Raw genomic sequence first — 106,928 nt, 5'->3', positions numbered from 1 at the left:
TTCAACCAGCCGTCCGCTCCCTAGACCTGTGCGCCATTTTATTTTACATACGTAGCGGCATTTGAGGTAAAATACAGTAAAGTCTCCTTAACTTTGACCCTATGAGGCGATAAGAGCGAAATGGCAAAGTTATAGAATACCCTTACTACAGCACAAGTCTACCAATCACCGTTTACTTGCGCGAACAAAGTACACGGTGATTGGTAGATTCGTGCTGTGGTGATAGTATTCTATAAAAGGAAGAGGTACAATATTAGTGTTTGTAAAAATACGTGTGAAGGAATGCAAAGATTATGGAGGGCCAACATTAAGGAGGTTTTACTGTAGTTTGGCGGCGGCGAATTCTCTTTTTCAGTAATAGCGGAATAGGCAGATGATAATTTATCAGCGGCAGTGGCGAATGGTAGCGTCAATATGTATATTTTTTTAAATAAATAAGTTAAACTCTAAAATAATTAAATAAACAGACTTATATTTGAAAGATATATTTGAAAATTATCAAGAAACATAAATATAGCTTTTATTTTATATTATTTTCTTTAATTTTATTTAACTTTTACATTTCAAAATTTCGCAATTATTTTAATTGTTTATCATGTTCAATAATGTTAGAAATTATATAATGAATTTTACATTATTTTAAATCCTTCTAATTGAAAATAAACATTAATTTCAATTTTGAATAAGTATAGATAATTTAAATAAGTAAAAACAATAACAAACAATACATATAATTATACGTACGTATAATTGTACGTATAATTATATGTACATAATGCATATAATAATCAAATAAATATAATAAGATTATAAGATTATAAAGATAAAATACAATATTTATTTTTAAAATATACTTGCTGATTTATTTCCTTGTGAAAAAATAAAATAACAATTTTAAAATAATTAAAATTATCATATGTAACAAAAATAAAATATCAATCTTTAACCATCAGACTTCTTACGAAAAACTTTTTCACATTAAATTATACAACTTATATAACCTATTTTATTGACTTTAAATATATCTTTTATTAATTTAAAATTATTATAAATAGATAAGATTGAATTAGATTTTGATGGTTGTAACGCAACGTTTTGCTATGTAGGCGATTTACACATTCACGCAATTGTTTCACGCAGATCACAACTGTAGATTGTGATCGTGAATATGTAAGGCAGAGATGTCCTGATCGGACTCATCGCGTAGGATCATAACCAAACGTTTCCTATTTTGCGATACAATATGTGATTTTCGAGACAGTTAATTCGGAGCAGCCGGCTAAATTACACATATATTTATTTTTGACTCTGATTGTCATGGCTCAAGACTGTAGAACTTTGAAATATAACGTTTCTACGCCAGAAACTCTGGCTTTTACCGCTTTGCACATTCCTTCGCTAATTATCCTGACACTCCTTTCATCCTTTTTATTCCACCTCTACATCAGAAGTAGGATTGTAAAGTGAATTCGCCGTGTGCGTGAAAAAGGATTCGGCCCGCGTCGCGAACGCTTGGAAATCGGCGTGTTATCGGCCATAATGTGCAAGCCAGATCGTTGTGCCAGCTGCGAAATCCAACGACCGTAATTGTACAAGTTATCGCTATAGTGTTGTACCGCGCGTTTGACCATTATTGAATTGATTCTATAAAAAAAAGTTTTGGTAACGGTTTTGTGCGTTACGTGAACATTCAAATTGTGTCGCAATGGCTATTTGAACTGTGTCATTGTTATGGAACGTGAATCTCAAGACACCTTGATTGACTTGACTGTTATGAATTTGAATATCATATGGCAGAGTGGAAAATCTACGGCGGGAACAAAGGCCGAGTTAGTGACTCGAATATTAACCGTCCGAGAGGATATTTAGCGGGGCGCAATTGAGCATCTTGCGGATGGCGGCTCGTCGCAAAATTTGTTATCGGTAAATTTGGATGTTCATGCATCAACAAACGCGTTCGGAGAAGGGAGCGTTATAGTGTTCTGGAGAAATCATAACTTCGGATCATTAGGTGATCTCATCGGAATTGATGGCGAGAGAACTTGAAATCCCAAATGGAAAAGAGGGACATATGCCGATACTTACAAGTGGTGCAGTACCATGCTTGTTGTAAATAATAAGTAACGCCAGTACTGGTCGTCAGTGACTACGTTTACACGGCTTCTAACTTCGATTTAGTAACGTTAATGTTATAACTCCTACTTAAAGTGAGGTGCGTTTATACGTTCAGGCTTATCTTATCCCCACCAAGCTGAAGCAGCTTAAGAACTTTCGAGTGAAGTGAGTCAAGGATTTCCATTAATACCAACATAAAATAACGAAAAATTAGATGCTTGTTTGTGGTAGAAATGTAGTCTGAAGTTAACGAAGTGAATTTTTAGGTTACAATATAAATTTGAAAATCATTAAATATTTGTTCGTTGAGTGAGATGTAATAATTTACAAATTAAATTAAAATTTTAGGTTATTATAATTTTTGAAAACTGCAATTAAGTGATAGTATGGAAAGCGTTCGTTCATTTGTCGCCGTATACCTGACAACTATAGAAAACATGATCATGCAATGTACATTACATGTCCGAAATATTTTGATTAAACGGCGAAGGCGTCTAAAAGAAATAATATTACAACACTTGTTGAATTCAACATCACCAAATTATTTGCTTGATCTAGGGCCTATATTACATTTTTCACGAGAAAGAGAAATATGGATGAAAGAACGAAGTTTTGATTGGTGGCATCGAATTGTTAATGATCATTTTAAGGATGAAGACTGGTTAGAAACATTTCGGATGACAAAAACAACTTTTTTCTGGTTATGCAATCAATTACGAGACGAACCTGCTCCAAATTTAAACCAGATAGGCACCCGAGAACCAGTATCAGTGGAAAAATAGATCGCTGTTTGTCTGTATTTTTTATCCAGCTGCTGTGAATATCGCATAGTCGGAAATAATTTTGGGATTCATAAGGCAACTGTGTGGAAGTGTGTTCATAGAGTAATTGATGCAATTAATAAAAAACTAATGAGCTCGTGGATAACTATGCCTGACAATGATGAGTGCCATAAAATAGCTGCGGATTTTGAGAAGAAAACGCATATTCCACAGTTAATTGGAGCAATTGATGGGACGCATATCCCTATTCTTCCTCCTAGCGATGGATACAGAGATTTTATTAATCGAAAAGGATGGCCCTCTATGATATTGCAAGCGGTTGTAGATAACAAATACAGGTATATGTACAAGTTGTTTACACATCCTACTGTTTTTATCATTATATATAGAGTTGCGTTCGGAAACATCACCTGCATGCATTTATGTATCATATTATTTTTGTTTAACATTTGATGAACAAGGATAAAATGATACGTGGAGGCATTTGGGTGATGTTTTCGAACGCAACATAAAATGATGCTATTATTTTTCAGGTTTCGTAATATTTATTGTGGTTCACCAGGATCATGTCATGACGCTGCGGTTTTTCAGACTTCAAAATTATACAAGAATCACAATTTATTAATTCCCAAAGTTGGTGAAAGATGTTTTATTTCTTATACTAATGTTGATATTATAATTTCATAAAATTATGTTTAATAAAATTAAAACTTATATTTTAGGAAACAAAAATAATTTTAAATGTGCCAGTGCCTTATCTTATAATAGGAGATCCTGCTTATCCGCTATTGGAATGGCTCATCAAAGGATGCACTAAATGTACTCGCCTCACTCCTGAGGAAGAATCCTTCAATGTATATCTGAATTCTGCCCGTGTATGTGTTGAAATAGCTTTTGGAAGATTAAAAGCTCGCTGGCGAAGAGTACTTAAACGAATTGACGTACACTATACTTACGTACCATATGTAATATCAGCCGTTTGCATTTTACATAACATAGTCGAGACACGAAATGACACATTTTTATCTGCTTGGGAACATGCAATAAGGGAAATTCAACAAGCCGAAGTTCAACAACCAGAACTAAGAAGAACTCGAAACTTGGATAATTTTAATGCCAGTAAGATAAGAGATACTCTGAATACTTATTTGGCTGAAAATTTTGAACTCCGAAGAACATTTGTAACATAAACTGTATGTCATAAAAATAACAAGTGTGCACAAGTCATTTTTTGCGCTATTATTTTATATGTTATAAAATAAATAGTCATTTATTTTATAACACAAACTGTACAATACATAATATAATAAAGTAATTATTAAATTGTAATTATTAAATTGTAATTATTAAAATGTTGTTCATAATCATGGTAATTGATATTTAGACTCACCATATGGATATAAGTCATTAAATCATCTCTGCCTATAGATAGTAATTAAAAAAATGCTAATTTCGATAATCACATTTTTATTATAGTAATCACACAATGCAACTTATAATAATCACATAATACGGTAAATAAAATTTGATATAAAATATCACAAAAAAATATAACTAAATAATGAATTAATTTCAAAACAAAAAGGTTATATAAATACCAGTTTATGCCGGAATGACATTATAAATTTAACTTAAATGTAATAAATAAAAGTTAAATTTTCAGTCTTCAAATTTTTAACGTAATTTTAGTTTTTAACTAATTAACTTAAATACTCAAGTGTCAAATACATAATGTGTTATTCTAATTGCACAATAAAAATGAATAATTAAAGTAATAATTGTACTGTTCACGGTATTAATAAATTGGTATAAAAAGTTTGACAACATAAAATAATTTTTAATTTTGATTAGTCATGAGTAATTTCAAAACAAAAAGATTATATAAATACCAATTTATACCGGAATGTCATTAAATGTAACTTAAATGTAATAAATAAAAGTTAAATATTGCTTTTAATAATTATTAAAATATTAAGCAGTCTTCAAATTTTTAACGTAATTTTAGTTTTTAACTAATTAACTTAAATACCCATATGTCAAATGTGTTACTTTAATTGCACATTAAAAATAAATAATTAAAGTAATACTTAAATTAATAATTGTACTGTTTAATACAATTATTAATTTAAGTATTGCTTTAATTAATAATACTTTAATTAATAATACTAATAAACTGGTATAAAAAGTTTGATAACAAAATAATTTTTAATTTTCATTAGAGTCATGAGTAAATGGTAATGAATTCTGAGTACTCAAAAATTTTAAATTCTGCGAGTTTTGCGACTTTACGTTTACTAATGATTGTACGGAAATAGGCTCTTCGTTTTCAGTTTGTGAATATTTTTTTATACTAACAGTTTTTTCGGTACTCGCCGTTGTTAATTTCTCTGGAACCGGACTTCGTAAATTTACTAATACCTTAGGAAAAGGGCTTGAAGAACGAAAAGTTTGTGATTCAAGATTAGAAAATGGAGAGGAATAATGAATTGGAGACATTACAAAAGGACTTTGCGCGGCTGAATGGACTGTAGGAACTGAAACTGTGGAAAATTGAGACGGAATCTGAGGAGCAAAAATATTTTGTAAACCAGTTAATAATTGATTAGTTGTATCTCTTAACATTTTTTGTTGACTTTCGAGCATATTGTTAATTAGTTCTTTTTCTAACTGTTTTTCAGATTCCATTAATTTTTCAATAAAACATCGATTCTTTTCCATAGTATTATTTTGAACTTCTTCATAATTTTCTTTTAATTTATCCGCATATCTCAGAGCGATAGCTTCACGAGATCTCACGTTACATCTTTTTGTAGGAACTTTTGTAAAACTATCAACTTTACTTTGATTCGCAGTATTTGATTCGCTTGACGAATCTTCTTGTAACAAGGGATCTGTTGTTGAGTTATTGTCCGACGAACATCCTGGAATTGCACCGTCTCGTGGATCTGGAGCATCTCTCAGAGCGATAACTTCATGAGATCTCACTTTACATCTTTTTGTAGGAACTTTTGTAAAACTATCAACTTTACTTTGATTCGCAGTATTTGATTCGCTTGACGAATCTTCTTGTAACAAGGGATCTGTTGTTGTTGAGTTATTGTCCGACGAACATCCTGGAATTGCACCGTCTCGTGGATCTGGAGCATCTTCATAAATCCAAATGTTTGACTCTAGTACAGAATATTTTTTTTTTCATATTATTTTATATAAATGTTTTCATTATAACGAATTCGGTCTTGCATTACACGAGATTAGCGCATATTAAAAGTTGTTATATTTGAAGTTAGCAAAATTAAATGTAAAAGTAAATAAATGTTTTAAATGAATAAATATCCAATAATGATACAATTACATTATTTAATAGAATATACATGTATGATATCAAAATTAATTATATTTTACCACTATATTTAAATATTTTATATGCAACTGCATTTAATATGTACTAATTTAATGAATTTAGTAAAGTGACTGAATTTAACATTAGATTTTTATTTAATACACTTCATAAAATTACATGTATAACAAAATCACTTACCACTATTGGTATTGCTTTCTGATAAATCTTGTAATGGTGTGCTGTCTACAACATCTCCTATAGCAATGGGACGAAATTCCAAAAGTTGGCTCATTTCTTCGGCATACATAAATGAGGACATGTAGTTGCCTGATCCACTTTTTCCCATTTGTCTTCGTATTTTATTATATTGAACTGAAAATTGCAAATGTTTCAATATGAAATTATTGTTCAGTAAACCGAAAACATTTTATGGTAAATATATTTATGCTTGTATTCACAATCCTCTGAGGGACAAGAATTCTTCATTTCTCAAAGAAAAACTATAAATACAAGCATTAGTTCCTATTAAATATATATTGTGTATACTAAATATATATATTGTATACTTTTACTTACGTCTTCTAAATCTAGTCTGCATTTGCTTTGCTGTCTTATTATAACCTTTCTCGTTCATGGGCAATTCTAAATGTTTAAAAATATCATCTGCCCGAAACCTCTTTCCATCCAAACTTTTCATAACTTGCCGTTCTCTCATTAATTGAAGAAAATATCGAGTTTCTTCGGTTTCCCAACTTTCACGTTTTCTCACGGTTTCCATCGTTTTTATTTTTGATAATTGTTAAGAATATCGACTGCACCTCCTTAATTTTCTTTGCCTTCTCTTACGATTTGGAAACTCAATACCAACTCTATAAACAATGGGAAATAAAGAAATTCAATTTTTATGGGTTGGCATTATAACCGTCGTTATATTGCAACCGTTTACACGTCTTTTTTACGTCGATGTTGTAACTCTAACCCTCTTTACCAACTGACTTTGAGTTACTACATCGATGTTATAACTTCGGCGTAAAATAGCGTTTACACGGCATCTAACGTCAGTAGTTATAACATCGATGTTATAACTTCGTCGTAAATCGTGCCGTGTAAACGTAGTCAGTATAGTGCCAATCGTTAGCATAATACTGGCCTACTACTACCTTAGTATTGCCATAGTACAGACTTTTGAATGTTAGCTGTCAACCGAATAAGGATTGATGCGAAATTGGCTTAGTACTGGCACAGTATAGACTCCCGAATGTTGGTTGTCAACCGACTAAGGAGTCACGCCAAGGATTGGCGCGATACTGGCTTAGTACTGGCACAGTATAAACTCCCGAATGTTGGCTGTCAACCTTTTAAAGAGTCACACCGAGAATTGGTGCGATACTGGCTTAGTACAGACTTCCGAATATTGGCTGTCAACCGAGTAAAGAATCACGTCGAGGATTGGCGCAATACTGATAACTTATAATAGTACTGTCACAGTATAAACGCCCAAATATTGGTTATCTATATTATCATAATAGTGAAACGCATTCTAAAAATCATGACTCCATGCATACCGGACATGGAAAAGCGTGTTTACTGCACGGCAAGATACAGCGCGGTAGTCAATAAACTTCCAACTTCTGAAAATATTTGGCAGCGGCTGCGACAATGGCAACGACGCGTGCGTACGTTGAAGAGACAACAGACACCGGAATCTGCCATAGCATTGTTGTTTTTGTTCACATTGAGGTGATCGAATGCTGTGAAAGTTGCAAGATAGCCATTAAGCAAAGAAAATTTTGTCAATTGTAAGAAAATCAAAACTATCTGCATTTAAAAAAAAATTTCTTTAAAAGTTTTACCAAGTTTAAAGCAAAATTTAACATAAACACATTGCTTTTCAAGAAAATCAACGCGTACGTATGTCTTAAATTTTGCTTCAAACTACAATATGTAAAATTTTTATAAAAATGTTCTTTTTTGTCAAAAATCTCTATCTTATCTAAAAAATTCTCTTACAGTCCTTTAATAATTTGAAGATATAAAATATAATTATTGTTTTTATGTTATTCCTACAAAAATTACGTTGGAGAGATCGGGGAACGGGAAGAAACAGTGCGCGTTTTGAGTGTATGTGTACCAATCGCGCGCCACGCGACAAGAGATCATTTCTGTTGATGCGTGTGTATCAGTGCAATAATGCATTCTCCTTTTTTTTTTATTACGCCGTTTGGTGCATAGATCGTGTTTTATTCCTGGACAGAGTATACTTATAGTATTAGTGCCGCTCGGTATTTTTATCTGTGCAATTGATCTGTGTGCATCATATTCAACAACTTTTTCCTGCCTTTCACGAGTCGTTTTCTTTGTACGTAAGTATCTTTTTTTTAATCTTTTTGTTTATCTTATTAACGAAAATATTATCAAATCAAAACGTATTAAAATATTATATCTGCATGCATATAAAGGATAAAAATGCTACGAAATTAATATAATGCATATATTTTGTGGTACGTGTTAAATTAATCTATCGGAACTATTTTCCAATTATTCTATGTTAATATGTATCGTATATATTCTGTTCAAATATTCGCGCTTTAGGGCCTACGTGAATCTGACACCCAACTTCAACAAAAATAATTTTTTAAATATGCATGCAATTTATTTTGGTTTGTACCCGATTGTACCACTTTACTTTTTGTTTATACCTCAAAGGGTTAAAAAATATATAGAGGGGTACTAACATTCAAAAAATGTTAGCACCCCACATTACGATATTTGAAATCCGCAAATGGGTGCTGTTTCGGAATGGCCGGTGGTACAAACAATTCCGGGTACAAACCAAGATGAATTAAATGCATATTTGAAAATTTATTTTTGTTGAAGTTAGGTGCCAGGCTCACATAGATAGGCTCACGGCGGGGCTGTTGCGAGCAAGGCGAGGTGTCCGGCGCGATTTTCATCTGTCGCTGTTTATGAAGCATGTACGGGCAGCAACACGGTTGCACCTCTCTTCTTGGGGATCGTTACTAGTTTTTTGACTCGTTCTCATACCTTACAAAATATCAAGAATCTCTCTCGCATAAAAACTGATTCAAGGAAAGCGCTCAAATGTAACTACAACCAAAAGCAAGCTCTCGCAAAGGGAAAGAGACCGACAAGCAGGCCTCGTGGCAGAAGCCTTCACCTTTAAGGATTTGGATTGTTGAACCTCGATAGATATATAGTCTTACAAACCTAACAGACACCAGCTCTTCCTTTGGGAAACATTTCAGCCATTTTCATAAAAATTGCTTTGTGTAATAACTAGAGCGCGGATATTTGTGCACAATCCCGTGTTGCGCGCGAAGAACCGCTGCGTGCGAGTGAAAAGAGTGCTCGTTGAGATAACATTTTATTATTTTTTTCTATAAACACATCGTAAATTTTTTTATCAATTTCCATTGACATTGAAGTCAATTTTTCGTGCAATAATTTTTTAGAAATGTGTTCTTACGCCATGAAATACAGCAAGCACTCGATTCACTCGCACACAGTGATTCTTTGCGTGCGACACGAGATCGTGCATGAACATCCGTGCCTTAATAATAGCTATAACTGTAATTCCCCTTCATCTGTTTAAAAAAAGCAAGTTTATAACAAGAAAAATGATAAAAAGAAAAAGTAATGTACACATTTTCATCTTTAATCGGAATAAATTTCTTAATATGTCAAATGAATATAATAGTCAACTATTATTATCATCTTGTTTACAGATTTCAAAAACTTTTTGTTGAGAAATTATTTAACAATGTCAAGTTCGTATTATCAAAAAAAACGTTTGTTTTTAAAATTACAATATTTGAACAATTCCAAAGAAGTAAATGTTGAAGTTAAACGACTGCGTTCAATACAATTTCACACTTTGTCATTGGTACCTAATAATGAAACTGTAGATTCTCTGACAAATGATTTACCAAAGTTTTTAATCTGTTATATTTCAAATGATAAAGATAAATCTCTCAAATTTTTGAATGTTCAAAATTCTGCAAACATTGAAAAATTTTCATTGCATTCAATTAATGGTCCTTTAGTCTGTAATATTGATGATGACTCAAATCTTTCGGGAAACAGTTCAACAAATATTCAATCTCCTCCTTTCTGCGAGAATATTTCTCTAAACACTAATGTCAACGCGGACTTAAAAAATACATTAGATAATAGAAAATCTTCATTTTGGGATTAAATACATGCATTAATTGCTCGACATTTATCTCATGCGACTAAAGATTTCACCACCAAATTATTGCAAATTTTGAGAGATCATTATCATCAAGAACTTCCAAAACGTGCTACAACATTTTTGGGAAGCAATAAGTATATAAATAAAGAGATTAAACGAGATAAAGACAAAAAGTCAAAATAACGAATATGGTTATTACGTTTATATGAGAATTGTGAAAAATTTAAAGCGAATTATTTCTCCAAATGTGTACAAGAAACGTATAATAAAATTACTCGTACATATTGATGGCTTGCCTGTTTTCAATCATTCAGGTGAACAATTATGGCCTATATTAATACTTGTATTTGATCTGGAGTATGAATCATCTCCGTTTATGACTGCTGCATTTTGTGGAAAATCAAAACCAATTCAGTAAATGAGTATTTTATCACTGAAATAAAAGAACTTTTGAAAAACAGTATTGATATCGAAAAAGATCATTTTGCTGTCAAAATTCTTGGCTTCGTTTGTGACACTCCTGCACATTCTTTTTTGATATGTATTAAAGAACATGGCGGATTTTATGCTTGCAAACGTTGAGAAGTTAAGAGTTTCCATTACAAATTGCGCAGGACATAAAAAAAAGATACATGCAAACATAGAGTCTAAATTGAGAACTAAGAAATCTTTTAGAAAACAGCGTCAGAAAGAGCATCATAAGGATAGATCGTCTCTTCTAGATATTCCGGGAGTAGTATATGGTTAGCCATAGGGTGTCAAAACAAATGACGTCACAGTGGAGGGAGAAAGTAGATCATAGGGGGAAAGGGGGGGGCTGGCGCCAGTCTTATTAGTGGAGGGGAGGGGAAAACGCGCTAGCAGTAAAATGACATGGCCAAGTGGAGGGGAGGGAAAGACCTGACGATGTCAGGAGCGTTTTGATTGGGAAGTAAAGGAGATGAGAGGGTGGCTCCGGAAGGAATTATAGTGTGCTGATTGGTTCTCCTCACGGCTGCTCCCAGGAGCGGATTGGTTGAAAAACAGGTATTTTGGAAAATATTTTGCAGTAAAGTGGGGAACAGGTAAAAGAGGTCTGAGAAATCAAAGGGTCTTATCTAGAAATTATGATAACCCATACAGCACAGAGAGATTGCAGGAACATTGCAAAATGATTTCATTGAAACATTGTAATATTGCATTTTGATTGCAAAACATTGCTGCAACATTGCTGGAAAATTACAGCAACATTAAGATGTCCGTTTTTTGAAATATTGCATTGAAACATACCATTTCTCTAAAATATTCACATAAATATTATTACACTACATAATTCCAATGAACAAAACAATATTTGTGTAACATTTAAAAAAACATTTTTCACAAAAAAATCTAAGGAAGCTTTTTCGGAAATGTCCAAGCGGTTACCCATCCAAGTCGCGACTTTGGTGACGTCCCAGGTAGAACATGAAATCATAATAAGATCATGATGACATCAAATATAAGTCTTTTTGGGAAAAATCATCATGACGTCATTCGATACACTTTTTAAGATGGTTTTGTGATGAATTCTTGATATAGAAATGATTTTTAAGTGATTTTTTTAATTACGTACGTAATATCCCTGCCGCAAATTTACTTTACATACGTATGTTTATTACCTTATTAAAAATTATAAAAGTTGTATGTAAGGAGAACCCTATGCAATACCTGTTTCAAAAAACACATTCAGAAAACTATAGACCTTTTTCTATAGTGTTCTAAAGTAAATTGGCGGCAGGGATACGTATGATAACGCAACATAATGGCAACTGTTGCCATCGGTTTGCTGTCCTCGTGTCACAGCATACTAACGGCATGTTGTAAAAATGTAAAATTTAATGTGGAACACCATTCCACACAAACGTCACATTTGAAAACAATCAGAGCGAATATTCGTCTTAAGAGGATGCTAAAGTAACAGAAGAACTTCCTCGACGTCGGTCCTACAGATCACTGTAGATTATTTTTCGAGCAAGACCAGGCTATTGTTCTTTGTCCATTGCATAGATCTGTCTTTGTTTTTTGATTATTTCGCCATCTGCGAAAAGTCCTATCAACTACTGTTGGACTCCATATTGCTCTGTTTATGACAGTTCAGCTTCGCTGAGCGAAATATGCGCGTGGTAAAAGCACATTAGCGTATCTTTTTTGTTAGGCGTTCAATCGTAATTTTGCAAGGTCAGTGTTATTTGTGCATGTTTTCTGAAGGGTGCTCTACTATCATTTTGTACGCACGAGCTACACAACTTCTGTATTAAGGTAAAGTTAACCTCAGGTGACGGCTATACGAGTGAATTTTTAATGATTTATTAAATTTTTGTTCGATTTTCTTATAAAATTGACCTGAGCACCCTTTCTTTTTACGCGTATTTCAATTCTAAAAAAAGTTTTTGTGATTCTGTAAAGCCAATTCAAAGATATTTAATGCACTGTAAATGTCGGTAATTCGTGGTACTTTAGCATCCTCTTAAGGTTACAACAATCAGCTCCTATTTAAGATTTTCATTGAAGTGTGCTGGTGAATCGGTCGCGATGGTGCCTACATATAACGCCTGTGGCCGTACTCGACTCACGAGAAAATTCTCCGCGGCGTAGCCGCCTAGCGATGGCGCCAGTACTTGTTTACCTGGGGCCTTATACACATTAATTCGGCTGAATTATATATATTCACCAACTATAAGATTTGAATGAGGTATTCCACATTCATAACTGAATGTATTTTGAAATCAACATTACCGTATAGAAACACATTAACCTATAATAAGCAAATCACTATAGGAACATAATGACGGTGTCATATCTCATCCATCGATCATAATGAAGTCACATATTTTAATTTTTATATATAATTGTATTTTCTATTGTTTATATTATTATAACAATATATTAAAATAATTTAACAGCAAAGTAAGAAAACAATTTAAGTATTTTGAAAACTATAAAGAATGATTTTGTCTATAATATAGTGTAAGGATTAGTATTTTGGCAGGGTATTTTGAATAAGGCGCCAGGAAGGGAAAGACTGGGAGTCACTTCGACGGCAATGCCTAAAGGGAAAAGGGATGAAAGGGCATCACCACGAGGAGCTAACAATTTGCCGAATTTGCAGGCGTTCTGACCAGACAAAGCGCCTAGGGGCAAAAATGAAAATTAAATCATCCTTTAAGTTAACTTTGACACAATAATCGTCATCCTGTTTTTCAACGAATGTGCTATCTATTTCTTCTAATAGAACATTAAGTTGACAGTCGGCTATCTCAACCGAAGTCAGATTTAAATTGATGAACTGTAGCCTTGGCGTCAGAAAAAATTTCTGAGGCTTGAACAGAGGCCACGTCATTTAATAAAGATAATCTATTGGAGGTATCTTGTTCGTAAAGCTTACAAGTTAAAGATATTTTGTTTTGTATAAAGAAATCACGACCGATAATAAAGGGTGTAAACCATTTCTCGTTAATCAAAATCTCAAATCTCATATTAAATTCTTTATCTGGGATCAGAGCTAGACCAAATTTAACATTACAAGCTCCAGCAGTCGGTAAGGCTGCATCATTTAAAGCAATATAACGCGTAGTCGAAACATCATGAAAATCGTGATCACCACAAAATTCCTTGTGTACCGTAGAATGGACAAAAGATATGGGACTACCCGTGTCCACCAACGCAGAAAAATTATCGGATTTTCCATTAACAGAAACAATCTTTATAATTAAGTTACTTATCTCTAAACCTAACGGGGAAACTTCTTGAACACAACCCACAACGGATGAGGCATCCTTCACTCCGCTGCTGCAACTGGAGATGAAGCAACCAAAGAACTCTAAGCGGTGAACTATTCCTTTCGTTTCAGCTTGGCACAATCCAATTTCAGGTGACCCTTAGCTCGGCAGTAAGCGCAAAAAGGGTTGGCACTTTTTAAAAAGTCTAATGGCTTAGAAGAAACACTCCCAGTAGACAGACTCAACTGTGAAGTAGGACTATCTTTATTCTTGTCCTTCCTTGAAAAAATTGGCGACGTCTTGTGCTGTGCTTTGACACCATAAGCACTGACTAGTTGGCCCATTTGACAAATCAATTCATTGACGGAGGGTGCTTTAAGGGCAGCAGCATTCCCCCTGATCGTGAAATTAGAGATTCCACTTATCAATAGATTTACCAGATCCTTTTGACTTAGATGCAAAGATCTAAAAAGCTTGAGTTTCCTCATAGCGTAATCCGCAAAATTTTCTTTGGGATAGTTCCATACACACTGCTTGGCTTGATCTATGACGTCAGTGAAAGAAACATCTTCTTCAAACCTTTCCAAGATAGCAGTTTTAAAATCGTTCCAAGAATCAGTAACGTAACCTTCTTCGTTGTCAAACGAGTCCTTGGCCAATTTCTGCAAGTTACGTGTGGCAGCATACAATTTGACACTATCGTCGACCTGGTGCACACGAGCTGTGCGTTCCACTTTTTGGATCCATAACTCGACTTTGTTTCCATCTGCGCCAGAAAAAACAGGAATCTGAGAAGCGAGGAGACCAACAGCTTGGGCAGGAGGAATCATTGCCAGGGAGGACAATGACTGAGGGTTCTTTCGGGTGAATAACCTTTCGCCGACTGAAACGTAGGAGAGCGTCTCTCAAGTGAAAGGCGCTTAGGCAGGTGAGAGGATGCGGGAGGGTCCAGAGAATTCAGCCGCAAGATCAGTTGATGCTGCTGTAATGAAAGTGCTTGCAGCTGTCTCCGCAGATCCTCATTTTCACTCTGCAACCTTTGAACAGAAATACCTTGAGTGCTCATATCAGAACTACCTTCAGCGAACGTTGTTAATAAGTCAGCCGCTTCACAATCTCGTTGATACGTGAGCAGCGCTTTAACACAAGCAGGCTTGGAAAATTCATCCGGCAAACCGAGCTTCTTCAGCTTGTCCTTGAGTTGGAAGAGAGAAAGAGCGGATAGCGATTCTGCGTCCATCTTCTTCAATTTTGAGGTGTGCGAAACGTAACGTGAAAACCAGCACGAACACGTTGTACAAAACCGCACCCGGCACGGGAAACTACTTTGCCTCGGAATGTGGCGCAGTAATACAACGAACACTTCGACACGAAAAAACGTCAACGTACGAAACAGAACAGTACGTAGAGACTATGAACGGAACTTTCGTAGGAGATCCCGTGCACGAGAAGAACCGGAACCCGCAACCGTCGCGGATGGTGTCGAAGCGAAGCGCACGAGGCGGAACTATTTTTCGTTGGCGTAGTACGCCGGTACAATGGCGCACGATACACAACTTTCTTGCCAGTGCGCCCGGGCGCAAGAAATATGAGCAAATATCAGCCGAAATGTACACAACACGCAAATCTTGAGCGAGCACTGACTCAAACTCGTGGTGTATCTTCTGATGCAGTTGTAAGGATGGCAGGGTATTTTGAATAAGGCGCCAGGAAGGGAAAGACTGGGAGTCACTTTGACGGTAATGCCTAAATCAAATAAGGAGAGGGAAAAGGGATGAAAGGGCATCACCACGAGAAGCCTCGCGAAGAAATACTGACTCGTTAGTTATAACGGCAACGTATTTAATAATGGTACAGACAATACAACGTCCAGGGGAAGTCGGACAGACCCGACATGCACGCAGCTGGCTCGGCCCGTGGTCCCCGACGAACGACGACTCCCGCGGCGTCCTCGGTTGCCCAAGAAGCCCTCGAGGCGCGCTGTAGTATTCAGGCGTAGCCAATCGTAGTTGCGGGTGAGACGCCCAACGAATACGCGAGCAGTATTGCCGTGACGTAGGCAATATGGCGTATGAACCACGCCACTAGCGGTAGAACTAGGCCCTAATGGGCAAGGTTAGCGGTTATAGCGGATAACTTACAATAGTGTAAATTTCTTTTTCATTTTTAAATCATTTTTGCGTCATTTCTTATCGGTGACTTTTAAATGAGAAATAAAGTCATGATGATATCCTGATGATATCATTATGACCTTTGTGTTCTACCTGAGGTTGACCTCCGTAATCGCTGCGAATTGATCCCTCATGATGACCTGTGAACACTTTATGCTGATATGTATATATAACTGGTAGATCAGGTCAATATACGTTATCGAAAAAATGAAATATGTATAATTAAAGCACAATATTTATATAAACAAATATAAAATTATAATTTTTTTTACTAATTTTGCAAATGCAGAAGAGCATCTGGAATAACTTTTCTGTTATTTGTTTAAATAAGAATGTAATTAGAAAATATATATAAATATAATACAATAATTAAATTAAATATGAAAAAATTTTTATTAAAAAACAATTAAAAAATATTGTTTGTTCATTGGGCTGTAGATCGAGGTTTCTTTATATATGGACCTATTTCGTCTATTGATATAAATATTTATGTTTCTTAACAATACTGTGATGCACACAGCACCACGGAACCGCATGCCTTTTTCTAAACATCTTAAAGTCAACATTTGAAAGATGTCTGCAGACGTCTATGCAAAGTCGATTTGCAGTCAACTTTGAAAGCCTGACTTGGATGAGTTGACTTACAGTCGATATATGGACGGTTGTACTATTAGGAAATGTAGAGATTCAGTGGAAAATTTAGAAACATCGCCCGATTTTACTTTGCTAAATGCGGATGAATAATTATGGATGAGTTAAATTAATATATTATTATACGCGAATATTCTGTTTTGGCTGTTTATTGCCACTACTTTATTAAAAAATTATGATATTGCAATGTTTCCGGAATATTACTGGCATATCCCATGCGATGCCGCGATGTTGCAGGCATATTGTTAATTTATGTTTCTGCAATGTCTCCGTAATATTGCATTGCAATCTGCAACATTGTTGCAATGTTGTTGCAATTTTCTGTACTGTATGGGAAAATGGTCGGAAACGCCTTTTACGATATACATATGTTTTTAAAGGAATGGTACTTTTAGAAAAAGATAATTACCGAAAGGAAGCACTTTTATGATTTTAGCGTTACTATGTACAGGAGATAGAAACTTAGCATTATATAGGCAGGTCGCGTAAAAAAATAATTCAGCTTTAAAAGTTACAAAGAGTATTTATTGTAACATTCAACTTTTTTTACATACATCGATGAGTATATTCTTACATTTTAAAGGTACATGATTGAATAGGATAGCATACAAATAATTTTATTACGTATTTTCTTTTATTATAAAAAAAATTTGTGAAAACTATTTCTTATTATTGTTACATTAATCTTACACTTCCGTTTGGAGGCGCCTAGTGAGTGGACGTGAATAGTGTGACGAGGAGATATTAAGAGAGAACGTGTGAAAGGGAGTTGGTGAGAGGAGAGAGAGAGAGGAGTGGCGGAGAGAGAAGTGCTGAAAGTGAAGTGGAGCGCAAAGAAGGTGGAGTAAAGAGAATAGAGGAGAAAGAAGAGGCACGTGGCGAAGAGAGGTTAGGAAGCGGATAGGCGGGGAGAGGAGGGAAGGCGGTGAGAAGGAGAACAAACAAGTGTGTTTGAAGGAGACATGGCAACCGCAAGCGGCAGATTGTAGAATCGGACCCGAGGTCGATAGGCTGGTTTCGGAAACTAATCACGGTCGGTAGATTCGGAGCAGTCGGCTCAGGGAGCGTGAGAGTAAGAACAGGGCGCAGTGACTCCAGCGGAGAGAGAAAAAGACTAAGAGAGAATTAGGCTCCTTAACAAAAACATAAACAGAGAAGCAGAGAAAAAGGAAATAGAAGGAGAATAGAGGAAGGCTCGAGGGAATGGAGCAGGGAAGGCAGGAAGAAGGAAGTGGGGAAGAGAGGGAAGAGAAAGGGAATCCGGGAAACGTGTTTTGGGGAGGGATAATGAGACAGGACAGGCAGAGAAGTGATAGTATCGGTACAATAGAATACCTGTGGAAAAGAAAGAGGAAGAAAGAGGAGGAGGAGGGGAAGGAGGCGGAAAGGAGTAGGAAGGTGACAAGGTCAGGAATAGATGACGGAGGAGAAATGAAAGAGATTTTGATAGAAATCAGGAAGGAGATCAGAGAGCTGAGAAGACAGGGACAAAATACGGAAGATATTATAAAACAGAAAGTAAGAAAGTTAAGAGAGGAAATGGAAGAAAGAAAGAGAAGATGGATAGCGGAGAGAGAAGAAATAAGAGGCAGGATAAAAAAATTGGAAAAAAAATTAAAGGACTGGGAAGGAAAGGAGGATAAGATAAAGAAGATCGAAAGAAAGATGGACCTATTGAAAGAAAAAGGAAACGGGGGGGGATAACAACATGGAAAAGAGAGTAAGGGTAGTGGAATCAAGAATGAAAGCAAAGGAAAGAGAAGAAAGGAAAAAGAATATAGTAATCAAAGGATTGGATAATGATAAGAACAATACGAAAGAAGAGATAGTAAATTGAACAAAGGGAGTAATGAATTTGGAGGTGGAGGCAAAGAAAATAAGAGAGATAAGAAAGAGGTTAGGGAAAAAGAAAAGAATGGTGATAGTTAATCTAGGAAGCATGGAAGAAAAAAGACAGATAATGCAAAGGAAAGGAATGTTAAAAGGAAGAGGAGAAAGGATTAAAGACAACTGGACGTGGAAGGAAAGGAGGATGCAATATAAACTAAGGTGTATTGCGGAAGAAGAAATACGAAAGAGGAGGAGAGTGAGAGTCAGATATGGACAGATAGAAATTGAGAGAGAAGGATGGAAATGGGACGAAAGTAAAAAAGAATTGAGAAACTGGAAAAGAGAGTGGTGAGCGGGGAAGAACAAAGGGGGGAAGGGAAGTAAGGGTAGAAGAAGGCGAGGAAGAAGGAAGTGCGGAGGAGAGGGGAAGAGGGACGGAGGGAAGAAAGATAATGTTGTGGAACGTGGCTTGATTAACAGGAAAAGATGAAGACTTCTGGAAAGAGATGGAGGAATGGGATATAATCGGACTTACCGAAACATGGATAGAAGAGAAGAGATGGGAAGCAATAAAAAGAAGAATGCCAAAAGGATATAGATGGGTATATCAGCCGGCGAGAAGAAAGAACAAAAAGAGAAGAGCGATGGATGGGATAGTAACAGGAGTGAGAGAGGATATAAGAGAGATAGGAGAAAAAAAAGAAATAGACGCAAGAAAGGAGGAACAAGTGCAAAGAGTGATAGAAATGGAGGGGAAAATTTGAAAAATAGTAACAGTCTACATCAATGAGAACATAGAAAAGAAGCTAAAGGAACTAGGAAAGGAAGTAGGAGGAGAGGGAATTGGAAAGATCGTGCTAATAGGAGGGGACTTTAATGCCAGGACAGGAGAAGAGGGGGAATGGTGGGGCTCACAGAGGAGGAGGAAGAAGTAAGGAGATCAAAGGACAAGAAAATCAATAAAAACGGAAGAAAACTACTGGAGAGGATAGAAGAAGAGGGATGAACGAATAAGCATTTATTTTGTCCTAGGGCGACCCCTCTAAGAACACTCAGAACAGTAGGTACAGTAGAACGTAGAGAATAACAATATCACTTACAAACTAAAATCTAACAAAGTTACAGGAAAGTAATAAGCAACAAAAGAAGAAGAAAAAAGAAAATAAACTATAATAAACAAAAACAAAAGAAATAAAATAACATAATAGTAATAATATTAGCAGTGAGTAACGTTGATGGACGCTATGTGCGAGCCGAGGGGTGAGGCCATGGGACTGCAACTTCATGTTAAACGATGGAAACGGTGGGAACACAAGCGATCGACGCGATCCAAGCGGCCTGATCTTGATACTACATGATTCTATATATATATATATTGTCACGCACTTTTCGGACGCCGGAGAGCAACGGCGAAGTGCGCGATCAAACAAGGTAGCGGAAACGCTACACGAAGCGCGCGCGAGAGCAACGAGAATACCGACAGCTAGATTCCAACCAAATCGCGAAATTGGGCGCCAGACGCGATTACTCCGGTCGCGTCGCCGGGTTCACTTTTCCACGCTAAACGCCAATTCGTATCACGCGATAACTCATCACACGAAAGCGGAATCGTCGCTCGCACGCGGCCAGCTAGCTCCTCTAACCGGTAGAGGGGCGGGGTAGCGGAGACAGGGACGAAGCGGCTCTCTTACTAGAGGAGACGGGTAGGCGAGAAATTAAGCAAAGTCAGGCCGATATAACAGAGAGAGAACACATGTATTGCAGTGAATAATAGCGATGGTATACAATCAAATAAGAAAAAAAAAGCGGTTAGCGTAGTAAAGAAAAACAACGAGATAAGGAGTAGACAACAGAAATTAGTAAGCCGGACGCGGGAATTATTTCGACTCCGACCATAATTACGCTACACGCGCCGATCACGACGACTGGTCCTGCGTGAAGCGCGGCAGCCAATCACGCGCGCTCTGACCGGCGCGGCAAGAACGCGAACGCGGAGCCTCCGCTAAAGCGATCCCCGCAATTCCAAGACGAAAGCGCGTACAACAAGATTCGCGCCGGCGACAACGCAGTCGCCGGAACTGCGCTACGAACTTAATATAACACGCACGCTGTAACAATGCACCGATAGCCCGAGCGGTCGTGCGATCACGGCCGAGACACGACTCGCGCACGTGCGCGAGGGCTTTGCGGCTTCCCGTAAAGCCGGTCGCTCGCGAACTTCTACGGCGGGACAGCCGAAACACACGCGGCAGCCGACAGCTGGGTGCCTCGACAAGGTCTCGCGCTTGAGGTGGAGAGCCAGCCAAACACCAAGAAGCTAGGTGCGTTCAATCGCCACGCGGCGGACGCACTCGCACACGAACCTAATGGCTCCACCTCAGAACGCGAGCCGGTCGACACCGACAGCTCGTGGCTTTACACGAAGGTTAGAGGGTCACCTCGACTTCCGCACGGTCCTCCTTCGGGTCCTCGGGTGTCCTCAACTCGCTCGCCAAGGCCGGGCACTCCTTCCGATAGCGGACAGGCCGATAGCTGACCGATATCTCGCACTCGCTCGCTCGTTTCCACACACGCACGCAGTCGGACGGGTCGCACGCAAAAGCCGAGAGGATCGCGCTCGATGCGCGATCGATGAGCGCTACCCCTCCCACAGGGTGCGCGATATCCTTGCGCCTAGCGGCGCGGCCTATCAGCGGCCGCCCTTATCTAGCCGTGACGTCACGGCAGCGCAGTGTCGGGTTTCCGCAGGTGTCGTGCGGTCCCCGTCGGCACCCGATATCCTCGACGCTCTCGTCGTCCTCGCGGACGACGGCAGCAGAGATTTCCCGCGACGATTCTTCGCCGCTACCCTTCTCGACGGACAGCCGGCATTCGACGGCCCTTGTCCTGGCCGTTCGTCCGCCCTGGCCTGTCCCTCGGCTGCGCCAATTGCGAGCCTCTTTTGCGTGGCGCATATTTGTCACCACGTCGAGTCTCGTCCTTCTCTCCGCCGTCGGTTTTCCGTGCGCCGGCCCTGGACGATCGCCTTCTCCTTGTCCTGCTGCTGCCCATCCTCCTCGCTGCTGCTGGTCCTCAGGCGACGTTTGTCGAGGTGCCCGCGGATACATGAAATAAGCCGCGAATAAGTAAATGAAATCAATACGCGCCGCAGTCCCGCCGGAGATTTCGCTCTCTCGCTGAGTGCCCGACCCGGTCTTACGCGCCTCCTTGCGCTATGCTCAGACGGAGGACGAAGTGGCGAGGCAGATAAAACTGCCACGTCACAATATATATATATATATATATATATATATATATATATATATGGCTACTCTACATTAATTTTAAAGTCTTCGGCCCACACTTAGAATTTTTATTGATAAATGTTTTTAAACATATAATATATATAACAGACATTAAGTGCAATTAAATAAGAGGTACAAAAAAAGAGTAAATTAATTAATGTTACATAGAAATATATTTTTATTTCACAAAATAATGACAAATATACATAACTTAATTTTTATTTATAACTGAACTTACAATTATAAGATCTTCCAAACGTTTTAATAAATTCTCACTTAACATAATAGGCAAGAACATAAACCAATTATGTAGCGTATGTCAAAACAGAATTTGTGCCTGATCACTTTAATCACTTTCCAACTTTCAATAGTTGCAACTTGCCATTCTGACCCTTTTTACCGTTGCCACATAGTCACAGTCGTTCTCTTGGTTCTCTTCTTCTTAGGTTAATCACGTGATCACGTCCCACTCGCTATACATGCGCGCGCATACATTCATCCCCGATCCTGCCTGGCCCGGTTGTTTCCTGCTTTTAGATACTGCCTGCACTCCCGTGGGGGAGGCATTGCAACACGGCCGCGGCTCATCAAATAGCCGAAGAGCAAGTGCTTAAAGGCGCTAGTTGAGGCGGCCTCCCTGACGGCAGGAGGGAGATTATTTCATAAGGAGCACGCAATCAAATGAAAGGAGATAGGTGGAGGTGCGACAGAAAGGGACTGCGAGATCAAGGGAAGAGGAGGGGGAGGAACGCAGATGTGAGAGAGGACGGTGCTGAGGACGGAAGTTTTCAGAGAGATAGGGGGGAGACGAATTAAGGATGATAGAAAATAGGAGGAAACATGTGAGGTACTCCCTCCTGTAGTTAGAGCTGAGCCACCCTAGCCTCTCGTAGTACCTCGAAATGTGCTCATCCTTGCAAAGATTGTAAATGAACCGCACGCATGAGTTCGTTAGGCGTCTTAGCTTTAATTGTTGTTGCCCCGTCAAATCAGTAAAGAAGGCCGTACAGTAATCAAAGACGGGGAAGATGAGAGCCGTGACGAGCTGAGTACGGAGAGGCAGTTGGAGAAAGCCTTTAGCCGCCAAAAGATTCCGTTGATGCGGTTCAAAGTGCCACGTACTTGTTCTGACCAACTGAAAGAGCTGGATAGGCAGATGTCGAGATTTGTGACCTTGTCGGTTAATTCTATTAATGCACCGTTAAGATGTAGTTGGATGCAAAAGGAGGGAATGCTGTTAATGAATTTAGAGGACCCCAGGAGCACGGATTTAGTTTTGCGAGCGTTAAAGATGACGAAGTTGTTCTGAGCCCAGGACTCAATGGCGGCAATGTCCGCTCTGACCTTGGCGAGAGCGGTGTCAATGTCAGCAGGTGGAAAGTGAATGTAAATTTGCAGGTCATCCGCGTACAAGATGTGGCTACAATGACTTAGGACGGAACTGAGGTCGTTGATGAAAAGTGAAAAAAGCAGGGGACCGAGAACCGAGCCCTGAGGGACCCCGGCAACAACAGGCATCCAAGACAAGAAGGAGCCGTCCGGGCCACGCGCTGGTGACGTTCCGTGAGGTAGGACCGCACCCATTGACAAGCGAAGGGAGACAGGCAGAAAGAGAGCAGCTTACAAAGAAGAAGATCGTGGGAGACGATATCAAAGGCCTTGATAAAGTCAAACAGGACGAGCAAGGTGACCATTCTTTTATTGGTGGCCAGTCTCACATCGTCTAGCAGCTTCAGGAGAGCCGTCTGTGTGCTGTGCCCCCTTCGGAAGCCGGTTTGGAGAAGATCGAGGAAGTTATAGGTCAGTAGGTGAGAGGAAAGTTGCTCGAAGGCAACACGCTCGAGGACTTTGGACAGGAAGCAAAGCAAGGATATAGGGTGGAAATGGGAAGGTTTGGAGGGATGCTTGGATTTAGGAAATGGGATAACATGAGAGAGTTTCCAGGAGGAGGGAAAGGAAGAAGTGGTGAAGGACCGGTTGAAAATATCGAGGATGAGAGAAAAAATAAACGGAAGATACATTAAGATGAAGCGACGATTAATGTCGTCAGGTCCAGAAGAGTTGGAAGTGCTGCGGCGTAGAGCACGCAGCAAAGCATCGGGTGTAGTGTAAAGGAAATAAAAGGTGGAAGGATTGGCTAAGAGCGAGAAAGAGACAGAAAGGCAGGGGAGAGGAGAGAGAGAGTGGAGTGGGTCGGGAGGAGAGATATAACAAGAGACGGACGGAAGGATAGGAGAATCGGGCGAGGCGAGGTGAGCTGAGGAGGAGAAAGTGTTCAGGATTTCTAGGGAGAAATTTAGATGCGGACACGGGATCCCAGCGCTAGCGAGGCCCAGAGAGCGCAGGTCAGACCACAGTCAAGCGGCGCTAGAGGTCGAGCCAAACCTTTTGGTAAGATAGGTGTTTTTAGCAAACTTTATGGCGGACTTGGTTTGGTTGCGCAGCACGCGGAAAGTCTCCCCCCTCGAGGGAGAGGGGAGGCGGAGGAAAGCTCTCTTAGCTACGTTCCGCCTTTGCAAGAGATCTTGGATGTTGTCATTTGATGGGGAATAATGAACGGAATGAAGGAAGGAGACGAGGAAGGAGATTGGACATGCATAGGGGGAAGGAAAGAGTCAGTCGTGGACTATGCTATAGGAAACAGAGAAGCATGGGAGGAGATAGAGAAACTAGAGATAGGGACGAGAATAGAATTGGACCATCACACAGTGGGCCAGGAGACCTCAAAAAGTGGCCAAAATTCAAAAGGTGGCCAAAATTCAAAGAACGGATTTGCGTGAAACTTGGTATCTAGGGGTTTTTGGAGTTGCTGATTTCAAATCTGATGTTAAAAACGAAAAATTCAAAATGGATCCAATATGGCGGCTACAATTACGACATTTTGACGAATTTGCGTAAACTTGGTACCTAAGTATCTACGGATTTTTTTTACAGGATCTTAAAATGTTTAAAAAATATTTCAAATAAAATTCCATACTTAAAACACTTATCACAGACTGATTAACCGGAATAATAGTAGTTACCAGAGCTTATCACGAGGAAATTACAGTACGCTCATAGACCCCACTGCAATTTTTAGGGTGCTTTTTGAGTGAGTTTCTCTAGCCTCTCACATTTTGGAATGCTTCCTGAATAAGTCCCCTCGCCTCTCACATTTCGGGGTGCTTTCTGAGTAAGTCCCCTCGCCTCTCACATTTTGGGATACTTTCTGAGTGAGTTCCCTTGCCTCTCACATTTTGGGATGCTTTCTGAATGAGTCCCCTCACCTCTCACATTTCGGGATGCTTTCTGAGTAAGTTCCCCTAATCTCTCACATTTCGGAAACTTTTTATTAATTGTCTTTATCTGATAGTTCAATGTCGTCCAAAAACCAACAATTTTTGGGAAGATCAGTGATGTCTTCATTTGTGTCATCGTAACAATCATCATCAGGATTTGATGTTGTCCCTGCTTTGTCTTTATTTCTATCCACTTCTGACACAGCAAGCAAGTTTTTTACTTCCTTTGGAATAGGCAGTAGCTTTCTTTGTCGAAATCGCATTTGAAGACTCATACTTGATATGATTACATCAGACGTATCCATTGTCCTACAAAACACATCTGCTAAATTCGATTTACGATCGTGTTTTCTACTGTGGAATTGTTTGAAATCTTTATTGCGAGCTTCGGATGCTTCTTCGCCAAGTATTCCGACAGGTAACATGCTTGTATTAATAATGTCAGCTCCGTGTATAAGTATCTTATGTAAAGTTGATGGCATAGGGTACCAAGAGTAGTGTTTTACGTAATTTTCAGCAGTAAAGCCACAAAGTTTTTTGAATTTAATTGAATCAATTGGAAGTTGGATCAAAAGAACAATCAAGATCGTTTAAAACTGGCATAATAACTGGCAATCAAGTCCAAGATATTCAGCAAGAAGGTTTGGCTTTTCGAAAGCTCTTCAAGCCGTATTGCCGTCATTAGTGGTGCCCGAACCTCCTGGTTTTGGTTTATCCACTATAAGTCCCAGCTTTTCCCAAAGAATCGCTTGAACCTTTTTTTTCTCTGAGCGAATAGTAATTTGTGCTCAGGAGACCTCATTTGCCATTCTTTTACGTCTAGTCTATATGACACATGCAAGCAACATTCGAGAATCCTGATCCATGCATGTAAAGGACTTATTCCATGCACAAGCGATTTTGGGTTTGGTAAAAAGACGCCCTTTTGTATATTGCTTAAATCATTAAATAGTCTAGGCGTTGCATGACAAACAGGACAACTTTGCATTGATTTTGTACCCGTAATGATGTTCAACACTTTCCCGTCTACCAAAGTTACAAATGACATAGTACTGTTAGCAAAGAAAGAAGAGGAAATGAAGAAGATGATAAGGAGACTGGAGAGATACATAGAGAAGAAGAAGCTTACAGTAAATGTGGACAAGAGCAAGATAATGAAATTCAGGAAAGGAACAGGAAGAAAGGAAAGAGAATAGAGATGGAAAGGAGAACGGATAGAGGAGGTAAAGAAATTTAAATATTTAGGTTACACCTTTCAAAGGAATAGGCAGCAGGGGAAACACATCAAAGAGGTAACAAGAAAGGCAATGGTCGCGATAAAAGAGATCTGGGGGATAGGGAAAAGAAGGTTTGGGAGGGACTGGATAAGAAGAAGGAAGATGTTCGAGACAATGGTAGGAAGTATAATGTTATATGGGGCCAAAATATGGGGATGGGGAGAAAAAGAAAAGGTGGAAAAGCTACAAGAGAAGTACATTAGGTGGACACTGGGACTGGATTTGGAGGACACCGGCATACATGATAAGGGAAGAAGTAAAATGGGAAAAGATGAGGACGAGAACGGGAAGAAGAGCAATCGAATACGAAGAAAAATTAATGTTAGGAAACAAAAGTGAGCTCGCGAGAAAATGCCTGATGGAGATAAAAAAAGGAAGGAAAGAGGAAGGATCAAGATGGAAAGGGGAAAGAAAGAAGTTTTTTGAGGAAAGAGGGTTTGCAGCAGAGAAAATAAAGAGAAGAAGAGAGGGAGGGAAAGATGTAAAAGGGGAATTAGAGAAGAGAGACAGAGCGATGCAAATGCAGGAAGGGAAGCGAGGATAAGAGAATCGAGATTCAACAAGATGTACCAAGAAGTAAAGGTAGATGGATTAGCAAGGTACTTGAAGGAAAAAGGAAAGGAAACAAGAATGGTGAGAGTCGCTAGATTCAGGATGGGGAATGATTTAAGAGAAGGAAGATATTGGGAAGAAGAGGAAAAAAGGAAATGCAGAGGATGCGGAGAGGAGATGGAGCACGTGCTGAAGAGATGCAAGAGAAGAGATAGTCCGGGGGTCAGAAGGAAGGTGAGCGAGATACTGCAAGAGAATGGAGGAGGAGAGGAGTGGATGAGACGGATGATAGCAAGATGAAAGAAGTGGAGTGAGGAGACGGAGAGGGAGTCAAAGGAGAGAGCGAAGGAGAGACGGGAGGCAATGGGAGAAGAATTGGGTTGAAGTGGAGGCGACAAGAAAAAGTAAAGAAGAAAAATGTAAATAGACAGGAAGTGTAATATATGTATTGTAATATAGAGATAGCGGAAGTTCTTGTAATACCGAAAGGGATATGCAATAAAGATTTATATATATATATATATATATATATATATATATACAGGGTGATTCAGAACGACCCATGTGTCCCTGCAAAGACGTGTTCTTGAGTAAATTCTGAGACGATTTTTCCTCTACGAAAATTTTATCCGACGCTTACTTTTTGAATTGCAAGAGGATAAAGTTAGCAAATCATGGGCCGCGTACACATGGTAGACAGAGGCGGCGCAACTCACCGTCCGACGGGGGCGCTTACGCGGAACACCCTTGCGATCACTGTTTGACAATTATACTACCGCACGAAAGCATAAAACACATAAGCATACGCGCGCATACACACACACACACACACACACACACACACATCTCTATCTCTGTCTGTCACTTACCTTGTAAAGATTCGACGTTTTTACTGTTGCTACTTGAATGAATTTCACGATCGTGGAAAAGTAACATAAAGACCACTCACGTTCTTGTGTGACAAATTAACGTCGAGAAATATATTAAGTTTGTTACTCCTGTAAAAATTGAATCGCAAAACTTGTTACAATTTCACGAATTTACTCACACACTTGATGGATAGCACAAAAACAGCACAAGAAGTTTGCAAACGATTCTATTATTTTATTATTATTAATCAGTATTAATAGTTAATTTTAAGTCGAATAATTACTCAACTTGAAATCACTTGAAATAAGAACGCGCAACATACACAACCCAACCTGATTTGACGCGAAGACTACTGGCGCCTGTATACCGCGGGAACGCTTGTCGCGCGGCAAAAAATGACGCGGGGTCGCGGGGACGCGGGAACGTTTGCGCGGCAAGCGTTCCCGCGTCCCCGCGTCGCACTTTATCGCGCAGCAAGCGTTTCCGCGTCCAGTGTGCAGGACCCATATGCTCGATGACAACAATCAAGCAGATTGAGGTTCTGAGAATCAATACAATCTGATTTATCGGTCTCCTGTAATGTGATGCAAGATGATAAGTCAAGCTGCGACTATGAGCGCGTGAATGACTTTGCAGCATTTATAATGCCAATGAACCAATGCTTGCTATTAGCTTGTAGGGTATTGTAGCGAATGTCACAAGGTTTCAAATGTCATAATTATTTTTTACAATATTTACTGATATTGTAAAAAATATTGAATAAATTATAATTATTTAATTTTGATGTTAAATTTAATATTAATATTAATATTAATATTAATATTAATATTATTATTAAATGTAACTTTTTTCTTTATTTGTGAACTAAATTATTTGCGAAAACGGGTTGTTCCATGAAATGAAATATTTGGTTGCCCTGAAAAGGGCAGATCAATAATTATTTGATTGCTCTGAAAAGAACAGATTATTTTGTAACGTCTATTTTTTTTATAATAAATGTTCAAAATGTCCGCCTTCCATTGTGATGCATGCTCTCATTCGTCTCAATAAATTTGTCTGCATTCTCTCCATAACTGCATCCTCGATGGACCAAACGGCATAATGAAGCTTGTCATTTAGTTCTTCAATTTCCTCGGGAAGTTGCCTGTATATTTTTTCCTTGCAGTATCCCCACAAGAAAAAATCTAATGGGTTAAGGTCCGGGGATCTTGCGGGCCAGCGTATCGGGCCATATCGACCCATCCAACGTCCGGGAAATTGTTGGTTTAAAAAATTTGTAACGATTCTGGCGTTATGTGGACCAGCACCGTCTTGTTGAAATATTATTTTATTTTGATTTGAGAGCGGTACTTCTAGAAAATTTGGTAGATTTTCTGTTAGAAATTCCACATATGAAGCGCCATTTAGCGTTTCTGACAGAATTACTAGACCCAAGATTGTTCCCATAATCTCAGCCCAGACGTTCAATTTCCAACGAACTTGAAAATTTCTCAGCCGCGTCACTCGCTGATTCTCGTCGTTCCATACGTGCATATTGTGCGAGTTCAGAACTCCTTCTCGTGTAAACAGCGATTCATCGCTAAATATTACATAAGAAAGAAGTTCTGGATCTTCATCAACTCTTCTTAGAAAGTCCTCGCAAAATCTCATTCTCTGAGGATAATCTTCTTCTCGTAGGTGTTGCACGCGGCTGTAATAATAGGCGTGCAATTTTTCTTCTTTCAAGATTCGCTGTACGGTAGAATATGACAATTCGTGTTGTCGAGCAATGTCCCGAATACTTATTTCCGGTTCTTGCATAATAGCACGAAGTACCGTTTCTTCATTTCGTACGTTTCTTGCATAACGTTGTCTACCAGTGTCATTCTTTTTTGGTAAGACGCTTCCGGTTTCGTGTAGTCTTTGCGCTGCCTCCCGTATAACATTTGGCAATGGGTATCTTGGTCTGTACGGATACAGCTCGGCGTATCTTCTTGCAGCAACATAATATTGCCCGTGACACTTACCAAGTGCTATGAGCATATCATAATATTCTTCCGTAGTGTACGCTGCCATCTACTTCGCTTTTCTTATATTATTCGCTTCTATTAGAATAGTAATCGAAGAAATATTGATTTATGGATCGATCGTTCCACTGTATTTATCGATCTTCGCGTGGGGTCAACGCTCCCCACTTCGCTCCTCGCGGCCAATCCGCTCCGCGACACGCAGAAGCTGAGTGGTCACGAGAAACGGAGTAGGGAGCGTTGACCTCCCGCGAAGCACGGATAAATAGGGAGGAACGTGTAACGACCCGTCTTTTTCCGCGCACGGGGCGGTGCGTGATTGCGGACGGACCAGGGCGCGGAGGGAGGTCGCCAAGAGAAACTAGACTTAGTGGCTTTAGGTGTTGAATACAAAAGTACGTTTATTTCGCGTTGGTTCTGTACAAAGGGAGTGGCTTGGCCACGACGCGCGGACGGACGGATGGCGGTGACGCTCGGACGGACGCAACACAAACTTAAAGGCTACGCGCGGACGGACGGACGAGAAAACGGAACGCGCGGACGGAAACGAACGGTATTTACAATGGTCGGTTTTTCCGCGGTCGGAATCGCGCTATTGTCGCGGCTGAGTTCGCGGAATTCCGGCCTCGAGTTTTCCGAGAACTCGAAGCCGGTGTTGACGCGCGCAGACCGTGGCCTTGCTGAAGGCCGTGGCCACGGCCGTAAGTGACGCGCGCTCGGTGCGAGTGTACGCGGAGCGGGGATTCCCGTCGCGAGCGGTTAATACCGCGGTGTTCGGCGGTGGTGATCGACTCACGCCAAGAGCCCTTGGTAGAGGCGCGGAACTCCACACCCCAGGTCGTGAGTCGATACCGTAGTGAGGACGGCGGATCGGGAATCGCCGACCAGGATCTCCTGGTGGAGCCCAAGATGTACTTGAGCCCGTTTCTATCGGCGGTATCGGGATTAGCGGAAGGCTCTTGCCAAGACTGCTTGGCGGAAGCTAAGGCTCTTAACTCCCAAGTGAGCGCTAGGATGGGCTTCTTCCGGATCGGAGAGTGGACGGAGAAGAAGACCGCTCGACTCTCGGAGCGGCGGCGCTTATATACCCGAATCTCGAGAGCAGGGACGGTGCGGGGGTACGGAACGGTACGGAGTCGGTGGGGGTCTCCCCGCTGCTCGAGATCGGTCCGGCGGTCGCCACTCCGGTCGAGCGCGTGCGGAGATCTGTCACGCAGACCTCACGTGCGGATGCGTCAACGCGCGCTACGCCGGTGTCGGAGTATATTTTCGGCGCTATGCGCCAGGTTTCTGCTGTCCGGCGGTTGTTCGGCCGGACAGCCCGGAACGATGGACGGTCCGAGGGGGGAGCGGAAAGGCGGTTCGTTACAAACGATTCAGCCGTGAATCAATTATCCTTCGATTCCTGCGTACAGCGAATCTTGAAAGAAGAAAAATTGCACGCCTATCATTACAGCCGCGTGCAACACCTACGAGAAGAAAATTATCCTCAGAGAATGAGATTTTGCGAGGACTTTCTAAGAAGAGTTGACGAAGATCCAGAACTTCTTTCTTATGTAATATTTAGCGATGAATCGCTGTTTACACGAGAAGGAGTTCTGAACTCGCACAATATGCACGTATGGAACGACGAGAATCCGCGAGTGACGCGGCTGAGAAATTTTCAAGTTCGTTGGAAATTGAACGTCTGGGCTGAGATTATGGGAACAATCTTGGGTCTAGTAATTCTGTCAGAAACGCTAAATGGCGCTTCATATGTGGAATTTCTAACAGAAAATCTACCAAATTTTCTAGAAGTACCGCTCTCAAATCAAAATAAAATAATATTTCAACAAGACGGTGCTGGTCCACATAACGCCAGAATCGTTACAAATTTTTTAAACCAACAATTTCCCGGACGTTGGATGGGTCGATATGGCCCGATACGCTGGTCCGCAAGATCCCCGGACCTTAACCCATTAGATTTTTTCTTGTGGGGATACTGCAAGGAAAAAATATACAGGCAACTTCCCGAGGAAATTGAAGAACTAAATGACAAGCTTCATTATGCCGTTTGGTCCATCGAGGATGCAGTTATGGAGAGAATGCAGACAAATTTATTGAGACGAATGAGAGCATGCATCACAATGGAAGGCGGACATTTTGAACATTTATTATAAAAAAAATAGACGTTACAAAATAATCTGTTCTTTTCAGAGCAATCAAATAATTATTGATCTGCCCTTTTCAGGGCAACCAAATATTTCATTTCATGGAACAACCCGTTTTCGCAAATAATTTAGTTCACAAATAAAGAAAAAAGTTACATTTAATATTAATATTAATATTAATATTAATATTAATATTAAATTTAACATCAAAATTAAATAATTATAATTTATTCAATATTTTTTACAATATCAGTAAATATTGTAAAAAATAATTATGACATTTGAAACCTTGTGACATTCGCTACAATACCCTACAAGCTACAAGCAAGCATTGGTTCATTGGCATTATAAATGCTGCAAAGTCATTCACGCGCTCATAATCGCAGCTTGACTTATCATCTTGCATCACATTACAGGAGACCGATAAATCAGATTGTATTGATTCTCAGAACCTCAATCTGCTTGATTGTTGTCATCGAGCATATGGGTCCTGCACACTGGACGCGGAAACGCTTGCTGCGCGATAAAGTGCGACGCGGGGACGCGGGAACGCTTGCCGCGCAAACGTTCCCGCGTCCCCGCGACCCCGCATCATTTTTTGCCGCGCGACAAGCGTTCCCGCGGTATACAGACGCCAGTAGTCTTCGCGTCAAATCAGGTTGGGTTGTGTATGTTGCGCGTTCTTATTTCAAGTGATTTCAAGTTGAGTAATTATTCGACTTAAAATTAACTATTAATACTGATTAATAATAATAAAATAATAGAATCGTTTGCAAACTTCTTGTGCTGTTTTTTGTGCTATCCATCAAGTGTGTGAGTAAATCCGTGAAATTGTAACAAGTTTTGCGATTCAATTTTTACAGGAGTAACAAACTTAATGTATTTCTCGACGTTAATTTGTCACACAAGAACGTGAGTGGTCTTTATGTTACTTTTCCACGATCGTGAAATTCATTCAAGTAGCAACAGTAAAAACGTCGAATCTTTACAAGGTAAGTGACAGACAGAGATAGAGATGTGTGTGTGTGTGTGTGTGTGTATGCGCACGTATGCTTATGTGTTTTATGCTTTCGTGCGGTAGTATAATTGTCAAACAGTGATCGCAAGGGTGCCCCGCGTAAGCGCCCCCGTCGGACGGTGAGTTGCGCCGCCTCTGTCTACCATGTGTACGCGGCCCATGATTTGCTAACTTTATCCTCTTGCAATTCAAAAAGTAAGCGTCGGATAAAATTTTCGTAGAGGAAAAATCGTCTCAGAATTTACTCAAGAACACGTCTTTGCAGGGACACATGGGTCGTTCTGAATCACCCTGTATATATATATATATATATATATATACGAGGTGTGTTCAAAAAATACCGGGAATTTTCGTTTTTTGAAAAAAATATTTATTTATTCGTCTACATTAATGTTGTCGCCTTCAAAATAGTCACCATTAGATATTATGCACTTATGCCAGCGCTTCTTCCAATCCCCGAAACACTTCTCAAACTCGATCTTTGGGATAGCCTTTAGCTCTTTCAGCGATGCGCTTTTAATGTCATCTATGCTTGTAAAACGACGGCCCTTTAAGGTTCTCTTTATTTTTGGAAATAGGAAAAAGTCACACGGAGCCATGTCTGGCGAATATGGAGGCTGGGGCATCATTACAGTATTGTTTTTGGCCAAAAATTCACGAACAAGCAATGAAGTGTGAGCAGGTGCATTATCGTGGTGCAAAGGCCATGAATTGTTTTTCCATAAATTCGGGCGTTTTTTTCGGATCGCTTCACGTAAACGGCGTTGAACTTGTAGGTAGTACTCCTTATTGATCGTTTGACTCGTGGCAAGAATTCATGATGCACTATGCCATTAAAATCGAAGAACACAGTGAGCATAACCTTCACGTTCGACCGCACTTGTCAAGCCTTTTTCGGTCTTGGCGAGCTTGAATGTCTCCACTGGGACGATTGAGCCTTAATTTCGACGTCATATCCGTAAACCCATGTTTCATCACCTGTTATAACACGTTTCAGTAATTGTGCATCGTTGTTGACTTCATTTAATGATTCCTGAGCAACTTCCATTCGCCGCTGTTTTTGTTCAAAATTCAACAACTTTGGAACAAATTTTGCTGCCACGCGTTTCATACCCAAAACATTCGAAAAAATGTCATGGCATGAGCCAATTGATATGCCAACATCATCAGCGACTTCTCTGATTGTGATTCGGCGATTGTTCATAACCATTTCTTTCACTTTTTCGACGTTTTCATCGGTTCTTGATGTGCTGGGGCGTCCTTGGCGTTCGTCATCTTCAACGTCTTCACGGCCATCTTGGAAACGATTATACCACTCGTAAACTCTTGTTTTACTCATAGCAGACTCACCATAGGCCTTTGTTAACATTTCACACACTTTGTTACACTTTATGTTATTTTTTACGCAAAATTTGATACAAATTCTTTGATCCATTTTTTTTCAGAAACGAAAATCGCCGAGCTCATAAAAACACGTGTAACCTTAGCGGCTGCCACAGACAAAGTAAACAATGAATAGAGCTCAACATTTCAGCATACTTCAACGGCATGTATACCAACATAAACAAAAAAAAATTTGACTGTCGGACTCTCCAAACCCGCGAAATTTAAAAATTCCCGTTACTTTTTGAACACACCTCGTATATACATTAATCTTACAAAGTATTTATTATTATTGTTACGTTAATTTTTAGTTTTAAAAAATACAAGATTGAATATGACAATACAAAAAGTGCATTTTTATCATAAAATTGTACAAATTATGACCCGTGATTTGACAAAATTGTATGGACAATTTTGTCGAAACGCAGTAAAGTTATTTCTAAAAATATTAAAGTACATATCAAGAAAAATTAAATCTCTAATTTGAGTACGTACATCGCGATCAAGTTCACTATAGTTTCCTTTTAACGTTAGTTTTATAATATCGCGATCTACGTAGCTTTTTGGAAGTTTCAATTCTGTTTCTTTGATTACATATTGGGCGCACTCGTTTACGATATTGCTTAAAATTTTTAAATGTTCTGAATAAGCATCCACGCACTTCATTACATTATCTAGGCCCAGGAAGGTGGTTTTCTGCATCACGATTGCTACGGCGTAGAGTTTCCGTTTCTTCATGGGTGGTGCTGAACCTTCGACCTCCTCGCTGATATTTTCCGCAGAATCTGATTTTTCTTTCTCCTTGTACGTCAGTAATAGCGACTTTGACTCGTAGGATAAGGTAAAGATGACTGAAATATTTTTTATTACTACAAGTTCCGGCTTGAATTTGTTATTTGCGTTCAAGTAGTTGCTCATGAATCCCATGTTTTCTTAAAATTTCAGCCACGATTCCGCATCGAAATATACTCCGTCAGCGTTGCTCCCATTTAATTTCACTACAGGCTCAAAGATTCCCTTTTTAGTAGTTTGCAGTCCTACGAGTATTCTCTTCGTATGCAAATTGTTGAGTCCATACGTTGTTGTCAGTAACATAGAAAAGCGTTCGCTTCTCTCCTTGTCGTTATGCATCTTGCTGATATCGGGAATCTCTGTTCGCTTTGCAGAGTTATTAATAACTTGCTTGTTGACCATCTTCTTTTTCTTAGTTTGTTCTAATAAACGATAAATTGATGAAAAGTCACAGGACTAACAGTAATAAAAACACAAGATTACTCTCTAACGAAGTTAACACTTTGAACGAGGAGACTCGAATGAATTTCAGTACGCGGTATCGTTGATCACATCGACTCTGTTTGCAATGTTGCAGCAATATAGACACGAGTCTGCGCGCGCAACTAAGAAATCAAAAACATTTTTAGATTTTTCTAAATTTTCTAACAGTAATAATCTTACAGCAATATGATTTAAAATATCACGAGGATATGTCTCGACTATAATACGACGAAGACATGATTGTGCGCACATACGATAACTTGTTCGGACATGTGATAACTTGCTTGAACATATTACTTCTTGACTTTCCAGATAAATGACTTCCTTCACTTCCAATATCAAAAATATCGCCCTTTGCGGAGAACATGATTTTTCTCTAGTATGGTAAACCAAAGATTAAACTTTATTGAGCCTTTCGTTTTATCGACAAGAAAGAATGTCAAAAAATGTTTTTAGATAGAAGAGTTTAAAGTTTGATTTTAGCCCAATTTTTAAAATATCAACTTTGACGAGAGTATGATTTTTCTAATCAAAGGATAGAAAACTAGTATAAGATTAATCTACGAAACGAAACTTTTGTCTAGCAACAAAAAAAACTAGATAGGTCTAAGTAGAAAAATCAGAGTCGAGAGAAGGCGGAGTTGCCGAGATAAATTTTCCATTTTTTTTTCTTCGCTTTTGAAAATTTTAGAAAATACAACGTATAAATGATAAGTTACACGAAAGCTAGGCGTTAGTTCAGCTTCCGTACTCTCCAGTTGTAAGTTGAGAATGTAAGTTGAGAATTTTGTTGTACTACGACAAGCGTTGTTGTAAGTGCAATTTTTATGGCGAGTGAACAAGTTTAAATAGTAAAAATGTTGCGCGACGATATTGTTAAATTTTTATCATTGCGTGTTTTATACAATAAAATAGTATATGATCACTATTTTAAGAAGTTAACGCGTGACGATGAGGCGTCGAACTACGCATTGTTCCACAAGTTCGCTGGAGATTACTCCAGCACATTGCTGTGCGTTATGCACAGGCTGGGGCACTGTAATGGCAACATGACGTTATAGAATATAATTCGACGTCACGTTGAAACGCGACGACAGAACAAGACGTTTTTCGAGAATAATGCGGGGGGCCATATAGCTGACTTTCTGCGTCAAAGAGAAGGTAAGTTGATGTAAATTTAAAATCGAGCATATTAATGTAAGTGTTTTAAAATATTATTTAATTATATTTATTTTTACAGTTGTAAGACACGTAGCCAGGGTTAAGTTGCTACCACCTCGTGCAGTGCGCGCCGACGACGCGCAGAAGAGAAGCTTCAAAGTGCCGTAGCAACCCGTGAATAACTCTGCGTACAGTAAGCATGAGACACACGCCGCGCCACCTCGTAGAGAAAATTAAATATTCAAAGTTTTATCAAATATTAAATATAAAAATTTTCTAGGAAGACCGCGAATTAAAGTCGCAAACTTAGATGCGGAGGCATCATCTCCTTGGTACAGCCCGTCGTCAAATCATCAGGTAAATTTCAAAAATATCGTGTTATAAAGTTATTGTAATAATAGTGTTACGTCTGGCGAGAAAATTATTTTTCCGCGCCATCCGTACTAATAATAGCCTAATTAGAATCCGGAAACATCCTCCGATCAATTAGATAAATCCCACATCGGTATCATAAATCGATATCGCTCGATTTCAAATCACATACGGCTTGGCTACATCGCGGTGCCGCCCCTCGACGCGCAACACCCACGAGCGTCTATCGGCGCGAGACAAACATCGTGCGCGCCGACCCCTCGGCTCGCGACCCCCTCTAATACTGCCAAGCTCCGCGCGTTGGAATTCTATTCATCTTTCCAATTTAATATAAAATATTAGGAACGGCAAATTTATAATTATCGAAACATGATCCACTCATGGACGCTTCCTACTGCTGCGCCATGTAACTCTGATCGAAACAACTCTAAAATCGCGGTCAATAAAAATGCCAAACGATTTTGAATCAATTAATCTCTTACGAATAATAATAAAACCTTAACTTTTTATACGTAAAACTACTGCATGTGCTTGGCGCTATCGCCTCGCACACTCTCAATTATAATATAATTTCTATTAAATTCTATTAATTTTCTGAGCACTGAATTTCGCGTCGGGGCTTGGTATGCGGTGCCCCCGCGAGTCGCAATCCCCGGAGAAGTCTACAAGCGCTCGCGCGAACTATGAGCGCAAGCCGCGCGGTCGCGGAGCGGGGCGGGCTTCTAAGGGCCACACGTTACGAAAAACTATCGCTCCGAATTTTCCGCAAACCTGAGGAATTGTCCCGCGACACCTCTTGCCCATATTCTTGCCTATATAAGGAGAGAAATCGGAGTTCGAAATTCAGATCAGTCTTGTTGGTCGAGCGAGAATCGCTGTCATTGGCGACCGCTAACGTTCAGACCTCCAGGTACGATCGCAGCGACGGGAGGGTTTTACTCCTGACGAAGACGTTGGTCTTCGGGGTGGCCCCGGTCGGATCGCCTCTTTCCCTCTCTCTCCTTCCCATCAGAGATCTTGAGGGTTGAACCACACCTAGCATTAGCTAGAGTGTGGCTTCACTCGTTTCTCTGCCTCCCTTTCTTTCATCCGAGCGTTGGAGAAGACTCGCGAAAGCGACTCTCCGACATCTCCTCCCTCTCCCTCTCCTACGGCGTCGAAGAAAATTCGCTAACGCGACTCTTCGACACCGTCCTTCTTCCTTTCCTATCCCGTCGAGGAAGACTCGCTAGCGCGACTCCTCGACGCATTCACCGTCTCCCCTTTTACCGAATAATATCCACCTCCAAGGGGGCGTTCTAACGGGTGCCCACTCCAACCCAGCGGATTTGTCTTCCATAACGTATACTCAATTAATAATTCGTCTCACTAAAATTCGTAGATCACTCGCACTTCTCTCTCTCTCTTGCGTTAAAGTCGTCTCTTCAGAAGACCGGTAAGTCAACAACTCCTTTATACATTCACGTGGCAATCCTTCTCTCATATTAACTCTACCATGTCTCTCTTGAAGCACATATGGGCAAACGCAAGGCACACCGCGCGTACGCCGGCGGCAGAAAGCGCTTCTTTCGAAAAATGATGCGGGAGCTCCACGCATTCGGAGATTTTGACCCTTCAGCGTTTCCGCCCCCACGCCTAAGCCCCTTACCCTCACCGGTGGAGGTAGAGGAGGCTTTGAACACCCACGACCGTTCAAGGCCGGACTTGAGCGAAGGTGAACCTCCGGAGGAGCCGTCTGTTAACCCCTCTGCCGTTAAGCCCAACGATTCGGAGACCTCGCGACCAGACCCAGCGGCAACTCCCAATAATGCAGTCTCTAGCTTTAAGAGGCGCCGGCCTGCACGGGGAACCGTCGATTTCGCTCCAGCGCGAATTATGACCCGGCCCTTGCCCCTGTCCATCGCTGCCAGGAAACCGATGAAGTATCCCGCAGCGATCTCCCGAAGATTACCGACCATTGTCGGGGATATAAAAATTAGATTAACCATAACTAAAAATCGGCACGGGAACATCCGTTTTACCCGCAGTCAACTTATGTGACCTCAGTCATTTCTTTATATGTAACCACGTAAAAATATATATACATATTCAATCTATCAAGCACGCTCTGTCATTCATTTAACCTCACGCCAAATTCAATCACGCATGCTAAAACGCTATTACATTTTCTAATTTTACTGCTCATTAATCACCTAATAATATATCTCCCCATCAATACCTCCTATTTTCCAATAAGGAATTTGTCGCGTATCCGGGCGTGTTGTCTAACGATTCGGATCCGCGACTGGTGACAGCTGCCTATACCTCAGAGGTAAAATCCAACCAAAGAACAAGATCTACGTTCCGGATCGCAACCTCGCGAATCCGCGGACATAACAATAGTAATAATAATAACAACTGTTATTATATTTTTAGATGACCATGACGATACTCGAGATAATTTTGACGGAGTTCCATCCTCAGCTGATAAGGCTATATTCAGTCCAGGTAAGTTGTAAAAAATAGAACTGGAGAAACTAACATATAGTTATTTAGCATAATTAATAACAAAATATTATTTTTAATGCAAGCAAACAAGACGGAGGACGAAAAAGAAACAGAGGAAAGAGCGACGCAGGAGGAGGAGAAGGAAACCGAAGAGAAAGCATTAAGACAAATAGAAGAGAAGGAGGATACAGACGAAGATGAGGAAGAGGAGGCGGAAGATCAGAAGAAAGAGAAAAATAAAATAGAAGAAGAAAAGGAGCAGAAAGCGATGGAAGATGAGGAAGAAGGAGATGAAGAGCAGCCGAAGAAAGGTGATGACGTGGAAGTGGAGATTGATGAAAAGGGGGTAGAAAATGACATCGAGGAAAGAGAAGTCATAGTTGCTTTGCCAGAGTATGATGGTAACTATTATTAATATTATTATTAAATTATTTTATTTCGAAGTCATCTAAACAAAATAATGTATATCATCTAAAACAAAATAATTTTAGATGATATACATTATGGCAATATCTTACCATGGATGGCATAATTAATATTACTAGACGGAGAAATATCGCGGGGTAACTCGGTGAGTCACCTAGTATATTATATCTTTTGTCAGCGTTTTTGTGTATTAGTAAAAAAGAAAAAAAATAAAACAATATAAGACAACAATGATTAATAAAAATATTTAATCTTTTAATTCAAACCGGCGCTGGACTTGCTGAAGCTATAATTGGAGGAAACGCTAGTGGAGAATTTCTCCACGATGCTGCAGAGAATGTAGCCGAACAATGGTCTCAACAGCAGCAACATCAGTCGCAGCAACCACAGTAGCAACATTCTCAGCAACAGGTGCAAGGTGCAGAGCCACAATCGCAGCAGCAGCAGTCGTAGCAGCAACAACATCCGGTTAGTAATAGATTTAATTATATAGAGCTGCAGACGGAAAACGAGTGTAGATTTAGGAATTTTGCTATACTCAGGAGAGAGGCGAGTTTCACGTCCAGTGCTGCAGGGTGCCAATACCGTACATTGGCTGGAAAACACGTTCCGCGAAATCCACGCGTACACGAGAAATTTGAACCGACGGATTACATAAGACTATTTTTCAATTTCGAAAGTTTGACGCTCGGACCGGCGGGGTTGTCGTTTCGTCCTGCGCGCGACTTGACATACGAGGACATATGGGAACTCGTAAGTTTAGTAGCAAAGCAACGGCGGAATCAAAGTCACGGAAACTTTTAACATCAAGGTTTTTAACGTTGCAGTACCGGTGGGGCGTGAAAAGATATTGAATCCGTTGACGCATGAGGATGTCAAATGATCGATATTAGAAATAGTAAATGACAATAATTTATGTTTTCCTTGTTCATTTGTAGCCGCGCGAGTCCACTGCGAACGTGGAAATCTTCGAACGGGATCGCGTCACGAAATGTGGGAAGATGTAAGATTCCGACGTTCCTCGCTACAACATGATTTAGCGTTAAAATTAATAAGGAACGCTGGTATCGTGATACTGGAGGAGGGATGTGGGATTCATGAAATCTAGCAATTCCAACGGTATCTCGCCGCTAAAAATCTGGCAATAATGGTTTATGGTTTTAAAGATTTCGGACGCGAACCAAATCATTGCTTAAATATGTATTATGAGGGTAGGCGGCATTATAATACCACTTTAAATTGAAAAGCCGCTACGGGTTCACAATGTGGATATTGCGTACCGTGTAATGTCAGTTATCGTTCCGTCAAATGGCAACGTTGCTCTAAAAATGGCCACGCTGCTACACTATACCCTTGTGTAAACATCACAACGCGAAGAAAGTCAGCGATATGTGTAATCGTACATTCTTCGGAAATTCATGTTTCGAGCGTCATCGTGCCAAAAAATCTTGTGAAGAAAAATCAACTGTTTGTCATTCGATTAAAATTTGTAATAATTGCAAACAATTTATAAAATCAATCTCGCGGCACGAATGTGATAGCGTCTATTGTAGGACATGGCATTTTCAGCAACCCGCGAATCATTCAAGTTCATGCAACCTCTTCGACGCAGAATCACGGCTAAAGATCCTGGAGAGGGTACGAGTGCTACTGCGGCGATGTGAAAAGGCACAAAGAAACGCTAATGATCTCGTGGGTAAGAACGTCAATGACGTCAAGGGAGCTGTCGCATTCGTGTTTTACGATTTTGAAACACGGCATGACGAGACGCTTGAAGAAACCGAGAACGTAAAGTTACACGTTCCGACTCTCTGCGTAGCACAACAAATTTGCGCGACTTGCGTGACGATAGACGACATGTCGGTGCGATGTCGTTAGTGCGGAACCCGCGAATTTGTATTTAATATTGACCTGGTAAAGCAGTTTATAGAGTTCGTGACACAACCAACGAAACATTTTAAAGATATTATCTGTATCGCTCACAACGCAAAAGCGTTCGACGCGCAATTTATTTTAAAATATCTAGTCGAAAAATTGCTAATAACAGAAAAGCCGCGGATAATTCTGAACGAGAACAAAAATTATCGTGATGACACTCGGACATACAAAGTTCATCGACAGCGTTAATTATATGCCGATGCGATTATCCGATCTACCTAAAGCTTTTGGGCTAAGGGATACGATGGATAAAGGCATTTTTCTGCATTTATTTAACACTGTGGAGAATCAATCGTATGTCGGTCCATTACCCGAGGCTCAATTTTATTCTCCTGATCAAATGAAACCCAATGAGCGCGAACGATTTCTTGCATGACATACGGAAATAACAAATAAAAATGTCATTTTCGACTTCAACTCGAGATCGTACGTTATTATGACGTCAAAATGACATATATATATTTTACGACATGCTATGTGTAGCTCCAGAAAATATTTTTAGAGCGCGGCAGTGTGTGTCCTTTTGAAGAATGCATAACTATCGCTTCCAAGTGTATGAAAGTTTTTCAAAAAAACTTTCTGCACGAAAGAGAAATAGGAATCATTCCGGCGGCGGAGGATACAGAAACGCCGATAGACAATCGCGCAAAGCTTTACAATGGCTAGCGTGGAAGAAGCGTGAGTTCGGACATCCCATAAACTATGCAGGGCGAGGTCGCAAGCGTTTAATCGCCGGTAGCCGCGTAGATGGATATTACGAGACAAAATTGGGGGGTGAAACATAGTGTTTTCTTCTCCAATTTCACGGATGCTTCTGGCACGAATGCCTCACCTACTTCCAAGTAAATCGTGACAGAAAGCTTTCAACTGCTAACCGCGACGATAAAAACGCGTTACAAACTATTGCAACAACATGGCGTCTTCGCCAACAAGGATACCAGGTGATTCAGAAATGAGAGTTCGCTTTTGACCAAGAGATGAAGGAAAATAATGAGATGCGTAATTTTTTCGAACATCATCCTAAACTAAAATCAGCGCCTCTCAATCCGCGTGACGCGTTTTTTGGCGGCCGCACGGGAAATATCGTACTCAAAGTAGCGGGGTACGCGGAGAAAATACGTTACGTAGACGTGTGTTCTTTGTATCCTTACGTATTAAAGACGGGCGTTTTTCCGATTGGCCACCCTGAGATCTATATCGGAGCGGAATGCTTGTCATTAATCGGCGACGGACCCGGGTATAATTTCGACTCGGTCAAAGGTCTCGTACGTTGAGTACTCCCACCGCTCAATCTCTTTTACCTGGTACTTCCGTATCGTGTGCGCGGAAAATTGCTGTTCGCGTTGTGCCGGAGTTGCTGCGAAACGTTCTCGCAGTCCGCCTGCACTCACGAACATCTTGACAAATGTGAATTCGAGGGTACTTGGATATCCTGCGAATTACGTAAAGCCATCGAGAAAGGCTTATCTCGTGAGGCAAATGAGTGAAATATGGCAATACAAAGTCGCTCGCTATGATCGCAATAGCGGCAGGATAAATTGTTCGCCGGATATATAAATTCCTTTTTGCAATTAAAGCAGAAAGCTAGCGAATGGCCGAGCGAATGCATAGATGACGAGAGTAAAGCACGATACCTTCGTGAGGAAATCGAAGGTATTACATTCAATAGAAACAACATCTCTCGTATTCCTGGCTTGCGCTTGGTCGCAAAGCTCTGCTTAAATTCCTTCTGGGGGAAATTCGGCCAACGATCCAATCTTTCTAATACCGAGATCATAGAATCGCCTCAGCGTTTTGCAACTTTGCTCACTAGCTCCGAGCACAAAATAACTGAGTATCATATTACCACATATTACCAGTCAACGACGAGGTATTGTATGTCTCGTAATGACTGCAAAAAAAGGCAATCGTAGCTTCTCCGATTACAGTCGTCGTGATCGCGGCATACACGACGGCACAAGCCAGGTTAAAATTGTATGATTATTTAAAAAAGTTAGATAGGCGTGTATTATATTGCGATACCGATTCTGTTATATATTTGAATAGCGGTGATCCAAACAAACCACGTACTGGGAATATTTTGGGCGACATAACGGACGAACTCGAAAGCTACGGCAACGGTAGCTACATCGAGTCATTTGTGTCGGGAGGCCCAAAATTTTATGCATATGTAGTTCGTACGCTGGATGGAATCACGCGTGAAACTTGTAAAGTGAAAGGAATAACTTTAAATTATAATAATTCTAGATTTGTAAATTTCCATAGTGTAAGAAATTTAATATTAGAGAGAGAATGTCAAAAGGAAGGAGAAGATAAAGAAAACCGAGGAAGGGGACCCGTGATAAATCTGTGTTTTAGTACAATTCGTCGTAATGCTTTTCACAAAATTGTAATATGAGAAGAGAGGAAAACATGTGCAGCGGTATTGGTAAAGCGCAGATTTATTAATAATCGTTATTCGCTTCCTTACGGTTTTGTCGAATAATCATCTTTCCTTACTCGAGTTTTATTCTCGCTTAAATTTAATTATTTCTTTTTTTAATTTTATTATATATTTCCAATCCGAATCTTGTTTCGTTTCTGTGAACTTTTTTCCTTGTTTCTTTTTCGTGAATTGTTTTCCACCAAGCGGCATCGCTTATCAGTTCATTAAAGCAATGCCGGCCTAAGCGCTAAGTGAGTGGGATAAGGCTGTATGCGCACCATACCGCGACACGGATCAGTTCGTTGTCTGCGGTGCTTTTCGTTGGCTAACGTACACGCGGGGGTACGCTTACGCGAGCGCGCAAACGTCGCCGCCGCCGCGGGCCGCTGCATTGATGCGCTTATCCATGCCTTCAAAAATTTAACTCCGCAAATTATTAATATCAATATTGTCGATAATTATTATTATTAACATCGGCTGCCATTTTTTTCTTTTTTGTTTTTGAAGCAGCGCACGGGAATCGAGTCGATCATTTCGCGAAATGGATGTGCGTTGTAAACATCCTTAGACATCGATTGTATGCAGTCCCACCAGATGTGGGAAAATGATCTTTATAAAGTCTTTTATGAAATATCTATCGAGCATGTCCGACGTGAGTTTCGAGAGTTTTATTTTATTACGCGGAGTGGCAAGAAGTTTATCGACAATTACAATACGACGCGAGTGTAAGCAAGGCAGAAGAGTCGAATCAGTACGGGGATACGACGTTAGAGCAGCGACAAAAAAAAATATAATCGAATTTTGCGAGGAATTACCTTGCCCGGAAGATTATTCGAAAGCTTATCCCGAAACTCGTGATAATCAATGACTTTATAAGAGAATTGTCATCGAGCGACGCAATCGTAGATCTTTTCACCAAAGGCAGTCATCATAAAAATCTCAATGTCATTCTTATCTCGCAGAATTTCTTCCATCAGGGACGCGGACAATGCGACATATTTCTCAACGCAAATTACATCGTAGTTTTCAAAAATCCTCGCAATCGCGCTTAAATTTGTCATTTAGCGCAACAAGTCTATCCCGACAATTCAATATTTCTAGAAGAGGCATATTACGACGCTACGTCGAGACCTCTCGGATATTTGTTGCTCAATCTGAAGCAATCGACTCCGGACGAATATCGATTTCGTACATGCGTCTTTCCCAATGATACTAGACATTACGTCTACGTACCGCGTAGATCGTTTTCCATTGCATAAAAATTGCGTAACGCTAACCAGTGGAGACCAGTCGCGCGGTTCTCTCTCGCGACGAAGGAGGACAACATGAGTTCGGACAGCGTGATGAAAATCGCCAGACGTTCAATCGAAAAGAGAAACACTTGTTTTCTCGAAGCGTTGTGTTATCTGAATAATAAGCAGCGAATGATCTTTCTTTAAATCGCGGACGATTAATTTATTTGTTGTATTTGCGAGTGCGTTTTTAATACAAAAGCAACGTCCCACTCAAACGACGTGAAAAAGATTGGCTGAGTAAATACAAATCGACACTGCAACATATCGCGACAAAACGCAAAAATTGGAAGGATAAAAAACAGCTTTTGGTACAACAAGACGGATTTTTACTCTATATCATAGGACCCATATTGTGGGCTTTATTAACACAAATCATCGGAGGCACGGAATCGTAAGAATAAATCGCAATAGAAAGAGCAAAAAAGATGGTTTTAATTTCTACGGAAAATTTTGAGAGAATGCAGCAACAGCAGCAACAACAGAATAAATTGATTGCTGTAGAGCCAAAGGAAAATATCACGACGGAAAATGGTGAAAACGATAATAATAATTCCGTACAAACTCCTAGTACCTTTCTGACGCGACTCAATGCGGAAATGAGTCGTATTCTTAATTTGCCTTATCCGCGTAACGAGGACGAGAGATGGAAAATGTACAGAGAGGTGCGTTGGCGGTATCTTTACTGTATCCGAGAGCATGAAAACAAAATGCAACCAACGTAACCAAAATTGTCGACAACGAAACACAACTCCCGGAAAAGATCAGCAACGATATCGACGACAAATCGACTCGGTGATAATATCTCTGATGATATCTTCTGATGATATCTCCCAAAAATCACAAATTTCTGCTAATCTTTCTCATTTATCCGGTATCGACGATACCGTGATAAGAAAAGAACATATCGTTGAATGGTAAAAATCGCCGGAAAAATAGTGAAAACTGTCCCGAAATTGTATCGCGCTCAAGCTCGCTTACTGATAGAACATTTGCTCGATAAAGCGGTGCCTGACAAAATTAATTGGAATAAGAATGGAGTCTATAGATGACAACAATGTGAAAGATTCGAATATCAGCGAGCTGATGAACGACATGAAAAAGCGTTAAAAAAAAACCGTAAAACCACCAGTAGAAAGAGTTCAGTTTGCTCGATTACTACGTAGCTTAAACATGCGTTCGGCACTGGTAGAAAATAAGCGTCTGTTAAATGCCAGTTTTGCTTTTTTTCCCCAATTAATGTGAAACATCGTCTTCATCGAGTTCCACGCCGATTGCAACAAGAGCGTATTCGACGAGATTGACAAAACGCCAATCGGGAAAACTCAAGAAGCAGGAACAAGAAGAAGAAAGAGCTCCGGATTACGCATTGTTTCTATCCCCTTACTTTCGCCTTATCCGCCTACAACTTTTATGAAAAACGTAGATTCGCTTCTTGCGCGAAAAAGGGGTTTGTTAAATTGGAATACACTGAAGAAATAATCGGTAATGTCGGAACTTGAAAAATTATAGTACGATCCCACGTATTACGCTGGTTTCTCAGCAGTGGAAAATCTGACACGTGTCGCTGAGCCGAATTTCATATGTAACAATGTCGTTCGCTGGCTGGAATCGCAAGATGCGCACTCGCTGCACCGTCCACTGCGCCGAAAGTTTCCTCGACTGCGTTACAATATAACGAATATCAACGATGTGTGGAAGGGCGATTTGATTGAGCTGCAAAATTTTAAAAGTTATAATGACGGATATTTTTATATTCTCGTGATTATCGATGTACCCAGTAAATTTATCTGGGTGGAACCATTACGTGACAAAATGAGCGTATGCGTGACAAAAGCTTTTCAACGTGTTCTCGCAAGAAGCAGAGGACAAATACCTGTATATTTGCAAACTGACAAGGGTAAAGAATTTGTCGAATGTGCGATGCAAAAGTTTTTGGAAGAAAACGATATTCGTTTTAGAGTAACACGCAATCCCGACATCAAAGCAGCCATCGTCGAACGCTTCAACAGAACATTAAAAGAGCAAATGTGGCGGTATTTTACGCATAAAAATCGTCGATACATTGATGTTTTGCAGGATATTGGGCGTGCGTACAATCACACTCGTCATTTGATCACCAGGATGCAACCTGCGGTTATAACTAGAGAAAATGCTCATATGGCGCATGAAAATATAACTCGTCGGTGGAAAGACGTTAACAAAATCAAGAATGCTAAATATCATGCCCGCGTTAGTAGAGCAAAAGGTACCTTCAAGAAAGAATACAAGGCGAACTGGACCGAGAAGATATTTCGAATTCATCGTGTTCTTGAATGGCGAAAACCTCGAGTGTGTACGAATTGAGCGATTTAGCAGGGGAGATCATAGACGGGATCTTTTACGAACAAGAATTAGCTCGCATCGAGAAAAACCTACAGGAGAAAGAGTTTATTGTCGATCGCAAAATAAAGAGTAGAGGACGCGGTGCTAATTGGCAACTGCTAGATAGCTGGCGCGGATATTCTAGCAAATTTAACTCTTGGATCCCAGCTTCCAGTTTATCGAATCTCCGAAATGACAGCAACCAATTTCACATGATTCTTCTGAACAATAGCAGTATGCAGTACTTTCCGGAAAATACTACTTCCTCCTTCATCACGGAGTTACCTCAAACTGTAGAATTGCATGGAGAATGGGAAGTTGCAAGCAAGATTCAATTTTCTTGTAGTTTTTTTCACGTACTATACGTCAGTTTCCCGAAAATAAGCTCAAATATTTCTTTTCCACAAAAGATATATATGAGATACTCAATAGATCGTATGTGTTGCATCATAGAATAATACAGAATGCTATTTACGAGACTGTCGAGAATCTTATCCATGAGATTAATGAAGCGTGCCGAAATTTACATTTTGTTTTCAAAATACACAAAGGGGTAGTAAACTCAAAATAGGACTTAGCTGCGACGTAGATAAATGTCGTGTAAATCATTATAGTACAAAATTACCTTTTCAAAAAAGGTAAAAAAAACGTGCCTATGTCTGTGCACGCGTCTAAAAATCTTTATTTTTTCATTCAAAACGATATGTGTTAATTTTTTTTACCAAATCTTTTATTCAAACCTAAATGGTATTTACTTAAAATAAATGTCAAAAAATCATATGCGTTTGTTCAAAAAAATGTATGAAATCTTTAAAGTGCGCTTATTTAAAAAAATTAAAGAGGAAACAATACAAAATAAAAAATTTTTATTGAAGTACTACATGGGCTGAAAAGTCCCAAAATTTTTTAGTAAGTGACGCCACTAGAAAATGAACTGTAGCCACCTCAGGGACATAACTAAGCGACGAAAGCACCATCGCCGACTCACGTTCTAAAAAGTTTCTTTATCTAGAGAGTTACACATTCCGAGTTCTTCTCGATCTCTCTTAAGCCGTTGTAAGCAGTTAATAAAGTACAAATTATTTTTTGAATATAACGAGGATCAGAGCATTCAGTCTAATCCCAATCGATTCCGCATCCATTCCTTGAACTAAGCCCCTACAATTGGTGCCGAAACTCGTGTAAGATGACCGACGACAGCTCAGGTAATAGTGGAGAGAGCAAGCAGGAGATTCTCGTAAGCGAATTCCGAAACGCACGACTTCCAACATTTTGGAAGGAGAAACCGAAATTATGGTTTGCCATGTTGGAAAGAGAATTCGCGGCGTATGGCGTAAGAAACGACGCTGTAAAATGCGCAGCCGTGAGAAATTTAGACACGTTAACGATGAAGACTGTCGCGGACATCATCGCAGCACCTCCGGCCCCGGATTTATATAGCATAATAAAAGAGGCCTTGATCGACAGACTGGCCACCTCAGAGGAAGCGCAGTTGAGGCAACTCTTAACAGGGCTGGAAATTCAAAACAAAAAACCGTCCAAACTCCTGCGTGAAATGACGTTTCTGGCGGGTTCTAATGTAAGTACAAATGTCTTACAAACTCTTTGGTTGCAGAGACTTCCGAGGAGGATACAGGAAATATTAGCTGTTGTCGAGAGTGTAGACCTAGATAAGTTAGCACAACTAGCTAATAAATTCGCAGAAAGAGCTGCTATTAAAGAAGTATCAACAGTCGTAATTCCTCAAACCTCAAATCAAGACATCTCGGAACTCACCAAAAAAATTGCAGAGCTGGAAAGTATCGTCAGATCATCTATTTGTTCTTCTGGTACACGAAGATACAAACATGCAAGACAACGTTCAAGGTCACAATCAAAATCACGCAGTAGACACAACGGATTATGCTACTTCCATAGCAAATTTGGCAAGAAGTCCTGGAAATGTAAGAAGCTTTACAAATGGACAGGACCTGATGCCAGGAAGGAGGAAAACTAGTAAGCCTGTCTTTAGCGGAGGCGGTCGAAAACGGGCTAAACAATCAAAGCCGCCTTATAATAAGAGACAAAGAAACCGGAATACCGTTCTTAATTGACACAGGGGCAGACGTCTTAATTGTACCCAAAGCGTTCTCAAAAGGTAGGAAAATGCACAATTTCAAATTATTTGCTGCAAATACATACGCACAGCGATAAATACATACGGAGATAAATTACTCGTGTTAGACTTAGGACTCCGACGTCCTTTCTCATGGAGGTTTCTATTAGGAGTATAAATAAGTTTCCGCCGTTTCACAAAAAATGGCGCCACTAGTATGTTATGATTGAAATTGTCTGTTGTAAAATGTTATATCGTAAGGTTGGACATCTGGCATCAACATAACCTTAAAATATTAGCGATTTTGTATCAGCATCATATATCTTCTTTTGTGCGAAAATGTCGAGTTTTGAGCCGAATAAACGTCATTTGCGGGAGCTTTTGATTTACTTCTTTAATTTAAAGAAATCTGCAGCCGAGGCGCATCGATTGCTTGTAGAAGCATATGGTGAGGCTGCCTTAAGTGAAAGAAGTTGCCGTGAGTGGTTTCACAAGTTTAAGAACGGTGAATTGGACGTCGAAGACAAAGAACGTAGCGGAAGGCCGAAAGTGTACGAAGACGCGGAATTGGAAACATTATTAGATGAAGATTCGTGCCAAACGCAAGAAGCACTTGCACTTACATTAGGAGTGACTCAACCAGCAATTTTACATCGCTTAAAATCATTGGGAATGATTCAAAAACAAGGAAACTAAATTTCCGTATGAACTAAAGCCGAGAAACGTTGAACACCGATTTTTCACATGTGAAATGCTGCTTGCCAGGCATAAACAAAAGGGTTTTTTGCATCGTATAGTCACTGGTGATGAAAAATGGATCCACTACGATAACCCAAAGAAGAAGAAATCATGGGGACCACCTGGCCATGCTTCAACATCGATAGCCAAGCTGAACATTCATGGAAAAAAGCTCATGTTGTGTATTTGGTGGGATCAGCTTGGTGTCGTGTATTATGAATTGCTCAAACCGAATGAAACCATTACTGGGGCTCTCTACCGAACACAATTGATGAGATTGAGCCGAGTACTCAAGGAAAAACGTGCCCACTACTACTCCAGACACGACAAAGTTATTCTTCTGCATGATAATGCTCGTCCACATGTTGCGGCGCCGGTCAAAACCTACCTGGAAACATTCAATTGGGAAGTTTTACCCCACCCGCCGTATTCACCAGACATTGCTCCTTCTGATTACTACCTGTTTCGATCGATGGCGCATGGCCTGTCTGAGCAACACTTCACATCATATGAAGATACAAAAAATTGGGTCGATTTGTGGATAGCTTCAAAAGATGAAGCATTCTTCCGACGCGGTATCCGTATGCTGCCAGAAAGATGGGACAAAGTAGTGGCTAGCGATGGACAATACTTCGAATAAAACATTAGGTACCGTTCTTTCACAATAAATGTCCAATTTTTGATTAAAAAAACGGCGGAAACTTATTTATACTCCTAATAGTAGCAAATGTTTCTAAAGCCATTATAGGAGCAAATTTTCTGCGCCAATTTAACCTGCTAGTCGAATTAAAAAATCAACGCCTGGTGGATGGTGTTACACAAAACCGTTCAATCGGCGAATTATCAAAATCAAAAATTCCTACAGTGTACACAATTAACGCAAACAATCGTTATCTAGTACTTTTGAAAGCGTATAAAAATATTACCAAACTTCATAGTTTCAAAGAGCCAAAACATCAAATATTCCATCATATCGTCATGCAAGGACCACCGATAGCAGAAAGAGCTCGCAGACTTACACCAGAAAAATTGAAGGCTGTTAAAGCTGAATTTGAGCAGATGCTACAGGAGGGAATATGTCAACCATCAAGCAGTCGATGAGCTAACCCACTTCACATGGTCCCCAAAAAATCCGGCGAATGGGGGCCTTGTGGGGATTACCGACGGTTGAATAGCGTCACAGGTACCCCCTTCCACACGTCCACGACGTAGCTCATCGTTTTGCAGATTGCCAGGTATTCTCAACAATAGACGTATACAGAGCATATCACCAAGTGCCTGTGACTCCCAAAGACCGTGCAAAAACGGCAACGCCCTTTGGGCTATATGAATTCCTGATAATGCCATTCGGGCAATGCAGCACAGTCTTTTCAAAGACTGATGGATACAGTTTTAAAAGGTTTATCTTTTTGTTACTGCATAGATGACATAATCGTAGCATCTAAGGATATTAAAGAGCACGAAGAGCATTTAGGTATTATATTTACACGCTTACAAGAGTACGAATTAACTATATATCAAGCAAAATGCAATATCTAGAATACGAAATTAGTGCCAAGGGACTGGCACCGTTGCCACAACATAAAAGCAGTCCAAGATTTTTCAAAGCCTAAAACAATTATGGAGCTAAGAAGATTTTTAGGCATAGTTAATTATTATAGAAGATTTGTTCACAACGCAGCTAAGGTGTTAGATTGTGTTTTTGTATTGGTCGGAAAACGTTTCTCAAAATTAAGCGCGCAACGTGGCTGTTCGATTTCCGTATCGAATCGAGATCCCTCTGGCTGTGCGTCGAGCGCCAGTCAGTCAATGACCTTGTTTACACCGAGCACTTGATACGCGTACTAACTAGCAATTTTCTATTAAATTATCTTAATTTCGGCAATAAATTTAAAAAATAGTATATTAAGTTAGTACAATATAAATCAAGATAATTAAATATATGTATTATGTATACACGCATTGTCGACAGTAAGATAAATTAATAGAAAGTTACGAGTTAGTATGCCTATCAAGTGCTCGGTGTAAACTAGGCCAATGACGATCCGTCGCACTGTAAAGACGTGTTCCGAGCCAATTTAAAATAAAATTTTATTTCAATGCTATATGAGAACATTTCTGTTGTTTATCCTCTTTCTAGTCACGATATCAGAGCAAACAAGATTGAGAACACTTAACAGAAGGCTCAAGCACCGTTAAATGCATATCTCAAAAAAAGCAAAACGGCATGACAAACGTCTAGTCAAATGGACACCGCAAGCAGAAGAAACCTTTAAAGCTTGTAAGGATCAAATAGCTCAAGCCTCCCTTTTACATTTTCCAAAAGAAAATACTGTTCTAACACTAAAAACAGGTGCCTCAGATGTCGCAATTGGAACTGTATTGGAACAGCGTCACAACGAAGAATTAGAGCCACTCGGATTCTTCTCGAGAAAATTAGACAAAGCTCAAACAAAGTACAGTGTATATGACCAAAAACTTCTGGCTATATATAAAAGTATCAAGTTCTTCAAGCATTGAATAGAAGGCAGAAAATTAATTATTAAGACAGATCACAAGCCGTTATGCCACGCCTTCCAACAAAAGTCTAACAAGGCCACACCAAGATAACTGCGGCATTTGAATCTAATAGAACAATATTTGACCAGAATAATTCATATTTCAGGATCAGATAATAAGGTCGCAGATGCTCTGTCTAGAATAGAGATAATTGAAATGAGAGTGTTAGTATCTACAGAAAAGTTAGTAAAAGAGCAGGAGTCAGATGAAGAATTAAAACAACTGTTAACAGATCCAAACAATAAATTCAAACTAAAAAAAATAAGAGTTGACAATTCAGATACGATTCTCTACGGTGATACCGCTACAAACAACATTCGTCCATATGTTCCGAAAATTTTAAGAAGAAGGATATTCAACGCAGTACATAATTTGTCACATCCTAGCGGCCGATCTAAGAAGAAATTAATTGCAAGAAGCTTTATTTGGCCTGCAATGAAGACGTCTCAGAATGGGCACGTAATTACCTAGCTTGTCAACGCAGCAAGATACATAAACACGTCAAAAACAAATTAGAAGAGATAGCCGTTCCAAAAGAAAGATTTGAACATATCCACGCTGATTTAGTCAGACCACTTCGACCCTCAAGTAGATTTCAGTATTGTTTAACAATTATAGACCATTTTTCGAGATGGCCAGAGGCCATGCTAATTCCAGATGTGACTGCGGATACTGTCGCCACTGCATTATTCAATCACTGGATAACACGTTTTGGAATACCTTCAACAATAATAACCGACCAAGGAGCTCAATTTGAGTCACAGGTATTTAACGCTCTAATGAAATTGACCGGTTGTTCCAGGATTCGCACCACCGCTTATCACCCTGCAGCAAACGGATTAATTGAAAGATGGCACCGATCACTAAAGGCTGCCATTACCTGCCACAACACGAATTGGGTAGATGTTTTACCAACAGTGCTTTTTGGACTTCGGGTCAGCTACAAGGAAGACATAAAAGCATCAGTTGCAGAGATGTTGTACGGATATCCCCTAAGATTACCAGGAGAGTTTTTTATTTGAAAAGGTGAAAGCAACAATCCACATTTTTTCATGGAGACGTTTAGAAAGTATATTCGAGACATTAAACCGACATCAACGGCACATCATTCAAAACAAAAAACATTTACTCACAAAACGTTATATATGAGTCCTCAAGTTTTTGTACGAGTAAAGGCAATCCGAAAACCGCTCGACCCCCCATACGAAGGACCTTTCGAGATATTGGAGAGAATTTCAGAGCACGTATTTAAAATCAACTACAAAGGGAAGCCTACCCAGATTTTGACGGAAAGGCTAAAATCAGCGTTCATCGGGTCAGATCCGGAAGAAGAATCAGAACCTAGAACCTACGAAAAGAAGAAAAAGTCTGTACAATTTTGTAATTTAAATATTTCAAATCACTCAGGAGGGAGTAGTGTAACCACCTCAGGGACATAACTAGGCAACAAAAGCGCCATCACCGACTCACGTTCTAGAGTGTTTCTCTATCTAGAGAGTTACACATTCCAAATTCTTCTCTCTTAAGCCGTTGTAAGCAGTTAATAAAATGCAAATTATCTTTTGAATAACGAGGATCAGAGCATTCAGTCTAATCCCAATCGATTCCGCATCCATTCCTTGAGCTAAGTCCACGAACATGATTTATTTCGAGAGGTACATCTGTCACTAGTTTATATGTGAAGTTTCTAGACATTTCGTTCATTCGTTTACAAGCTACAGTCGTTTAAGTGTCGCTACCTTCGCCTCCATAAAAAAAAAAATGGAAAAACAGGAATATCGCATATTAATCAAACATTGGTTTTTAATGGGAAAAACTCCTGAACAATCAATGAAATGGTTAAAGAAATGTTATCCCACTTCTGCTCCTTCAAGAGCAACAGTTTATCAATGGTTTAGTGAATTTAAAATGAGTCGTACAAGCTCCGAAAACGCACCTCGCTCTGGAAAACCAAAAGAGGCTACAAATTCGGAAATCGTAAAGCAAATGCATCGAATCGTTTTGAGTGATTGTAAAGTGAAGTTGCGCAAGGCTGAGGCTATTGGCATTTCAAAAGAACGGGTGGGATACATTTTGCATATGTTTTGGATATGAAAAAGCTATCTGCGCGATGGGTGTCGCGTTTGCTTACCATCGACCAAAAACAACAGCGCGTTGATGATTCAACGGCCGGTTTGGCGTTGTTGCAGCGTAATCGAACGGACTTTTTTTGATATTTTGTGACGATGGATGAAACGTGAAACCATTACCATACGCCTGAGTTCAATAGGCAGTCTGCAGAGTAGTTGAAAAGCCACGAAAGCCGATCAAAGCGGCCAAAAGACCAACGCTCGGCCGGGAAGGTTTTGGCCTCCGTTTTTTAGGATGCGCATGGCATAATCTTTATTGATTACCTGCAGAAGGAAAGAACAGTTACGGGAGAATATTATGTAGCGTTATTGGACAAACTGAACAACGGAGTAAAGAAAAAAACGGCTCCATATGGCAAAAAAAAATTTTGTACCATCACGATAACGCACCGTCACACACATCCTTGAAAGCGATGGCCAAATTGAATCAATTACAATTCGAATTGGTTGCTCACCCGCCATATTCTCCAGACTTGCCGCCCAGCGACTATTATCTGTTCTCAAACCTCAAGCGGTGGTTCCAGGGAAAGAGATTCACATCGAATGAGGAAGTCATCGCGGAAACCGAGGCGTATTTCGAAGACTTGGACGTTTTGTACTACAAAAAGGGCATCAAAATGTTGAAAAATCGCTATACCAAGTGTATCGCACTCAAAGACAACTATGTTGAGGAATAAATATAACTTTGCCCAAAAACGCTTGCTTTCATTAAAAATCCCGGGACTTTTCAGCCCATGTAGTAAAAAATGTTTAATGCACAAAAACATGATAGAGATAGTAGCAATTAGGTTTTGTATAAAAATTATTCAATTTTTCTCATTGCTTTTCCTATCTTGCAGCGCCATCTTTTTATGCATTAAAAATTTTTTATTTCAATAAAATTTTCTCATTTTGTACTGTCCTTTCCTCTTTAATTCTTTTAAATAGGCGCACTTTAAGGATTTCATACATTTTTTTGAACAAACGCATATTATTTCTTGACATTTATTTTGAGTAAATACCACTTAGGTTTGAATAAGAGATTTGGTAGAAAAAATTAATATATATTGTTTTGATTGAAAAAATAAAGATTTTTAGGCGCGTGCACAAACATAGACGCCTTTTTACTTTTTTTTGAAAAGGTAATTTTGTATTGATATCACGCGTTTTGTAGTGTTAAGCAATAACATACTTGGGTTTTGCAGACTTAAACGTAATTACCACATAGGTTAACTTCAAAAAAATTTTCTGTTAAAATACAAAAATAGTGCTAGTTAGGTTCTAAACAAAATTAAAGATAAGATGCGCGCACATAAATACATTAACGCTTATTTTTACCATTTTGAAAAGATAATTTTATATCGTTATTATTGGATGTAAAATAAGGATAACTAAACTAACACTATTTTAAATAAAACCTTAATGGAAATGAAATCTTATTAAACATTATCTTGAGATATAAAAATTTAAATAACAAAATCTGTACTAAAATTAAATTGGCTTTTATTTAGGTAAACATTTATCCATAATAGCCAGGCGCGGATTTACGTATTTTGCAGCTTGGGGCTGAAAAGTAGCTGCCGCCCCTTGTACAGGTAGTGAAAATTAAAATTTTTATAAGAAATGCATAACGCGATCTGAACATGATGATTCCTAAGTGTAACAACTTTTAACTTAACAATCCTAATACTTGTGTAAAATAAATCCCAAATGTAACAGTTTTTAACCTAATGTAACTTGTCAACTTATATAATATTGCAAAAAAACCTACGTGCATTAGCTGGTATTATAATTGATTATTTATTATATTAAATGAATTATTAAATACCACTCAGAGTGTGCCACGAAAAGACTGCACGATGGGACTTCACACTCCGGTTTTTTTTGTTTTTTGTTTTTTAATTTTTTTTTTTATTTTTTAAAGTTTATATATTTTTTTATTTTTTAAGTTTTATAATTTTTATTTGATTTTATTTTATTTTTTTTCTACGCGACTGAGCATCAGCAAATAAATCAATTATATCATAATTTAAAAGTTTTGCGATTTCTGATTCAATTGTAAAAATTGCTGAATAGTTGAGACATTCATCACACATCGTAGATCGGAGATAATTTTTGACACGCCGTAATACTGAGAAAGATCTTTCTGCTGAACAGTTCGTTACAGATATGCCTAAGAAAATTCTAAGTACGACATTAATGTAAGCCTCCACTTCTTGGAGGTTTTTATCATAAATCACTTTACAGATCTCTCGAATAGCTTGGAGGTTTATTTAAACTTTTTAAAAATCCAAAGAAATGGAGACATTCATTTTGAAACGATTCTGAATCTGGCAAGTCTTCTTTATATTCATTACTTAATCTGACAGCATTTTTTTTATCATCTATTGTAATTCCTTTAGTTAAAAAACCAAAACTCGTGCTCAACTTTTCGTAGATTGCTTTTCGACGTTCTAACTCTGCAACTTATATTCTATCAACTACATAATAGAATAGTATTAACATAAAAAGTATTGATTTTACAGTTTTCTCGTCCATTAAATTCGGTTTCAAAATTTCGTGATTCATCGTCTTGAAGTTTTCTTATCTTTTTTCTTTTTGAATTATTTTCATACTCTGTAATAAATGATTTTTTAAAAGCAGCATTTTCATGGGTATCAAATACTTTCCTAATACTTTCAACATAGTTTATTAATGAACCGTATAGTTTTGCTACAGTATAAAGATCAATGTCATCTGCTTGAAGCTTCTTACTAAAAAAATAAAATCTCTATAATAAATCATCCCATACTGAAAAAAGAATAGCTGTTTCAAGACATTGTAGTTGACGGAGGATACCCGAAGCTTCACATCGAGTACAAGATTTTTCTGTTTTATCTTCTGTAATTGATGTAAGAGCCTCAATCACTTCATTCCAATCTTTATTAAGACTCTGTCATGCATCATAACGGGCTGACTATCGTGTTTGTAACAAGCTTTTTAGAGTTCTATTTTCACGTTGTGTCAAATGTCTCTGTAATATTTCTCAGCAATAAGTAGAACTTTAAAAAAATACATACAAATTTTGAAGAAGAAGGAAAAAGTCATTACTTTCTTTACAACAACTTGCTGCATGTTCTCCAACTAAATTTAGGGAATGAACTGAACAGGGAGAGTATACAGCAGGGAAATTTTGGAGAAATTTCATTAATTCTAGCTTGTAATCCAGCATATTTACCAGACATATTCCTGGCATTATCATATGATTGACCTCTACAATATGCAATATCGATATCAAAAGCCACAAGCACAGTGACAACAGCATCAAAAAGTTCGATTGATTTATGACCAGCATTCGGAACAAAACACAGAAACCTCTTTACAGGATGTCCATTTCCCAAAACATATCTCACAATCACTGCAAGTTGATCGATATGAGATATGTCTGGACTTGAATCTACTACAATAGAAAAATACTTGACACTTTTTAATTCTTTAATTATTTGTTTCGTTATTCCTTCAGCCATTAACTTAACGAACTGTTCATATGTAGTAGAAGATAAATACGAATTGTGGCCTTGACCTGGATTACCGTACTTAGCTATGTGCTCTGCCAAAAAAGAATCGAATTTAGAAATAAGTTCAAGGCACATTATAAAGTTACCACTGCTTGACGAACCAAACTTCTCGATATGATCTCTTAAAAGTAAACCTGCAGTTACCAAGGCACGGACACAATCCGTGGCTACAATCCGTTTTAAAACGTTGCGCCAATACTTTTTCTCTGTGTCTATTTGATACAAAAAATGTGTATCAATTTTTCCAAGAATGTTTGATCTCATTTTCATATCTAAAACACACGACTTGTGTTCAAAAAAATTTTCATGATTTTTTAATGCATTGCCATGCTTCCAGTCGTCAAATCCTTCTTTTGCTATTTTTGTAGTTCCACCAAATAGACAAGAAACACAAAACACTGAACTTTCTGAGTACATTAAATACGATCGCTTTACCATTGACAAGTTGGGTTTTAAACAATGATTTATTTAAATATCGATATTGCTTACCACAAAGTCTCTTTGAACGGGAAAAATCAAAATTTTTATTATAAACGTCTTGGTTAATTCCATGCTGCAAAACGTATTCACGTGTAGCATCGTTTACTACCCATAAAGCTGAATCATTTACAAATACATTAGAATTAACTGCATTACTCTCATCGATATTAATTATAGAAGACGAGGTAGTTGACTCTGGGGACTTTGAGAATATTGAAAATAGGGAACATTGAAAATAGAATGACCTATGTCACACGCTGTTGGTACAATTTCTTTATTATTCGAACATTCCGAACCAGTAATGGGAAGCAGTTGTTTTGAAGAACCAGCAATGGGAATGACTGGATTAAAAAAACTATCAATCTTAAATGTTTTTTCTATAACACTACGTTCTCTCTCAGCCTTATCCAACCTTCGTTTCTTGTACTGACTTCCACTTAATCGTATCCGTTCGTCACTCATGTTTCTTTATATTAAACAAAAAATTAAAAACTGCGACAGCAGTCTAATGAGAATTATAAAAAAAGAAAAAAAAGAAAAAAAACGTACAAACTGCGATTAATAACTAAAATTTATATATATATATATATATATATATATATATATATATATACAGGGTGTTTCAGACCACCCGTACACCCCTTTTCTCTTCGCAGGATTAGGACCAATCAAAAATATGTTCAGACGAAAGTTGTAGGGTTTCAAAAGATCTATTCAATGATCTTATCAGTTTGACCTTGGATGGCGTCGCCAAGGTCAGATCGAAATCACATTAAGTTTTTTAAATGAAACACCCTATTTTTGATTCCAGAATCTAATAGCTGGTGTCAAGACCTTTCCAAAACACTACAAGAAAGTTTATTTTCGTTGACTACTTTCCGAGTTGTGCGGCTTGAAAGTTACACTACCGCCAACACCATGTAAATAACAATATAAAATCACGCGTTACGCAGAAAGCCGTGCAGCCGACACAAAGAAAGTAAACACGCGAGCCGGGCCAACAAAAACAGATCATGAAAAATCGTGAAAGTTAGCTGTCGCGACCGTAGATAGTCACATACATATGTATGTCATAATATTATGTAATTACATTATTACTTTAACGGTAGCACACGAGCAATAACGAGCGCGGCTTTCTGCGTAACGATGTCTAACTCGTGATTTTATACATATTGTTATTTGCATAGGATGTAGTAGAGATGTATTCACCACAACGCTATTGTGACTCAACTCAACACGAGTGACAATAACTCTCTCAAACTTGTCACCTACGTCTTCAATAACCGTCATATCAGTATCAATCGCGCAACAAAAATCCGACCCTCTTTATTAGTCTAGGTTTATTTAGCCATGTCCTATTCCAATGAAGAAGCATATGATATGCTGCTAATTTTAGATGAGTGTCGAGGTACATTCATTGCAGCGGAAAGATTGTGGCGGGAACGTTATCCTGATCGGACTCCTCACTCGCGAAATGTTTTTTCACGTTTGGCTAAACGAATCAAAATTAAAGGTGTCGTTCAGCCTCAACATAACAAAGGTACACAAATTCGTCGTCCGATTATGGATGAAAGAACAGTGGAAATTCTTGCATCGACAGAATTGAACCCTTATGATTCTTTAAGACGACGAGAACAAGATTCTGGTGTTAGTAAAATCAGTGTTTGGCGCATTCTAAAAAATAACAAATTTCACCCTTACAGAATGTCTGTTCATCAAGCGTTGAATTATAACGATATTAGACAGAGACTTGTATTTTGCAACTTTATAAGACAGCAACCACTTGATTTCCACTTGAAAATTTTATTTTCTGACGAATGTACACTTAAAAGTGATGGATCTGTTAATACTTGGAACTCTCGTTATTGGGCACAAAATAATCCTCACTGGTTGAGAGAAGTAGATCATCAAACCATTTGGAAAGTCAATGTTTGGTGTGGAATTATTGGAAGTCAAATCATAGGTCCTGTTTTCTTTGACGAAAATCTAAACGGTGATAGATATTCCGCCTTGATAATGACAGATCTTCCTGTCTTACTAGAAAATATTCCTCTGCAAATGCGCCTGAACATGTGGTTCCAACAAGATGCATGTCCGTCTCATACATCGAGAGTTGCTCGTGCGGCATTAAATACTATGTTCCCCGACAAGTGGATAGGCAAATACGGTCCAATCAATTATCCACCCCGATCACCAGATCTCACCGTCCTTGATTATTATTTCTGGGGAAGGGTAAAAATCTTGGTCTATCATGAACGTCCGACTACGAGGGATAATATGATTCGTAGAATAAGTGAAGCAATTCGATCCTTACGTGCCGAGGAAATTCTTCGAGCAACCAATGATTTTCAAAATAGAGTTGATGCTTGCATCGCAGAGAATGGTGCTCACTTTGAACATTTAGTCGCTTAACAAAACATACACTCATTCATTCCCGAACGTGAGAGGCAAGGGGACTCACGTGAATCAAGCACCCCAAACGTGAGAGGCAAGGGGACTCACGTGAATCAAGCACCCCAAACGTGAGAGGCAAGGGGACTCACGTGAATCAAGCACCCCAAACGTGAGAGGCAAGGGGACTCACGTGAATCAAGCACCCCAAACGTGAGAGGCAAGGGGACTCACGTGAATCAAGCACCCCAAACGTGAGAGGCAAGGGGACTCACGTGAATCAAGCACCCCAAACGTGAGAGGCAAGGGGACTCACGTGAATCAAGCACCCCAATGGGATGAAATTCTCGTCACGTCCACGTCGTTCATTCTGGATAATGCTAAGCACGGGAAAATGCATACAGTCAATCTGGACATGATTGATCATCAAACATAATCAATCCAGTTAATAAACAAAAGCAGAGTACATAAAACTTTGACTCCCCTTTTCCTCCCCCATACACATACGCATGCACGTATGCACACACCCACACACAAGATTAAATCCGACTAAGTAACCACCACATGGTACATCTTGAGTAATGCTGATGCTGGCGGTAGTGTAACTTTCAAGCCGCACAACTCGGAAAGTAGTCAACGAAAATAAACATTCTTATAGTGTTTTGGAAAGGTCTTGACACCAGCTATTAGATTCTGGAATCAAAAATAGTTCCATTTAAAAAACTTAATGTGATTTCGATCTGACCTTGGCGACGCCATCCAAGGTCAAACTGATAAGATCATTGAATAGATCTTTTGAAACCCTACAACTTTCGTCTGAACATATTTTTGATTGGTCCTAATCCTGCGAAGAGAAAAGGGGTGTACGGGTGGTCTGAAACACCCTGTATATATATATATTACTCAAAAATAAAAGGGAACACTTTCCAGACACCAAAAATTAGGCTATTTTCAAATGACTGTAACTCGGTGAAAAATCATTGTGGATAAAAAATAAAAAAAGCATTTTGAAGCTTGAAGATCAAGCTTTAACGCTCTACTAGCAGATTTTCAAAATTCTTTTAACTTCCTTGTCTTATGCAGTAAACAAGCACACCTTGTTTTGTTTGTTAAAATTTCGTACTTTTGACACTTTGCAACTCGACCAACAAATTTTTTTCAAATAATTCAAGTAAAGTTTCATAAACTAAAACATTTTATCTACAAAATGCTTTTTCTAAAATTTCTCTACGATTTTTTTTTACCAAGTTACGCAACTTTGAAGCTAAACCTGCATTTTTTACAAATGATATCCGTACTCCGTGAAAAATCATCGTAGACAAAAAATCAAAAACAATTTTAAAGCTCGAAGTTTCAACTTTAACACGCTATTAATGGTTTTCAAAAATTTTCTCAATTTCTTAGTACTATACCCCAAAAAAGATACACTGTCTTTTCCTTAAAATTACGTATTTTTAACAGCCTGTAGCTGAATAAAAAATTTTTTCTCGACAAATCCAATGCAAGTGCCATAAAGTATGACATTTTCTTTACAAAATGCTTTTTTTCTACGATTTTTTTTGACCGTGTTAGAAGACTTCGAAAAAATACATTTTTCCGAAAAATAACGTCTACCGCCGACATTAACATTACCCAATGTGCACCACGTGGAGGTTGCGGGCGGATTTCTGCACATTGTGTGTGCGTGCGTGCGTGCGTGCGTGTGTGCGTGCGTGCGTGCGTGCGTGCGTGCGCGCGTGCGTGCGTGCGCGTGCGTGCGTGCGCGCGTGCGTGCGTGCGCGCGTGCGTGCGTGCGCGCGTGCGTGCGTGCGCGCGTGCGTGCGTGCGCGCGTGCGTGCGAGCGTTCGTGCGTGCGTGCGTGCGTGCGCGCGTGCGCGTGCGTGCGTGCGTGCGTGCGCGTGCGTGCGTACGTGTGTGCGCGTGCGCGTGCGCGTGCACGTGTATGTGCGCGTGCGCGTGCACGTGTATGTGTACGTGTATGTGTGTTTGTGTGTGTGTGTGTGTGTGTGTATCACAGCCGGGATAAGGACCCCGCAGTTCGTCACTTCTGCAGTATTTAATGATTCCAAACCCTCTCTGCTGTGTGTGTATGCGCGCGCGCGCATGAGTGTTCAATAGTATGTATTTCCTCTTCTCTGATCAATTACTGCTTGCAAGCGTTCACGCATATTTATACATCTTGCAATACAATCTTGCAGAATGTTGTGCCAAATTTTCGTTAAAATTTCTTCCAATCTTCTAAATTTTGCGGCTGTTCCTCGCAACGCTTTAATCGTTGTTCCATTTCATCCCAAATGTGCTCGATTGGATTTAAGTCGGGGCTATTGGCAGGATGATTTAACAAAATCTAATTGCGTGTCGTTGAAAAAAACGTCGCGTTATATTTGCCGTATGAGGTCGAGCGTTGTCCTGCATGAAAATAGAGTTCCGACAGGTTCGATTTAATAGCAAAACGTGTGGTCGTAGAATATCACTGATATAACAAACACCCGTCATTGCCGGAGGTGACAGGATCACTAGATCACTTCGTCTTGTAAGTGATATACACCCCCACAATATCACGGAACCGCCGTTGTAAGATCGTACTGGCATAACGCAACGTCGATCATAGCGTTTATTTCGTAGACGCCAAGTACGTATACGAACATCATTGCCATAAAGGCGAAAACGTGATTCGTCGGAGAAATATACATTTCTCCAATCCCTTGCGGTCCAATTTATGTGATCGCGCGCAAATTGATAACGTACTTGGCGATGTACGAGTGTGAGTCTTGGTACTTGCGCACGAACACGAGAACAAAGACCGGCTTCTCTCAAACGGTTGTGAATTGTTTGTTTTTCATTACTTCTTAAATCGCGCGTATCTGTCACGCGTTATTCATGCATGTATGTGTGTATACACACATTTGTACTGAAAAAAGATACATTTCCATATTTAGATATTGTATTAAAAAATTTTATTTTCTTAAGAAAACGAGGGAACAAGCAGCTCAGAGCGACGATCTAGCACCGCTCACCGCTCGCGAGTACCCATTGCTACTTCTCCCTCCTTGCCGCGCCATAGCTACTGCTGCGTTTCCTTCCTCACCGCACAGCGTCGCGCCTACAACCGCAACTGCCTACGTCTCGGCGACCGGCGGGCGGTTCTTGCGCGGTGATACGCGCTTATTCGCAGACTTTATTAATTTTTTTTTCGTTAACTATGGCAAATATTAAAAAATGGTAAAGGACTTTTCTGCTCAGATTTACTTGATCTATCAATCCACGAAACTACGGGCGGTAGTTACCTGACACCCTGATATATGATTTGTTCGAAAAGTAATGTCAGTGATTTTTTTTACGCGACTGTATGTCGGAGCGCGCTCGGACCGGTTGGGAATAGTAGTGGAGAAAGTCAGTTAACAAACGCTGGGCCGTTCATTCGTCTCCGGCCATCCGGAGAGTGAGGACAGGCGTGAAACTGGTTTTGTGACCCCGTGCAAATCAAAATGCAGCGCTCGGTAGAGCAAAGGATGGCGATCAAGTTTTGCGTTAAACTTGGCAAGACCGCAGCGGAAACTGTTCCATTGATTAAGCTTTTAAAGAAAGTGCCTTATCGGATCGGCAAGTGTTTCCGGTGGCACAAAGCCTTTTTGGAATGCCAGAAAAAAGTTGACGAAACCTGCGCCGGACGGCCATCGACGAGTACCACGGACGACAATGTGACGCGGTGAAAGAACTTTTGAACAGACCCTAAACGGCCACTCAATTGACGGTCTTTGTTCAAAAGTTCTTTCGAAGACAAATGAGCGATCTAGCATTCGTTAGCTGATTTCCCCTACTACCATTCCCAACCGGTCCAAGCGCACTCCGACATACAGTCACGTAAAAAAAAATCACAGACATTACTTTCCGGACAAACCATGTACATTTGTTTTATAATATGTACATAATACATAGCCGAGTGCTATTTTGCACTCTAAGAAACAAATGTGGCATTGCAAAAAAATCATTAAATCATTATTTAAGGCTCCTGATACTTCAGCTAAAAACTCTGTGTTGACGGTAACGGCGTACTGTTGCGAAAGAAATTAAAACTAATAGGCATGGAACGTAATAAATTGTTGATGAATTTTGCCGTACATGTTATTTTGTCATTATGTGTTTCACTGTGAAAATGTAACTTGTCTGGTATTTACCAAATACCAGACAAGTTACATTCGTAAAAATGGACCACAAGTAAAATATCTTTGTACTTTATATATAAAAAACACATTTTTCACTCCTTTTAATAGCTATCCGTGTGTTCTCTGTCTGAATAGGCTTTACTTTAAATGCTTTTTACTATTTACTGATTGTAGACAGAAAAGGGATAGTCAAGGACCATTTTTACAAGTGTTTTAAAACAATTTCGTTTTTCTATTTTCCAAATTCTCTTTATTTGCAAATGCCACGTCGGAAACTTTTATGTGCGATTTCTCGCTTATAATCTCACGACTTCAATATTACCGCGACCAGTGCCGCGTTTATAAAATTTACGCCCAGGGGCTGGTGATCTTCGAGCGCCCCAATCAAGCCTCCCTCTCCTAATAAACAACAAATAATTAACATTTTGAATATTTATTAAAAATGAAACACATTTAAGAACAAGAAAATAATTATATTAATTAAAAATAAAAAATTTTTTTATGTCACTTTACGGTTTTTTTTCCAAAAATATTTTTATTACATCATCGAAGTTGAGTTTGGCTGAAAATTCCGATTCAATATTTAAAATAGAAAGATTGTTTAATTTTTCTTAGCCTAATGTTGACCTAAAAGCATTCTTTACTCTCTTCAATGCTGAAAATGATCGTTCGCCGCTACTGTTCGTTAAGAGGATGCTAAAGTAACAGAAGAACTTCCTCGACGTCGGTCCTACAGATCACTGTAGATTATTTTTCGAGCAAGACCAGGCTATTGCTCTTTGTCCATTGCATAGATCTGTCTTTGTTTTTTGATTATTTCGCCATCTGCGAAAAGTCCTATCAACTACTGTTGGGCTCCATATTGCTCTGTTTATGACAGTTCAGCTTCGCTGAGCGAAATATGCGCGTGGTAAAAACACATTAGCGTATCTTTTTTGTTAGGCGTTCAATCGTAATTTTGCAAGGTCAGTGTTATTTGTGCATGTTTTCTGAACAGTGCTCTACTATCATTTTGTACGCACGAGCTACACAACTTCTGTATTAAGGTAAAGTTAACCTCAGGTGACGGCTATACGAGTGAATTTTTAATGATTTATTAAATTTTTGTTCGATTTTCTTATAAAATTGACCTGAGCACCCTTTCTTTTTACGCGTATTTCAATTCTAAAAAAAGTTTTTGTGATTCTGTAAAGCCAATCCAAAGATATTTAATGCACTGTAAATGTCGGTAATTCGTGGTACTTTAGCATCCTCTTAAAGCTAAACAAAGATATATATCCTTATTGCCACTTCAACATTTGGGAAAGTAGCTTGAATTTTATTTTCACGTATTAACTTTAAATATGATACTGAAAGTGGAATATTGGAAGAAAATTCTTCATTTTGGATAAAGTATTTAAATTGAATGATTTTTTCACTAAATTCGTCCTCCAAATCGCAATTATATATTTCCACTAGATTTTTTGCGCAAACTCTTAGTTGGTCATTTCCAAATTCAGAATAGAGTTGTAGTTTATTTAGAAATCCAAATGTTTCCGAATGATACTTATAGCTCGCCGCTCTTTTTTTGAGGACGTTAATAAGATTGTCTAAAATTGCAAAATAAACTTTGATTTTCATTGAATTTCTGGCATCGAAGACAGTCTTAGCTTCTGCACGTGGCGCTTTCTTTCCGATTGCTTCTCAAATTGTACTCCTTACAACCAGATTTTTCTATACCACTTTTTTCGAAATTCAGAAAGTTTTCCGTTGTTCTAAGATTCAAGAGATAATTCTTTAAAGAATTATACAATTTTACCACAGTTTCCAAATCAATATTGACATTTTGCAAGCTTTTATTTGTAGCATTAAATTTTTGTAAAATGTCGTTCAAAATTTCACAAATAATCGCAATTTCCAGCTTATTCAATGAGTTGTCCACAATCCAAAGATTGTACTTCCACTCTAATTGTTTGTTTCTGACTATTATCAGTTATAAGCTCTTCTAAAGCATTTCGAAAACAACTATATTTTAAAGATAAAGCTTTTGTAGCATCCGTTCTGGCTGACCAACGTGTATCACTTAATCTTTTTGGAACCAAATTAGAGTCTGATGTCGATAAGTGTTTTTTTCATAATCTCCCATCTAGCTGATGATCCAGAAAAAAATACATATATATTTTGCAAAAACAAAAAAAATCTAGTGGCTTCTGGACAACAATCAGCTCCGCAGTTTCCAACTAGATTTAAGGAATGCGCCGCACAAAGAAAATAGAAAGCCAATTTGTTTTTCTCTTTGAGCCGTGCCTGCAATCCACTATATGTCCAGACATATTTGTGGCGTTGTCGTAAGATTGAAGTTTTGAAAATCTCTGCAATTTTGAAAATCAATATTTAAGGCTTCTAAAGTTTTTAAAACTGTAATACTCATTTGTTCTCCTTTATGTCCAACATTTGGTAAAAAAAATAGAAAACGTTCTACAGAACAACTATTGGCAGAAACATATCGAATAACAAGAGTAATTGATCTACATTTTCGATATCTGGAGTAGAGTCGACAATTAGAGGAAAATATTTTGCGTTTTTATTTTTTGAACAATAGATTTCCTAACGTGTTCGCCTAAGATTTCAATAAATTCGTCACAGATCGTATTCGATAGATATGAAACATGTCCTCTATTTTTGTTTCCATATTGTGCAATATAAACCTTTAAAAAATCATCATATTCCGCTAATAGCTCCAAAGTTCCAAGAAAATTTCCATTGTAAAAATTAAAAAATTGCTCATTACTACCATGGAAAGCCAATCCACGCAAAGACAAAAATCTTACCACAGATAAAACTCTTTTTAATACCATACACCAATAATTTTTTTCTTCGTGAAATTGTATTTTGAGAGCTGTATCTATACGCCCTTCGATTCCAGATCTTGTTAAAAACAATCCTATCGATTTTTGATGAGAAAGATATTTTGTGTTCAGCAATTCTCTCTTCATGTTTCCTCTGAAACCTTTGTAGAAGCGGTTTTCTTTATTGCCAAAAATTTTGCAATACATACAAAATATTATCCCGCTTGTTTAAGAATATATCATCCAATCTCGTCTTCGAACTTCCCTGTTTTTTTAGTTTTCGAAAAAACATACTTTTTCTCGCATATCTTTTTTGAGTTCCAACAATAAGCGAGGCCGAAAAATCTAATGTATCTAAATCTTGTTTTGGATGATTTCTTAATATATAAGTAATAGATGCATGGTCTTCTTTCCATGTTTCCGGATCTTCAATGTTAATATGATTATCACTGATTTTAGTTTCTTCCGGTACCTTTAATGTATCAGATGTCGCGATATTGATAGTCAAAACGTTCGATTCGTTTTCGATCTCACTTCGTTCTGTCAATTCCTCTACAATCATGCTGTTAAGAAAGAAAAAGAAATAATAAATTTGTCGTTTGTCGTATAATAAATAAACCATGGAATCGTGAGATCAATTTAGTACTTTAACTGTTTAATTTTTAATCATTAATGTAGTATGTAGTTACCCAATAATTTAAGAGTACGAGTATGTATGATAAAAATTAAACAGTAACTTACTTTTTTACATCACCTAAATTTTCGGTTTCAGGCACACGTGTATGCATAAAAAAATTCTCTAGTTTTAAAACTTTATCAAGTACTTCTTGTTCCTTCTTAGACTTTTCAGCATTTAATTTTCTTCTTGCACCGCCACTTAATTTTTTGTTAAACATCTTGTATTAATATTATTAATTAAGTATAAATGTTAATTAAATGCGTCTAAAATGAATAAGATGCAATTCGTTTGCCTACTATTAACGCGCGTAGCAGTCTGCGATCTGCGACGCATAAACAACTGACGGTTTCTCCCATCTATTGTTTTCTCGCCCGATTCTGTTCTGTTTAAACAAAAACCGCGAGCCGCGAGTATAGGGGCGTGCCTAGCGAGCGTGCAACACATGCATAGCGTGTAGGCAGTCAAAGCTAGAGGCATCCGAAATCGAGATCCATTGAATTATATTTAGACGTAAAAAATTTACAAATGCAATGAAATCACAACTTCCTAAATCGCTCAAATCGCTGTATGATTAAAAAAGCTGCGGCGCCTCTGACGTTTCGGCGCCCCTGATGCTTCGGCGCCCAGGGGCTTAAGCCCCCGAAGCCCATACGTAAACGCGCTACTGACCGCGGCTAATAGACAGATTAACTTTTAAACACACTAGGGAGTCTAAGAGACCTGATATTTCAAACGCTTGCTGTGTGAAAACGGAATGAGATAGGAGATTTAAACCAGGGTGTAAATAAAGTTTGAAATCTCTTGATTAATATGGTTGATCAATTTTATTGGTCAACTAAAATTCGAACGGCATGGTAGCAAAGTTTTGTTGGAATCTGTGGGACCATCATTATGTGTGAGTGTAACTTTTTGTGAGTGTAATCTTACATTAAAAAAACCAGACAAAACATGTTCGAACAGATCCGTTCGCGTATATTACTCGTATATACGTCCTTTGAAAGTTAGACTACTACATAGTGCTATGGAAAAGGGGGCTTTTACGCAAAGTCCAAAATGGATCATGAAACACATCAATTTTCAATTTTAAACACCTTGAGTTAATAAAAAAACCTCATATTCGCTTTGTTATATAATTATACTTTTTAAAAGGAATGACGATACTATAATTTTTTTCTTGAAAGCATGACCCTTTCACTTTAAAACGCCGTACTTTAAAATTCTTAAAAGTTTATTTTATTGCAAGAATATGATTTTTTAAAGAAAAAGTGAATTTTTGAACAATTTTTTATTTACGCTTAATAGTTTTCTTTTATAACTTTACAATAAATTATTTTGCAATATCGATTGTGCAGCCATATTTCTGAAATTCAGAACATTCATTTGAAAAAAAGATTATTGAAAAATATTGATTGGAACTAAAGTTATAGCTTCTCAAAGTTAAAAGTCTCATATACCAGAAAATGTATTTACATAATTTTCCGGATCGGTGTGTTCAAAAGTTAACATATTATTAAAACAGAATAAATCTTTTATATTTACTTTTTATATTTATATTATGTAAATGAATAAAATATTCATAAAATATTTATAAAATATTACTATACATATTTATTTTTTATTTACCATAAAAATTTACAGAAATATTTCATAATATATTTAATAAATATTTTAGTAATACATTGGATAACGATTTTCATAATTTTTTTCCATCATGTACATAAAATATGTATAAAATATTTCTATCATGGGCGGCGACTTTTGTAGGGTGTGTGTGGAATACTCCACACATAAGAATTTTTCATGTGTGGAATTCCACACATAAAAAAAACCTAAAACTAAAAACTTAGGATATTAATGCACTAATGGGTGAGTTCATTATAAAAAATAAAATTCGGAATACAATGTTTGTTCTAAGAAATTAAATTTTTTATCAAATTTTCTTCATAAAGTTTTGTTTCACGAATTTAAGTATGTTTCAAGTTAAACTATAAATATTTATAAAATATTTACAATTTTGTTACTCATTATTATGTATAATTTCTTATGATAAAGAAATTTTAATATGAAAATTAAACAAATTTTAAAAACTTTTTGTTCCCTCCTTCCCTCCCGATCTTGTTGTCCAACTCCACAGATGGCGAGCCGACAAGTCGCCACCCCTGATTTCTATAATATTTATGAAAAATATTTTTTACGAATATTTATTAATATTTATCATGAATATTGTGTGCGGCCTGGGTAATTGCACAAAATTATCACATAGATTAATAATAAGTTAATTATGAAATAATATTCAAAGTCTATGAAAGGGTTGCATCATAAGATTCAGTAATCAACCGTAATTTGATCGTTATTTCTTATACATTTAATTTGATGCTTTCATTGTTTTTATAAAACATCGATTAATTTTTTAACAAAATATCGAACTATACTGAGTTCGGCCAATGGATTTTATTAATCAAAATAAGCGCAAATGTAATGTATACTTTCCAACATGTACACAAGTACACTTCTCTACTATAACAAACATGCAATTAAAGCTATAATAAATTTCGTATAGCTACAATCTTAGTCATTTTATGTCGTCCATTTGTAACATTTAACGGTATTAATAGTTTTATTATATTGAGGTCTAAATAAGGTCTAATAACAATTATTTTCTAATTATAATACTGATTTAATGTTTAATATATGTCATTATGTGTTCCATGTAATTCTTTGGAACTTATTTAGACCTTATCCTAGATATTTAAGTGTAAAACATAGTACACCAACAGAAGTTATTCGTTACAAAAAATAGATACATTGCTAATATAAAAGTACATTGTTATAAAAAAAACATAAAAATGTATATTGCAATAAAAATCACAGCTTAAGAAAATATAAAACAAATCTTAAAATTATGGATACATATGAGAGTACACTAATTAATGTACGCCATGTTATTTTATTTAAATCCCTTGATGCTTTCAGTTTGTGGTAATTCTGTTTCTTAGCACCATTTTTCTTAGATCTAAAAAATAAGAAGTAGGAGACAAATTTATGTCTGATACTTTTTGTACCATAAAGGTAACAAATCATTAATCGTTAGGTATAGGAGTATTGCAATTTCCATGCCACAACTTAGTCTCTGAATGACATTCTGAATAATTGGCGAATATATCAGCATAACCATGATCACGCCACCAGGTACATAGTTGCCTGTTCCAGCCGCAATCAACCGTGTGGATCAACTCCGGTTTTTCCATACCTAAAAGCGTGTAGAAATCTTGATCACCTAAATGACCCTGTAACAGGATAGATTTGCTGTCAATCTGATCAAACAATATTAGCAACATACTTATATCAAATATATTGTAGCATTTTTAAACACGCCAATCATTTTTAACCCTAAAACACAGTACATGGGAGATCTATACATTTTGATCATTTGCTGTGTGAAAAGAAAAAAGGTTTATACTAGAAGAAGAAAAAGTTAAAAATCTCTTCTATCAATCGCTATGTTGACGAGTTTCAGTACTCAATTAAAATTCAAACGGCAAAGAAATAAATTTTTTTGTCATTTTATTCTTTTTGTTATATAATTATACTTTTTAAAAAAAATAACAATACCATAATTTTTTCTCAAAAGTATCATTCTTTAGCTTTAAAATATGACATTATCAAGTCCTTAAAAGTTTTTTGTTACAATAATATAATTTTATGGATTTATTTACAAATCTTCATTTTTGTTTAACAGTTTCTTTTTAATAACTTTACAATAGATTATTTTTTAGTAAATGCCATTTATTCAGTCACATTTCTGAAACTTTAAATTTTTATTCCAAAAAAATATTGAGTACACATAAAGGAGTTCATCCATAACACAAAAATATTTTTTGTTTGTGCCCAATTTCAGTTTAAGGGAGTGAAACACCCCTTTGAACGGTTTTTTTCTTTCAAAACATATATATCATCGAAACTATAAGAGATAGAAAAAAATGTTCTAAATAAAAGTTAAATGGCTTGAGAAGTACTTTATAACAGCAAAAAGAAAAAAATTTTTTTAAATTTTTTTTATACCTTTCCCCACTACTTACTTACTTTTTTCAAAATTTTTATTTCTCCTTATAAGCACAATTAAACTTATTTTATTATAAATTCAATAATATATAATAAAGTTATGATGCGATATTTCCATTTTCCAAAAATAATTAAAAATCACTCCATAACGCATGGTACGCGCATGTGTACTATGGAAGTGTCCACCTTCGATTTTGACGAGCGTTTAATACGTTGTAGTACAGATCAAAATACGGGACAAGTATTTTTTTATACGTGCCCAATCTCATTTTTACCAGGGTAAAACATCCTTTTGAAGAAAATCGGTTTTTTTCTTTCGAAGCGTGTATCGTCGAAACTATAAGAGATAGAGAAAAATGTTCTGAATGAAAGTTAAATGGCTCGAAGAATACTTTACAACAATAATTTAAAAAAATTTTTATTAAATTATTTTTTTATATTTTCGCCTCCACTTCACATTTATTTCTAAAAATTTTCAAATATGTTAATGGCAGAATTAAAGTTTATTTTTATACGAATCTAGCTATATATAACAAAGTGTCTTTCCGATGTACCATTCTTGAAAAATTATAACAAACTCTTTATATATGCACGCTATACGTACCTGTTTGTGCGCTCGATTTTTCCGCGTTGAAACGGATTCGTTTCATACGTATCGTTGATCGCATATTACGCAAAAAAGGTTTAAAGACAAATCAGTGTAGTAGAATGAATATTAAAATAAGAGTTTTTTTAAAATAATAATAGTAATGATAATTGAAATATTAAAATAATAATGAGTTTTAACTTAACTGCTAAAATCAATCAAATATTGTTGACAATGTCAAAATATGTACCTAATACTTTGTACAATAAAAACGAGTTATTAATAAATTATTATTTTTGCAAAATATCGTTTATTTAATTTTGATTGTATAACAGTTGATTGCAATGGTCAATGTATTTTATTGACGAATGTTGAGGAACACGAAAATTCAGTAAACTTAAAAATATTGTGTGGAAGTAGAATAGTTCACAAAATTATTTTTTACCCGTACCAAATTACAGCCTTAGGGGATGAAATCTCTCCTTGAAAAAACATGTACATTTGCAATGGTCAATGTACTTTATTGATGAATGTTGAGCAATCCGATAATTCAGTAAACTTAAAAATATTGTGTGCAAGTAGAATAGTTTACAAAATTACTTTTTGCTCGTACCAAATTACAGCTTTAAGGGGTGAAATCACTCGTGTACATTTTCTTCAAAAAGTGATTTCATCCCCTAAAACTGTAATTTGGTACGAGCAAAAAAATAATTTTGTGAACTATTCTAGTTGCACATAATATTTTTAAGTTTACTGAATTTTCGAGTTTCCCAACATTCATCAATAGAATACATTGACCATTGTAATTAACTGTTCTATAGTCAAAATTAAATAAACAATATTTAGCAAAAATAATAATTTATCTAAATAATGTAAAAACGGCAAATACGAGTCAGGCGCGGTAAATAGTGCGCGTAAGAAAGTCTCAAATAATTAAGTAATTACATGTAAAATTTTCTTAATTTAATACAATTTAATAATTTATCTAATCATAACTCGTTTTTAATTGTACAAAGTATTAAGTACATACTTTTACATCGCCAACAATATTTGACTGATTTTGGCAGTCGTGTTCAAAAAACTCATTATTATTTTATTATTTCAATTATTATTACTATTATTTTTAAAAAACTTTTATTTTAATATTTATTGCACTATACTGATTTGTTTTTAAAGTTCTTTCGCGTAATACGCGATTAGCGATACGTATGAGACAAATCTGTTCCAATGCGGAAAATCGAGCGCACGAACAGGTACGTATAGCGTGCATATATAAGAAGTTTGTTATTATTTTTCAAGAATAGTACATCGGAAAGACACTTTATTATATATGACTAGATTTGTATAAAAATAAGCTTTAATTCTGTCATTAAAATATTTAAAAATTTTTAGAAACAAATGTGAAGTGATGGCGGAAGTATAAAAAAATAATTTAAAAAAATTTTTTTTTAATTATTGTTTTAAAGTACTCTTCGAACTATTCAACTTTTATTCAAAACATTTTTTTCTATCTCTTATAATTTCGACGATACACGCTTCAAAAGAAAAAAAAATCGATTTTTTTCGAAGGAATGTTTTACCCTTTGAAAGTGAGATTGAGCACGTATTAAAAAAATACTTGTCCCTTATTTTGATCTGTACTACAACGTATTAAACGCTCGTCAAAATCAAAGTGGGACACTTCCATAATACACGAACGGATGCGCGTACCATGCGTTATGGGGTGGCTTTTAATTATTTTTGGAAAATGGAAATGTCACATCATAACTTTATCATATACCGTTAAATTTATAATAAAATAAGCTTTATTTTGCTTATAAAAAAATAAAAATTTTGAAAAAAGTAGGTAAGTAGTGAGAAAAAATATAAAAAAAAGTTTAAAAAAAATTTTTTTTGCTGTTATAAAGTACTTCTTAAGCCATTCAACTTTTATTTAGAACATTTTTTTCTATCTCTTATAGTTTCGACGATATACGCTTCGAAAGAATAAAACCAATTTTCTTCAAAAGGATGTTTCACCACCTTAAACTAAAATTGGGCACAAACAAAAAATATTTTTGTGTTATTGATGAACTCCTCTATGTGTACACAAAATTTCAGAATTTTCTGAATTTTCAGGTTCGCAAACCTTCCTTATAAGTTAAAAGATTAAAATTAAGTTAAAAGTAATTAAAAATAATCTTTCAAAAATTAATTTATAAAGAAGCATACAAAATAAAATAATTCTGTAGTTAAATTCAAATAAACTTTATTTTAATAAAACTTTAACTTAAAGCTTAATTATAAATATATACTTGTATAAAATTTAAAAGTAGTAATAAATGATAACTTTCTATATCTATGTACACATGTCACTATTAATCGAATTTCATAACATCCATAATTATAAAGCTGATCAATTACAGTCATTCCATTCTTCAGAGGATTACTTATGATTGACCGGTTTTATAACATCGATGTTATAACTTCGATGTAAATCGGACCGTGTAAACGTAGTCTATGCATTTGTTATTAAGAACAAGTTAATACACAATTCAAACGTGTTTTATAAAACACAACTTCTATATAACATATTAGAGAGAAGACTGAAAGCAACCATCTCAGCGCGCAGCAGTATGAATTTTTTCCTTACCATATGATTTTATCCCAGACTTAAACCATTTTTATTGGCAATGTCGTAAAAAAAATATGTTGCACCAATGTTGAAAATAGATGTACTGGCGGAAAATTTCGATAGTTTCATGAAAAACGTCGGGATAGCCGTTCTCAGTCTTTTCTCTGATCATACTGTCGTACAATAATATATCTATAATATATTTACGTATATTTGTTATTCCATGCATAATAGATTTTTCAGACTAGATGTCCATCATAATTATATTCTCTATGATGCATCATATTTCAACACATTAATTGATATCATGTAAGTTGTCAATTATTTTATCAGACTTGATCTTTACATTTCATTTTGAACCCTTACTAGTCAACGTGGGGTCACACGCGATCAAGCAAAATATCTCACAATACGTACACCGGTACGATACGTGCTATACGCGCCTATACCCCACCTAAAAAAAACTTTGTTAGTAGAAGATATGACGTACACAGTAGTGCTTTTTAAATTAACATTAAATTATGGATACAAACCAATGGAACATTTTTTTAAATAAAAATATGATCTTTTAGCTTTAATTCATTTTTTTTAATCAGTTTTCTATGATGATTTGTAAAGGTAGTTATGATTTTTCAAAAATTACCCTACATTTATTGTAACTTTGTTCACATATTTGCCAAAATTATATAGTTTTATCAATTTCTTATTATTGCCATTTCACTTTTCAATCATATACTAGAAGGTTGAAACCAACATTAAGTAAAATTACGGTTGAAAACCATCTCATTGTATTCTTTAATAGAAGCCTAAAACGCGAGTAACCCTACGTCGGTTAGTAAGGAACAAAAAATTACGTTGACTAGTAAGGATTATTTTACAAAATTCTCATATTCAATAACTTCTTTAATTTGCAGAGAAAGGACTAGAAATAAAAACGCACTTTTGCAATGCGGTTTGTTGCAAAACATACGTTATTAATTGTACTGATATTACGAATCCTAAATCCTAGTTTCAAACATGTAAGAGAACTCGTCAGCAGTACATTATCGATTTTAATAAAATTTTATGTGTGTATAGTAATAACTCAAACATTTACTATAGCAAAGCCGTAAGTTGCGATATTTAGGCATTCTCGATAAAATAAAGATTAAATATTTTTAGCATCTACAGTGCCTATAGTACGTAGAAGAACGATATTATAGAACTTTACTGTAAAAATGTTTCTATAAACCGTTATATCTACAACAATTTCCAAGTAACATTTTGTTTTTTTTTGTTTAGACTTTATTGTTAGCTTGTATATAAAACTCATTGTCTAACCGACAAATCGATAACAATAACACAGTCTCAACATTCGTTTCTCAAGATAGACGAATTCTTATGAACGTGTATTTCGCAAGATATTCATGCTCATTTATTAACAATATAAGTATTCCATCAATGAGCATTAACGCAAATGGAGAAGAGCAACAAGATTATTTCTGTAACATATTTTCACGTAACAGTAAGGTTCTATAGTACCGTTCTTCTGTAATGGTACTACAGGTGCTGGAAATATTTAATTATTTTCTTGAGAATACCTAAATATCGCAAATTATGGCTTTACTGTAGTAAATGTTTGAGTAAATATTACACATAAAAATTTTATTAAAATCGATGATGTACTGCTGGTGAGTTCTCCTTATTAATATTTTCAAAAATTAGTAATATAAGTTTTAAATTAAGAGCAAATTTACCATTTAAGATAATAGGTCTTACAAGGGGAGGCTCAGGTGAGTCACCCTAGGATTTCAATCCCAATTTTTTTAGTTATTCTGGAGACGAAAAAAAAGTTTACGTCTCCCGGCGTTTGATCGAATAGGCCTTAGTTTCGAAATAATAAATTTATGAAAATTGGCCATACCGCAGTGCGCCATATGAGCCTCGCCGGTAACTGTTCTCCCAACCAGTGCAGTCGGCTCCGTGCGTTAGGTGCTTGCTTCACAATCGTAAGATCCGGGTTTGCTCCCGGATGTGTGCAATATTTTTTTTTTTTTTTTTTAATAAATGTATTTATTTATCTTGATGATATTGATATAGTATACAAATTTCTAAAATAAAAAATTTAATTTAATATCACTTTCTAAACATTAATTTAAATTTAATTTGAAGGGAATTTGAATTTAAGTAATAATATTTGAAATAATAAATAGGTAATAATAATAATAATAATATATAAGTTATTTGAAATGGATAACATATAAAGGCAACGTATCTAAATTTTCAAATTGTTTAAATTTAACTCTGGTAAAAGAAGCGGATACAAAATGGTAAATAAACGAGAGGTTTTTAATCCCCTTGCAGGTATGTAGTCGGTTATAAAGCCGAAATTCTTTCATGTTTTGTCCTTGCTGCGCAATAACCTCTGCGCAACTCGACGCTTGCATGTAACTGCACCTTCAGGTAGGGCAACAATAAAAACTTAAAAAATTACGGTTATAGTTAGGTAGTGGGAGGAGATCAATTTGCATCTGCCCTAGCAAGTCTGCCCTTGCAAACAACCGCAGCTACATTTCTCGATCAAAAAAATTCTCGACGTGAAAAGTTGTAACAATAGCAGAAAAAGAAAATATTTTTCAACCATCAACAAGTGGAGCAGAAAAAGAAAATATTTTTCAACCATCAACAAGTGGAGCGACGATCGACTCTGATATTGAACAAGAGAACCTTCCATTTATGGCATCTTATGTTAAACAAGACATTACAGACGGTTTAAAAGTTTGTTGTGAAATGTTACAGTCCTTAAATCGTTGCAGGATCTCCAAGTGAAGTTGTGACAAGTCTAAAAGCAAAACTTCTGGGGAAAAAAATGACCGAAGCCATTATCAAGATTCTCAAAGATTTCGATTTCTACGACGACTATGCCCTTTTTTGCCAGAGGAAGAAATTTTGCAAGAACATAAAGAAGAAGAAAAACCGCAAACTGATTCATCACCGGAGAAAACGGTTTCCACTTCATTTAATACGTCCTTTGCTTCACAATCAGAATCCAAAAAAGAGTATGAGCCGCAATGCAAGCAACGTAAGATTTCTGATTACATATCATTAGAAACAAAGATAAAAATTCTAAAAATTCTAAGAAAACACCAAATGAAGTATACAAACAATTCATCAACGTGGAGGAAGTGCTCTTCGACATAAAAGTAATTTGAAACGATGGCATGCAGAAATCGAGCAAGGTGGTGGCATTAAAGAAAAATACGACGCTATTAACAAATGGACTATTAATCGTTTTCGCGAAGCCAGGGAACATAAAAAACTAGTGACAACACGGATACTGCAACAATAGGCTTCCTAAGCAGCGGTACAATTTGAAAGTCTTAATTTTGTAGCGTCTCACCCATAGACAGTTAGATTTAAACAGACCTTTCAGATTCGACAAAGGAGTCACGCGATATATTAAATCGAAAAATGCTTTGGATATTCCAAATATATTAAAAAAAGCAGGAAAATTTCAAAAGCATATAGCTAGGCAAATATTAAAATTTGACAGTGATTATGTAATCAACACCGACCAAACCGGCTGTGAGTATCGAGTCAATGTGCAAAGAATTTTATCTGCTAAAGGCGAAAAAAGCACTGAAGTTTTTCTCGGAGATTTCAACAAAATCACCCACAGTTATACGGCACAATATGCGATAACTGCCTCAGGAAAACTGCTACCAAAAGTGTGTATGCAAGAGCTGAAAGGGGTGTTCGGTACTCGTGTCTCGGCTGCAATCAACAAATTATCGGAATGCTATGGCAATATACACGTCACCGCCTCGAAATCAGGTAAATTAACAAAATATCACTTTGGCCAATTCGTCGTAAACATTATCAAATCATATTGCAATAACAACAAATTCCTGCTCATCTTGGACTCGTGGGGAGGACAAACGAATCCAGCACATTTTAATAGTATTTCTACTGACGATGATGGAAATTGCAGTTCAATAGTGGAAATTATTCCACCTCATTGCACGCCATACTGCCAACCATGCGATGTGTACTTTTTCCGACAAGTGAAAAACTTCATTCGAAAAATTCAAAATTCTGTTGAAGTTTTACAACAAAACCGGCAGCTCTCTTCGCGAGAAGATGCAATAAAGATTTATTCTTTAATTCATTCACAATTATCAGCAAGAGCTTTTAGAGATATGATAAAGTACGCTTGGTTTGCATCAAAATTAATTCCTAAAAGAAATGTGTTTCGAAACGTCAACGAAATATGCTTCCTCCCGGACTTACAAAAAAATAAAATGTATATATAATACTTCTTCATTTATTCATTGTGCAAACTGTAGAAAATTTATATGCTTTAAATATTCTTATGATGTTTATCATCCAAGTAATTGTTCCTCATCAAAATAATTAAATATTGTAATAAATCTGCAATATTTAAATAATTAAATTTTGTAATAAAAGTATTTACATTCACATTCACAATCAGATATTTGTTTATTATTTTTCTTCTACGATTAATTATTTTAAAAACTAGAATTTTAAAATACTGTTAATATTATTTCCAATTAAATTTTTAATTAAATAATTTCAAAATTTAGATACGTTGCCTTTATATGTTAGCCATTTCAAATAACTTATATATTATTATTATTATTACCTATTTATTATTTCAAATATTATTACTTGATTCAAATTCCCTTCAAATTAAATTTAAATTAGTGTTAGAAAGTGATATTAAATTAAATTTTCTATTTTAGAAATTTGCATACTATATCAATATCATCAAGATAAATAAATATACTTATTAAAAAACAAAAAAAAAATATTGCATACATCCGTGAACAAACCCGAATCTTACGATTGTGAAGTACCTAACGCACGGAACCGACTGCACTGGTTGGGAGAACAGTTACCGGGAAGACTCATATGGCGCGCCGCGGTATGGCCAATTTTCACAAATTTATTATTTTGAAACTAAGACCTATTCGATTAAACGTCGGGAGACGTAAACTTTTTTTTCATCTCCAGAATAATTAAAAAAATTGGGATCGAAATCCCAGAGTGACTCACCTAATCCTCCCCTTGTAAGTGATGTAAGTTAATATAATTCTTTTTATTCATTAAACGTGTTTCATGTAAATTTAGAAATACTATAGTTTCTAATATATATTTATAATTACAGATCACTTTAAAATCGAATATAAACTGCTAATAATTTAATTCAAAATGCATTACATTCGGATAATACACATAGCAGTGAGAATTTTAATACATCAGCAATACTTAAATAAAACACTATCAACATAATGAATAAATATAAAGTTATACCAAAATTTAAAGTAAAAATATATTTTTTATTGTTACAAATTTTTCTGTACTTAAACTTATTAAACATAAATTATTTTTTTTTACTATATTTTTTGTAGGACGTTGCTACTCAAATGAAGCTTGAGTTAAAACATCAAAACAGAGAAAAGCAATTAAAAGAAAAAATAAGACGTCTTCAGATGAAATTGCATCGTCGAGAAAAAAGTTTCACAAGCTAACTGACTTAATAAAAGACTTAAAAAGGAAAAGTAAATGCACCGATAAACTAGAAAAAGTGCTTTCACAAAGATTTTTTAGCATACAATTAGAAGTTTTTAAAAACAAAATAGTATTACTAGTAAGACTCGACATCGTTATTCAGATAATAAGAAAAAATTTGCTTCTACTACATTTTTTATTCTCCAAAAATTTATAAGTATTTACGAACAGTATTACATTTATTAGAAGAATCTGTACTCCGTAAAATGACCAGAGAAATTTCCTGTGAAGCAGGTTTTTTAGATATTGTTTTTAATTTTCTGAAATATGAAAAATTTCGTTATAGCCATCTTCAAGATGTAGGACTCATAATTGATGAAATGTCAATAAAAAGTGGCATTTTGGTTGACAAAAAAAGAAATACATTGCAAGGAAATGTAGATTACGGTAGCGCAGCACAAGAGTTAAACTTTACATATGATCATTCCCAAATAGCCACAAAAATGTTAGCATTCTTGATTGTTTCGTATTCCACAAAGTTTAAGATTCCAATAACTCATTTCTTTATTAAAGGAATTGATTCTGACACTCAAACAAAGTTAATGCAGCAATTACAAAACTTTATGATGTAGGAATAATTGTAAGGTCTATTACCTGTGATGGAACTGTTACTTTATTAATACTCTTAAAAAATTGGGCTGTAATTTAGAATTAAACGACTTGAAAACCTTTTCTAAACATCCTCAAAATAAATGAAATATTTACGTTATTATAGATCCATGCCATATGTTAAAATTATGTCGCAATGCCTTTGCAAAAAAAGAAATATGCTCTCCACATGAAAAAATATCTTTTAAATATGTAAAAGAATTACACAATTACCAAAAACAATTAGGTTTTAAGTATGCTAATAAATTATCATCAACTCATTTTTTTTCAAAATAAAAAAATGAAAGTTTCTCTTGCAACACAAACTATCAGCAGTAGCGTTACTGACGCCATACATTACTTGACAAAATTAGGACTGCCACAATTTCACGACAATGAAACTACAGTTGAATTCATAACAATATTTGATAAATTATTTGACATAATGAACAGTAGAAGTATTTTTAGATCAGGTTACAAGTCTTCACTTTCGTTGGACATAAAGAATATTGGTTTCAAGCATTCAAAGACAGTGAGAAATACATACAAGAATTACGACTTAATGATCAACCAATACCAAATACCAACAGAAAAACTTTTGCTCTTTGATTTTTAATAAATATTTGTCGCTTTAAAAGACTGGCAACGGATTCATTAACCAACATATCTGATCCTCTTAAATATTTTCTTACGTATAAAGTATCGCGGGATCACATTGAATTGTATTTTTCTTGCATTCGGTCTCGCGGAAGTTGGAATAATAACCCTAATATCATGCAAGCATTATGGTCTATTAGACAATTACTCTATCGTAACTCAGTAACAGCAAGTATACATGCCAATTGTTTATCTGACAATTATGATACATGTCCCATTTTTAACTTTCAATCAAACAATCGAAGCATGTTTGAAAAGAAAGTAAATGAAGAAAAAAGTGATAAAGATATTAAAAAATTAATAAATGCTTTACAAAATATGGAATTATCATTATATCAAGAAAATATTTTATATTACATTGCTGGGCATATAATAAAAAAATTCCTTGATAAATGCATTTGCTCTTATTGTCGTGATATTGTAATTTCTTTTTCAAATTGCGAACATAATTATTCAGCTCCAAATTTTAATCATTATTCTGGGTTTGTAACTTTTGTCAATAAAGGCAAATTATGTATTCCGTCCAAAGGCGTTTTTGAAATTGTCAAACATTGTGAAAAAACTTTTAAGGCTCAAATATGTATTGACCAATTTCCAATCTTAACAAATTTTAAGAATAGAATTTATGTTTCTGCAATAAAACAATTTTCGTCAAGTATTTCAATCTTGTTTCATCCAGCACATCCTGTAACTGAAACGCTTGCTGAATATAACGTGCTACATAAAGTAAAAATTATAAAATTTATAACAGCAATGTACATCAAAATTCGATTACATGCTTATGCAAAAACAAAAACATTAGAATATTTAGGACCAAAAAAAGCTACTATTCGTCAAAAATTATCTAAAGTTATACTTTTCAACAATGTTTAAGTATGTTAAACTTACGTGTTAATTTACTTTTTTTTAATTATATGATGTTAATATATTGAAAAAATATAAGCTTCAGTCTACTTAATAGATGTATTAAGCCTTAAAGTAAGAAATTGATCAATCGTATAATAAATTATTTTTCTTATATTTAAATGTAATTAGTCAGTTTCTTACTTAAAGCTTACCTGTTGTAGAGTTGGTCTAAAAGATTTATTTTATTTATGTTTATTATTCATTAATAAATGTTTCGTTACTTTCCTAAAGAGAACCATAATTAAAATTTTTAATGGCCCATTTTTATCTTTAAGTGCTTTATCAGAGCTTATTTTCGTAAAAAACTAAAATATTTATATTTAAATATTTGTATTTTGTTTTAAAAAACCTGTATTTTTATATTGTGATGTATGCTTTACTTTAAAATAAATTAAAATAAATTGTCATTTACTTTTTATGTTAATGTTATTTATCATTATAAATATGTTTAAATTTTCCATCTTATTCATTTACATACTAGTAATATTGAACATTCATATGTTACTTAAGTATTATATGTAAGTTAAGTATTTTACTTCTGTAATTTTTATTATATCTATATATGTTAATTATAATGTATTATATTAATACTACTCCTTTTATTTTTCAGATCTTGTCGAGATTATAAATAACAAAAAATTTCAATGACATTGTTAATTATAAAGATAAAATGTAAATAAAACATTATTATATATTAAACATTATATCATTAACTTTAAGTAATTAATTTGTATATTTTTTTGCTAATTTATATAAATAATTTATAATTATGTAGTATAAGAATTTATAATTTAATTTCTAAATAAACGAAAATTAATTCTAAATAAATCATTATTTTATTGTGTTTCTACATTACTATTGTACATTCAATTTAATTATATACTAATTATTATGTATTTGATTTATTAAAAGTTTAATTAAATCAATTTTATTAATTTTTTACTTCTTTAGAAATGTCTATTAAAATTAATGTATCATTAATAAATTTGATTATTTAAAAAGATTAAAAAATTATTGTTTCTGTGTTTTGAACAATTGTTAAAGGTCACGTAATAAATCAATCAAAACATTAAGATAACTTCCTAACCTCTTTAAAAAAAAAAGTCGGTTGAAACATAAAAAGTAAAGTTTGTTTTGTGTAAAATATTATTTTAATAGATTAATTTATAAAACATGATGTAAAAAAATTAATACAGTTTGAATATATTTTATTTTATATAGTAACTACAATAGCACACTATGTTATTTAAGTGTTTTGTTCAATAGTTCATTCCCATACAGCACAGAAAGATTGCAGAAACATTGCAGAATGATTTCATTGAAACATTGTAATATTGCATTTTGATTACGAAACATTGCTGCAACATTGCTGGAAGATTGCAGCAACATTAAGATGTCCGCTTTTTGAAATATTGCATTGAAACATTCCATTTTTCCAAAATATTCACATAAATATTATTACATCACATAATTCCAATGAACAAAACAATATTTGTGTAACATTTTAAAAAACATTTTTCGCAAAAAAAATCTCAGGAATATTTTTTCAGAAATTTCCACGCGGTTACCCATCCAAGTCGCGACTCCGGTGAACGTTGCTTGACCTCCGTGATCGTTGCCGAACTGATCCCTCATGATGACCTGTGAACACTTTATGCTGATATGTGTATATACCTGGTAGATCAGGTCAATATACGTTATCAAGAAATGAAATATGTATAATTAAAGCACAATATTTATATAAACAAATATAAAATTATAATTTTTTTACTAATTTTGTAAATGCAGAATAGCATCTGAAATAACTTTTCTGTTATTTGTTTAAATAAGATGCAATTAAAAAATATATATCAATATAATATAATAATTAAATTGGATATAAAAAAATTTTTATTAAAAAAACAATTAAAAAATATTGTTTATTCATTGGACTGTAGATCGAGGTTTTTTCATACATAGACCTATTTCATCTATTGATATTAATATTCATGTTTCTTAACAATACTATGATGCACACAGCACCACGGAACTGCATGCCTTTTTCTAGATGTTTTAGAGTCAACATTTAAAGGATGTCTGTAGACGTCTATGCAAAGTCGATTTACAGTCAACTTTGAAAGCCTGACTTGGATGAGTCGACTTACAGTCAATATATGGACGGTCGTTCTGTTAGGAAATGTAGAGATTCAGCGGAAAATTTAACGTCCGAGGTTTTTTCATATATGAACTTATTTCGTCTATTGATATAAATATTTATGTTTTTTAACAATACTATGATGTACACAGCACCACGAGACGTATGTCTTTTTCTAAACGTCTTAGAGTCAACATTTGAAGGATGTCTGCAGACGTCTATGCAAAGTCGATTTGCAGTCAACTCTAAAAGCCTGACTTGGATGAATCTACTCTTACAGTCGACATATGGATGGTTGTGCTGTTAGGGAATGTAAAGATTTAGCGGAAAATTTAGTAACGTCGCCCGACCTTAGTTTGCTAAATGCGGATGAATAATTACGGATGAGTTAAATTAATATATTATTATCAGGGTTGGGTAAGTTAATAAATTTTTTTAACTAAATTAAGTTAAAGTTGATGATACGTAAAATTAATTTAGTTACGTTAAAAGTTATATAAATAAAAAATTAACTCAGTTAAAGTTACATTATGATTAAATTAACTTAAGTTAAAATAAAAGTTTAATTTTAAAAATCATTATTTATATAAAATTAGAATATCATAATTTTTAAAAATTGCATTATTTTAAATAGCAAAACAATTATAATATAAATTATCAAACAAATTTTTTGATTTTATTTATAAATTAAGAGTTTATATGAAATAAAAAAAAATATCGTTTTTTATATAGTCATGTATTCTTTTACAATTTTTACATTTTATGATTAAATTATTAAAAATATGATTTTACATAATGTAAAATATAACGTTATATATGATATATCGATAAAATATAATCTTATTTAAAAAATTTATCATTATTAAAATTACTAAATTTTAATAAGAACATTATTTCAAAATATTCAGTTAACTTTCCTTGTAAGTCATCAATATTTGTACTAATAGTAAACCATGTCTGCAATAAACAGTCGTTCTACATGTGCTGATGATGATACTGACGTATTATACTGTTATATGTACAGATAAAAAAATTAACGTAGAAAAAAGTTAATAAATTAATGTTTAAAAATAACTAGTTAAAGTTAAAAATTAATGCATTTAAAATTAACTAAATTAAGTTAAAAGTTATTAACTTTTTAACTTTTTGTTTAACTTTTAACTTTTTAACTAGTTACTACCCAAGCCTGATTATTATACACAAATATTCTGCTTTGGCTCTTTATTGCCACTACTTTATTAAAAAATTATGATATTGCAATGTTTCCAGAATATTACTGGCATATGCCATGCGATGTTGCAAGCATATTGTTAATTTATGTTTCTGCAATGTCTCCGTAATATTACATTGTAATCTGCAACATTGCAGCATTGCTGCAATGTTGCTGCAATTTTCTGTGCTGTTTGGGTTCATGTTGTTTAAAAATAAATCTTATAAAAAAATATAATACAATTCTGTTTTCGTTTTATTTATGTATGTCACTCAAGTCGCTTGTTTATCTACTCTCAGGTGCCGGTACTGTAAAACTTTCTAACATGACTGTACTGACAAAGAGAAGTAGCCCTTCGAAATAACTTTCTCTCGTCACGTTTTCTGGCGGCTAGTGCCCATTCCAGTTAGAGTATAGTTCAATGTCGCAAACCCATGTGGAATTGGTCACAAAAAATGTAGAGTTAAGTTAGGTTAGGTAAATCGCGCGAAGGACGGGCTATCGCGAGGGACGGACTCGGCATAATGCTGAGGAGAATCCGCCACCTGGACCTAAGAGTAGCCCTCAACAAAACAGAGGTGCTCTGGCTCGGAGAGTGAGGCGAGAAGGGCCCAGGCTTCAGAAGCCTTTTGGTAGAGGGCACTCGAGTCGAGGTAAAGTCCCAGATGAAATATCTGGGACTGATCCTCGACTCGAAGTGGGGCTTCCAGCCCCACTTTGAGTGGATGGCCGGTTGGGTGCCGCTGTCTCTAGTTTCAGCCCAACCTGCTAATGCCCAACCTGCGCGGTCCATCTGAGAGGGTACGCCGCCTCTACATAGGGGTGGTGCGGTCAATAGCGATGTACGGGGCACCCGTAGTGTGGGGCCCTGGTGGCCAACAATAGTAATATAAAGTTGCTCCAAAGGGAGCAACGTAAGATGGCCATCAGGGTCTCGCGCGCGTACCGCACCATCTCCTGGGAGGCGGTGTGTTTGTTGGCGGGTTCGCCTCCGTGGGCCTACGTGGCGTGTTCCCTCGCGGACACCCACGAGTGGAGGGAGGAACTTGCCCGCGGGGGCAAGCCTGCCACTTTAGAGATGTTAGAGGCTCGGCGAAGCCAGGCCCGAGAGGTAATAGAGCACTGGCAGGAGCGTCTGCCCCACGCCAGGGCTGGTTTGAGGGTGGTCGAGGCTATTGGCCCCGTTCTTAGGGAATGGGTGGGCAGGGGGCACGGGGGGCTCTCGTTCCACGTGACGCAGATGCTCTCCGGGCATGGGTGCTTCGGAGAGTACCAGCACGAGAAGGTTGGGCGGGAGGCCACCATGAAGTGCCACCACTGCCCAGAGGCAAGGGACACGACGCAACATACCCTGGAGGTATGCCCGGCTTGGGCTGTCGAGCGCCGTGCCCTCGCCGACAGGATAGGGGTCAGTCTCGACCTCCCCATGGTAGTAGGGCGGATGCTCGCCAGTGCTGATGAATGGGCGGCGGTGGCCTCCTTCTGCGACGCGGTCATGTTGCAGAAGGAGGCGGCAGAGCGGGCGCGGAAGGAAGCTCCCGACGCGCCGTCAGAGAGGAAGTGGAGGGAGGGGAGGCGCAGAAGTGCCTGCAACATCAGCAGGGACCACCTCCTCTCCCTTAACGATAAAAACGCGGGCAGTAGGCAAGAAGAGGGTGAGTTTCGTCGCCCTCTCCCTGCTCGAAATCAGAGATCGCCGGTGTCCTGGCGGCAACGGATCTTTGCCGCCAGGGACAACCCACTGGCGCGGCTACATTTTCCTCCTTCCCCCTTCCTCAGGGAGGGGTGAAGGGGGGATGGCCGGGAAGGAACAGTGGGGAGGGGGGACTCTCACAGCGCCGGCTAGACCGGACAGAGGGCCCTACCCTCTCCACTGTTGAGGAGGTACGCCTCGGGCGAAATCAGCGGCGGAGTAGTTGCCCGGCTGACCCGTCTTGGGGCTTGGGATGCGGGAGTGCGTACCTAGGGCCTCTTCCACGGGGGTCCGGCGCACACCCGGCATCCCGGTTCGGGCGGCTGGGACTCGACTTCGGTCGAGCTCTGGCCGCTAACTTCGGAGAAAGGTTCCTGCTCTCGGGCGGAAACCCGTTTGGGCTAGGACGGATCGCGGTGCATGCTAGTTCGATCCCGTGATCCGTCCCGAGCCCAGACGCCGGAAAAAGTTGGGTTTTAGTAAGTATGCCAGCTACTTCTAGGTCGACGAGTCTCACATACCCCGCGGTTCCTGTCCCCACAGGCACGGGAACCCATAAAAATGTTTCCCAACTATAAAAAAAAGGATAGGTAAGTTGGGGAGGAGGTGCGGGGTAGAAGTTGGGAGTGTGGCGTCTAGCTAGGAGTGTGGCGTTTAGCTGGGAGTGTGGCGTTTAGCCGGGAGTGTGGCGTTTAGCTGGGAGTGTGGCGTTTAGCTGGGAGTGTGGCGTCTCCTGTAATCCGGCTACTCGGAGGCTGGTTGTGTTGGAGGATCTGAGGTCGGAGGCACCTGCTGGTGCGGGACTCACGTTGACTGGGCGTCCGCACTAAACTCACCATCCAAATGGGCACCCTGGAGAAGTCCAAGATGACCAGGTTAGCTAAGGAGAGGCGAACCGGGCCAGAGGGAAAACCCAGCAGCCAAAAGTCTCCGTGGAACCGCATTGGCAACCTGATTGATATGTCCCGGGCGCTTACCCGTGTCGGACGGTGAGTTCCACCGCCTTTGTCTACCATGTGTACACGGCCCGTGATTCGCTAACTTTATCCTCTTATTATTCAAAAAGTAAGCGTCGGACAAAATTTTCGTACAGGAAAAATCGTCTCAGAATTTATTCAAGAACACGTCTTTACAGGGACACATGGGTCGTTCTGAATCACCCTGTATACAGGGTGTCCCAGACCAATGTATACAGATTACTACGATGAGGTAGAAGGGATCGAGATAAATCAAAAAGTCTAATAACAGTTTGCGATATTTGCAATAATTTTCATGTAATAAAATATTAAAGTCAGCCGAATAAGAGCGCGCGGAGAGGCAAACGGTTGGTCGCCTGAGCCGTAAGACCGCCCAGCTCGACGCGGTGCGGGGCCAAGCTATCCTTTCCCTCGCCGCGCGCCACTTACCGTCGTCTACAATCGGGCCACAGTGCGCGGTCCTACAGCTCAGACGAGCGACCGCTTATCTCTCCGCGCGCTCTTATTCGGCTGACCTTAATATTTTATTACTCAAAAATTATTGCAAATATCGCAAAATGATATTAGACTTTTTCATTTATCTCGATCCCTTCTACCTCATCGTGATAATCTTTATACATTGGTCTGAGACACCCTGTATATATATATATATATATATATATATATATATATATATATACAGGGTGAGCCATTTGAATCTATCAACCCAAATATTTCCGTTTCCTTGCATTTTACAAGAAAATGTTTCAAACAAAAGTTGTATGGTTTCAAGGGGATCATAAGATGGTGTCATTAATTTGACCTTGAATAGTTGCTTGAAGGTCACGTGAAGGTGTCCTTCAATTTTTTTTATGGGACTACCTACCTCCTCCTAGGACCTCCTAGGACCTCCTAGGACCTCCAATTTTTTTAATGGGACTACCTACTTTTTATTACATATTCTTGTAGTTTATCTTGAGACCTTTCCAAAACACTACAAGAAAGTTTATTTTCGTTGAGTACTTTTTGAGTTGTGAGTCTTGAAAGCTACGGTGTACTGTAACTTTTAAGCGTCACAACTCGAAAAGTACTTAACAAAAATAAACTTTTTTGTAGTGCTTTAGAAAGCTCTCGAAATCAACTACAAGAAAATGCAATAAAAAAATATAGAATGTTAGGGAAGTAGTGATATCCTTTAATTAGGGAACTACCGAACTCTAACATTGTATCTCTTATTACATATTTTTGTAGTTTATTTCGAGTTTTTTAAATGGCTTTTTCCCAAAACCGTATTTTTCGAATTGGTACCCATGATATCTCAAGATTGACTTGACCAATTAAGCTTAACTTTTGCGTACATTTTCAGCACATAGGGTAAAATCGGTATTTACGCTGCGGAGAAATGTACGCCGCAGCAGTCAGAAAAAATAGAAGGAATAAAGATAGTTTGCTCACAACCACTTTGTTATGAACCTTTATGCTATATTAGTATTGTATTGTAATTACAGTTCTTTATTGCTAATATTAACAAAAAGTCGTAAATTAAATCAATTTTTTCATGTAGAAGTAGCATGATCGTGTATTTCCTTCTACGTAAAATGATTACTGTAGAAAATATAAAAAACATAATAATTATTTCATGATATGTAAATGTAGAGCAATAGTAAAAAATGAAATACAAGCAAGATACAAGTATGCATAGTTTTTGTATTCTTTATTTAGTTTGATATCTTGTACGAGGTGTGATCAAAAAGTAAGGTGACTTTTCATTTTTATAAAAAAATATTCATTTATTCATCCAAAATTATGTTATCCCCTTCAAAATAATCCCCCTCTGATACAATGCATTTGTGCCAGCGCTTTTTCCAGTCGTCAAAACATTTCTGAAATGCACTTTTGGGTATTGCCTTGAGCTCCTCCAGCGATGCAGCCTTAATCTCCTTAATCGTCGCAAATCTTCGTTCTTTCATAGGCCTTTTCAATTTTGGGAAGAGGAAAAAGTCGCAGGGGGCCAAGTCTGGTGAATACGGTGGCTGAGGCATGATGATAGTATTGTTTTTGGCCAAAAAAGTACTCACTAATAACGACGTGTGCGCAGGTGCATTATCATGGTGCAGAATCCATGAATTTTCTTTCCACACTTCCGGACGTTTTTTTCTTATTGATTCACGCAAACGCCGCATAACCTCAAGGTAATACTCCTTGTTTACCGTACGACCTTGTGGTAGAAATTCTTGATGCACAACGCCATGATAATCAAAGAAAACTGTGAGCAAAACTTTCACATTCGAACGAACTTAGCGTGCCTTTTTCGGTCTTGGCTCTCCTGAGCTCTTCCACTGGGATGATTGGGCTTTGGTTTCGACGTCATAAGCATATACCCATGTTTCGTCACCAGTTATAACCCTTTTGAGCAGATCAGGATCATCATTGACGTCGTTCAACATGTCTTGGGCGATGTTCATGCGACGCTGCTTCTGATCAAAATTAAGCAGTTTTGGAACGAATTTCGCTGACACACGTGTCATACCCAAAACATCCGTTAAAATTGATTGGCATGAGCCAAACGATATGTTAAGATCATCAGCTATTTCTCTAATCGTGATTCGACGATTTTTCAACACAATTTCTTTCACTTCCTGAACATTTTCGTCGGTTTTTGACGTGCTGGGGCGTCCAGAGCGAGGTTCATCGTTAACATTTTCTCGGCCCTCTTGGAATAACTTATACCATTTATAAACATTTTTTTTACTCAAAGTTGACTCACCGTACGCCACTGTCAACATTTCAAAAGTTTTTGAACACTTAATACCATTTTTTACACAAAAATTAATACAAACTCTCTGCTCCATTATTTTCAACAGCAAAAAATCGCCGAGCACGCAAACACGAGTCTAACCTTTATGCCTCTCACATAAAAACAACACATGCTATATAGTCAAAACTGTGAACATATGATCGTGACGAGTGTACCAACACAAAAAAAAAAATTTTGAAATTAGAGTGTACAGAGCGCGCGAAATTCAAAAAGTCACCTTACTTTTTGATCACACCTCGTATATTCCACTTGTTTAGGATATACGGTCTTTTCAGCGAGCGGGATTTATAACGTAATACAGACACTGTGTGATTGGAAAACAGCACTTACCCTATGTCGAGCACTATGTTGAAAACACAATGTGTACTTATCTGCCCTCTGTTGATGTCTGTGCATATTAATTTCTTTAATATTACATTATTATTATTCTGTAAACATATTTACTGTTTTTATTCCCTAATAAACTTTGTAAACACATTTTGTAAGTCACTATGTTATTTTATATCATATTTGTAAATGTTATTTGTATAATCAATGTGCCGTGTATCTTACACATGAGTAGTCGTAAATTCCGCCACTTTTTTTATATGACAAAAATGCAAGGTTTTTTTAAGTTTTTTTTTTTTCAAATATAAGAAAAGAAATATTTCATATTTAAAATTTTTTTATAATAGTAAACAGTATAAAGTTTTTATTGGCATAATTTATTTTCCTTAAACATAGTAAATAATACTTGATAAATTAAATTTTCGATAGCTACAGTGTATATACCGACTTTACCTTATATGGTTATCGCCTATATCACGATTATATCAAAATATTTTATTTTTCCATTTTTACAGTCCGTTAAAGATAAAAAAAATTACAAAAAATTTAACCCTTAAACACACCAATCCCGTAAAATACGTAAACACATTTTCAGGTCTGAGAAACTTTTTCAACTTTGTTATAACTTTGGTTCCAATCAACATTATTCAAGAATTTTTTCACATGAAAATTCAGAATCTCAGAAATGTGACTGCATAATCGGCATTGTCAAAAAATAATTTATTATTAAGTAAGAGAAAAACCATTAAGCAAAAATTAGAAATTGTTCAAAAATCCACTTTTCCTTTAAAAAATCACATCTCCGCAACAAAAAACTTTTAAGGACTTTCAAATACGGCATTTTAAAGTTAAACAGTCATACTTTCAAAAAAAAATTATAGTATTGTCATTCCTTTTAAAAGTATAATTATATAACAAAGAAAATATGAGGCATTTTTGAGTATCTAAAAATCCACTTTTTTTTAAATCATATCTTTGCAACAAAAAATTTTTAAAGACTTTACAATACAGCGTTTTAAAGCTAAAGAGTTATACTTTCAAACAAAAATTATGTTACTGCCATTTCTATTAAAAAATATACTTATGTAACAAGGTGAATACGAGGTATTTTTGATAAACTCAAAGTGTCTAAAATTGAAAATGGATGTGTTTTATAATATATTTCGAACGCTACGCAGAAATCCTCGTTTTCATAGCACTATAGTATTTTAACTTTAGACAGAGTAACATACGTAAACAGATCTGTTTAAACGTGTTTCTAATTTTTCTACATAAAATTACTCAAAAAAAAAGTTTCACTCGCACACTATATGGATCGTATTAACCCTCAAAAACTTTGCTGCTGTTCACATTCTAATTGACTAAAAAAATTAATCAACCTTATCAATCGAAAGAGATTTCAAACTTTTTTTGCGTCCTAGTCCGAACCTCCTATCTCATTCAATCTTCACACAGCATGCATTCGAAACTTCAAATAGGGTCTCTCAGACCCACTTATATGTTTAAAGATTAATTTTCAAAGTGATATCATTTCTTTAATTTTCGATATTTTTCTTTCATTCTGGCACCTGCTATAGTCAACATACCAATTAAGAATCATTTTGAATTTTTTGTTTCAAATAATGAGCAGAACTAATCCAATCATGGACATCATGCGTGACCTTTTTTTCGTTGATTTCAAGGCTACTACGTCTAATTTTCATTTTTTTATTAAAAAAAAGTGTACGAGCACTCTTGAAATATGAAAAAATGTATAAAAAATTCCTGATAATAAAAACTTTTAAAAATTCTTTAAAAAAATAATTGCAAAAAACTGCAGACAAAACGCTTTTGATACTGTAATACTCCTATAAAATATATAGTTTATATCATTGTATATATTTATATCATAGTATATATTTATATTTATATCAATGTATAGTTTATATTTATATCATTTGTTTCTCCAAATTTTTTATATAAAACAAATGTCTTGAATCACACTCAAGTTTCAACTGTGAAAAATTTACTTCAATTGTGTAACTTCGAATAATCTGTGATATCCAAAACTTACCTTGAAGTGATATTTTTCTGTTATAGCATCCACGCTATCTTTATTGACAATTTCATTGTACACATGTGACTTCCGTAATCTTTCCAAATTAAAGAGCACCATTCCACTATTATAGCCGGGATATCCGCCTTTATGTCGTGGTTCGCCAAACATCGTTGTCGGATGTTTATTGCGATATAAGTACAAAACATGTCGGTAAACTGGTGTGAGCTCTGGAGCTAAGCCAAACAGAGCTTTCTCTCCAAACTTGTTAAATTCTTCGAACAGATCCTTCACATCTTTACGAAATTTGGTATCCGCATCAAACATCACAGCAAATCGCTGATGGCTGGGTGCAATTCTATGTAAGCCCAGTGAAATAAAAAACAATGCATCAGAATAATAGGTCCCTGGTTTGCTGCTGAAATGCGGTGACATGACAGATACAATATCCTCCAATTGTGCAGCTAGTTTGTGTACATTGTAATAAAATACCTAAGAATAAATAATTTTAGATTAAATTTAGATAAACTTAGATGCTTCTAACATAACATACAAGTTCAAATTAAACAAAAACAAAAACAGTGGCGGTAAATAAGCTTCATATATGTAATCTTCAAATCTATGTGTTAATATCCATTCTAAAATTTAAAAATGTTTTTGTAATTTAATATTTTTTTAGAAAATATTTTAGTTTTATACAAATTGGAATACTTTTCAAAAGTATTATATGTCTATTAATTTATTTTAGGATTATTTGTATATAATATTATATCAAATATAAAATATTCGAAGATTCCTAAAATTCTTACATTTTTTAAAGAAAACTTATAAAATCTGAAGAGATTTAAGATGTTGAAATTAAAGATGTTTTGGCTATATAACAACTAAAAATTACCAAAATTTAAAAATTATAGCTTTCTGTGATTTTTCTTTTTTTCGTATTGTTAAGAAATCTTGATCGTAAATAATCAAATTGGCTCTAAAACCAACAAAGAACAAATCGACAAATAACTTGAGTTAAAATGATTTATACAGCATAATCATATTTTATCGCAGTTTTAGATATAATAAACAAACGAATCTAAATAAGCTTTTGTACAAATATTGATTAGTTTTATATGTAAAAAATTTAATTCGTAATGCTATTGCCTTATTAAGTTTGCAAATAAATATTACAAAGAAATGTAATTTTAAGAATTAAGGAGAAAAAAATAACACACAAAAACAAATAACTTTTAAAACCGATAAGAAACTTGTGCTCAAACTAGATATTCAAACATAATAGAATAAAATTTTAATATTTTTAATAATGCATTGAGATGACAATTACATTTTTAAGTATTTGTTTAAAAATTTTCATAAGTTTGAAATGTGAAAAATTCTTGAAATATTATTATAAGACATTATGAGAATTTTTTCATCAATCGTACTTACTTTGACACTTTAAACCATTCAAATAAAATTAAAAAGAGAACATACAAGAATATCTTCATAAATTTTTAGCATTGATAACAATTTTGGATAATAATCTCTCAAAATTTCTCTGTAATTTTATTTTTAAAAATATCAGACCTCTCTTATAATTAGAATACTTTTCAAAAGTGCTGAAAATATCTTCTAGACTTTTTTATACATGCAAACTTTAAAATATTGTATTTTTAAAATTTTTTATCTATAACTTCTAAAGGTCACTTATAATATCTGAACTCTTACGTGTACAAATAAATAATCTATTTTTTTATAAAATTTAGTTTTTATTAAAACATTGATATAATTTAATCATAAAAGTAATCTTCATTATTTTTCAATACTTTCTATGATCTCTCAGACAAGTTATAGATTCCTGTTTGATAAAAAGACTAATCTTTTCTTGAATTAATTCTTAGTTATGTATCTATCGCATGTATTTTCACTACTAAACTTTCGCGTGCAATCACTATGGCTTCTTCACAAAAATTGACGACACTAAATAGGAAAAAGTATAAATATACTGAACATTTAACTTTTTTCTCCCATATCCATTCCTTCTCACTTTTTGGTTACTATAAAAACTGCTCGATTTTTAAATGTTCTGGATGCCATATCCCCATATGGTAAATAAATCATTTTATTTCTTTAATATTTATAAATCTTTTTGCCATACAAAATGTGCTATAACGAACAAAACAAACATTAATCTGAAGTCCAATAAATACTCCAGGTATAGTGAAACGTCCCAGTTAAGTTGCAATAGTGTATCTGTAACTGACAATGATAGGAAAAGATTATTACCCAATCAAATTACTGCAAAACAATTCTTGACTTTGTGTGTATGGTAAAATTGATCAAAAATACACTATTGCAACTTGGCTAAAATATTTTACCGAGTCCAGCGTATTTACTAAATATAGCATCTTGAGATTATTATTTGTTTGGTTTGATACAGCATGCTTTGTTTAAGAAAATATATAGAAATATCAAAGCAAGAAAATAATTTAATTCATTGTAAAAACTGTTTTTCTGTCAAATCAGAATCTATAACTTAATTGAAAGATAGAGGAAAGTATCGTATAATACTTGTATTGATAAAAATTTTGAAAATGTTTCAAGTGCTACCTTAGAGCAACAAATTAATATACTTGGTTTTTTATACAATCACTCTACATATTTTTTCTAGTATGGGTGATCCAGCTTCATAGCAAGCTCTCTCCTTGCACATTTGTTTTTTTTTTTTTGCAAAACTTTGTACATAGCTTGAGCAACAAAGTTAAAACTAGAGCAATAAATTAACACATAAGTAACATAAATAACAAATTTTTTACTAAGTTTGAACTGATTTGTGATAATAGAGGATCGAGCTTAATCTTTAACACATTAAGTTATAAATAAGATAGAAAAAGAAAACATATACAAGGACATACTTCCATAAATTTTCCAGTGTTAACCATAACGTTTTGAATGACAATTGCAGCTATATCTCGACTGTCATCATCGCTTATCACATGAAAGGTAATATCTATGGAAGCAAATCTTAACAAGGAATCCGTGAATATTTGAAACTTGTGCTTCATGGGCGAGTTTGAGGCAACTTTGGTAAAAATACACCATACGTTGTAATAATTCGTCTCATTTCGTGGCGAAATGCTCACTGTTGAAGGCAAATAATTGATGGAATAAGTGGTTGCTGCCGAGGTAGCTGTGAGATTTGCCAGACTCGCATTTCTCGTTTGCAGGTTAAACACGATCCAGTGTCCTCCATCAGATGTTTGATAGCAGTAAAATGCTACCAAAAGTAACACTAGGATCGTCAACCTCAGCAGCACCTTACGTAACAAGGGCATTTAACTGATATCCTTTATTTCCCTAACCTAAAAAAACACAAGCTTCAATAATTTATAGAAAAAAATCTCCTGAATCTAAATAAAATATTTTGAACAAGAGAAATAATTCAATTTTATATTCGTTAATTTTCTACTTTCATCCCAATTTGTTTCAATTCTTTGATTTATTTAAATTATTTTTAATCTTAACCTAACAAAATCTAATTCGCTTAAATTAATTTTTTCGATTTTTCCATCAGCAGATTAATATTTTAAAAACATTATAATAAATACTTGAATTTTTAAAAAGCATCTGCTGATTGGATCTTCTTTAAGTGAGAGAACAGATTTCATTAATCTCACATTGTAAAAATTGGAAGGCATAATTTTTTTAATTACAATCATGTACACATAAGTCAATAACTAATTTTTCATTACTGCATCATCGTGTTACCTGATTTGGATTTTCCATTTTCTTAATATTAATAGTATTCGTCCTTTTTTTAATTCCGTGGAGTTCAGTTCAGTTCAGACCACGAACTTAGGAATAGAGAGACGGAGCATAAAGTCCTGCTTTAGGCAAGAGGGGGTGTTCTCTCAGACATGCAAGGTGAACTATGATGTAAGAAGAAAGGTGAAACAAGTAACCAGATGCGCAGTAGACCATACTCTAGACCAATCAGAAGTGGGTCCAAATTTTGAGATTCAATATGGCTACGGCTCCGGTACTGGGGGTCAATAATGTAATTTCACGTGGAACTTTTCACGTTTCTCTTTTCACTTTTCACGTTTCACTTTTCACTTTTCATTTTTCATTTTTCACTCATAAGGCTTGTTTTCTATTCCTGCACTAGACTGCACTGGAACGTTCCTTCTTGCTTTCGCTAACTTTGAAACATCTATCTATTTTATTTTAAGTGTACACTTATTTAGAGAGTTCAGGAACAGAAAACAAACGGATAGAGTGTTCAGTAGAGAGTTCACGTGAATCTTTTCACGCACAGCGATTATAGGCTTGTTTTCTGTTCCTGCACTGTTCCTACACTGCACTGGAACGTTCCTTCTTGCTTTTGCTAACTTTCAAACATATACCTATTTCATTTTAAGTGCACACTAATTGAGGGAGTTCAGGAACAAAAAACAAACGGTATGTATGAATAATGCGCGGAAGTTTAGTTTGCGTTCCGAAATTCACCATTAGAGGCTCTGTCATTGCAACTATCAAGTAGAGTCCTATATAAAGAGAGAAGCGACATCGAACCCCCACCACAACCATCAGTATCCAATAGAGTCCTCCACCACTATTTTGGGACCGCTCTAACGTCATCAAACACCATTGGTATCATTCTGGCTGCGTTCCGATATACACTGCAAGTACTGAAAATCTATAGTTCACATTACGTATACTATAGATTTTCAGTACTGGCAGTGAATTTCGGAACGCAGCCTCTACAAACAGCTGTGGTCACAATATGGCTGCTCGCTTAGCCAATCAAGTATCAATCAGATTACCAATCAGAGCTTCGGACATCAATGTCGCTTCTCTCTTTATATAGGACTCTACTATCAAGCGATCGTGAAAAAGGTTTCTACCTGCTTTTACAGTATAACTTTTACTGTAAAAATTTTATTATATAAAAAAAATTGTAAAAAAATTCATAAATAAATAGCAATATTTCTTAGTTATATTGCATAAACTTAATTTACAAATATAATATATATTACATTTATTTTTAATAATCCATATATTGTAACAACTATTTTATTATGTAGTAATCTAATACTCAAAATTACATTGTAATTTAATTCAAACATTGTTTTTCAAAATTAATTTTAATTAGTTTTTTATGTGTGCAAATTTTAAAGTAAATTAATTTTATTAGTCATTAAATTTAACTTTGTTTAATTAAAAAATATTGAATAATTTCCCACATAGCACGTAATATTGCAGTGATATCATAGCAATATCACTTTTACATTGCAATATTACAAATGAAATATTGCAGAAATATCACGAAATATTACTGTGATATCACAGTAATATCAAAATGTCCGCGAAAACGCATCACAGTAATATTACTGTGATATTTCATAGTAATATTACTGTGATATTTCACAATATTTCTGTGATGTTTATGTGATATTTAAATAATATTGCAAAAAATTAAATAAATAAATTATTTCAATTTATTTTATTTTTATTGTTATTCTTAATATTATTTTCATATCGTTACATGTAATATATATTAAACATAAAAAAAATAATTATATTTATTAAAACAGAATACAATAATGTAAACGTAATAAATGTTTAATTTACAAAAAAAATCTTGTATCCTTTTTCATTTTTGTTAAAAAAGATTCAATTTGAATTATAATTTTAATTTATGTTCAAAATTAAATAACAATACAAAATATTATTTACATGTAAAAATATAAAATTTTATATGGAACAGCGTTCCACACGTACCCCTTAAAAAAAAATTGATAAACTTGTTTCAATAAACTGATTACTGATCAGTAACTGACAAAATATAATCAGTTACTGATCAGTAATCAGTTTATTGAAACAAGTTTATCAACTTTTTTTTCAAGGGACGTTACATTGGAAAAAAATTAGAACAAGTATTCGTTTCCAAATTACAACAAGCAACAATTTTCTTTAAAATCTCACTGAAGTGTGAGCTAGTGAGTCGTGGTGAGTCGGCCCGGTCGGCCGCAATGGCGTCTAGATATAACACCTGTGGCTGCACTTGACTCACGAGAAGGTCTCCAGCGGCGCGGCCACCTAGCGGTGGTGCCAGCACTCACTTGTTTGCGTGGAGTCTTATACACACGGCGGGACCGCATAGCGGCTGTGTACGCGCTCGCTTGTTTCGTCGTATGCTGTGACGGTCGGTGACCGAGCCGCAACATTATATACATACATATAATTAATGAACATTGTAAAATACCTAATTAATGATAGAATATATATAATCATATTTTTTAATAGAGTTGAAAAAAAAGTGAAATCTAAAGAAAAATTTGTTGGAAATTTAATATTTTAATTAACTTTAATATTTTAATTAACTTGAAAAACCTTTTACTGTGGTGTATAATAGTCTAATCAATATTAATGAATAAACTATTTCACCAAATAATGTACCGAGCAGTAAATATTAAATGACGTAAAAATGTATATTTTTTTAAAAACTTCTTAATATACTTTGAAATATTTATTGCCAAGTGAATAATAAATGTGTATTAACAAAACTTTTTGTAAACATTTTTTTTTAAATTCCTCATGATAAAAATTTTTAAAAATTAAAATCAATTTTGTGCTCCTGTAAAAATTATAAATGACAATAAGATAAATACAAAGGTTTTTCTGTAATTTTTTAATAAAATCATTATTGATCGAGTTGTAAAGCAACAATTAAATTGATAGATTACATAGAAGAGCGTACATTATAGTTTATACATATATACAGTTTAAGGAATAAACTAAGTAAGTATCTAAACTAATAATAAAGTTAATTAATTTTTTTTCTTAACATTTACTTTTATTCCACGAAAGGGCAAAGACATAATTATTTTATTTGTAAGTTGATTTCTTCTATAGGATACCGAAATTACCAAGAATATTAAGGATACTAAAAATATCGAAATTAATCAAAGAGATAGTGACGTTGCATTAATAAGACATAATAAAAACGTGGTTTGACATTACCTTGTTCTTTGAAATTAAATATTGCAACAATATATTGCAATGATATCATTGGAATATTTTAATGTTATTATCACTGTGTAATATCACAATAATATTTCTGTGATATTTCTGTGATATCAGTGGAATATTTCAATGTCATTATCACTGTGTAATATCACAGTAATATTTCTGTGATATTTCACAGTAATATGTAATATTTCTGTGATATTGCAATGATTCTGTGATATCACAGAACTATTACGTGCTATGTGGGTTAGAATACGGACCTTGATCAAAACTGAATTCTCCGCTCACACATGTATTTTCCAAATTTATAAGTTATAAACACTTACATGATTGATTAATATTCTATTTCACAAGACGCACCTTTCTTATATCATTGTGTATCAAAACGCGTCTAAAGTATATTTTTATCTAAATTTGCATTTGATGAAACCTCATTCTATATAATTATCAAAACATCAATTTGTCAAATATAAATATCAAACCTAATTACATCACAAAAGCATTATTTTTATTTATGTATGTATTACTTTATCCTGTCAACGCAATGCAATACCAAAAAGGTTAATCTCTTCAATAATACCTCTTCAAACTGTTACCACACTGTTACCACACTTTCATTCTTATTTCAAAATACATACAATTTATTAATTCCCTAAATTTTCACCTTTTCGCCATCACGGCTGATGGCGAAAAAGTTCACGTGAAAAAGTTCATATTTCCGCTCATGAGTGAGTTACATGATTCCGTGGAATCGTACATGATCGTGCAGTTCACGTGAAACTTTTCACTTTTCATGTTTCCGCCCTAGGGGAAATGTTACATGATAGACCTCCTGGTAGCGATTAAAATATAGGGTACTGTACTCTTCCAAATCTTCCAATTGAGGCATCCAAGGCTTTGTTATTTCTTGTTGGTGGAGTCTATAAAAGATATAAACAAGTTTTGGCTTATCATTTTACATCAGCTTCTCTGGATAATATTGCTGCAAAAAACTTTATTTTAACTCTTTTAGAAAAATGTGAAATTTCTGGCCTCCGAGTATTTGTAATAGTTTGTGACATTGGAAACAGAGATATTTTAAATCAACTGGGCTTCAGTTGCCAAAAAAATGATATCCAATACAGCATTCAACATCCTTTTAATACAAAGGAAAAATTATTTGCTTTACCCAATGTAGTTCATGTGTTTAAAAATCTAAAAGAAATGCTTATAAAGATTGAGATTATTACTCTTCCTTTAGAGTTAGTTCATGAATATGGTTTATCAACAGGAACAATAGACATGAATTTGATTGAATGGCCTGCAATCTGAAATGGGATTAAAGTTTGCACCAAAACTGAAGAAGAAGAATATTAGGGCAAACCATTTTAACAAAATGAAGGTTTCTACCGCAACTTCAGTATTGAATGAACAGACAGCAGATGCTCTTTTCCGATTTAGTCAACTACGTCAAGATCCAATTATGGAAACAACAGCTTGGTTTGTGTTGATTTTGCGACACTGGTTTAAAATTGTAACGTCCAGAGATAGACGTTTTGCTCTCAGTTTGCATAACATGGATGCTTATACAACTTCCATTAAAATCATCCAACTAGTAAGAAATATATTTCAATATGCAGATTTTGGAAATAGTTGGAAAGTAACTCAGTCTCATGTAATAAAGTGCTGTGATTGTATACTAGAAATTCAAAACTACCTTCTGCATGAGAAATTTTTTGAATTTGTATACCTCGGTAATCTAACTCAAGATTCAGTTGAAAATAAATTCTCTCAAATCCGAGCAAGTTGTTCTAAGCCCACAGCAAGAGATTTCAAGTATCGCCTTAAAAATTTGAGTATATCTGGAGAAGCCGCTCGTATTTCTAATTCTAGTTATGACCATGATGACAGTCCTACATTGATCATACAAAGTTTTGAAAAGCCAGTTACAAAAAAAAGTACTGAAATTACTGTCGAATTACCAAAATTGCAAAATTGTCCGTCCTTATCTTTAGAAGAAGAGGAAATTTTGTACAAGATGTGTGGATATATTGTCCATAAGTTGCAATCAAAGATAAAATGTAATGTATGCTATAATAGTTTATTACACCAGGGACTTGTAGATCATCCCAAAGCTGGACTTTTACTTGTATGTGAATTTGTACAAGATGCATTAGTGCGAGTATATGATGAAGTATATCAGATTCTTCATGGCGCAGAATTAATTTTAATGGCTTCTCAAAATGTATTTAAAGATTTAGAAGAGTCACTAAAAAATATTTTGGAATGTCATTTAATAAAAGAATTATCATCATTTCCATTATCTACATGTCACGACCAAAGACAAATATTAATTTCAAGATTTCTTAATATGCGATTACATTAATTATCACATTGTCAAGAAAGTAATAGGAATACTGCTTTCGCTTGTAAGAGCATGGGTTCAAGATTACTTGCTGATTCTTTTAACCCACGCCACAAATAGCTTTAAAGTAAGGCGCAAATTTTTTATTTTAAATAGATATATTCTTTCACAATTGTGATATTTTATAAGTTTGATTTCTTTAAAGATTATTTTATACATTGTCAACTAGATTCTATATAGTAATTAAGGCTGATAGTTATATATTTAACAATAAGTAAACATTATCAAAACAATATTCAAAAAGGCAAAGCAATTTTTTTATTGTTTTTTACAGATCTGTGATATTTACAAGATTTTACATTATATTTTTAGTTTATTTTATAAAACGTTAATATTTTACGTTGCAAGTTATATACTGATAGTTATATACTTTAACAATAAGTAAAATACTTCTGACCTGATAAGTATTTAAAAAACATATGCAATTTTTTTTTAACGAATTGTTCTTCATTGTATTGTTCTCCATAATTCTATTTCTCAAATTTCAGTTTTTTCTTTTAATTTTTTTTTTTTTGTAAAATGTTAAATACATTCCAGACTACTAATCATATAATATTGACTTACACTAGTGATTATTCATTCTTTAATAGTGATTATGTAGCATCTAATGATTGGATTATTCGCAATAATCATTTCCTAATAGTTTTTGAATGAGTGATTATTGATTTCATAATGAGATTATTTGCAATAATCATTCCCCAATAGTTCTTTTATGGAATGATTATTGATTTCATAATCAGGTTATTTGGAATAATCACCAGCACACTACTTTTAATAGTTAATATATAAATGACTATTAGTCGACTATTCACAATAAATCCAATAAGAACTGGATTGTTTTATACGTTTATTAAACGCAAGTATGGTATAAAACAGGTACAGGTATGTGGCAGATATGTACGTATATAGTTAAAACGTATATAGTTAAAACTCGTATATAGTTAAAACGATTTTTATACGTTAGTGCAATATACGTTTATAATAATCGTTCTTATTACGTATATATAATATGGAACGTATTTTATACGTTGAAAAATGGTTTATAAAATGCCAGAAATGTATTTACGTTTATAACACGTATAAAAATACTATAAAATACTATCATATATAATTAAACATTTCTTAAATACGTTTATGATTTGTAAAAGTTGTCCCTTTGAATAACGTATCAAAAATAGGATTTAATATCCAGGTATGATATACTTTTTAAATATGTTAATAAAAGTTTAAGCGTAAATTACCCAGTAAGCAAACAAACATTTCTGTGATGTTATTACAAAGTTACTTAATAATATGTAACGTTTCCAAATATGTTATATTTAATGTTGTAATCAACATCAATATGAACA

At 36.3% G+C, this 106,928-nt stretch overlaps 3 protein-coding genes across 8 annotated transcripts; 2 read left to right on the top strand and 1 right to left on the bottom strand.

Moving 5' to 3' along the window:
- Positions 1-826: 826 nt before the first annotated feature.
- LOC105199749 (protein ALP1-like) lies at positions 827-4,226 on the top strand. Its single transcript, XM_039445878.1, has 3 exons — positions 827-3,235; positions 3,431-3,530; positions 3,620-4,226. The coding sequence occupies exons 1-3, from the start codon at positions 3,027-3,029 to the stop codon at positions 4,085-4,087; spliced, it is 777 nt and encodes a 258-aa protein (XP_039301812.1). The 5' UTR covers positions 827-3,026; the 3' UTR covers positions 4,088-4,226.
- Positions 4,227-5,074: 848 nt separating this feature from the next.
- LOC113003780 (xyloside xylosyltransferase 1-like) lies at positions 5,075-100,147 on the bottom strand. 6 transcript variants are annotated; one of them, XM_039445874.1, is made up of 5 exons: positions 99,912-100,141; positions 99,059-99,505; positions 96,177-96,650; positions 94,127-94,224; positions 73,053-73,288 (listed from the first exon to the last, which is right to left on the bottom strand). In XM_039445874.1, the coding sequence occupies exons 2-5, from the start codon at positions 99,476-99,478 to the stop codon at positions 73,279-73,281; spliced, it is 1,002 nt and encodes a 333-aa protein (XP_039301808.1). In that variant the 5' UTR covers positions 99,479-99,505; positions 99,912-100,141; the 3' UTR covers positions 73,053-73,278. The 6 variants fall into 6 exon arrangements, with proteins under 6 accessions (XP_039301805.1, XP_039301809.1, XP_011172519.1 ...); XM_039445873.1 differs by lacking the exon at positions 73,053-73,288 and adding an exon at positions 92,440-92,583 and having other exon boundaries at positions 99,912-100,142; XM_039445871.1 differs by lacking the exons at positions 73,053-73,288; positions 94,127-94,224; positions 99,059-99,505; positions 99,912-100,141 and adding exons at positions 5,075-6,067; positions 6,436-6,609; positions 6,814-7,106 and having other exon boundaries at positions 96,177-96,251.
- On the top strand, positions 38,226-40,228 carry LOC120356944 (histone-lysine N-methyltransferase SETD1A-like). Its single transcript, XM_039445881.1, has 2 exons — positions 38,226-39,955; positions 40,039-40,228. The coding sequence occupies exon 1, from the start codon at positions 38,984-38,986 to the stop codon at positions 39,506-39,508; it is 525 nt and encodes a 174-aa protein (XP_039301815.1). The 5' UTR covers positions 38,226-38,983; the 3' UTR covers positions 39,509-39,955; positions 40,039-40,228.
- Positions 100,148-106,928: the final 6,781 nt, after the last annotated feature.

Source organism: Solenopsis invicta, chromosome 2 (genome assembly GCF_016802725.1).
Source record: "Solenopsis invicta isolate M01_SB chromosome 2, UNIL_Sinv_3.0, whole genome shotgun sequence".
NCBI classification, from domain to species: domain Eukaryota; kingdom Metazoa; phylum Arthropoda; class Insecta; order Hymenoptera; family Formicidae; genus Solenopsis; species Solenopsis invicta.
The sequence above is the reverse complement of the archived record's forward strand: the minus strand, read 5'-3'. Positions and strand labels throughout refer to the sequence as shown.

Excerpts from the sequence above, each read along its gene's own strand:
- LOC113003780 (XM_039445871.1), bottom strand. The coding sequence starts at position 7,015 with ATGGAAACCGTGAGAAAACGTGAAAGTTGGGAAACCGAAGAAACTCGA. Across the intron at positions 6,610-6,813 it reads GCAGACTAGATTTAGAAGAC|TTCAATATAATAAAATACGA; the intron begins GTAAGTAAAAGT and ends TGCAATTTTCAG. Across the intron at positions 6,068-6,435 it reads AGAAAGCAATACCAATAGTG|AGTCAAACATTTGGATTTAT; the intron begins GTAAGTGATTTT and ends ATTCTGTACTAG.
- LOC120356944 (XM_039445881.1), top strand. The coding sequence starts at position 38,984 with ATGGGCAAACGCAAGGCACACCGCGCGTACGCCGGCGGCAGAAAGCGC.
- LOC105199749 (XM_039445878.1), top strand. The coding sequence starts at position 3,027 with ATGAGCTCGTGGATAACTATGCCTGACAATGATGAGTGCCATAAAATA. Across the intron at positions 3,236-3,430 it reads GTTGTAGATAACAAATACAG|GTTTCGTAATATTTATTGTG; the intron begins GTATATGTACAA and ends ATTATTTTTCAG. Across the intron at positions 3,531-3,619 it reads ACAATTTATTAATTCCCAAA|GAAACAAAAATAATTTTAAA; the intron begins GTTGGTGAAAGA and ends CTTATATTTTAG.